The sequence below is a fragment of the Anomaloglossus baeobatrachus genome, chromosome 10 (assembly GCF_048569485.1).
Source record: "Anomaloglossus baeobatrachus isolate aAnoBae1 chromosome 10, aAnoBae1.hap1, whole genome shotgun sequence".
In the NCBI taxonomy this organism is placed as follows: Eukaryota; Metazoa; Chordata; class Amphibia; order Anura; family Aromobatidae; genus Anomaloglossus; species Anomaloglossus baeobatrachus.
The window spans coordinates 120,801,502-120,945,680 of NC_134362.1; positions in this window are offsets into that span (position 1 = coordinate 120,801,502).

A 144,179-nucleotide genomic window follows, 5' to 3' on the forward strand; every position below is an offset into this window, starting at 1 on the left:
GTGGTCATTTCATTTTTGCGCGAATGTGTTCAGATTCCTTTTATATTGCATTTGGCACATGGTGACGATTATCTCGAGAGTGCAAAGTAGCCAAATGAAACTTTTACTGGATTTCCACTTACTTTATCAAATCTCATCTCCACCACACAGGACAAGTTTGCATCTGTTATAGTTTTGGAGAAAATTGTGGTCATTTCATTTTTGCGCGAATGTGTTCAGATTCCTTTTATATTTGCATTTGGCACATGGTGACGATTATCTCGAGAGTGCAAAGTAGCCAAATGAAACTTTTACTGGATTTCCACTTACTTTATCAAATCTCATCTCCACCACACAGGACAAGTTTGCATCTGTTATAGTTTTGGAGAAAATTGTGGTCATTTCATTTTTGCGCGAATGTGTTCAGATTCCTTTTATATTGCATTTGGCACATGGTGACGATTATCTCGAGAGTGCAAAGTAGCCAAATGAAACTTTTACTGGATTTCCACTTACTTTATCAAATCTCATCTCCACCACACAGGACAAGTTTGCATCTGTTATAGTTTTGGAGAAAATTGTGGTCATTTCATTTTTGCGCGAATGTGTTCAGATTCCTTTTATATTGCATTTGGCACATGGTGACGATTATCTCGAGAGTGCAAAGTAGCCAAATGAAACTTTTACTGGATTTCCACTTACTTTATCAAATCTCATCTCCACCACACAGGACAAGTTTGCATCTGTTATAGTTTTGGAGAAAATTGTGGTCATTTCATTTTTGCGCGAATGTGTTCAGATTCCTTTTATATTGCATTTGGCACATGGTGACGATTATCTCGAGAGTGCAAAGTAGCCAAATGAAACTTTTACTGGATTTCCACTTACTTTATCAAATCTCATCTCCACCACACAGGACAAGTTTGCATCTGTTATAAGTTTTGGAGAAAATTGTGGTCATTTCATTTTTGCGCGAATGTGTTCAGATTCCTTTTATATTGCATTTGGCACATGGTGACGATTATCTCGAGAGTGCAAAGTAGCCAAATGAAACTTTTACTGGATTTCCACTTACTTTATCAAATCTCATCTCCACCACACAGGACAAGTTTGCATCTGTTATAGTTTTGGAGAAAATTGTGGTCATTTCATTTTTGCGCGAATGTGTTCAGATTCCTTTTATATTGCATTTGGCACATGGTGACGATTATCTCGAGAGTGCAAAGTAGCCAAATGAAACTTTTACTGGATTTCCACTTACTTTATCAAATCTCATCTCCACCACACAGGACAAGTTTGCATCTGTTATAGTTTTGGAGAAAATTGTGGTCATTTCATTTTTGCGCGAATGTGTTCAGATTCCTTTTATATTGCATTTGGCACATGGTGACGATTATCTCGAGAGTGCAAAGTAGCCAAATGAAACTTTTACTGGATTTCCACTTACTTTATCAAATCTCATCTCCACCACACAGGACAAGTTTGCATCTGTTATAGTTTTGGAGAAAATTGTGGTCATTTCATTTTTGCGCGAATGTGTTCAGATTCCTTTTATATTGCATTTGGCACATGGTGACGATTATCTCGAGAGTGCAAAGTAGCCAAATGAAACTTTTACTGGATTTCCACTTACTTTATCAAATCTCATCTCCACCACACAGGACAAGTTTGCATCTGTTATAGTTTTGGAGAAAATTGTGGTCATTTCATTTTTGCGCGAATGTGTTCAGATTCCTTTTATATTGCATTTGGCACATGGTGACGATTATCTCGAGAGTGCAAAGTAGCCAAATGAAACTTTTACTGGATTTCCACTTACTTTATCAAATCTCATCTCCACCACACAGGACAAGTTTGCATCTGTTATAGTTTTGGAGAAAATTGTGGTCATTTCATTTTTGCGCGAATGTGTTCAGATTCCTTTTATATTGCATTTGGCACATGGTGACGATTATCTCGAGAGTGCAAAGTAGCCAAATGAAACTTTTACTGGATTTCCACTTACTTTATCAAATCTCATCTCCACCACACAGGACAAGTTTGCATCTGTTATAGTTTTGGAGAAAATTGTGGTCATTTCATTTTTGCGCGAATGTGTTCAGATTCCTTTTATATTGCATTTGGCACATGGTGACGATTATCTCGAGAGTGCAAAGTAGCCAAATGAAACTTTTACTGGATTTCCACTTACTTTATCAAATCTCATCTCCACCACACAGGACAAGTTTGCATCTGTTATAGTTTTGGAGAAAATTGTGGTCATTTCATTTTTGCGCGAATGTGTTCAGATTCCTTTTATATTGCATTTGGCACATGGTGACGATTATCTCGAGAGTGCAAAGTAGCCAAATGAAACTTTTACTGGATTTCCACTTACTTTATCAAATCTCATCTCCACCACACAGGACAAGTTTGCATCTGTTATAGTTTTGGAGAAAATTGTGGTCATTTCATTTTTGCGCGAATGTGTTCAGATTCCTTTTATATTGCATTTGGCACATGGTGACGATTATCTCGAGAGTGCAAAGTAGCCAAATGAAACTTTTACTGGATTTCCACTTACTTTATCAAATCTCATCTCCACCACACAGGACAAGTTTGCATCTGTTATAGTTTTGGAGAAAATTGTGGTCATTTCATTTTTGCGCGAATGTGTTCAGATTCCTTTTATATTGCATTTGGCACATGGTGACGATTATCTCGAGAGTGCAAAGTAGCCAAATGAAACTTTTACTGGATTTCCACTTACTTTATCAAATCTCATCTCCACCACACAGGACAAGTTTTGCATCTGTTATAGTTTTGGAGAAAATTGTGGTCATTTCATTTTTGCGCGAATGTGTTCAGATTCCTTTTATATTGCATTTGGCACATGGTGACGATTATCTCGAGAGTGCAAAGTAGCCAAATGAAACTTTTACTGGATTTCCACTTACTTTATCAAATCTCATCTCCACCACACAGGACAAGTTTGCATCTGTTATAGTTTTGGAGAAAATTGTGGTCATTTCATTTTTGCGCGAATGTGTTCAGATTCCTTTTATATTGCATTTGGCACATGGTGACGATTATCTCGAGAGTGCAAAGTAGCCAAATGAAACTTTTACTGGATTTCCACTTACTTTATCAAATCTCATCTCCACCACACAGGACAAGTTTGCATCTGTTATAGTTTTGGAGAAAATTGTGGTCATTTCATTTTTGCGCGAATGTGTTCAGATTCCTTTTATATTGCATTTGGCACATGGTGACGATTATCTCGAGAGTGCAAAGTAGCCAAATGAAACTTTTACTGGATTTCCACTTACTTTATCAAATCTCATCTCCACCACACAGGACAAGTTTGCATCTGTTATAGTTTTGGAGAAAATTGTGGTCATTTCATTTTTGCGCGAATGTGTTCAGATTCCTTTTATATTGCATTTGGCACATGGTGACGATTATCTCGAGAGTGCAAAGTAGCCAAATGAAACTTTTACTGGATTTCCACTTACTTTATCAAATCTCATCTCCACCACACAGGACAAGTTTGCATCTGTTATAGTTTTGGAGAAAATTGTGGTCATTTCATTTTTGCGCGAATGTGTTCAGATTCCTTTCTATATTGCATTTGGCACATGGTGACGATTATCTCGAGAGTGCAAAGTAGCCAAATGAAACTTTTACTGGATTTCCACTTACTTTATCAAATCTCATCTCCACCACACAGGACAAGTTTGCATCTGTTATAGTTTTGGAGAAAATTGTGGTCATTTCATTTTTGCGCGAATGTGTTCAGATTCCTTTTATATTGCATTTGGCACATGGTGACGATTATCTCGAGAGTGCAAAGTAGCCAAATGAAACTTTTACTGGATTTCCACTTACTTTATCAAATCTCATCTCCACCACACAGGACAAGTTTGCATCTGTTATAGTTTTGGAGAAAATTGTGGTCATTTCATTTTTGCGCGAATGTGTTCAGATTCCTTTTATATTGCATTTGGCACATGGTGACGATTATCTCGAGAGTGCAAAGTAGCCAAATGAAACTTTTACTGGATTTCCACTTACTTTATCAAATCTCATCTCCACCACACAGGACAAGTTTGCATCTGTTATAGTTTTGGAGAAAATTGTGGTCATTTCATTTTTGCGCGAATGTGTTCAGACTTCCTTTTATATTGCATTTGGCACATGGTGACGATTATCTCGAGAGTGCAAAGTAGCCAAATGAAACTTTTACTGGATTTCCACTTACTTTATCAAATCTCATCTCCACCACACAGGACAAGTTTGCATCTGTTATAGTTTTGGAGAAAATTGTGGTCATTTCATTTTGCGCGAATGTGTTCAGATTCCTTTTATATTGCATTTGGCACATGGTGACGATTATCTCGAGAGTGCAAAGTAGCCAAATGAAACTTTTACTGGATTTCCACTTACTTTATCAAATCTCATCTCCACCACACAGGACAAGTTTGCATCTGTTATAGTTTTGGAGAAAATTGTGGTCATTTCATTTTTGCGCGAATGTGTTCAGATTCCTTTTATATTGCATTTGGCACATGGTGACGATTATCTCGAGAGTGCAAAGTAGCCAAATGAAACTTTTACTGGATTTCCACTTACTTTATCAAATCTCATCTCCACCACACAGGACAAGTTTGCATCTGTTATAGTTTTGGAGAAAATTGTGGTCATTTCATTTTTGCGCGAATGTGTTCAGATTCCTTTTATATTGCATTTGGCACATGGTGACGATTATCTCGAGAGTGCAAAGTAGCCAAATGAAACTTTTACTGGATTTCCACTTACTTTATCAAATCTCATCTCCACCACACAGGACAAGTTTGCATCTGTTATAGTTTTGGAGAAAATTGTGGTCATTTCATTTTTGCGCGAATGTGTTCAGATTCCTTTTATATTGCATTTGGCACATGGTGACGATTATCTCGAGAGTGCAAAGTAGCCAAATGAAACTTTTACTGGATTTCCACTTACTTTATCAAATCTCATCTCCACCACACAGGACAAGTTTGCATCTGTTATAGTTTTGGAGAAAATTGTGGTCATTTCATTTTTGCGCGAATGTGTTCAGATTCCTTTTATATTGCATTTGGCACATGGTGACGATTATCTCGAGAGTGCAAAGTAGCCAAATGAAACTTTTACTGGATTTCCACTTACTTTATCAAATCTCATCTCCACCACACAGGACAAGTTTGCATCTGTTATAGTTTTGGAGAAAATTGTGGTCATTTCATTTTTGCGCGGATGTGTTCAGATTCCTTTTATATTGCATTTGGCACATGGTGACGATTATCTCGAGAGTGCAAAGTAGCCAAATGAAACTTTTACTGGATTTCCACTTACTTTATCAAATCTCATCTCCACCACACAGGACAAGTTTGCATCTGTTATAGTTTTGGAGAAAATTGTGGTCATTTCATTTTTGCGCGAATGTGTTCAGATTCCTTTTATATTGCATTTGGCACATGGTGACGATTATCTCGAGAGTGCAAAGTAGCCAAATGAAACTTTTACTGGATTTCCACTTACTTTATCAAATCTCATCTCCACCACACAGGACAAGTTTGCATCTGTTATAGTTTTGGAGAAAATTGTGGTCATTTCATTTTGCGCGAATGTGTTCAGATTCCTTTTATATTGCATTTGGCACATGGTGACGATTATCTCGAGAGTGCAAAGTAGCCAAATGAAACTTTTACTGGATTTCCACTTACTTTATCAAATCTCATCTCCACCACACACGACAAGTTTGCATCTGTTATAGTTTTGGAGAAAATTGTGGTCATTTCATTTTTGCGCGAATGTGTTCAGATTCCTTTTATATTGCATTTGGCACATGGTGACGATTATCTCGAGAGTGCAAAGTAGCCAAATGAAACTTTTACTGGATTTCCACTTACTTTATCAAATCTCATCTCCACCACACAGGACAAGTTTGCATCTGTTATAGTTTTGGAGAAAATTGTGGTCATTTCATTTTTGCGCGAATGTGTTCAGATTCCTTTTATATTGCATTTGGCACATGGTGACGATTATCTCGAGAGTGCAAAGTAGCCAAATGAAACTTTTACTGGATTTCCACTTACTTTATCAAATCTCATCTCCACCACACAGGACAAGTTTGCATCTGTTATAGTTTTGGAGAAAATTGTGGTCATTTCATTTTTGCGCGAATGTGTTCAGATTCCTTTTATATTGCATTTGGCACATGGTGACGATTATCTCGAGAGTGCAAAGTAGCCAAATGAAACTTTTACTGGATTTCCACTTACTTTATCAAATCTCATCTCCACCACACAGGACAAGTTTGCATCTGTTATAGTTTTGGAGAAAATTGTGGTCATTTCATTTTTGCGCGAATGTGTTCAGATTCCTTTTATATTGCATTTGGCACATGGTGACGATTATCTCGAGAGTGCAAAGTAGCCAAATGAAACTTTTACTGGATTTCCACTTACTTTATCAAATCTCATCTCCACCACACAGGACAAGTTTGCATCTGTTATAGTTTTGGAGAAATTGTGGTCATTTCATTTTTGCGCGCGAATGTGTTCAGATTCCTTTTATATTGCATTTGGCACATGGTGACGATTATCTCGAGAGTGCAAAGTAGCCAAATGAAACTTTTACTGGATTTCCACTTACTTTATCATAATTCATCTCCACCACATAGGACAAGTTTGCATCTGTTATAGTTTTGGAGAAAATTGTGGTCATTTCATTTTTTGCGCGAATGTGTTCAGATTCCTTTTATATTGCATTTGGCACATGGTGACGATTATCTCGAGAGTGCAAAGTAGCCAAATGAAACTTTTACTGGATTTCCACTTACTTTATCAAATCTCATCTCCACCACACAGGACAAGTTTGCATCTGTTATAGTTTTGGAGAAAATTGTGGTCATTTCATTTTTGCGCGAATGTGTTCAGATTCCTTTTATATTGCATTTGGCACATGGTGACGATTATCTCGAGAGTGCAAAGTAGCCAAATGAAACTTTTACTGGATTTCCACTTACTTTATCAAATCTCATCTCCACCACACAGGACAAGTTTGCATCTGTTATAGTTTTGGAGAAAATTGTGGTCATTTCATTTTTGCGCGAATGTGTTCAGATTCCTTTTATATTGCATTTGGCACATGGTGACGATTATCTCGAGAGTGCAAAGTAGCCAAATGAAACTTTTACTGGATTTCCACTTACTTTATCAAATCTCATCTCCACCACACAGGACAAGTTTGCATCTGTTATAGTTTTGGAGAAAATTGTGGTCATTTCATTTTTGCGCGAATGTGTTCAGATTCCTTTTATATTGCATTTGGCACATGGTGACGATTATCTCGAGAGTGCAAAGTAGCCAAATGAAACTTTTACTGGATTTCCACTTACTTTATCAAATCTCATCTCCACCACACAGGACAAGTTTGCATCTGTTATAGTTTTGGAGAAAATTGTGGTCATTTCATTTTTGCGCGAATGTGTTCAGATTCCTTTTTATATTGCATTTGGCACATGGTGACGATTATCTCGAGAGTGCAAAGTAGCCAAATGAAACTTTTACTGGATTTCCACTTACTTTATCAAATCTCATCTCCACCACACAGGACAAGTTTGCATCTGTTATAGTTTTGGAGAAAATTGTGGTCATTTCATTTTTGCGCGAATGTGTTCAGATTCTTTTATATTGCATTTGGCACATGGTGACGATTATCTCGAGAGTGCAAAGTAGCCAAATGAAACTTTTACTGGATTTCCACTTACTTTATCAAATCTCATCTCCACCACACAGGACAAGTTTGCATCTGTTATAGTTTTGGAGAAAATTGTGGTCATTTCATTTTTGCGCGAATGTGTTCAGATTCCTTTTATATTGCATTTGGCACATGGTGACGATTATCTCGAGAGTGCAAAGTAGCCAAATGAAACTTTTACTGGATTTCCACTTACTTTATCAAATCTCATCTCCACCACACAGGACAAGTTTGCATCTGTTATAGTTTTGGAGAAAATTGTGGTCATTTCATTTTTGCACGAATGTGTTCAGATTCCTTTTATATTGCATTTGGCACATGATGACGATTATCTCGAGAGTGCAAAGTAGCCAATTTAAACTTTTACTAAATTTCCACTTACTTTATCAAATCTCATCTCCACCACACAGGACAAGTTTGCATCTGTTATAGTTTTGGAGAAAATTGTGGTCATTTCATTTTTGCGCGAATGTGTTCAGATTCCTTTTATATTGCATTTGGCACATGGTGACGATTATCTCGAGAGTGCAAAGTAGCCAAATGAAACTTTTAATGGATTTCCACTTACTTTATCAAATCTCATCTCCACCACACAGGACAAGTTTGCATCTGTTATAGTTTTGGAGAAAATTGTGGTCATTTCATTTTTGCGCGAATGTGTTCAGATTCCTTTTATCTTGCATTTGGCACATGGTGACGATTATCTCGAGAGTGCAAAGTAGCCAAATGAAACTTTTACTGGATTTCCACTTACTTTATCAAATCTCATCTCCACCACACAGGACAAGTTTGCATCTGTTATAGTTTTGGAGAAAATTGTGGTCATTTCATTTTGCGCGAATGTGTTCAGATTCCTTTTATATTGCATTTGGCACATGGTGACGATTATCTCGAGAGTGCAAAGTAGCCAAATGAAACTTTTACTGGATTTCCACTTACTTTATCAAATCTCATCTCCACCACACAGGCCAAGTTTGCATCTGTTATAGTTTTGGAGAAAATTGTGGTCATTTCATTTTTGCGCGAATGTGTTCAGATTCCTTTTATATTGCCTTTGGCACATGGTGACGATTATCTCGAGAGTGCAAAGTAGCCAAATGAAACTTTTACTGGATTTCCACTTACTTTATCAAATCTCATCTCCACCACACAGGACAAGTTTGCATCTGTTATAGTTTTGGAGAAAATTGTGGTCATTTCATTTTTGCGCGAATGTGTTCAGATTCCTTTTATATTGCATTTGGCACATGGTGACGATTATCTCGAGAAGTGCAAAGTAGCCAAATGAAACTTTTACTGGATTTCCACTTACTTTATCAAATCTCATCTCCACCACACAGGACAAGTTTGCATCTGTTATAGTTTTGGAGAAAATTGTGGTCATTTCATTTTGCGCGAATGTGTTCAGATTCCTTTTATATTGCATTTGGCACATGGTGACGATTATCTCGAGAGTGCAAAGTAGCCAAATGAAACTTTTACTGGATTTCCACTTACTTTATCAAATCTCATCTCCACCACACAGGACAAGTTTGCATCTGTTATAGTTTTGGAGAAAATTGTGGTCATTTCATTTTTGCGCGGATGTGTTCAGATTCCTTTTATATTGCATTTGGCACATGGTGACGATTATCTCGAGAGTGCAAAGTAGCCAAATGAAACTTTTACTAAATTTCCACTTACTTTATCAAATCTCATCTCCACCACACAGGACAAGTTTGCATCTGTTATAGTTTTGGAGAAAATTGTGGTCATTTCATTTTTGCGCGAATGTGTTCAGATTCCTTTTATATTGCATTTGGCACATGGTGACGATTATCTCGAGAGTGCAAAGTAGCCAAATGAAACTTTTAATGGATTTCCACTTACTTTATCAAATCTCATCTCCACCACACAGGACAAGTTTGCATCTGTTATAGTTTTGGAGAAAATTGTGGTCATTTCATTTTTGCGCGAATGTGTTCAGATTCCTTTTATCTTGCATTTGGCACATGGTGACGATTATCTCGAGAGTGCAAAGTAGCCAAATGAAACTTTTACTGGATTTCCACTTACTTTATCAAATCTCATCTCCACCACACAGGACAAGTTTGCATCTGTTATAGTTTTGGAGAAAATTGTGGTCATTTCATTTTTGCGCGAATGTGTTCAGATTCCTTTTATATTGCATTTGGCACATGGTGACGATTATCTCGAGAGTGCAAAGTAGCCAAATGAAACTTTTACTGGATTTCCACTTACTTTATCAAATCTCATCTCCACCACACAGGCCAAGTTTGCATCTGTTATAGTTTTGGAGAAAATTGTGGTCATTTCATTTTTGCGCGAATGTGTTCAGATTCCTTTTATATTGCCTTTGGCACATGGTGACGATTATCTCGAGAGTGCAAAGTAGCCAAATGAAACTTTTACTGGATTTCCACTTACTTTATCAAATCTCATCTCCACCACACAGGACAAGTTTGCATCTGTTATAGTTTTGGAGAAAATTGTGGTCATTTCATTTTTGCGCGAATGTGTTCAGATTCCTTTTATATTGCATTTGGCACATGGTGACGATTATCTCGAGAGTGCAAAGTAGCCAAATGAAACTTTTACTGGATTTCCACTTACTTTATCAAATCTCATCTCCACCACACAGGACAAGTTTGCATCTGTTATAGTTTTGGAGAAAATTGTGGTCATTTCATTTTTGCGCGAATGTGTTCAGACTCCTTTTATCTTGCATTTGGCACATGGTGACGATTATCTCGAGAGTGCAAAGTAGCCAAATGAAACTTTTACTGGATTTCCACTTACTTTATCAAATCTCATCTCCACCACACAGGACAAGTTTGCATCTGTTATAGTTTTGGAGAAAATTGTGGTCATTTCATTTTGCGCGAATGTGTTCAGATTCCTTTTATATTGCATTTGGCACATGGTGACGATTATCTCGAGAGTGCAAAGTAGCCAAATGAAACTTTTACTGGATTTCCACTTACTTTATCAAATCTCATCTCCACCACACAGGACAAGTTTGCATCTGTTATAGTTTTGGAGAAAATTGTGGTCATTTCATTTTTGCGCGGATGTGTTCAGATTCCTTTTATATTGCATTTGGCACATGGTGACGATTATCTCGAGAGTGCAAAGTAGCCAAATGAAACTTTTACTGGATTTCCACTTACTTTATCAAATCTCATCTCCACCACACAGGACAAGTTTGCATCTGTTATAGTTTTGGAGAAAATTGTGGTCATTTCATTTTTGCGCGAATGTGTTCAGATTCCTTTTATATTGCATTTGGCACATGGTGACGATTATCTCGAGAGTGCAAAGTAGCCAAATGAAACTTTTACTGGATTTCCACTTACTTTATCAAATCTCATCTCCACCACACAGGACAAGTTTGCATCTGTTATAGTTTTGGAGAAAATTGTGGTCATTTCATTTTTGCGCGAATGTGTTCAGATTCTTTTTATATTGCATTTGGCACATGGTGACGATTATCTCGAGAGTGCAAAGTATCCAAATGAAACTTTTACTGGATTTCCACTTACTTTATCAAATCTCATCTCCACCACACAGGACAAGTTTGCATCTGTTATAGTTTTGGAGAAAATTGTGGTCATTTCATTTTTGCGCGAATGTGTTCAGATTCCTTTTATATTGCATTTGGCACATGGTGACGATTATCTCGAGAGTGCAAAGTAGCCAAATGAAACTTTTACTGGATTTCCACTTACTTTATCAAATCTCATCTCCACCACACAGGACAAGTTTGCATCTGTTATAGTTTTGGAGAAAATTGTGGTCATTTCATTTTTGCACGAATGTGTTCAGATTCCTTTTATATTGCATTTGGCACATGATGACGATTATCTCGAGAGTGCAAAGTAGCCAATTTAAACTTTTACTAAATTTCCACTTACTTTATCAAATCTCATCTCCACCACACAGGACAAGTTTGCATCTGTTATAGTTTTGGAGAAAATTGTGGTCATTTCATTTTTGCGCGAATGTGTTCAGATTCTTTTTATATTGCATTTGGCACATGGTGACGATTATCTCGAGAGTGCAAAGTAGCCAAATGAAACTTTTACTGGATTTCCACTTACTTTATCAAATCTCATCTCCACCACACAGGACAAGTTTGCATCTGTTATAGTTTTGGAGAAAATTGTGGTCATTTCATTTTTGCGCGAATGTGTTCAGATTCCTTTTATATTGCATTTGGCACATGGTGACGATTATCTCGAGAGTGCAAAGTAGCCAAATGAAACTTTTACTGGATTTCCACTTACTTTATCAAATCTCATCTCCACCACACAGGCCAAGTTTGCATCTGTTATAGTTTTGGAGAAAATTGTGGTCATTTCATTTTTGCGCGAATGTGTTCAGATTCCTTTTATATTGCCTTTGGCACATGGTGACGATTATCTCGAGAGTGCAAAGTAGCCAAATGAAACTTTTACTGGATTTCCACTTACTTTATCAAATCTCATCTCCACCACACAGGACAAGTTTGCATCTGTTATAGTTTTGGAGAAAATTGTGGTCATTTCATTTTTGCGCGGATGTGTTCAGATTCCTTTTATATTGCATTTGGCACATGGTGACGATTATCTCGAGAGTGCAAAGTAGCCAAATGAAACTTTTACTGGATTTCCACTTACTTTATCAAATCTCATCTCCACCACACAGGACAAGTTTGCATCTGTTATAGTTTTGGAGAAAATTGTGGTCATTTCATTTTTGCGCGAATGTGTTCAGATTCCTTTTATATTGCATTTGGCACATGGTGACGATTATCTCGAGAGTGCAAAGTAGCCAAATGAAACTTTTACTGGATTTCCACTTACTTTATCAAATCTCATCTCCACCACACAGGACAAGTTTGCATCTGTTATAGTTTTGGAGAAAATTGTGGTCATTTCATTTTTGCGCGAATGTGTTCAGATTCTTTTTATATTGCATTTGGCACATGGTGACGATTATCTCGAGAGTGCAAAGTATCCAAATGAAACTTTTACTGGATTTCCACTTACTTTATCAAATCTCATCTCCACCACACAGGACAAGTTTGCATCTGTTATAGTTTTGGAGAAAATTGTGGTCATTTCATTTTTGCGCGAATGTGTTCAGATTCCTTTTATATTGCATTTGGCACATGGTGACGATTATCTCGAGAGTGCAAAGTAGCCAAATGAAACTTTTACTGGATTTCCACTTACTTTATCAAATCTCATCTCCACCACACAGGACAAGTTTGCATCTGTTATAGTTTTGGAGAAAATTGTGGTCATTTCATTTTTGCACGAATGTGTTCAGATTCCTTTTATATTGCATTTGGCACATGATGACGATTATCTCGAGAGTGCAAAGTAGCCAATTTAAACTTTTACTAAATTTCCACTTACTTTATCAAATCTCATCTCCACCACACAGGACAAGTTTGCATCTGTTATAGTTTTGGAGAAAATTGTGGTCATTTCATTTTTGCGCGAATGTGTTCAGATTCCTTTTATATTGCATTTGGCACATGGTGACGATTATCTCGAGAGTGCAAAGTAGCCAAATGAAACTTTTACTGGATTTCCACTTTATCAAATCTCATCTCCACCACACAGGACAAGTTTGCATCTGTTATAGTTTTGGAGAAAATTGTGGTCATTTCATTTTTGCGCGAATGTGTTCAGATTCCTTTTATCTTGCATTTGGCACATGGTGACGATTATCTCGAGAGTGCAAAGTAGCCAAATGAAACTTTTACTGGATTTCCACTTACTTTATCAAATCTCATCTCCACCACACAGGACAAGTTTGCATCTGTTATAGTTTTGGAGAAAATTGTGGTCATTTCATTTTTGCGCGAATGTGTTCAGATTCCTTTTATATTGCATTTGGCACATGGTGACGATTATCTCGAGAGTGCAAAGTAGCCAAATGAAACTTTTACTGGATTTCCACTTACTTTATCAAATCTCATCTCCACCACACAGGCCAAGCTTGCATCTGTTATAGTTTTGGAGAAAATTGTGGTCATTTCATTTTTGCGCGAATGTGTTCAGATTCCTTTTATATTGCCTTTGGCACATGGTGACGATTATCTCGAGAGTGCAAAGTAGCCAAATGAAACTTTTACTGGATTTCCACTTACTTTATCAAATCTCATCTCCACCACACAGGACAAGTTTGCATCTGTTATAGTTTTGGAGAAAATTGTGGTCATTTCATTTTTGCGCGAATGTGTTCAGATTCCTTTTATATTGCATTTGGCACATGGTGACGATTATCTCGAGAGTGCAAAGTAGCCAAATGAAACTTTTACTGGATTTCCACTTACTTTATCAAATCTCATCTCCACCACACAGGACAAGTTTGCATCTGTTATAGTTTTGGAGAAAATTGTGGTCATTTCATTTTTGCGCGAATGTGTTCAGACTCCTTTTATCTTGCATTTGGCACATGGTGACGATTATCTCGAGAGTGCAAAGTAGCCAAATGAAACTTTTACTGGATTTCCACTTACTTTATCAAATCTCATCTCCACCACACAGGACAAGTTTGCATCTGTTATAGTTTTGGAGAAAATTGTGGTCATTTCATTTTTGCGCGAATGTGTTCAGATTCCTTTTATATTGCATTTGGCACATGGTGACGATTATCTCGAGAGTGCAAAGTAGCCAAATGAAACTTTTACTGGATTTTCACTTACTTTATCAAATCTCATCTCCACCACACAGGACAAGTTTGCATCTGTTATAGTTTTGGAGAAAATTGTGGTCATTTCATTTTTGCGCGAATGTGTTCAGATTCCTTTTATATTGCATTTGGCACATGGTGACGATTATCTCGAGAGTGCAAAGTAGCCAAATGAAACTTTTACTGGATTTCCACTTACTTTATCAAATCTCATCTCCACCACACAGGACAAGTTTGCATCTGTTATAGTTTTGGAGAAAATTGTGGTCATTTCATTTTTGCGCGAATGTGTTCAGATTCCTTTTATATTGCATTTGGCACATGGTGACGATTATCTCGAGAGTGCAAAGTAGCCAAATGAAACTTTTACTGGATTTCCACTTACTTTATCAAATCTCATCTCCACCACACAGGACAAGTTTGCATCTGTTATAGTTTTGGAGAAAATTGTGGTCATTTCATTTTTGCGCGAATGTGTTCAGATTCCTTTTATATTGCATTTGGCACATGGTGACGATTATCTCGAGAGTGCAAAGTAGCCAAATGAAACTTTTACTGGATTTCCACTTACTTTATCAAATCTCATCTCCACCACACAGGACAAGTTTGCATCTGTTATAGTTTTGGAGAAAATTGTGTCATTTCATTTTTGCGCGAATGTGTTCAGATTCCTTTTATATTGCATTTGGCACATGGTGACGATTATCTCGAGAGTGCAAAGTAGCCAAATGAAACTTTTACTGGATTTCCACTTCCTTTATCAAATCTCATCTCCACCACACAGGACAAGTTTGCATCTGTTATAGTTTTGGAGAAAATTGTGGTCATTTCATTTTTGCGCGAATGTGTTCAGATTCCTTTTATATTGCCTTTGGCACATGGTGACGATTATCTCGAGAGTGCAAAGTAGCCAAATGAAACTTTTACTGGATTTCCACTTACTTTATCAAATCTCATCTCCACCACACAGGACAAGTTTGCATCTGTTATAGTTTAGTTTGCATCTGTTATAGTTTTGGAGAAAATTGTGGTCATTTCATTTTTGCGCGAATGTGTTCAGATTCCTTTTATATTGCATTTGGCACATGGTGACGATTATCTCGAGAGTGCAAAGTAGCCAAATGAAACTTTTACTGGATTTCCACTTACTTTATCAAATCTCATCTCCACCACACAGGACAAGTTTGCATCTGTTATAGTTTTGGAGAAAATTGTGGTCATTTCATTTTTGCGCGAATGTGTTCAGATTCCTTTTATATTGCATTTGGCACATGGTGACGATTATCTCGAGAGTGCAAAGTAGCCAAATGAAACTTTTACTGGATTTCCACTTACTTTATCAAATCTCATCTCCACCACACAGGACAAGTTTGCATCTGTTATAGTTTTGGAGAAAATTGTGTCATTTCATTTTTGCGCGAATGTGTTCAGATTCCTTTTATATTGCATTTGGCACATGGTGACGATTATCTCGAGAGTGCAAAGTAGCCAAATGAAACTTTTACTGGATTTCCACTTTATCAAATCTCATCTCCACCACACAGGACAAGTTTGCATCTGTTATAGTTTTGGAGAAAATTGTGGTCATTTCATTTTTGCGCGAATGTGTTCAGATTCCTTTTATATTGCATTTGGCACATGGTGACGATTATCTCGAGAGTGCAAAGTAGCCAAATGAAACTTTTACTGGATTTCCACTTACTTTATCAAATCTCATCTCCACCACACAGGACAAGTTTGCATCTGTTATAGTTTTGGAGAAAATTGTGGTCATTTCATGTTTGCGCGAATGTGTTCAGATTCCTTTTATATTGCATTTGGCACATGGTGACGATTATTTCGAGAGTGCAAAGTAGCCAAATGAAACTTTTACTGGATTTCCACTTACTTTATCAAATCTCATCTCCACCACACACGACAAGTTTGCATCTGTTATAGTTTTGGAGAAAATTGTGGTCATTTCATTTTTGCGCGAATGTGTTCAGATTCCTTTTGTTACGGTTGCTGCGAGCACTGGAGACTATGTCCAGATTTCTTGCTACTGCACATGTGCGAGCGCTGGAGACTAAGTCCAGATTTCTTGCTACTGCACATGTGCGAGCGCTGGAGACTAAGTCCAGATTTCTTGCTACTGCACATGTGCGAGCGCTGGAGACTAAGTCCAGATTTCTTGCTACTGCACATGTGCGAGCGCCGGAGACTAAGTCCAATCTTGGAGCCATTGCACATGTGCGGGTGACATCATCGCTGACACGAGGTCACATGTCTCTGACACCTTCTATGCCGATTGGTCGCTGGTCATGTGCTTGTGACGTCTTGCTCGGTGATAGGCCAGCATGACGTCACTCCTGTCGTTCTGGCAGCGGATTGGCTCTGGTGTCCTCCATCTTGGATGAGGCACAGAGTCTATATAAGACCCTGACACACGCCGCATGGTGCTCAGTCCTCTTGGTTCATGCATATGAGTAGACGCTCTGTGCGCGTTCCTCTAGGCATTCCTCTGTCTATGCTAGGTGAGCGCTACCGGCAGGGTAGCGTTCTTATACCTTACAGCTTCGGCTGCTGTCCGTATCCTTACCTCTTAGGGGAGCGGACATAGGCAGGTGCCTGAGGCACATGGTCTGGCTGGGCCTTGTGATTCTACTCGTAGGTGGACGTTGCCGCTAGGGTAACGTTCCTTATACTGCGTCTGGCAGTTGTTCGTATCCTCGCACACTAGGGGAGCGAACAGAGGTAGGAGCTTTGTGCGGCTTACGCTGCTGTTCGTCTCTTTTGCACCACTAGAAGAGCGGACCTAGGCAGGTGCCATATCTAGTGGTTCGTGTCCTCGCACACTAGTGGAGCGAACGCAGGTAGGAGCTTTGTGCGGCTTACGCTGCTGTTCGTCTCTTTTGCACCACTAGAAGAGCGGACCTAGGTAGGTGCCATTTCGCACACATTGCCTTTGTCTCTGTGATTATTAACAGAGATCATTAAAAACACCCTCCAAGTAAGGGAGGAATTGCTTTACTTACTTATTATATCCTTCTGTGAGTTAACAGAGGTATTGCACTCTGCCATAGTCTGCAGCAAAGTCTTTGCACGGTGGACCCTGACTGTCTGATACTCCTTTCGGTTATTATCAGACAGCCCCCCGTAACACCTTTTATATTGCATTTGGCACATGGTGACGATTATCTCGAGAGTGCAAAGTAGCCAAATGAAACTTTTACTGGATTTCCACTTACTTTATCAAATCTCATCTCCACCACACAGGACAAGTTTGCATCTGTTATAGTTTTGGAGAAAATTGTGGTCATTTCATTTTTGCGCGAATGTCTTCAGATTCCTTTTATATTGCATTTGGCACATGGTGACGATTATCTCGAGAGTGCAAAGTAGCCAAATGAAACTTTTACTGGATTTCCACTTACTTTATCAAATCTCATCTCCACCACACAGGACAAGTTTGCATCTGTTATAGTTTTGAAGAAAATTGTGGTCATTTCATTTTTGCTCGAATGTGTTCAGATTCCTTTTATATTGCATTTGGCACATGGTGACGATTATCTCGAGAGTGCAAAGTAGCCAAATGAAACTTTTACTGGATTTCCACTTACTTTATCAAATCTCATCTCCACCACACAGGACAAGTTTGCATCTGTTATAGTTTTGGAGAAAATTGTGGTCATTTCATTTTTGCGCGAATGTGTTCAGATTCCTTTTATATTGCATTTGGCACATGGTGACGATTATCTCGAGAGTGCAAAGTAGCCAAATGAAACTTTTACTGGATTTCCACTTACTTTATCAAATCTCATTTCCACCACACAGGACAAGTTTGCATCTGTTATAGTTTTGGAGAAAATTGTGGTCATTTCATTTTTGCGCGAATGTGTTCAGATTCCTTTTATATTGCATTTGGCACATGGTGACGATTATCTCGAGAGTGCAAAGTAGCCAAATGAAACTTTTACTGGATTTCCACTTACTTTATCAAATCTCATCTCCACCACACAGGACAAGTTTGCATCTGTTATAGTTTTGGAGAAAATTCTGGTCATTTCATTTTTGCGCGAATGTGTTCAGATTCCTTTTATATTGCATTTGGCACATGGTGACGATTATCTCGAGAGTGCAAAGTAGCCAAATGAAACTTTTACTGGATTTCCACTTACTTTATCAAATCTCATCTCCACCACACAGGACAAGTTTGCATCTGTTATAGTTTTGGAGAAAATTGTGGTCATTTCATTTTTGCGCGAATGTGTTCAGATTCCTTTTATATTGCATTTGGCACATGGTGACGATTAGCTCGAGAGTGCAAAGTAGCCAAATGAAACTTACTGGATTTCCACTTACTTTATCAAATCTCATCTCCACCACACAGGACAAGTTTGCATCTGTTATAGTTTTGGAGAAAATTGTGGTCATTTCATTTTTGCGCGAATGTGTTCAGATTCCTTTTATATTGCATTTGGCACATGGTGACGATTATCTCGAGAGTGCAAAGTAGCCAAATGAAACTTTTACTGGATTTCCACTTACTTTATCAAATCTCATCTCCACCACACAGGACAAGTTTGCATCTGTTATAGTTTTGGAGAAAATTGTGGTCATTTCATTTTTGCGCGAATGTGTTCAGATTCCTTTTATATTGCATTTGGCACATGGTGACGATTATCTCGAGAGTGCAAAGTAGCCAAATGAAACTTTTACTGGATTTCCACTTACTTTATCAAATCTCATCTCCACCACACAGGACAAGTTTGCATCTGTTATAGTTTTGGAGAAAATTGTGGTCATTTCATTTTTGCGCGAATGTGTTCAGATTCCTTTTATATTGCATTTGGCACATGGTGACGATTATCTCGAGAGTGCAAAGTAGCCAAATGAAACTTTTACTGGATTTCCACTTACTTTATCAAATCTCATCTCCACCACACAGGACAAGTTTGCATCTGTTATAGTTTTGGAGAAAATTGTGGTCATTTCATTTTTGCGCGAATGTGTTCAGATTCCTTTTATATTGCATTTGGCACATGGTGACGATTATCTCGAGAGTGCAAAGTAGCCAAATGAAACTTTTACTGGATTTCCACTTACTTTATCAAATCTCATCTCCACCACACAGGACAAGTTTGCATCTGTTATAGTTTTGGAGAAAATTGTGGTCATTTCATTTTTGCGCGAATGTGTTCAGATTCCTTTTATATTGCATTTGGCACATGGTGACGATTATCTCGAGAGTGCAAAGTAGCCAAATGAAACTTTTACTGGATTTCCACTTACTTTATCAAATCTCATCTCCACCACACAGGACAAGTTTGCATCTGTTATAGTTTTGGAGAAAATTGTGGTCATTTCATTTTTGCGCGAATGTGTTCAGATTCCTTTTATATTGCATTTGGCACATGGTGACGATTATCTCGAGAGTGCAAAGTAGCCAAATGAAACTTTTACTGGATTTCCACTTACTTTATCAAATCTCATCTCCACCACACAGGACAAGTTTGCATCTGTTATAGTTTTGGAGAAAATTGTGGTCATTTCATTTTTGCGCGAATGTGTTCAGATTCCTTTTATATTGCATTTGGCACATGGTGACGATTATCTCGAGAGTGCAAAGTAGCCAAATGAAACTTTTACTGGATTTCCACTTACTTTATCAAATCTCATCTCCACCACACAGGACAAGTTTGCATCTGTTATAGTTTTGGAGAAAATTGTGGTCATTTCATTTTTGCGCGAATGTGTTCAGATTCCTTTTATATTGCATTTGGCACATGGTGACGATTATCTCGAGAGTGCAAAGTAGCCAAATGAAACTTTTACTGGATTTCCACTTACTTTATCAAATCTCATCTCCACCACACAGGACAAGTTTGCATCTGTTATAGTTTTGGAGAAAATTGTGGTCATTTCATTTTTGCGCGAATGTGTTCAGATTCCTTTTATATTGCATTTGGCACATGGTGACGATTATCTCGAGAGTGCAAAGTAGCCAAATGAAACTTTTACTGGATTTCCACTTACTTTATCAAATCTCATCTCCACCACACAGGACAAGTTTGCATCTGTTATAGTTTTGGAGAAAATTGTGGTCATTTCATTTTTGCGCGAATGTGTTCAGATTCCTTTTATATTGCATTTGGCACATGGTGACGATTATCTCGAGAGTGCAAAGTAGCCAAATGAAACTTTTACTGGATTTCCACTTACTTTATCAAATCTCATCTCCACCACACAGGACAAGTTTGCATCTGTTATAGTTTTGGAGAAAATTGTGGTCATTTCATTTTTGCGCGAATGTGTTCAGATTCCTTTTATATTGCATTTGGCACATGGTGACGATTATCTCGAGAGTGCAAAGTAGCCAAATGAAACTTTTACTGGATTTCCACTTACTTTATCAAATCTCATCTCCACCACACAGGACAAGTTTGCATCTGTTATAGTTTTGGAGAAAATTGTGGTCATTTCATTTTTGCGCGAATGTGTTCAGATTCCTTTTATATTGCATTTGGCACATGGTGACGATTATCTCGAGAGTGCAAAGTAGCCAAATGAAACTTTTACTGGATTTCCACTTACTTTATCAAATCTCATCTCCACCACACAGGACAAGTTTGCATCTGTTATAGTTTTGGAGGAAAATTGTGGTCATTTCATTTTTGCGCGAATGTGTTCAGATTCCTTTTATATTGCATTTGGCACATGGTGACGATTATCTCGAGAGTGCAAAGTAGCCAAATGAAACTTTTACTGGATTTCCACTTACTTTATCAAATCTCATCTCCACCACACAGGACAAGTTTGCATCTGTTATAGTTTTGGAGAAAATTGTGGTCATTTCATTTTTGCGCGAATGTGTTCAGATTCCTTTTATATTGCATTTGGCACATGGTGACGATTATCTCGAGAGTGCAAAGTAGCCAAATGAAACTTTTACTGGATTTCCACTTACTTTATCAAATCTCATCTCCACCACACAGGACAAGTTTGCATCTGTTATAGTTTTGGAGAAAATTGTGGTCATTTCATTTTTGCGCGAATGTGTTCAGATTCCTTTTATATTGCATTTGGCACATGGTGACGATTATCTCGAGAGTGCAAAGTAGCCAAATGAAACTTTTACTGGATTTCCACTTACTTTATCAAATCTCATCTCCACCACACAGGACAAGTTTGCATCTGTTATAGTTTTGGAGAAAATTGTGGTCATTTCATTTTTGCGCGAATGTGTTCAGATTCCTTTTATATTGCATTTGGCACATGGTGACGATTATCTCGAGAGTGCAAAGTAGCCAAATGAAACTTTTACTGGATTTCCACTTACTTTATCAAATCTCATCTCCACCACACAGGACAAGTTTGCATCTGTTATAGTTTTGGAGAAAATTGTGGTCATTTCATTTTTGCGCGAATGTGTTCAGATTCCTTTTATATTGCATTTGGCACATGGTGACGATTATCTCGAGAGTGCAAAGTAGCCAAATGAAACTTTTACTGGATTTCCACTTACTTTATCAAATCTCATCTCCACCACACAGGACAAGTTTGCATCTGTTATAGTTTTGGAGAAAATTGTGGTCATTTCATTTTTGCGCGAATGTGTTCAGATTCCTTTTATATTGCATTTGGCACATGGTGACGATTATCTCGAGAGTGCAAAGTAGCCAAATGAAACTTTTACTGGATTTCCACTTACTTTATCAAATCTCATCTCCACCACACAGGACAAGTTTGCATCTGTTATAGTTTTGGAGAAAATTGTGGTCATTTCATTTTTGCGCGAATGTGTTCAGATTCCTTTTATATTGCATTTGGCACATGGTGACGATTATCTCGAGAGTGCAAAGTAGCCAAATGAAACTTTTACTGGATTTCCACTTACTTTATCAAATCTCATCTCCACCACACAGGACAAGTTTGCATCTGTTATAGTTTTGGAGAAAATTGTGGTCATTTCATTTTTGCGCGAATGTGTTCAGATTCCTTTTATATTGCATTTGGCACATGGTGACGATTATCTCGAGAGTGCAAAGTAGCCAAATGAAACTTTTACTGGATTTCCACTTACTTTATCAAATCTCATCTCCACCACACAGGACAAGTTTGCATCTGTTATAGTTTTGGAGAAAATTGTGGTCATTTCATTTTTGCGCGAATGTGTTCAGATTCCTTTTATATTGCATTTGGCACATGGTGACGATTATCTCGAGAGTGCAAAGTAGCCAAATGAAACTTTTACTGGATTTCCACTTACTTTATCAAATCTCATCTCCACCACACAGGACAAGTTTGCATCTGTTATAGTTTTGGAGAAAATTGTGGTCATTTCATTTTTGCGCGAATGTGTTCAGATTCCTTTTATATTGCATTTGGCACATGGTGACGATTATCTCGAGAGTGCAAAGTAGCCAAATGAAACTTTTACTGGATTTCCACTTACTTTATCAAATCTCATCTCCACCACACAGGACAAGTTTGCATCTGTTATAGTTTTGGAGAAAATTGTGGTCATTTCATTTTTGCGCGAATGTGTTCAGATTCCTTTTATATTGCATTTGGCACATGGTGACGATTATCTCGAGAGTGCAAAGTAGCCAAATGAAACTTTTACTGGATTTCCACTTACTTTATCAAATCTCATCTCCACCACACAGGACAAGTTTGCATCTGTTATAGTTTTGGAGAAAATTGTGGTCATTTCATTTTTGCGCGAATGTGTTCAGATTCCTTTTATATTGCATTTGGCACATGGTGACGATTATCTCGAGAGTGCAAAGTAGCCAAATGAAACTTTTACTGGATTTCCACTTACTTTATCAAATCTCATCTCCACCACACAGGACAAGTTTGCATCTGTTATAGTTTTGGAGAAAATTGTGGTCATTTCATTTTTGCGCGAATGTGTTCAGATTCCTTTTATATTGCATTTGGCACATGGTGACGATTATCTCGAGAGTGCAAAGTAGCCAAATGAAACTTTTACTGGATTTCCACTTACTTTATCAAATCTCATCTCCACCACACAGGACAAGTTTGCATCTGTTATAGTTTTGGAGAAAATTGTGGTCATTTCATTTTTGCGCGAATGTGTTCAGATTCCTTTTATATTGCATTTGGCACATGGTGACGATTATCTCGAGAGTGCAAAGTAGCCAAATGAAACTTTTACTGGATTTCCACTTACTTTATCAAATCTCATCTCCACCACACAGGACAAGTTTGCATCTGTTATAGTTTTGGAGAAAATTGTGGTCATTTCATTTTTGCGCGAATGTGTTCAGATTCCTTTTATATTGCATTTGGCACATGGTGACGATTATCTCGAGAGTGCAAAGTAGCCAAATGAAACTTTTACTGGATTTTTACTTACTTTATCAAATCTCATCTCCACCACACAGGACAAGTTTGCATCTGTTATAGTTTTGGAGAAAATTGTGGTCATTTCATTTTTGCGCGAATGTGTTCAGATTCCTTTTATATTGCATTTGGCACATGGTGACGATTATCTCGAGAGTGCAAAGTAGCCAAATGAAACTTTTACTGGATTTCCACTTACTTTATCAAATCTCATCTTCACCACACAGGACAAGTTTGCATCTGTTATAGTTTTGGAGAAAATTGTGGTCATTTCATTTTTGCGCGAATGTGTTCAGATTCCTTTTATATTGCATTTGGCACATGGTGACGATTATCTCGAGAGTGCAAAGTAGCCAAATGAAACTTTTACTGGATTTCCACTTACTTTATCAAATCTCATCTCCACCACACAGGACAAGTTTGCATCTGTTATAGTTTTGGAGAAAATTGTGGTCATTTCATTTTTGCGCGAATGTGTTCAGATTCCTTTTATATTGCATTTGGCACATGGTGACGATTATCTCGAGAGTGCAAAGTAGCCAAATGAAACTTTTACTGGATTTCCACTTACTTTATCAAATCTCATCTCCACCACACAGGACAAGTTTGCATCTGTTATAGTTTTGGAGAAAATTGTGGTCATTTCATTTTTGCGCGAATGTGTTCAGATTCCTTTTATATTGCATTTGGCACATGGTGACGATTATCTTGAGAGTGCAAAGTATCCAAATGAAACTTTTACTGGATTTCCACTTACTTTATCAAATCTCATCTCCACCACACAGGACAAGTTTGCATCTGTTATAGTTTTGGAGAAAATTGTGGTCATTTCATTTTTGCGCGAATGTGTTCAGATTCCTTTTATATTGCATTTGGCACATGGTGACGATTATCTCGAGAGTGCAAAGTAGCCAAATGAAACTTTTACTGGATTTCCACTTACTTTATCAAATCTCATCTCCACCACACAGGACAAGTTTGCATCTGTTATAGTTTTGGAGAAAATTGTGCTCATTTCATTTTTGCGCGAATGTGTTCAGATTCCTTTTATATTGCATTTGGCACATGGTGACGATTATCTCGAGAGTGCAAAGTAGCCAAATGAAACTTTTACTGGATTTCCACTTACTTTATCAAATCTCATCTCCACCACACAGGACAAGTTTGCATCTGTTATAGTTTTGGAGAAAATTGTGGTCATTTCATTTTTGCGCGAATGTGTTCAGATTCCTTTTATATTGCATTTGGCACATGGTGACGATTATCTCGAGAGTGCAAAGTAGCCAAATGAAACTTTTACTGGATTTCCACTTACTTTATCAAATCTCATCTCCACCACACAGGACAAGTTTGCATCTGTTATAGTTTTGGAGAAAATTGTGGTCATTTCATTTTTGCGCGAATGTGTTCAGATTCCTTTTATATTGCATTTGGCACATGGTGACGATTATCTCGAGAGTGCAAAGTAGCCAAATGAAACTTTTACTGGATTTCCACTTACTTTATCAAATCTGATCTCCACCACACAGGACAAGTTTGCATTTGTTATAGTTTTGGAGAAAATTGTGGTAATTTCATTTTTGCGCGAATGTGTTCAGATTCCTTTTATATTGCATTTGGCACATGGTGACGATTATCTCGAGAGTGCAAAGTAGCCAAATGAAACTTTTACTGGATTTCCACTTACTTTATCAAATCTCATCTCCACCACACAGGACAAGTTTGCATCTGTTATAGTTTTGGAGAAAATTGTGGTCATTTCATTTTTGCGCGAATGTGTTCAGATTCCTTTTATATTGCATTTGGCACATGGTGACGATTTTCTCGAGAGTGCAAAGTAGCCAAATGAAACTTTTACTGGATTTCCACTTACTTTATCAAATCTCATCTCCACCACACAGGACAAGTTTGCATCTGTTATAGTTTTGGAGAAAATTGTGGTCATTTTATTTTTGCGCGAATGTGTTCAGATTCCTTTTATATTGCATTTGGCACATGGTGACGATTATCTCGAGAGTGCAAAGTAGCCAAATGAAACTTTTACTGGATTTCCACTTACTTTATCAAATCTCATCTCCACCACACAGGACAAGTTTGCATCTGTTATAGTTTTGGAGAAAATTGTGGTCATTTTATTTTTGCGCGAATGTGTTCAGATTCCTTTTATATTGCATTTGGCACATGGTGACGATTATCTCGAGAGTGCAAAGTAGCCAAATGAAACTTTTACTGGATTTCCACTTACTTTATCAAATCTCATCTCCACCACACAGGACAAGTTTGCATCTGTTATAGTTTTGGAGATAATTGTGGTCATTTCATTTATGCGCGAATGTGTTCAGATTGCTATTATATTGCATTTGGCACATGGTGACGATTATCTAGAGAGTGCAAAGTAGCCAAATGAAACTTTTACTGGATTTCCACTTACTTTATCAATAGTGATGAGCGAGTACTAAAAAGCTCGGGTGCTCGAAGCTCGGGCCGAGCCTCCCAAGATACTCGTGTACTCGGCCCGAGCAACGAGCCCAATGTTATCCTATGGGAGACCCGAGTATTTTTGTGAAATGACCTCCCGGCAGCATGGAGAAACCCTAAAAATGTCACAAAAGTCTCAGAAGAGTGCTCAAATGACATGGCAACAGCATGGGGAAGACCCCTTGAAGCATTTATCACTCAAAAGTCACAGCTGTGAACAATTTTGTCCGCGTTTTACGCCATTTTTACGGACTCACCAGAAAACCTTCCAAAATGACCCCAAAATGATTTTTCATGGCGGAAATGTTAAGGGCACATACCCAATAGTGAGATAGATCTGGTGTATGTTACTTTTTGAGATCAATACATGAAAGATTTTACGTGAAAACATTGTGTGGCACTCCGATGTCCCTGAGAAGAGACGTACATGAAGGCCTCTTGAGTCTAATGTGCCCATTTTGAGGAAGTGAGTCTTTGTAGTATTTTCCTTTGCCAGGGCAGTCCTAAATTGTGAGGTTCACCAATGCCCCTGCATACAGACGTGCATGAGGGCCTCAAAACATTAAGTGTCCATTGTCAGGAAGTGGGTGTATTATAGTATAGCCCTTAGGCAGGGCAGCCAAAAATTGGGAGGCTCCACATTGTCCCTGGATAGAGACGTGCATGAGGGCCTCAAAACATTAAGTGTCCATTTTAAGGAAGTGGGTGTATTTCAGTATAGCCCTTAGGCAGGGCAGCCAAAAATTGGGAGGCTCCACATTGTCCCTGGATAGAGACGTGCATGATGGCCTTTAAACCTGAAGTGCCCATTGTAAGGAAGTGGGTCTATTTCAGTATAGCCCTTTGCCAGGGCAGCCAAAAATTGGGAGGCTCCACATTGTCCCTGGGTAGAGACGTGCATGAGGGCCTCAAAACATTAAGTGTCCATTTTAAGGAAGTGGGTGTATTTCAGTATAGCCCTTAGGCAGGGCAGCCAAAAATTGGGAGGCTCCACATTGTCCCTGGATAGAGACGTGCATGATGGCCTTTAAACCTGAAGTGCCCATTGTAAGGAAGTGGGTCTATTTCAGTATAGCCCTTTGCCAGGGCAGCCAAAAATTGGGAGGCTCCACATTGTCCCTGGGTAGAGACGTGCATGAGGGCCTCAAAACATTAAGTGTCCATTTTAAGGAAGTGGGTGTATTTCAGTATAGCCCTTAGGCAGGGCAGCCAAAAATTGGGAGGCTACACGTTGTCCCTGGGTAGAGACGTGCATGAGGGCCTCAAAACATTGTTCCCATTGCAAAGGAGCGGGTCTCCTGTCGTTGTAATGTCCATTCTGCAAAGAATGGGCGAAAAAATTTACCACTGGGGGTATACCTGAAACAAAGACCTAACTATTGTAACGGTCATCATGATGGCGCATGAGGAGAAGGAGGAGCAGTCCAGCGATTATCCAAAGTCGAGAAGTGTACCCATGGGTGAGTGGAGGTACATGGCAAACTTTAAATTCCGCTCTCATTTGCTGGTGGTGTGGTGAAGTCTGGCCCAATCCAACCCTTGTTCATCTTTATCAGAGTCAGCCTGTCAGCATTTTCAGTTGACAGGCGGGTGCGTTTATCTGTAATGATTCCACCTGCGGCACTAAAAACACGCTCTGACAAAACGCTAGCAGCAGGGCAGGCCAGGACTTCCAAGGCGTAGAGAGCCAATTCATGCCACGTGTCCAGCTTGGATACCCAATAATTGTAAGGCACAGAGGAATGTCGGAGTACAGTTGTTCGATCTGCAAGGTACTCCTTCAGCATCTGGGCAAACTTAGGATTTCTTGTGGCACTACCCCGCACCTCAGGGGCTGTGGTACGTGAGGGGCTGAGAAAACTGTCCCACATCTTAAAGACTGTTCCCCTACCTCTGGCGGATTGGACTTGTGCCTCTCTCGGCTGTACGCCTCGGTTGTCCACTGATTCCTGACCTATGCCGCTAGCGTTTTGTGAGGGGAATGCTTTGCCTACTTCCGTGAGTATGGCCTTCCGAAACTGCTGCATTTTGGTTGACCTCTCATCCACGGGAATAAGAGACAAAAAGTTCTCCTTGTAGCGTGGGTCTAACAGTGTTACCAACCAGTAATGATTGTCGGCCAAGATGTTCTTAACGCGAGGGTCACGAGACAGGCAGCTTACCATAAAGTCAGCCATGTGCGCCAGACTCTTAACAGCCAGGACTTCAGTAGCCTGACCAACAAGATGACTGAACATGCTGTCCTCCTCCTCCTCCTCCTCCTCCTCCTCCTCATCTACCCTGTCCTCTGGCCAGCCACGCTGAATCGAGGATATGACTGGTGTGCATGTCATATCCTCAATTTGGCCGGAGAGTTGCTCCATGTCTTCATCCTCCTCCTCGTCATAGTCCTCCACTGCACGTTGTGATGAGACGAGGCTGGGCTGTGTGTTATCACCCACACCCACTACTGTTTCTTGCTGCAACTCATCGCGCTCCGCCTGCAATGCATCATGTTTGTTTTTCAAAAGGGACCGTTTTAGAAGGCAGAGTAGCGGTATGGTGACGCTAATAATGGCGTCATCACCACTCACCATCTTGGTGGAGTCCTCAAAGTTTTGGAGGATGGTACATAGGTCTGACATCCATCTCCACTCCTCAGGTGTTATGTGTGGAGTTTGACCCATTTCCCGACGGCTTAGGTGATGCAGGTACTCAACAACTGCCCTCTTCTGCTCACATATCCTGACCAACATGTGCAGAGTTGAATTCCAACGCGTGGGGACATCACACACCAGTCTGTGAGCCGGAAGATGCAAACGGCGCTGAAAGCCGGCAAGGCCGGCTGAAGCAGTAGGTGACTTTCGAAAATGTGCAGACAGGCGGCGAACTTTTACCAGCAGATCAGACAGCTCTGGGTATGACTTTATAAACCGCTGAACCACGAGGTTGAGCACATGGGCCACGCATGGAACATGTGTCAGCTGGCCTCGCCTCAAAGCCGCCACCAGGTTCCGGCCATTGTCACAAACGACCTTTCCTGGCTTTAGGTTCAGAGGTGTGAGCCAGTGATCTGCCTGCTGTTTCAGAGCTGTCCACAGCTCTTCTGCATTGTGGGGTTTGTCACCTATGCAGATTAGCTTCAGCACAGCCTGTTGCCGCTTCGCCGAGGCAGTGCTGCAGTGCTTCCAGCTTGTGACTGGTGTGGAGGGCACAGTGGATGAGGATGCGCAGGAGGAGGAGGAGGCTGAAGAGCATGACATTCCGGAGCTGTAGAGTGTGGGTGAAACACTGACTGAGGTAGGGCCTGCAAACCTTGGTGTGGGAAGGACGTGTTCCGTCCCTCGCTCAGACTGGGTCCCAGCTTCCACAATATTAACCCAGTGTGCCGTCAACGAGATGTAGCGGCCTTGCCCACAAGCACTTGTCCACGTGTCTGTGGTTAGGTGGACTTTGGGTGAAACAGCGTTGTTCAGGGCACGTGTGATGTTTTGTGACACGTGGTTATGCAACGCGGGGACGGCACACCGGGAGAAATAGTGGCGGCTGGGGACCGAGTAACGTGGGACAGCTGCCGCCATCAGGTCACGGAATGCTTCTGTCTCCACCAGCCTAAAAGGCAACATTTCCAGCGCAAGCAGTCGCGAAATGTTAGCATTTAGAACTGTGGCATGTGGGGTGTTGGCAGTGTATTTGCGCCTGCGTTCAAAGGTTTGCTGAATGGATAACTGAACGCTGCGCTGGGACAAGGACGTGCTTGATGATGGTGTTCTTTCTGCGTAGGCAACTGCAGGTGCAGGAGTGGAGGAGGCTTGTTCGCAGGCAGCATGGACAGAGGATTGGCTCGCATGCACAACCAGCGAAGACGTAGCAGTGACATCAGCAAGCACTGCTCCTCGACTCTGTTGTACTTCCCACAAAGTCGGGTGCTTGGCTGACATGTGCCTGATCATGCTGGTGGTGGTCAGGCTGCTAGTTTTGGTACCCCTGCTGATGCTGGCACGGCAGGTGTTGCAAATGGCCTTTTTTGAATCATCTGGATCCAACTTAAAAAACTGCCAGACTCGTGAAGACCTAACATTTGTACAGGCACCTTGTGTCGTCGTGTTGTTACGGGGAACGGTTGCCTGACTTCTGCCTGGGACCACCACCCTGCTTCTTACTGCCTGTTGTGATGCTACGCCTCCCTCCCCCTGTGCACTGCTGTCCTCGCTCTGCATATCCTCCTGCCAGGTTGGGTCAGTTACTGGATCATCCACCACGTCGTCTTCCTCTTCCGCACCCTGCTCCTCCTCCTGACTTGCTGACAATTGTGTCTCATCATCGTCCACCACTTGTTGAGACACGTTGCCAACTTCGTGAGAACGTGGCTGCTCAAATATTTGGCTATCTGTACAGACGATCTCCTCATGACCCACTTCAATATGAGCTGGCGAGAGGCCAGAATGTGTGAATGGAAACGTGAACAGCTCTTCCGAGTGTCCAAGTGTGGGATCATTAATGTCCGAGGAGGACGTGTACTCAGCCTGGTGGTAGGAAGGAGGATCAGGTTCAGAAATGTGCGGTGCACATATCACGGCTACTGACACTTGACCGTGTGGAAGACAGAGTGTTTGTGGTGGTGCCAATCTGACTGGAAGCATTATCCGCTATCCAACTAACAACCTGTTGACACTGGTCTTGGTTCAAGAGCGGTGTACTGCTGCGGTCCCCAAGAATTTGGGACAGGACGTGCGAGCGACTAGATGTGGCCCTTTGTTGTGGCGAAATTAGAGCTTGCCCACGACCTCGGCCTCTGCCTGCACCACCATCACGTCCACTTCCTTGTTCCTTGCCAATGCCCTTGCGCATTTTGCAATGCTGTGCACTGCTGACGTGTATATTCACTACTTGTGCGTTATATCAAAGTTTCTGGAAATTGCACACCAGTGCACCTGTACGCTGCCACCAACAGGCACACACGTGCGGTTTTAAAAACCAAGCACGGACGCAATAATAACCTAACACAGGTTTTAGGAGCAAAAATTAAGAACTCTGACACTATCAGCCACTGCTGACTGACGTGTATTATACACTACACTTGTGCGTTATATAATAGTTTGGTAAACGCACACCAGTGCACCTGTACGCTGCCACCAACAGGCACACACGTGCGGTTTTAAAAACCAAGCACGGACGCAATAATAACCTAACACAGGTTTTAGGAGCAAAAATTAAGAACTCTGACACTATCAGCCACTGCTGACTGACGTGTATTATACACTACACTTGTGCGTTATATAATAGTTTGGTAAACGCACACCAGTGCACCTGTACGCTGCCACCAACAGGCACACACGTGCGGTTTTAAAAACCAAGCACGGACGCAATAATAACCTAACACAGGTTTTAGGAGCAAAAATTAAGAACTCTGACACTATCAGCCACTGCTGACTGACGTGTATTATACACTACACTTGTGCGTTATATAATAGTTTGGTAAACGCACACCAGTGCACCTGTACGCTGCCACCAACAGGCACACACGTGCGGTTTTAAAAACCAAGCACGGACGCAATAATAACCTAACACAGGTTTTAGGAGCAAAAATTAAGAACTCTGACACTATCAGCCACTGCTGACTGACGTGTATTATACACTACACTTGTGCGTTATATAATAGTTTGGTAAACGCACACCAGTGCACCTGTACGCTGCCACCAACAGGCACACACGTGCGGTTTTAAAAACCAAGCACGGACGCAATAATAACCTAACACAGGTTTTAGCAGCAAAAATTAAGAACTCTGACACTATCAGCCACTGCTGACTGACGTGTATTATACACTACACTTGTGCGTTATATAATAGTTTGGTAAACGCACACCAGTGCACCTGTACGCTGCCACCAACAGGCACACACGTGCGGTTTTAAAAACCAAGCACGGACGCAATAATAACCTAACACAGGTTTTAGGAGCAAAAATTAAGAACTCTGACACTATCAGCCACTGCTGACTGACGTGTATTATACACTACACTTGTGCGTTATATAATAGTTTGGTAAACGCACACCAGTGCACCTGTACGCTGCCACCAACAGGCACACACGTGCGGTTTTAAAAACCAAGCACGGACGCAATAATAACCTACTAACAGGTTTTTTTGGGGAGCGACAATTACAGTACAGACAAGTCAGACACTATCTGGACTGTTTTACACTGTGTACACCAGCCCCAGATATGAAGGCTGGTATACGGTCACCACTACCCTGCCTGCCTGCCTGCCTGTATACTGCTACAATAGTCCTGACAAGGACTCTTTTGGTCACTAGCCTGTATTCAGACCTGGCTATACCCTGCCTGTATATAGCAACAATAGTCCTGAGAAGGACTCTGCTACTGTACTCCGACCTGGCTATACCCTGCCTGCCTGTATACAACTAGAATAGTCCTGAGAAGGACTTTTGGTCACACTGTTTGCAGCCCTGCAACTGAAAAAGCTATAAAGGGCCGCAAAGCTTTCCCTGAATCAGCGACACTCTCCCTACACTCACTGTCAGAATAGCTGTGAGCAGAGCACAGCGCGCCGGCCGATATAAAGGCTCGGTGACGCTGTGCAGGCCGGCCAATCACTGCAATTCCACAACTAACAGGGCTGTGGCATTGCAGTGGTCTGCCAGCCAATCCCTGCATGAGGGCTGGCTCTCAAAAGAGCGCCAACATGCAGAAATGAAGACCACGAGTAAAGCACGAGTATCGCGAGATTACTCGGTCCCCGCCGAGCAGCCCGAGTACAGTGATACTCGTGCGAGTACCGAGTAGTGACAAGCATGCTCGCTCATCACTATTTATCAAATCTCATCTCCACCACACAGGACAAGTTTGCATCTGTTATAGTTTTGGAGAAAATTGTGGTCATTTCATTTTTGCGCGAATGTGTTCAGATTCCTTTTATCTGGCATTTGGCACATGGTGACGATTATCTCGAGAGTGCAAAGTAGCCAATTGAAACTTTTACTAAATTTCCACTTACTTTATCAAATCTCATTTCCACCACACAGGACAAGTTTGCATCTGTTATAGTTTTGGAGAAAATTGTGGTCATTTCATTTTTGCGCGAATGTGTTCAGATTCCTTTTATATTGCATTTGGCACATGGTGACGATTATCTCGAGAGTGCAAAGTAGCCAAATGAAACTTTTACTGGATTTCCACTTACTTTATCAAATCTCATCTCCACCACACAGGACAAGTTTGCATCTGTTATAGTTTTGGAGAAAATTGTGGTCATTTCATTTTTGCGCGAATGTGTTCAGATTCCTTTTATATTGCATTTGGCACATGGTGACGATTATCTCGAGAGTGCAAAGTATCCAAATGAAACTTTTACTGGATTTCCACTTACTTTATCAAATCTCATCTCCACCACACAGGACAAGTTTGCATCTGTTATAGTTTTGGAGAAAATTGTGGTCATTTCATTTTTGCGCGAATGTGTTCAGATTCCTTTTATATTGCATTTGGCACATGGTGACGATTATCTCGAGAGTGCAAAGTAGCCAAATAAAACTTTTACTGGATTTCCACTTACTTTATCAAATCTCATCTCCACCACACAGGACAAGTTTGCATCTGTTATAGTTTTGGAGAAAATTGTGGTCATTTCATTTTTGCGCGAATGTGTTCAGATTCCTTTTATATTGCATTTGGCACATGGTGACGATTATCTCGAGAGTGCAAAGTAGCCAAATGAAACTTTTACTGGATTTCCACTTACTTTATCAAATCTCATCTCCACTACACAGGACAAGTTTGCATCTGTTATAGTTTTGGAGAAAATTGTGGTCATTTCATTTTTGCGCGAATGTGTTCAGATTCCTTTTATATTGCATTTGGCACATGGTGACGATTATCTCGAGAGTGCAAAGTAGCCAAATGAAACTTTTACTGTTTTTTTTACTTACTTTATCAAATCTCATCTCCACCACACAGGACAAGTTTGCATCTGTTATAGTTTTGGAGAAAATTGTGGTCATTTCATTTTTGCGCGAATGTGTTCAGATTCCTTTTATATTGCATTTGGCACATGGTGACGATTTTCTCGAGAGTGCAAAGTAGCCAAATGAAACTTTTACTGGATTTCCACTTACTTTATCAAATCTCATCTCCACCACACAGGACAAGTTTGCATCTGTTATAGTTTTGGAGAAAATTGTGGTCATTTTATTTTTGCGCGAATGTGTTCAGATTCCTTTTATATTGCATTTGGCACATGGTGACGATTATCTCGAGAGTGCAAAGTAGCCAAATGAAACTTTTACTGGATTTCCACTTACTTTATCAAATCTCATCTCCACCACACAGGACAAGTTTGCATCTGTTATAGTTTTGGAGAAAATTGTGGTCATTTTATTTTTGCGCGAATGTGTTCAGATTCCTTTTATATTGCATTTGGCACATGGTGACGATTATCTCGAGAGTGCAAAGTAGCCAAATGAAACTTTTACTGGATTTCCACTTACTTTATCAAATCTCATCTCCACCACACAGGACAAGTTTGCATCTGTTATAGTTTTGGAGATAATTGTGGTCATTTCATTTATGCGCGAATGTGTTCAGATTGCTATTATATTGCATTTGGCACATGGTGACGATTATCTCGAGAGTGCAAAGTAGCCAAATGAAACTTTTACTGGATTTCCACTTACTTTATCAAATCTCATCTCCACCACACAGGACAAGTTTGCATCTGTTATAGTTTTGGAGAAAATTGTGGTCATTTCATTTTTGCGCGAATGTGTTCAGATTCCTTTTATCTGGCATTTGGCACATGGTGACGATTATCTCGAGAGTGCAAAGTAGCCAATTGAAACTTTTACTAAATTTCCACTTACTTTATCAAATCTCATTTCCACCACACAGGACAAGTTTGCATCTGTTATAGTTTTGGAGAAAATTGTGGTCATTTCATTTTTGCGCGAATGTGTTCAGATTCCTTTTATATTGCATTTGGCACATGGTGACGATTATCTCGAGAGTGCAAAGTAGCCAAATGAAACTTTTACTGGATTTCCACTTACTTTATCAAATCTCATCTCCACCACACAGGACAAGTTTGCATCTGTTATAGTTTTGGAGAAAATTGTGGTCATTTCATTTTTGCGCGAATGTGTTCAGATTCCTTTTATATTGCATTTGGCACATGGTGACGATTATCTCGAGAGTGCAAAGTATCCAAATGAAACTTTTACTGGATTTCCACTTACTTTATCAAATCTCATCTCCACCACACAGGACAAGTTTGCATCTGTTATAGTTTTGGAGAAAATTGTGGTCATTTCATTTTTGCGCGAATGTGTTCAGATTCCTTTTATATTGCATTTGGCACATGGTGACGATTATCTCGAGAGTGCAAAGTAGCCAAATGAAACTTTTACTGGATTTCCACTTGCTTTATCAAATCTCATCTCCACCACACAGGACAAGTTTGCATCTGTTATAGTTTTGGAGAAAATTGTGGTCATTTCATTTTTGCGCGAATGTGTTCAGATTCCTTTTATATTGCATTTGGCACATGGTGACGATTATCTCGAGAGTGCAAAGTAGCCAAATGAAACTTTTACTGGATTTCCACTTTATCAAATCTCATCTCCACCACACAGGACAAGTTTGCATCTGTTATAGTTTTGGAGAAAATTGTGGTCATTTCATTTTTGCGCGAATGTGTTCAGATTCCTTTTATATTGCATTTGGCACATGGTGGCGATTATCTCGAGAGTGCAAAGTAGCCAAATGAAACTTTTACTGGATTTCCACTTACTTTATCAAATCTCATCTCCACCACACAGGACAAGTTTGCATCTGTTATAGTTTTGGAGAAAATTGTGGTCATTTCATTTTTGCGCGAATGTGTTCAGATTCCTTTTATATTGCATTTGGCACATGGTGACGATTATCTCGAGAGTGCAAAGTAGCCAAATGAAACTTTTACTGGATTTCCACTTACTTTATCAAATCTGATCTCCACCACACAGGACAAGTTTGCATTTGTTATAGTTTTGGAGAAAATTGTGGTAATTTCATTTTTGCGCGAATGTGTTCAGATTCCTTTTATATTGCATTTGGCACATGGTGACGATTATCTCGAGAGTGCAAAGTAGCCAAATGAAACTTTTACTGGATTTCCACTTACTTTATCAAATCTCATCTCCACCACACAGGACAAGTTTGCATCTGTTATAGTTTTGGAGAAAATTGTGGTCATTTCATTTTTGCGCGAATGTGTTCAGATTCCTTTTATATTGCATTTGGCACATGGTGACGATTATCTCGAGAGTGCAAAGTAGCCAAATGAAACTTTTACTGGATTTCCACTTACTTTATCAAATCTCATCTCCACCACACAGGACAAGTTTGCATCTGTTATAGTTTTGGAGATAATTGTGGTCATTTCATTTATGCGCGAATGTGTTCAGATTGCTATTATATTGCATTTGGCACATGGTGACGATTATCTCGAGAGTGCAAAGTAGCCAAATGAAACTTTTACTGGATTTCCACTTACTTTATCAAATCTCATCTCCACCACACAGGACAAGTTTGCATCTGTTATAGTTTTGGAGAAAATTGTGGTCATTTCATTTTTGCGCGAATGTGTTCAGATTCCTTTTATCTGGCATTTGGCACATGGTGACGATTATCTCGAGAGTGCAAAGTAGCCAATTGAAACTTTTACTAAATTTCCACTTACTTTATCAAATCTCATTTCCACCACACAGGACAAGTTTGCATCTGTTATAGTTTTGGAGAAAATTGTGGTCATTTCATTTTTGCGCGAATGTGTTCAGATTCCTTTTATATTGCATTTGGCACATGGTGACGATTATCTCGAGAGTGCAAAGTAGCCAAATGAAACTTTTACTGGATTTCCACTTACTTTATCAAATCTCATCTCCACCACACAGGACAAGTTTGCATCTGTTATAGTTTTGGAGAAAATTGTGGTCATTTCATTTTTGCGCGAATGTGTTCAGATTCCTTTTATATTGCATTTGGCACATGGTGACGATTATCTCGAGAGTGCAAAGTATCCAAATGAAACTTTTACTGGATTTCCACTTACTTTATCAAATCTCATCTCCACCACACAGGACAAGTTTGCATCTGTTATAGTTTTGGAGAAAATTGTGGTCATTTCATTTTTGCGCGAATGTGTTCAGATTCCTTTTATATTGCATTTGGCACATGGTGACGATTATCTCGAGAGTGCAAAGTAGCCAAATGAAACTTTTACTGGATTTCCACTTGCTTTATCAAATCTCATCTCCACCACACAGGACAAGTTTGCATCTGTTATAGTTTTGGAGAAAATTGTGGTCATTTCATTTTTGCGCGAATGTGTTCAGATTCCTTTTATATTGCATTTGGCACATGGTGACGATTATCTCGAGAGTGCAAAGTAGCCAAATGAAACTTTTACTGGATTTCCACTTTATCAAATCTCATCTCCACCACACAGGACAAGTTTGCATCTGTTATAGTTTTGGAGAAAATTGTGGTCATTTCATTTTTGCGCGAATGTGTTCAGATTCCTTTTATATTGCATTTGGCACATGGTGGCGATTATCTCGAGAGTGCAAAGTAGCCAAATGAAACTTTTACTGGATTTCCACTTACTTTATCAAATCTCATCTCCACCACACAGGACAAGTTTGCATCTGTTATAGTTTTGGAGAAAATTGTGGTCATTTCATTTTTGCGCGAATGTGTTCAGATTCCTTTTATATTGCATTTGGCACATGGTGACGATTATCTCGAGAGTGCAAAGTAGCCAAATGAAACTTTTACTGGATTTCCACTTACTTTATCAAATCTGATCTCCACCACACAGGACAAGTTTGCATTTGTTATAGTTTTGGAGAAAATTGTGGTAATTTCATTTTTGCGCGAATGTGTTCAGATTCCTTTTATATTGCATTTGGCACATGGTGACGATTATCTCGAGAGTGCAAAGTAGCCAAATGAAACTTTTACTGGATTTCCACTTACTTTATCAAATCTCATCTCCACCACACAGGACAAGTTTGCATCTGTTATAGTTTTGGAGAAAATTGTGGTCATTTCATTTTTGCGCGAATGTGTTCAGATTCCTTTTATATTGCATTTGGCACATGGTGACGATTATCTCGAGAGTGCAAAGTAGCCAAATGAAACTTTTACTGTTTTTTTTACTTACTTTATCAAATCTCATCTCCACCACACAGGACAAGTTTGCATCTGTTATAGTTTTGGAGAAAATTGTGGTCATTTCATTTTTGCGCGAATGTGTTCAGATTCCTTTTATATTGCATTTGGCACATGGTGACGATTTTCTCGAGAGTGCAAAGTAGCCAAATGAAACTTTTACTGGATTTCCACTTACTTTATCAAATCTCATCTCCACCACACAGGACAAGTTTGCATCTGTTATAGTTTTGGAGAAAATTGTGGTCATTTTATTTTTGCGCGAATGTGTTCAGATTCCTTTTATATTGCATTTGGCACATGGTGACGATTATCTCGAGAGTGCAAAGTAGCCAAATGAAACTTTTACTGGATTTCCACTTACTTTATCAAATCTCATCTCCACCACACAGGACAAGTTTGCATCTGTTATAGTTTTGGAGAAAATTGTGGTCATTTTATTTTTGCGCGAATGTGTTCAGATTCCTTTTATATTGCATTTGGCACATGGTGACGATTATCTCGAGAGTGCAAAGTAGCCAAATGAAACTTTTACTGGATTTCCACTTACTTTATCAAATCTCATCTCCACCACACAGGACAAGTTTGCATCTGTTATAGTTTTGGAGATAATTGTGGTCATTTCATTTATGCGCGAATGTGTTCAGATTGCTATTATATTGCATTTGGCACATGGTGACGATTATCTCGAGAGTGCAAAGTAGCCAAATGAAACTTTTACTGGATTTCCACTTACTTTATCAAATCTCATCTCCACCACACAGGACAAGTTTGCATCTGTTATAGTTTTGGAGAAAATTGTGGTCATTTCATTTTTGCGCGAATGTGTTCAGATTCCTTTTATCTGGCATTTGGCACATGGTGACGATTATCTCGAGAGTGCAAAGTAGCCAATTGAAACTTTTACAAAATTTCCACTTACTTTATCAAATCTCATTTCCACCACACAGGACAAGTTTGCATCTGTTATAGTTTTGGAGAAAATTGTGGTCATTTCATTTTTGCGCGAATGTGTTCAGATTCCTTTTATATTGCATTTGGCACATGGTGACGATTATCTCGAGAGTGCAAAGTAGCCAAATGAAACTTTTACTGGATTTCCACTTACTTTATCAAATCTCATCTCCACCACACAGGACAAGTTTGCATCTGTTATAGTTTTGGAGAAAATTGTGGTCATTTCATTTTTGCGCGAATGTGTTCAGATTCCTTTTTTATTGCATTTGGCACATGGTGACGATTATCTCGAGAGTGCAAAGTAGCCAAATGAAACTTTTACTGGATTTCCACTTACTTTATCAAATCTCATCTCCACCACACAGGACAAGTTTGCATCTGTTATAGTTTTGGAGAAAATTGTGGTCATTTCATTTTTGCGCGAATGTGTTCAGATTCCTTTTATATTGCATTTGGCACATGGTGACGATTATCTCGAGAGTGCAAAGTAGCCAAATGAAACTTTTACTGGATTTCCACTTTATCAAATCTCATCTCCACCACACAGGACAAGTTTGCATCTGTTATAGTTTTGGAGAAAATTGTTGTCATTTCATTTTTGCGCGAATGTGTTCAGATTCCTTTTATATTGCATTTGGCACATGGTGATGATTATCTCGAGAGTGCAAAGTAGCCAAATGAAACTTTTACTGGATTTCCACTTACTTTATCAAATCTCATCTCCACCACACAGGACAAGTTTGCATCTGTTATAGTTTTGGAGAAAATTGTGGTCATTTCATTTTTGCGCGAATGTGTTCAGATTCCTTTTATATTGCATTTGGCACATGGTGACGATTATCTCGAGAGTGCAAAGTAGCCAAATGAAACTTTTACTGGATTTCCACTTACTTTATCAAATCTCATCTCCACCACACAGGACAAGTTTGCATCTGTTATAGTTTTGGAGAAAATTGTGGTTATTTCATTTTTGCGCGAATGTGTTCAGATTCCTTTTATATTGCATTTGGCACATGGTGACGATTATCTCGAGAGTGCAAAGTAGCCAAATGAAACTTTTACTGGATTTCCACTTACTTTATCAAATTTCATCTCCACCACACAGGACAAGTTTGCATCTGTTATAGTTTTGGAGAAAATTGTGGTCATTTCATTTTTGCGCGAATGTGTTCAGATTCATTTTATATTGCATTTGGCACATGGTGACGATTATCTCGAGAGTGCACAGTAGCCAAATGAAACTTTTACTGGATTTCCACTTTATCAAATCTCATCTCCACCACACAGGACAAGTTTGCATCTGTTATAGTTTTGGAGAAAATTGTGGTCATTTCATTTTTGCGCGAATGTGTTCAGATTCCTTTTATATTGCATTTGGCACATGGTGACGATTATCTCGAGAGTGCAAAGTAGCCAAATGAAACTTTTACTGGATTTCCACTTACTTTATCAAATCTCATCTCCACCACACAGGACAAGTTTGCATCTGTTATAGTTTTGGAGAAAATTGTGGTCATTTCATTTTTGCGCTAATGTGTTCAGATTCCTTTTATATTGCATTTGGCACATGGTGACGATTATCTCGAGAGTGCAAAGTAGCCAAATGAAACTTTTACTGGATTTCCACTTACTTTATCAAATCTCATCTCCACCACACAGGACAAGTTTGCATCTGTTATAGTTTTGGAGAAAATTGTGGTCATTTCATTTTTGCGCGAATGTGTTCAGATTCCTTTTATATTGCATTTGGCACATGGTGACGATTATCTCGAGAGTGCAAAGTAGCCAAATGAAACTTTTACTGGATTTCCACTTTATCAAATCTCATCTCCACCACACAGGACAAGTTTGCATCTGTTATAGTTTTGGAGAAAATTGTTGTCATTTCATTTTTGCGCGAATGTGTTCAGATTCCTTTTATATTGCATTTGGCACATGGTGATGATTATCTCGAGAGTGCAAAGTAGCCAAATGAAACTTTTACTGGATTTCCACTTACTTTATCAAATCTCATCTCCACCACACAGGACAAGTTTGCATCTGTTATAGTTTTGGAGAAAATTGTGGTCATTTCATTTTTGCGCGAATGTGTTCAGATTCCTTTTATATTGCATTTGGCACATGGTGACGATTATCTCGAGAGTGCAAAGTAGCCAAATGAAACTTTTACTGGATTTCCACTTACTTTATCAAATCTCATCTCCACCACACAGGACAAGTTTGCATCTGTTATAGTTTTGGAGAAAATTGTGGTTATTTCATTTTTGCGCGAATGTGTTCAGATTCCTTTTATATTGCATTTGGCACATGGTGACGATTATCTCGAGAGTGCAAAGTAGCCAAATGAAACTTTTACTGGATTTCCACTTACTTTATCAAATTTCATCTCCACCACACAGGACAAGTTTGCATCTGTTATAGTTTTGGAGAAAATTGTGGTCATTTCATTTTTGCGCGAATGTGTTCAGATTCCTTTTATATTGCATTTGGCACATGGTGACGATTATCTCGAGAGTGCAAAGTAGCCAAATGAAACTTTTACTGGATTTCCACTTACTTTATCAAATCTCATCTCCACCACACAGGACAAGTTTGCATCTGTTATAGTTTTGGAGAAAATTGTGGTCATTTCATTTTTGCGCGAATGTGTTCAGATTCCTTTTTTATTGCATTTGGCACATGGTGACGATTATCTCGAGAGTGCAAAGTAGCCAAATGAAACTTTTACTGGATTTCCACTTACTTTATCAAATCTCATCTCCACCACACAGGACAAGTTTGCATCTGTTATAGTTTTGGAGAAAATTGTGGTCATTTCATTTTTGCGCGAATGTGTTCAGATTCCTTTTATATTGCATTTGGCACATGGTGACGATTATCTCGAGAGTGCAAAGTAGCCAAATGAAACTTTTACTGGATTTCCACTTTATCAAATCTCATCTCCACCACACAGGACAAGTTTGCATCTGTTATAGTTTTGGAGAAAATTGTTGTCATTTCATTTTTGCGCGAATGTGTTCAGATTCCTTTTATATTGCATTTGGCACATGGTGATGATTATCTCGAGAGTGCAAAGTAGCCAAATGAAACTTTTACTGGATTTCCACTTACTTTATCAAATCTCATCTCCACCACACAGGACAAGTTTGCATCTGTTATAGTTTTGGAGAAAATTGTGGTCATTTCATTTTTGCGCGAATGTGTTCAGATTCCTTTTATATTGCATTTGGCACATGGTGACGATTATCTCGAGAGTGCAAAGTAGCCAAATGAAACTTTTACTGGATTTCCACTTACTTTATCAAATCTCATCTCCACCACACAGGACAAGTTTGCATCTGTTATAGTTTTGGAGAAAATTGTGGTTATTTCATTTTTGCGCGAATGTGTTCAGATTCCTTTTATATTGCATTTGGCACATGGTGACGATTATCTCGAGAGTGCAAAGTAGCCAAATGAAACTTTTACTGGATTTCCACTTACTTTATCAAATTTCATCTCCACCACACAGGACAAGTTTGCATCTGTTATAGTTTTGGAGAAAATTGTGGTCATTTCATTTTTGCGCGAATGTGTTCAGATTCATTTTATATTGCATTTGGCACATGGTGACGATTATCTCGAGAGTGCACAGTAGCCAAATGAAACTTTTACTGGATTTCCACTTTATCAAATCTCATCTCCACCACACAGGACAAGTTTGCATCTGTTATAGTTTTGGAGAAAATTGTGGTCATTTCATTTTTGCGCGAATGTGTTCAGATTCCTTTTATATTGCATTTGGCACATGGTGACGATTATCTCGAGAGTGCAAAGTAGCCAAATGAAACTTTTACTGGATTTCCACTTTATCAAATCTCATCTCCACCACACAGGACAAGTTTGCATCTGTTATAGTTTTGGAGAAAATTGTTGTCATTTCATTTTTGCGCGAATGTGTTCAGATTCCTTTTATATTGCATTTGGCACATGGTGATGATTATCTCGAGAGTGCAAAGTAGCCAAATGAAACTTTTACTGGATTTCCACTTACTTTATCAAATCTCATCTCCACCACACAGGACAAGTTTGCATCTGTTATAGTTTTGGAGAAAATTGTGGTCATTTCATTTTTGCGCGAATGTGTTCAGATTCCTTTTATATTGCATTTGGCACATGGTGACGATTATCTCGAGAGTGCAAAGTAGCCAAATGAAACTTTTACTGGATTTCCACTTACTTTATCAAATCTCATCTCCACCACACAGGACAAGTTTGCATCTGTTATAGTTTTGGAGAAAATTGTGGTTATTTCATTTTTGCGCGAATGTGTTCAGATTCCTTTTATATTGCATTTGGCACATGGTGACGATTATCTCGAGAGTGCAAAGTAGCCAAATGAAACTTTTACTGGATTTCCACTTACTTTATCAAATTTCATCTCCACCACACAGGACAAGTTTGCATCTGTTATAGTTTTGGAGAAAATTGTGGTCATTTCATTTTTGCGCGAATGTGTTCAGATTCATTTTATATTGCATTTGGCACATGGTGACGATTATCTCGAGAGTGCACAGTAGCCAAATGAAACTTTTACTGGATTTCCACTTTATCAAATCTCATCTCCACCACACAGGACAAGTTTGCATCTGTTATAGTTTTGGAGAAAATTGTGGTCATTTCATTTTTGCGCGAATGTGTTCAGATTCCTTTTATATTGCATTTGGCACATGGTGACGATTATCTCGAGAGTGCAAAGTAGCCAAATGAAACTTTTACTGGATTTCCACTTACTTTATCAAATCTCATCTCCACCACACAGGACAAGTTTGCATCTGTTATAGTTTTGGAGAAAATTGTGGTCATTTCATTTTTGCGCTAATGTGTTCAGATTCCTTTTATATTGCATTTGGCACATGGTGACGATTATCTCGAGAGTGCAAAGTAGCCAAATGAAACTTTTACTGGATTTCCACTTACTTTATCAAATCTCATCTCCACCACACAGGACAAGTTTGCATCTGTTATAGTTTTGGAGAAAATTGTGGTTATTTCATTTTTGCGCGAATGTGTTCAGATTCCTTTTATATTGCATTTGGCACATGGTGACGATTATCTCGAGAGTGCAAAGTAGCCAAATGAAACTTTTACTGGATTTCCACTTACTTTATCAAATCTCATCTCCACCACACAGGACAAGTTTGCATCTGTTATAGTTTTGGAGAAAATTGTGGTCATTTCATTTTTGCGCGAATGTGTTCAGATTCCTTTTATATTGCATTTGGCACATGGTGACGATTATCTCGAGAGTACAAAGTAGCCAAATGAAACTTTTACTGGATTTCCACTTTATCAAATCTCATCTCCACCACACAGGACAAGTTTGCATCTGTTATAGTTTTGGAGAAAATTGTTGTCATTTCATTTTTGCGCGAATGTGTTCAGATTCCTTTTATATTGCATTTGGCACATGGTGATGATTATCTCGAGAGTGCAAAGTAGCCAAATGAAACTTTTACTGGATTTCCACTTACTTTATCAAATCTCATCTCCACCACACAGGACAAGTTTGCATCTGTTATAGTTTTGGAGAAAATTGTGGTCATTTCATTTTTGCGCGAATGTGTTCAGATTCCTTTTATATTGCATTTGGCACATGGTGACGATTATCTCGAGAGTGCAAAGTAGCCAAATGAAACTTTTACTGGATTTCCACTTACTTTATCAAATCTCATCTCCACCACACAGGACAAGTTTGCATCTGTTATAGTTTTGGAGAAAATTGTGGTTATTTCATTTTTGCGCGAATGTGTTCAGATTCCTTTTATATTGCATTTGGCACATGGTGACGATTATCTCGAGAGTGCAAAGTAGCCAAATGAAACTTTTACTGGATTTCCACTTACTTTATCAAATTTCATCTCCACCACACAGGACAAGTTTGCATCTGTTATAGTTTTGGAGAAAATTGTGGTCATTTCATTTTTGCGCGAATGTGTTCAGATTCCTTTTATATTGCATTTGGCACATGGTGACGATTATCTCGAGAGTGCAAAGTAGCCAAATGAAACTTTTACTGGATTTCCACTTACTTTATCAAATCTCATCTCCACCACACAGGACAAGTTTGCATCTGTTATAGTTTTGGAGAAAATTGTGGTCATTTCATTTTTGCGCGAATGTGTTCAGATTCCTTTTTTATTGCATTTGGCACATGGTGACGATTATCTCGAGAGTGCAAAGTAGCCAAATGAAACTTTTACTGGATTTCCACTTACTTTATCAAATCTCATCTCCACCACACAGGACAAGTTTGCATCTGTTATAGTTTTGGAGAAAATTGTGGTCATTTCATTTTTGCGCGAATGTGTTCAGATTCCTTTTATATTGCATTTGGCACATGGTGACGATTATCTCGAGAGTGCAAAGTAGCCAAATGAAACTTTTACTGGATTTCCACTTTATCAAATCTCATCTCCACCACACAGGACAAGTTTGCATCTGTTATAGTTTTGGAGAAAATTGTTGTCATTTCATTTTTGCGCGAATGTGTTCAGATTCCTTTTATATTGCATTTGGCACATGGTGATGATTATCTCGAGAGTGCAAAGTAGCCAAATGAAACTTTTACTGGATTTCCACTTACTTTATCAAATCTCATCTCCACCACACAGGACAAGTTTGCATCTGTTATAGTTTTGGAGAAAATTGTGGTCATTTCATTTTTGCGCGAATGTGTTCAGATTCCTTTTATATTGCATTTGGCACATGGTGACGATTATCTCGAGAGTGCAAAGTAGCCAAATGAAACTTTTACTGGATTTCCACTTACTTTATCAAATCTCATCTCCACCACACAGGACAAGTTTGCATCTGTTATAGTTTTGGAGAAAATTGTGGTTATTTCATTTTTGCGCGAATGTGTTCAGATTCCTTTTATATTGCATTTGGCACATGGTGACGATTATCTCGAGAGTGCAAAGTAGCCAAATGAAACTTTTACTGGATTTCCACTTACTTTATCAAATTTCATCTCCACCACACAGGACAAGTTTGCATCTGTTATAGTTTTGGAGAAAATTGTGGTCATTTCATTTTTGCGCGAATGTGTTCAGATTCATTTTATATTGCATTTGGCACATGGTGACGATTATCTCGAGAGTGCACAGTAGCCAAATGAAACTTTTACTGGATTTCCACTTTATCAAATCTCATCTCCACCACACAGGACAAGTTTGCATCTGTTATAGTTTTGGAGAAAATTGTGGTCATTTCATTTTTGCGCGAATGTGTTCAGATTCCTTTTATATTGCATTTGGCACATGGTGACGATTATCTCGAGAGTGCAAAGTAGCCAAATGAAACTTTTACTGGATTTCCACTTACTTTATCAAATCTCATCTCCACCACACAGGACAAGTTTGCATCTGTTATAGTTTTGGAGAAAATTGTGGTCATTTCATTTTTGCGCTAATGTGTTCAGATTCCTTTTATATTGCATTTGGCACATGGTGACGATTATCTCGAGAGTGCAAAGTAGCCAAATGAAACTTTTACTGGATTTCCACTTACTTTATCAAATCTCATCTCCACCACACAGGACAAGTTTGCATCTGTTATAGTTTTGGAGAAAATTGTGGTTATTTCATTTTTGCGCGAATGTGTTCAGATTCCTTTTATATTGCATTTGGCACATGGTGACGATTATCTCGAGAGTGCAAAGTAGCCAAATGAAACTTTTACTGGATTTCCACTTACTTTATCAAATCTCATCTCCACCACACAGGACAAGTTTGCATCTGTTATAGTTTTGGAGAAAATTGTGGTCATTTCATTTTTGCGCGAATGTGTTCAGATTCCTTTTATATTGCATTTGGCACATGGTGACGATTATCTCGAGAGTGCAAAGTAGCCAAATGAAACTTTTACTGGATTTCCACTTACTTTATCAAATCTCATCTCCACCACACAGGACAAGTTTGCATCTGTTATAGTTTTGGAGAAAATTGTGGTCATTTCATTTTTGCGCGAATGTGTTCAGATTCCTTTTATATTGCATTTGGCACATGGTGACGATTATCTCGAGAGTGCAAAGTAGCCAAATGAAACTTTTACTGGATTTCCACTTACTTTATCAAATCTCATCTCCACCACACAGGACAAGTTTGCATCTGTTATAGTTTTGGAGAAAATTGTGGTCATTTCATTTTTGCGCGAATGTGTTCAGATTCCTTTTATATTGCATTTGGCACATGGTGACGATTATCTCGAGAGTGCAAAGTAGCCAAATGAAACTTTTACTGGATTTCCACTTACTTTATCAAATCTCATCTCCACCACACAGGACAAGTTTGCATCTGTTATAGTTTTGGAGAAAATTGTGGTCATTTCATTTTTGCGCGAATGTGTTCAGATTCCTTTTATATTGCATTTGGCACATGGTGACGATTATCTCGAGAGTGCAAAGTAGCCAAATGAAACTTTTACTGGTTTTTTTACTTACTTTATCAAATCTCATCTGCACCACACAGGACAAGTTTGCATCTGTTATAGTTTTGGAGAAAATTGTGGTCATTTCATTTTTGCGCGAATGTGTTCAGATTCCTTTTATATTGCATTTGGCACATGGTGACGATTTTCTCGAGAGTGCAAAGTAGCCAAATGAAACTTTTACTGGATTTCCACTTACTTTATCAAATCTCATCTCCACCACACAGGACAAGTTTGCATCTGTTATAGTTTTGGAGAAAATTGTGGTCATTTCATTTTTGCGCGAATGTGTTCAGATTCCTTTTATATTGCATTTGGCACATGGTGACGATTATCTCGAGAGTGCAAAGTAGCCAAATGAAACTTTTACTGGATTTTTACTTACTTTATCAAATCTCATCTCCACCACACAGGACAAGTTTGCATCTGTTATAGTTTTGGAGAAAATTGTGGTCATTTCATTTTTGCGCGAATGTGTTCAGATTCCTTTTATATTGCATTTGGCACATGGTGACTATTATCTCGAGAGTGCAAAGTAGCCAAATGAAACTTTTACTGGATTTCCACTTACTTTATCAAATCTCATCTCCACCACACAGGACAAGTTTGCAACTGTTATAGTTTTGGAGAAAATTGTGGTCATTTCATTTTTGCGCGAATGTGTTCAGATTCATTTTATATTGCATTTGGCACATGGTGACGATTATCTCGAGAGTGCAAAGTAGCCAAATGAAACTTTTACTGGATTTCCACTTACTTTATCAAATCTCATCTCCACCACACAGGACAAGTTTGCATCTGTTATAGTTTTGGAGAAAATTGTGGTCATTTCATTTTTGCGCGAATGTGTTCAGATTCCTTTTATATTGCATTTGGCACATGGTGACGATTATCTCGAGAGTGCAAAGTAGCCAAATGAAACTTTTACTGGATTTCCACTTACTTTATCAAATCTCATCTCCACCACACAGGACAAGTTTGCATCTGTTATAGTTTTGGAGAAAATTGTGGTCATTTCATTTTTGCGCTAATGTGTTCAGATTCCTTTTATATTGCATTTGGCACATGGTGACGATTATCTCGAGAGTGCAAAGTAGCCAAATGAAACTTTTACTGGATTTCCACTTACTTTATCAAATCTCATCTCCACCACACAGGACAAGTTTGCATCTGTTATAGTTTTGGAGAAAATTGTGGTTATTTCATTTTTGCGCGAATGTGTTCAGATTCCTTTTATATTGCATTTGGCACATGGTGACGATTATCTCGAGAGTGCAAAGTAGCCAAATGAAACTTTTACTGGATTTCCACTTACTTTATCAAATCTCATCTCCACCACACAGGACAAGTTTGCATCTGTTATAGTTTTGGAGAAAATTGTGGTCATTTCATTTTTGCGCGAATGTGTTCAGATTCCTTTTATATTGCATTTGGCACATGGTGACGATTATCTCGAGAGTGCAAAGTAGCCAAATGAAACTTTTACTGGATTTCCACTTTATCAAATCTCATCTCCACCACACAGGACAAGTTTGCATCTGTTATAGTTTTGGAGAAAATTGTTGTCATTTCATTTTTGCGCGAATGTGTTCAGATTCCTTTTATATTGCATTTGGCACATGGTGATGATTATCTCGAGAGTGCAAAGTAGCCAAATGAAACTTTTACTGGATTTCCACTTACTTTATCAAATCTCATCTCCACCACACAGGACAAGTTTGCATCTGTTATAGTTTTGGAGAAAATTGTGGTCATTTCATTTTTGCGCGAATGTGTTCAGATTCCTTTTATATTGCATTTGGCACATGGTGACGATTATCTCGAGAGTGCAAAGTAGCCAAATGAAACTTTTACTGGATTTCCACTTACTTTATCAAATCTCATCTCCACCACACAGGACAAGTTTGCATCTGTTATAGTTTTGGTGAAAATTGTGGTTATTTCATTTTTGCGCGAATGTGTTCAGATTCCTTTTATATTGCATTTGGCACATGGTGACGATTATCTCGAGAGTGCAAAGTAGCCAAATGAAACTTTTACTGGATTTCCACTTACTTTATCAAATTTCATCTCCACCACACAGGACAAGTTTGCATCTGTTATAGTTTTGGAGAAAATTGTGGTCATTTCATTTTTGCGCGAATGTGTTCAGATTCCTTTTATATTGCATTTGGCACATGGTGACGATTATCTCGAGAGTGCAAAGTAGCCAAATGAAACTTTTACTGGATTTCCACTTACTTTATCAAATCTCATCTCCACCACACAGGACAAGTTTGCATCTGTTATAGTTTTGGAGAAAATTGTGGTCATTTCATTTTTGCGCGAATGTGTTCAGATTCCTTTTTTATTGCATTTGGCACATGGTGACGATTATCTCGAGAGTGCAAAGTAGCCAAATGAAACTTTTACTGGATTTCCACTTACTTTATCAAATCTCATCTCCACCACACAGGACAAGTTTGCATCTGTTATAGTTTTGGAGAAAATTGTGGTCATTTCATTTTTGCGCGAATGTGTTCAGATTCCTTTTATATTGCATTTGGCACATGGTGACGATTATCTCGAGAGTGCAAAGTAGCCAAATGAAACTTTTACTGGATTTCCACTTTATCAAATCTCATCTCCACCACACAGGACAAGTTTGCATCTGTTATAGTTTTGGAGAAAATTGTTGTCATTTCATTTTTGCGCGAATGTGTTCAGATTCCTTTTATATTGCATTTGGCACATGGTGATGATTATCTCGAGAGTGCAAAGTAGCCAAATGAAACTTTTACTGGATTTCCACTTACTTTATCAAATCTCATCTCCACCACACAGGACAAGTTTGCATCTGTTATAGTTTTGGAGAAAATTGTGGTCATTTCATTTTTGCGCGAATGTGTTCAGATTCCTTTTATATTGCATTTGGCACATGGTGACGATTATCTCGAGAGTGCAAAGTAGCCAAATGAAACTTTTACTGGATTTCCACTTACTTTATCAAATCTCATCTCCACCACACAGGACAAGTTTGCATCTGTTATAGTTTTGGAGAAAATTGTGGTTATTTCATTTTTGCGCGAATGTGTTCAGATTCCTTTTATATTGCATTTGGCACATGGTGACGATTATCTCGAGAGTGCAAAGTAGCCAAATGAAACTTTTACTGGATTTCCACTTACTTTATCAAATTTCATCTCCACCACACAGGACAAGTTTGCATCTGTTATAGTTTTGGAGAAAATTGTGGTCATTTCATTTTTGCGCGAATGTGTTCAGATTCATTTTATATTGCATTTGGCACATGGTGACGATTATCTCGAGAGTGCACAGTAGCCAAATGAAACTTTTACTGGATTTCCACTTTATCAAATCTCATCTCCACCACACAGGACAAGTTTGCATCTGTTATAGTTTTGGAGAAAATTGTGGTCATTTCATTTTTGCGCGAATGTGTTCAGATTCCTTTTATATTGCATTTGGCACATGGTGACGATTATCTCGAGAGTGCAAAGTAGCCAAATGAAACTTTTACTGGATTTCCACTTACTTTATCAAATCTCATCTCCACCACACAGGACAAGTTTGCATCTGTTATAGTTTTGGAGAAAATTGTGGTCATTTCATTTTTGCGCTAATGTGTTCAGATTCCTTTTATATTGCATTTGGCACATGGTGACGATTATCTCGAGAGTGCAAAGTAGCCAAATGAAACTTTTACTGGATTTCCACTTACTTTATCAAATCTCATCTCCACCACACAGGACAAGTTTGCATCTGTTATAGTTTTGGAGAAAATTGTGGTTATTTCATTTTTGCGCGAATGTGTTCAGATTCCTTTTATATTGCATTTGGCACATGGTGACGATTATCTCGAGAGTGCAAAGTAGCCAAATGAAACTTTTACTGGATTTCCACTTACTTTATCAAATCTCATCTCCACCACACAGGACAAGTTTGCATCTGTTATAGTTTTGGAGAAAATTGTGGTCATTTCATTTTTGCGCGAATGTGTTCAGATTCCTTTTATATTGCATTTGGCACATGGTGACGATTATCTCGAGAGTGCAAAGTAGCCAAATGAAACTTTTACTGGATTTCCACTTACTTTATCAAATCTCATCTCCACCACACAGGACAAGTTTGCATCTGTTATAGTTTTGGAGAAAATTGTGGTCATTTCATTTTTGCGCGAATGTGTTCAGATTCCTTTTATATTGCATTTGGCACATGGTGACGATTATCTCGAGAGTGCAAAGTAGCCAAATGAAACTTTTACTGGATTTCCACTTACTTTATCAAATCTCATCTCCACCACACAGGACAAGTTTGCATCTGTTATAGTTTTGGAGAAAATTGTGGTCATTTCATTTTTGCGCGAATGTGTTCAGATTCCTTTTATATTGCATTTGGCACATGGTGACGATTATCTCGAGAGTGCAAAGTAGCCAAATGAAACTTTTACTGGATTTCCACTTACTTTATCAAATCTCATCTCCACCACACAGGACAAGTTTGCATCTGTTATAGTTTTGGAGAAAATTGTGGTCATTTCATTTTTGCGCGAATGTGTTCAGATTCCTTTTATATTGCATTTGGCACATGGTGACGATTATCTCGAGAGTGCAAAGTAGCCAAATGAAACTTTTACTGGTTTTTTTACTTACTTTATCAAATCTCATCTGCACCACACAGGACAAGTTTGCATCTGTTATAGTTTTGGAGAAAATTGTGGTCATTTCATTTTTGCGCGAATGTGTTCAGATTCCTTTTATATTGCATTTGGCACATGGTGACGATTTTCTCGAGAGTGCAAAGTAGCCAAATGAAACTTTTACTGGATTTCCACTTACTTTATCAAATCTCATCTCCACCACACAGGACAAGTTTGCATCTGTTATAGTTTTGGAGAAAATTGTGGTCATTTCATTTTTGCGCGAATGTGTTCAGATTCCTTTTATATTGCATTTGGCACATGGTGACGATTATCTCGAGAGTGCAAAGTAGCCAAATGAAACTTTTACTGGATTTTTACTTACTTTATCAAATCTCATCTCCACCACACAGGACAAGTTTGCATCTGTTATAGTTTTGGAGAAAATTGTGGTCATTTCATTTTTGCGCGAATGTGTTCAGATTCCTTTTATATTGCATTTGGCACATGGTGACTATTATCTCGAGAGTGCAAAGTAGCCAAATGAAACTTTTACTGGATTTCCACTTACTTTATCAAATCTCATCTCCACCACACAGGACAAGTTTGCAACTGTTATAGTTTTGGAGAAAATTGTGGTCATTTCATTTTTGCGCGAATGTGTTCAGATTCATTTTATATTGCATTTGGCACATGGTGACGATTATCTCGAGAGTGCAAAGTAGCCAAATGAAACTTTTACTGGATTTCCACTTACTTTATCAAATCTCATCTCCACCACACAGGACAAGTTTGCATCTGTTATAGTTTTGGAGAAAATTGTGGTCATTTCATTTTTGCGCGAATGTGTTCAGATTCCTTTTATATTGCATTTGGCACATGGTGACGATTATCTCGAGAGTGCAAAGTAGCCAAATGAAACTTTTACTGGATTTCCACTTACTTTATCAAATCTCATCTCCACCACACAGGACAAGTTTGCATCTGTTATAGTTTTGGAGAAAATTGTGGTCATTTCATTTTTGCGCGAATGTGTTCAGATTCCTTTTATATTGCATTTGGCACATGGTGACGATTATCTCGAGAGTGCAAAGTAGCCAAATGAAACTTTTACTGGATTTCCACTTACTTTATCAAATCTCATCTCCACCACACAGGACAAGTTTGCATCTGTTATAGTTTTGGAGAAAATTGTGGTCATTTCATTTTTGCGCGAATGTGTTCAGATTCCTTTTATATTGCATTAGGCACATGGTGACGATTATCTCGAGAGTGCAAAGTAGCCAAAGGAAACTTTTACTGGATTTCCACTTACTTTATCAAATCTCATCTCCACCACACAGGACAAGTTTGCAACTGTTATAGTTTTGGAGAAAATTGTGGTCATTTCATTTCTGCGCGAATGTGTTCAGATTCCTTTTATATTGCATTTGGCACATGGTGACGATTATCTCGAGAGTGCAAAGTAGCCAAATGAAACATTTACTGGATTTCCACTTACTTTATCAAATCTCATCTCCACCACACAGGACAAGTTTGCATCTGTTATAGTTTTGGAGAAAATTGTGGTCATTTCATTTTTGCGCGAATGTTTTCAGATTCCTTTTATATTGCATTTGGCACATGGTGACGATTATCTCGAGAGTGCAAAGTAGCCAAATGAAACTTTTACTGGATTTCCACTTACTTTATCAAATCTCATCTCCACCACACAGGACAAGTTTGCATCTGTTATAGTTTTGGAGATAATTGTGGTCATTTCATTTATGCGCGAATGTGTTCAGATTGCTATTATATTGCATTTGGCACATGGTGACGATTATCTCGAGAGTGCAAAGTAGCCAAATGAAACTTTTACTGGATTTCCACTTACTTTATCAAATCTCATCTCCACCACACAGGACAAGTTTGCATCTGTTATAGTTTTGGAGAAAATTGTGGTCATTTCATTTTTGCGCGAATGTGTTCAGATTCCTTTTATCTGGCATTTGGCACATGGTGACGATTATCTCTAGAGTGCAAAGTAGCCAAATGAAACTTTTACTGGATTTCCACTTACTTTATCAAATCTCATCTCCACCACACAGGACAAGTTTGCATCTGTTATAGTTTTGGAGAAAATTGTGGTCATTTCATTTTTGCGCGAATGTGTTCAGATTCCTTTTATATTGCATTTGGCACATGGTGACGATTATCTCGAGAGTGCAAAGTAGCCAAATGAAACTTTTACTGGATTTCCACTTACTTTATCAAATCTCATCTCCACCACACAGGACAAGTTTGCATCTGTTATAGTTTTGGAGAAAATTGTGGTCATTTCATTTTTGCGCGAATGTGTTCAGATTCCTTTTATATTGCATTTGGCACATGGTGACGATTATCTCGAGAGTGCAAAGTAGCCAAATGAAACTTTTACTGGATTTCCACTTACTTTATCAAATCTCATCTCCACCACACAGGACAAGTTTGCATCTGTTATAGTTTTGGAGAAAATTGTGGTCATTTCATTTTTGCGCGAATGTGTTCAGATTCCTTTTATATTGCATTTGGCACATGGTGACGATTATCTCGAGAGTGCAAAGTAGCCAAATGAAACTTTTACTGGATTTTTACTTACTTTATCAAATCTCATCTCCACCACACAGGACAAGTTTGCATCTGTTATAGTTTTGGAGAAAATTGTGGTCATTTCATTTTTGCGCGAATGTGTTCAGATTCCTTTTATATTGCATTTGGCACATGGTGATGATTATCTCGAGAGTGCAAAGTAGCCAAATGAAACTTTTACTGGATTTCCACTTACTTTATCAAATCTCATCTTCACCACACAGGACAAGTTTGCATCTGTTATAGTTTTGGAGAAAATTGTGGTCATTTCATTTTTGCGCGAATGTGTTCAGATTCCTTTTATATTGCATTTGGCACATGGTGACGATTATCTCGAGAGTGCAAAGTAGCCAAATGAAACTTTTACTGGATTTCCACTTACTTTATCAAATCTCATCTCCACCACACAGGACAAGTTTGCATCTGTTATAGTTTTGGAGAAAATTGTGGTCATTTCATTTTTGCGCGAATGTGTTCAGATTCCTTTTATATTGCATTTGGCACATGGTGACGATTATCTCGAGAGTGCAAAGTAGCCAAATGAAACTTTTACTGGATTTCCACTTACTTTATCATATCTCATCTCCACCACACAGGACAAGTTTGCATCTGTTATAGTTTTGGAGAAAATTGTGGTCATTTCATTTTTGCGCGAATGTGTTCAGATTCCTTTTATATTGCATTTGGCACATGGTGACGATTATCTCGAGAGTGCAAAGTATCCAAATGAAACTTTTACTGGATTTCCACTTACTTTATCAAATCTCATCTCCACCACACAGGACAAGTTTGCATCTGTTATAGTTTTGGAGAAAATTGTGGTCATTTCATTTTTGCGCGAATGTGTTCAGATTCCTTTTATATTGCATTTGGCACATGGTGACGATTATCTCGAGAGTGCAAAGTATCCAAATGAAACTTTTACTGGATTTCCACTTACTTTATCAAATCTCATCTCCACCACACAGGACAAGTTTGCATCTGTTATAGTTTTGGAGAAAATTGTGGTCATTTCATTTTTGCGCGAATGTGTTCAGATTCCTTTTATATTGCATTTGGCACATGGTGACGATTATCTCGAGAGTGCAAAGTAGCCAAATGAAACTTTTACTGGATTTCCACTTACTTTATCAAATCTCATCTCCACCACACAGGACAAGTTTGCATCTGTTATAGTTTTGGAGAAAATTGTGGTCATTTCATTTTTGCGCGAATGTGTTCAGATTCCTTTTATATTGCATTTGGCACATGGTGACGATTATCTCGAGAGTGCAAAGTAGCCAAATGAAACTTTTACTGGATTTTCACTTACTTTATCAAATCTCATCTCCACCACACAGGACAAGTTTGCATCTGTTATAGTTTTGGAGAAAATTGTGGTCATTTCATTTTTGCGCGAATGTGTTCAGATTCCTTTTATATTGCATTTGGCACATGGTGACGATTATCTCGAGAGTGCAAAGTAGCCAAATGAAACTTTTACTGGATTTCCACTTACTTTATCAAATCTGATCTCCACCACACAGGACAAGTTTGCATTTGTTATAGTTTTGGAGAAAATTGTGGTAATTTCATTTTTGCGCGAATGTGTTCAGATTCCTTTTATATTGCATTTGGCACATGGTGACGATTATCTCGAGAGTGCAAAGTAGCCAAATGAAACTTTTACTGGATTTCCACTTACTTTATCAAATCTCATCTCCACCACACAGGACAAGTTTGCATCTGTTATAGTTTTGGAGAAAATTGTGGTCATTTCATTTTTGCGCGAATGTGTTCAGATTCCTTTTATATTGCATTTGGCACATGGTGACGATTATCTCGAGAGTGCAAAGTAGCCAAATGAAACTTTTACTGTTTTTTTTACTTACTTTATCAAATCTCATCTCCACCACACAGGACAAGTTTGCATCTGTTATAGTTTTGGAGAAAATTGTGGTCATTTCATTTTTGCGCGAATGTGTTCAGATTCCTTTTATATTGCATTTGGCACATGGTGACGATTTTCTCGAGAGTGCAAAGTAGCCAAATGAAACTTTTACTGGATTTCCACTTACTTTATCAAATCTCATCTCCACCACACAGGACAAGTTTGCATCTGTTATAGTTTTGGAGAAAATTGTGGTCATTTTATTTTTGCGCGAATGTGTTCAGATTCCTTTTATATTGCATTTGGCACATGGTGACGATTATCTCGAGAGTGCAAAGTAGCCAAATGAAACTTTTACTGGATTTCCACTTACTTTATCAAATCTCATCTCCACCACACAGGACAAGTTTGCATCTGTTATAGTTTTGGAGAAAATTGTGGTCATTTTATTTTTGCGCGAATGTGTTCAGATTCCTTTTATATTGCATTTGGCACATGGTGACGATTATCTCGAGAGTGCAAAGTAGCCAAATGAAACTTTTACTGGATTTCCACTTACTTTATCAAATCTCATCTCCACCACACAGGACAAGTTTGCATCTGTTATAGTATTGGAGATAATTGTGGTCATTTCATTTATGCGCGAATGTGTTCAGATTGCTATTATATTGCATTTGGCACATGGTGACGATTATCTCGAGAGTGCAAAGTAGCCAAATGAAACTTTTACTGGATTTCCACTTACTTTATCAAATCTCATCTCCACCACACAGGACAAGTTTGCATCTGTTATAGTTTTGGAGAAAATTGTGGTCATTTCATTTTTGCGCGAATGTGTTCAGATTCCTTTTATCTGGCATTTGGCACATGGTGACGATTATCTCGAGAGTGCAAAGTAGCCAAATGAAACTTTTACTGGATTTCCACTTACTTTATCAAATCTCATCTCCACCACACAGGACAAGTTTGCATCTGTTATAGTTTTGGAGAAAATTGTGGTCATTTCATTTTTGCGCGAATGTGTTCAGATTCCTTTTATATTGCATTTGGCACATGGTGACGATTATCTCGAGAGTGCAAAGTAGCCAAATGAAACTTTTACTGGATTTCCACTTACTTTATCAAATCTGATCTCCACCACACAGGACAAGTTTGCATTTGTTATAGTTTTGGAGAAAATTGTGGTAATTTCATTTTTGCGCGAATGTGTTCAGATTCCTTTTATATTGCATTTGGCACATGGTGACGATTATCTCGAGAGTGCAAAGTAGCCAAATGAAACTTTTACTGGATTTCCACTTACTTTATCAAATCTCATCTCCACCACACAGGACAAGTTTGCATCTGTTATAGTTTTGGAGAAAATTGTGGTCATTTCATTTTTGCGCGAATGTGTTCAGATTCCTTTTATATTGCATTTGGCACATGGTGACGATTATCTCGAGAGTGCAAAGTAGCCAAATGAAACTTTTACTGTTTTTTTTACTTACTTTATCAAATCTCATCTCCACCACACAGGACAAGTTTGCATCTGTTATAGTTTTGGAGAAAATTGTGGTCATTTCATTTTTGCGCGAATGTGTTCAGATTCCTTTTATATTGCATTTGGCACATGGTGACGATTTTCTCGAGAGTGCAAAGTAGCCAAATGAAACTTTTACTGGATTTCCACTTACTTTATCAAATCTCATCTCCACCACACAGGACAAGTTTGCATCTGTTATAGTTTTGGAGAAAATTGTGGTCATTTTATTTTTGCGCGAATGTGTTCAGATTCCTTTTATATTGCATTTGGCACATGGTGACGATTATCTCGAGAGTGCAAAGTAGCCAAATGAAACTTTTACTGGATTTCCACTTACTTTATCAAATCTCATCTCCACCACACAGGACAAGTTTGCATCTGTTATAGTTTTGGAGAAAATTGTGGTCATTTTATTTTTGCGCGAATGTGTTCAGATTCCTTTTATATTGCATTTGGCACATGGTGACGATTATCTCGAGAGTGCAAAGTAGCCAAATGAAACTTTTACTGGATTTCCACTTACTTTATCAAATCTCATCTCCACCACACAGGACAAGTTTGCATCTGTTATAGTATTGGAGATAATTGTGGTCATTTCATTTATGCGCGAATGTGTTCAGATTGCTATTATATTGCATTTGGCACATGGTGACGATTATCTCGAGAGTGCAAAGTAGCCAAATGAAACTTTTACTGGATTTCCACTTACTTTATCAAATCTCATCTCCACCACACAGGACAAGTTTGCATCTGTTATAGTTTTGGAGAAAATTGTGGTCATTTCATTTTTGCGCGAATGTGTTCAGATTCCTTTTATATTGCATTTGGCACATGGTGACGATTATCTCGAGAGTGCAAAGTAGCCAAATGAAACTTTTACTGGATTTCCACTTACTTTATCAAATCTCATCTCCACCACACAGGACAAGTTTGCATCTGTTATAGTTTTGGAGAAAATTGTGGTCATTTCATTTTTGCGCGAATGTGTTCAGATTCCTTTTATATTGCATTTGGCACATGGTGACGATTATCTCGAGAGTGCAAAGTAGCCAAATGAAACTTTTACTGTTTTTTTTACTTACTTTATCAAATCTCATCTCCACCACACAGGACAAGTTTGCATCTGTTATAGTTTTGGAGAAAATTGTGGTCATTTCATTTTTGCGCGAATGTGTTCAGATTCCTTTTATATTGCATTTGGCACATGGTGACGATTTTCTCGAGAGTGCAAAGTAGCCAAATGAAACTTTTACTGGATTTCCACTTACTTTATCAAATCTCATCTCCACCACACAGGACAAGTTTGCATCTGTTATAGTTTTGGAGAAAATTGTGGTCATTTTATTTTTGCGCGAATGTGTTCAGATTCCTTTTATATTGCATTTGGCACATGGTGACGATTATCTCGAGAGTGCAAAGTAGCCAAATGAAACTTTTACTGGATTTCCACTTACTTTATCAAATCTCATCTCCACCACACAGGACAAGTTTGCATCTGTTATAGTTTTGGAGAAAATTGTGGTCATTTTATTTTTGCGCGAATGTGTTCAGATTCCTTTTATATTGCATTTGGCACATGGTGACGATTATCTCGAGAGTGCAAAGTAGCCAAATGAAACTTTTACTGGATTTCCACTTACTTTATCAAATCTCATCTCCACCACACAGGACAAGTTTGCATCTGTTATAGTATTGGAGATAATTGTGGTCATTTCATTTATGCGCGAATGTGTTCAGATTGCTATTATATTGCATTTGGCACATGGTGACGATTATCTCGAGAGTGCAAAGTAGCCAAATGAAACTTTTACTGGATTTCCACTTACTTTATCAAATCTCATCTCCACCACACAGGACAAGTTTGCATCTGTTATAGTTTTGGAGAAAATTGTGGTCATTTCATTTTTGCGCGAATGTGTTCAGATTCCTTTTATCTGGCATTTGGCACATGGTGACGATTATCTCGAGAGTGCAAAGTAGCCAAATGAAACTTTTACTGGATTTCCACTTACTTTATCAAATCTCATCTCCACCACACAGGACAAGTTTGCATCTGTTATAGTTTTGGAGAAAATTGTGGTCATTTCATTTTTGCGCGAATGTGTTCAGATTCCTTTTATATTGCATTTGGCACATGGTGACGATTATCTCGAGAGTGCAAAGTAGCCAAATGAAACTTTTACTGGATTTCCACTTACTTTATCAAATCTCATCTCCACCACACAGGACAAGTTTGCATCTGTTATAGTTTTGGAGAAAATTGTGGTCATTTCATTTTTGCGCGAATGTGTTCAGATTCCTTTTATATTGCATTTGGCACATGGTGACGATTATCTCGAGAGTGCAAAGTAGCCAAATGAAACTTTTACTGGATTTCCACTTACTTTATCAAATCTCATCTCCACCACACAGGACAAGTTTGCATCTGTTATAGTTTTGGAGAAAATTGTGGTCATTTCATTTTTGCGCGAATGTGTTCAGATTCCTTTTATATTGCATTTGGCACATGGTGACGATTATCTCGAGAGTGCAAAGTAGCCAAATGAAACTTTTACTGGATTTCCACTTACTTTATCAAATCTCATCTCCACCACACAGGACAAGTTTGCATCTGTTATAGTTTTGGAGAAAATTGTGGTCATTTCATTTTTGCGCGAATGTGTTCAGATTCCTTTTATATTGCATTTGGCACATGGTGATGATTATCTCGAGAGTGCAAAGTAGCCAAATGAAACTTTTACTGGATTTCCACTTACTTTATCAAATCTCATCTTCACCAAACAGGACAAGTTTGCATCTGTTATAGTTTTGGAGAAAATTGTGGTCATTTCATTTTTGCGCGAATGTGTTCAGATTCCTTTTATATTGCATTTGGCACATGGTGACGATTATCTCGAGAGTGCAAAGTAGCCAAATGAAACTTTTACTGGATTTCCACTTACTTTATCAAATCTCATCTCCACCACACAGGACAAGTTTGCATCTGTTATAGTTTTGGAGAAAATTGTGGTCATTTCATTTTTGCGCGAATGTGTTCAGATTCCTTTTATATTGCATTTGGCACATGGTGACGATTATCTCGAGAGTGCAAAGTAGCCAAATGAAACTTTTACTGGATTTCCACTTACTTTATCAAATCTCATCTCCACCACACAGGACAAGTTTGCATCTGTTATAGTTTTGGAGAAAATTGTGGTCATTTCATTTTTGCGCGAATGTGTTCAGATTCCTTTTATATTGCATTTGGCACATGGTGACGATTATCTCGAGAGTGCAAAGTATCCAAATGAAACTTTTACTGGATTTCCACTTACTTTATCAAATCGCATCTCCACCACACAGGACAAGTTTGCATCTGTTATAGTTTTGGAGAAAATTGTGGTCATTTCATTTTTGCGCGAATGTGTTCAGATTCCTTTTATATTGCATTTGGCACATGGTGACGATTATCTCGAGAATGCAAAGTAGCCAAATGAAACTTTTACTGGATTTCCACTTACTTTATCAAATCTCATCTCCACCACACAGGACAAGTTTGCATCTGTTATAGTTTTGGAGAAAATTGTGGTCATTTCATTTTTGCGCGAATGTGTTCAGATTCCTTTTATATTGCATTTGGCACATGGTGACGATTATCTCGAGAGTGCAAAGTAGCCAAATGAAACTTTTACTGGATTTCCACTTACTTTATCAAATCTCATCTCCACCACACAGGACAAGTTTGCATCTGTTATAGTTTTGGGGAAAATTGTGGTCATTTCATTTTTGCGCGAATGTGTTCAGATTCCTTTTATATTGCATTTGGCACATGGTGACGATTATCTCGAGAGTGCAAAGTAGCCAAATGAAACTTTTACTGGATTTCCACTTACTTTATCAAATCTCATCTCCACCACACTCAGGACAAGTTTGCATCTGTTATAGTTTTGGAGAAAATTGTGGTCATTTCATTTTTGCGCGAATGTGTTCAGATTCCTTTTATATTGCATTTGGCACATGGTGACGATTATCTCGAGAGTGCAAAGTAGCCAAATGAAACTTTTACTGGATTTCCACTTACTTTATCAAATCTGATCTCCACCACACAGGACAAGTTTGCATTTGTTATAGTTTTGGAGAAAATTGTGGTAATTTCATTTTTGCGCGAATGTGTTCAGATTCCTTTTATATTGCATTTGGCACATGATGACGATTATCTCGAGAGTGCAAAGTAGCCAAATGAAACTTTTACTGGATTTCCCCTTACTTTATCAAATCTCATCTCCACCACACAGGACAAGTTTGCATCTGTTATAGTTTTGGAGAAAATTGTGGTCATTTCATTTTTGCGCGAATGTGTTCAGATTCCTTTTATATTGCATTTGGCACATGGTGACGATTTTCTCGAGAGTGCAAAGTAGCCAAATGAAACTTTTACTGGATTTCCACTTACTTTATCAAATCTCATCTCCACCACACAGGACAAGTTTGCATCTGTTATAGTTTTGGAGAAAATTGTGGTCATTTTATTTTTGCGCGAATGTGTTCAGATTCCTTTTATATTGCATTTGGCACATGGTGACGATTATCTCGAGAGTGCAAAGTAGCCAAATGAAACTTTTACTGGATTTCCACTTACTTTATCAAATCTCATCTCCACCACACAGGACAAGTTTGCATCTGTTATAGTTTTGGAGAAAATTGTGGTCATTTTATTTTTGCGCGAATGTGTTCAGATTCCTTTTATATTGCATTTGGCACATGGTGACGATTATCTCGAGAGTGCAAAGTAGCCAAATGAAACTTTTACTGGATTTCCACTTACTTTATCAAATCTCATCTCCACCACACAGGACAAGTTTGCATCTGTTATAGTTTTGGAGAAAATTGTGGTCATTTCATTTTTGCGCGAATGTTTTCAGATTCCTTTTATATTGCATTTGGCACATGGTGACGATTATCTCGAGAGTGCAAAGTAGCCAAATGAAACTTTTACTGGATTTCCACTTTATCAAATCTCATCTCCACCACACAGGACAAGTTTGCATCTGTTATAGTTTTGGAGAAAATTGTGGTCATTTCATTTTTGCGCGAATGTGTTCAGATTCCTTTTATATTGCATTTGGCACATGGTGACGATTATCTCGAGAGTGCAAAGTAGCCAAATGAAACTTTTACTGGATTTCCAATTACTTTATCAAATTTCATCTCCACCACATAGGACAAGTTTGCATCTGTTATAGTTTTGGAGAAAATTGTGGTCATTTCATTTTTGCGCGAATGTGTTCAGATTCCTTTTATATTGCATTTGGCACATGGTGACGATTATCTCGAGAGTGCAAAGTAGCCAAATGAAACTTTTACTGGATTTCCACTTACTTTATCAAATCTCATCTCCACCACACAGGACAAGTTTGCATCTGTTATAGTTTTGGAGAAAATTGTGGTCATTTCATTTTTGCGCGAATGTGTTCAGATTCCTTTTATATTGCATTTGGCACATGGTGACAATTATCTCGAGAGTGCAAAGTAGCCAAATGAAACTTTTACTGGATTTCCACTTACTTTATCAAATCTCATCTCCACCACACAGGAAAAGTGTGCATCTGTTATAGTTTTGGAGAAAATTGTGGTCATTTCATTTTTGCGCGAATGTGTTCAGATTCCTTTTATATTGCATTTGGCACATGGTGACGATTATCTCGAGAGTGCAAAGTAGCCAAATGAAACTTTTACTGGATTTCCACTTACTTTATCAAATCTCATCTCCACCACACAGGACAAGTTTGCATCTGTTATAGTTTTGGAGAAAATTGTGGTCATTTCATTTTTGCGCGAATGTGTTCAGATTCCTTTTATATTGCATTTGGCACATGGTGACGATTATCTCGAGAGTGCAAAGTAGCCAAATGAAACTTTTACTGGATTTCCACTTACTTTATCAAATCTCATCTCCACCACACAGGACAAGTTTGCATCTGTTATAGTTTTGGAGAAAATGGTGGTCATTTCATTTTTGCGCGAATGTGTTCAGATTCCTTTTATATTGCATTTGGCACATGGTGACGATTATCTCGAGAGTGCAAAGTAGCCAAATGAAACTTTTACTGGATTTCCACTTACTTTATCAAATCTCATCTCCACCACACAGGACAAGTTTGCATCTGTTATAGTTTTGGAGAAAATTGTGGTCTTTTCATTTTTGCGCGAATGTGTTCAGATTCCTTTTATATTGCATTTGGCACATGGTGACGATTATCTCGAGAGTGCAAAGTAGCCAAATGAAACTTTTACTGGATTTCCACTTACTTTATCAAATCTCATCTCCACCACACAGGACAAGTTTGCATCTGTTAAAGTTTTGGAGAAAATTGTGGTCATTTCATTTTTGCGCGAATGTGTTCAGATTCCTTTTATATTGCATTTGGCACATGGTGACGATTATCTCGAGAGTGCAAAGTAGCCAAATGAAACTTTTACTGGATTTCCACTTACTTTATCAAATCTCATCTCCACCACACAGGACAAGTTTGCATCTGTTATAGTTTTGGAGAAAATTGTTGTCATTTCATTTTTGCGCGAATGTGTTCAGATTCCTTTTATATTGCACTTGGCACATGGTGACGATTATCTCGAGAGTGCAAAGTAGCCAAATGAAACTTTTACTGGATTTCCACTTACTTTATCAAATCTCATCTCCACCACACAGGACAAGTTTGCATCTGTTATAGTTTTGGAGAAAATTGTGGTCATTTCATTTTTGCGCGAATGTGTTCAGATTCCTTTTATATTGCATTTGGCACATGGTGACGATTATCTCGAGAGTGCAAAGTAGCCAAATGAAACTTTTACTGGATTTCCACTTACTTTATCAAATCTCATCTCCACCACACAGGACAAGTTTGCATCTGTTATAGTTTTGGAGAAAATTGTGGTCATTTCATTTTTGCGCGAATGTGTTCAGATTCCTTTTATATTGCATTTGGCACATGGTGACGATTATCTCGAGAGTGCAAAGTAGCCAAATGAAACTTTTACTGGATTTCCACTTACTTTATCAAATCTCATCTCCACCACACAGGACAAGTTTGCATCTGTTATAGGTTTGGAGAAAATTGTGGTTATTTCATTTTTGCGCGAATGTGTTCAGATTCCTTTTATATTGCATTTGGCACATGGTGACGATTATCTCGAGAGTGCAAAGTAGCCAAATGAAACTTTTACTGGATTTCCACTTACTTTATCAAATCTCATCTCCACCACACAGGACAAGTTAGCATCTGTTATAGTTTTGGAGAAAATTGTGGTCATTTCATTTTTGCGCGAATGTGTTCAGATTCCTTTTATATTGCATTTGGCACATGGTGACGATTATCTCGAGAGTGCAAAGTAGCCAAATGAAACTTTTACTGGATTTCCACTTACTTTATCAAATCTCATCTCCACCACACAGGACAAGTTTGCATCTGTTATAGTTTTGGAGAAAATTGTGGTCATTTCATTTTTGCGCGAATGTGTTCAGATTCCTTTTATATTGCATTTGGCACATGGTGACGATTATCTCGAGAGTGCAAAGTAGCCAAATGAAACTTTTACTGGATTTCCACTTACTTTATCAAATTTCATCTCCACCACACAGGACAAGTTTGCATCTGTTATAGTTTTGGAGAAAATTGTGGTCATTTCATTTTTGCGCGAATGTGTTCAGATTCCTTTTATATTGCATTTGGCACATGGTAGCCAAATGAAAGTTTTACTGGATTTCCACTTACTTTATCAAATCTCATCTCCACCACACAGGACAAGTTTGCATCTGTTATAGTTTTGGAGAAAATTGTGGTCATTTCATTTTTGCGCGAATGTGTTCAGATTCCTTTTATATTGCATTTGGCACATGGTGACGATTATCTCGAGAGTGCAAAGTAGCCAAATGAAACTTTTACTGGATTTCCACTTACTTTATCAAATCTCATCTCTACCACACAGGACAAGTTTGCATCTGTTATAGTTTTGGAGAAAATTTTTGTCATTTCATTTTTGCGCGAATGTGTTCAGATTCCTTTTATATTGCATTTGGCACATGGTGACGATTATCTCGAGAGTGCAAAGTAGCCAAATGAAACTTTTACTGGATTTCCACTTACTTTATCAAATCTCATCTCCACCACACAGGACAAGTTTGCATCTGTTATAGTTTTGGAGAAAATTGTGGTCATTTCATTTTTGCGCGAATGTGTTCAGATTCCTTTTATATTGCATTTGGCACATGGTGACGATTATCTCGAGAGTGCAAAGTAGCCAAATGAAACTTTTACTGGATTTCCACTTTATCAAATCTCATCTCCACCACACAGGACAAGTTTGCATCTGTTATAGTTTTGGAGAAAATTGTGGTCATTTCATTTTTGCGCGAATGTGTTCAGATTCCTTTTATATTGCATTTGGCACATGGTGACGATTATCTCGAGAGTGCAAAGTAGCCAAATGAAACTTTTACTGGATTTCCACTTACTTTATCAAATCTCATCTCCACCACACAGGACAAGTTTGCATCTGTTATAGTTTTGGAGAAAATTGTGGTTATTTCATTTTTGCGCGAATGTGTTCAGATTCCTTTTATATTGCATTTGGCACATGGTGACGATTATCTCGAGAGTGCAAAGTAGCCAAATGAAACTTTTACTGGATTTCCACTTACTTTATCAAATCTCATCTCCACCACACAGGACAAGTTTGCATCTGTTATAGTTTTGGAGAAAATTGTGGTCATTTCATTTTTGCGCGAATGTGTTCAGATTCCTTTTATATTGCATTTGGCACATGGTGACGATTATCTCGAGAGTGCAAAGTAGCCAAATGAAACTTTTACTGGATTTCCACTTACTTTATCAAATTTCATCTCCACCACACAGGACAAGTTTGCATCTGTTATAGTTTTGGAGAAAATTGTGGTCATTTCATTTTTGCGCGAATGTGTTCAGATTCCTTTTATATTGCATTTGGCACATGGTAGCCAAATGAAAGTTTTACTGGATTTCCACTTACTTTATCAAATCTCATCTCCACCACACAGGACAAGTTTGCATCTGTTATAGTTTTGGAGAAAATTGTGGTCATTTCATTTTTGCGCGAATGTGTTCAGATTCCTTTTATATTGCATTTGGCACATGGTGACGATTATCTCGAGAGTGCAAAGTAGCCAAATGAAACTTTTACTGGATTTCCACTTACTTTATCAAATCTCATCTCCACCACACAGGACAAGTTTGCATCTGTTATAGTTTTGGAGAAAATTGTTGTCATTTCATTTTTGCGCGAATGTGTTCAGATTCCTTTTATATTGCATTTGGCACATGGTGACGATTATCTCGAGAGTGCAAAGTAGCCAAATGAAACTTTTACTGGATTTCCACTTACTTTATCAAATCTCATCTCCACCACACAGGACAAGTTTGCATCTGTTATAGTTTTGGAGAAAATTTTTGTCATTTCATTTTTGCGCGAATGTGTTCAGATTCCTTTTATATTGCATTTGGCACATGGTGACGATTATCTCGAGAGTGCAAAGTAGCCAAATGAAACTTTTACTGGATTTCCACTTACTTTATCAAATCTCATCTCCACCACACAGGACAAGTTTGCATCTGTTATAGTTTTGGAGAAAATTGTGGTCATTTCATTTTTGCGCGAATGTGTTCAGATTCCTTTTATATTGCATTTGGCACATGGTGACGATTATCTCGAGAGTGCAAAGTAGCCAAATGAAACTTTTACTGGATTTCCACTTTATCAAATCTCATCTCCACCACACAGGACAAGTTTGCATCTGTTATAGTTTTGGAGAAAATTGTGGTCATTTCATTTTTGCGCGAATGTGTTCAGATTCCTTTTATATTGCATTTGGCACATGGTGACGATTATCTCGAGAGTGCAAAGTAGCCAAATGAAACTTTTACTGGATTTCCACTTACTTTATCAAATCTCATCTCCACCACACAGGACAAGTTTGCATCTGTTATAGTTTTGGAGAAAATTGTGGTTATTTCATTTTTGCGCGAATGTGTTCAGATTCCTTTTATATTGCATTTGGCACATGGTGACGATTATCTCGAGAGTGCAAAGTAGCCAAATGAAACTTTTACTGGATTTCCACTTACTTTATCAAATCTCATCTCCACCACACAGGACAAGTTTGCATCTGTTATAGTTTTGGAGAAAATTGTGGTCATTTCATTTTTGCGCGAATGTGTTCAGATTCCTTTTATATTGCATTTGGCACATGGTGACGATTATCTCGAGAGTGCAAAGTAGCCAAATGAAACTTTTACTGGATTTCCACTTACTTTATCAAATCTCATCTCCACCACACAGGACAAGTTTGCATCTGTTATAGGTTTGGAGAAAATTGTGGTTATTTCATTTTTGCGCGAATGTGTTCAGATTCCTTTTATATTGCATTTGGCACATGGTGACGATTATCTCGAGAGTGCAAAGTAGCCAAATGAAACTTTTACTGGATTTCCACTTACTTTATCAAATCTCATCTCCACCACACAGGACAAGTTAGCATCTGTTATAGTTTTGGAGAAAATTGTGGTCATTTCATTTTTGCGCGAATGTGTTCAGATTCCTTTTATATTGCATTTGGCACATGGTGACGATTATCTCGAGAGTGCAAAGTAGCCAAATGAAACTTTTACTGGATTTCCACTTACTTTATCAAATCTCATCTCCACCACACAGGACAAGTTTGCATCTGTTATAGTTTTGGAGAAAATTGTGGTCATTTCATTTTTGCGCGAATGTGTTCAGATTCCTTTTATATTGCATTTGGCACATGGTGACGATTATCTCGAGAGTGCAAAGTAGCCAAATGAAACTTTTACTGGATTTCCACTTACTTTATCAAATTTCATCTCCACCACACAGGACAAGTTTGCATCTGTTATAGTTTTGGAGAAAATTGTGGTCATTTCATTTTTGCGCGAATGTGTTCAGATTCCTTTTATATTGCATTTGGCACATGGTAGCCAAATGAAAGTTTTACTGGATTTCCACTTACTTTATCAAATCTCATCTCCACCACACAGGACAAGTTTGCATCTGTTATAGTTTTGGAGAAAATTGTGGTCATTTCATTTTTGCGCGAATGTGTTCAGATTCCTTTTATATTGCATTTGGCACATGGTGACGATTATCTCGAGAGTGCAAAGTAGCCAAATGAAACTTTTACTGGATTTCCACTTACTTTATCAAATCTCATCTCCACCACACAGGACAAGTTTGCATCTGTTATAGTTTTGGAGAAAATTTTTGTCATTTCATTTTTGCGCGAATGTGTTCAGATTCCTTTTATATTGCATTTGGCACATGGTGACGATTATCTCGAGAGTGCAAAGTAGCCAAATGAAACTTTTACTGGATTTCCACTTACTTTATCAAATCTCATCTCCACCACACAGGACAAGTTTGCATCTGTTATAGTTTTGGAGAAAATTGTGGTCATTTCATTTTTGCGCGAATGTGTTCAGATTCCTTTTATATTGCATTTGGCACATGGTGACGATTATCTCGAGAGTGCAAAGTAGCCAAATAAAACTTTTACTGGATTTCCACTTTATCAAATCTCATCTCCACCACACAGGACAAGTTTGCATCTGTTATAGTTTTGGAGAAAATTGTGGTCATTTCATTTTTGCGCGAATGTGTTCAGATTCCTTTTATATTGCATTTGGCACATGGTGACGATTATCTCGAGAGTGCAAAGTAGCCAAATGAAACTTTTACTGGATTTCCACTTACTTTATCAAATCTCATCTCCACCACACAGGACAAGTTTGCATCTGTTATAGTTTTGGAGAAAATTGTGGTTATTTCATTTTTGCGCGAATGTGTTCAGATTCCTTTTATATTGCATTTGGCACATGGTGACGATTATCTCGAGAGTGCAAAGTAGCCAAATGAAACTTTTACTGGATTTCCACTTACTTTATCAAATCTCATCTCCACCACACAGGACAAGTTTGCATCTGTTATAGTTTTGGAGAAAATTGTGGTCATTTCATTTTTGCGCGAATGTGTTCAGATTCCTTTTATATTGCATTTGGCACATGGTGACGATTATCTCGAGAGTGCAAAGTAGCCAAATGAAACTTTTACTGGATTTCCACTTACTTTATCAAATTTCATCTCCACCACACAGGACAAGTTTGCATCTGTTATAGTTTTGGAGAAAATTGTGGTCATTTCATTTTTGCGCGAATGTGTTCAGATTCCTTTTATATTGCATTTGGCACATGGTAGCCAAATGAAAGTTTTACTGGATTTCCACTTACTTTATCAAATCTCATCTCCACCACACAGGACAAGTTTGCATCTGTTATAGTTTTGGAGAAAATTGTGGTCATTTCATTTTTGCGCGAATGTGTTCAGATTCCTTTTATATTGCATTTGGCACATGGTGACGATTATCTCGAGAGTGCAAAGTAGCCAAATGAAACTTTTACTGGATTTCCACTTACTTTATCAAATCTCATCTCCACCACACAGGACAAGTTTGCATCTGTTATAGTTTTGGAGAAAATTGTTGTCATTTCATTTTTGCGCGAATGTGTTCAGATTCCTTTTATATTGCATTTGGCACATGGTGACGATTATCTCGAGAGTGCAAAGTAGCCAAATGAAACTTTTACTGGATTTCCACTTACTTTATCAAATCTCATCTCCACCACACAGGACAAGTTTGCATCTGTTATAGTTTTGGAGAAAATTTTTGTCATTTCATTTTTGCGCGAATGTGTTCAGATTCCTTTTATATTGCATTTGGCACATGGTGACGATTATCTCGAGAGTGCAAAGTAGCCAAATGAAACTTTTACTGGATTTCCACTTACTTTATCAAATCTCATCTCCACCACACAGGACAAGTTTGCATCTGTTATAGTTTTGGAGAAAATTGTGGTCATTTCATTTTTGCGCGAATGTGTTCAGATTCCTTTTATATTGCATTTGGCACATGGTGACGATTATCTCGAGAGTGCAAAGTAGCCAAATGAAACTTTTACTGGATTTCCACTTTATCAAATCTCATCTCCACCACACAGGACAAGTTTGCATCTGTTATAGTTTTGGAGAAAATTGTGGTCATTTCATTTTTGCGCGAATGTGTTCAGATTCCTTTTATATTGCATTTGGCACATGGTGACGATTATCTCGAGAGTGCAAAGTAGCCAAATGAAACTTTTACTGGATTTCCACTTACTTTATCAAATCTCATCTCCACCACACAGGACAAGTTTGCATCTGTTATAGTTTTGGAGAAAATTGTGGTTATTTCATTTTTGCGCGAATGTGTTCAGATTCCTTTTATATTGCATTTGGCACATGGTGACGATTATCTCGAGAGTGCAAAGTAGCCAAATGAAACTTTTACTGGATTTCCACTTACTTTATCAAATCTCATCTCCACCACACAGGACAAGTTTGCATCTGTTATAGTTTTGGAGAAAATTGTGGTCATTTCATTTTTGCGCGAATGTGTTCAGATTCCTTTTATATTGCATTTGGCACATGGTGACGATTATCTCGAGAGTGCAAAGTAGCCAAATGAAACTTTTACTGGATTTCCACTTACTTTATCAAATTTCATCTCCACCACACAGGACAAGTTTGCATCTGTTATAGTTTTGGAGAAAATTGTGGTCATTTTATTTTTGCGCGAATGTGTTCAGATTCCTTTTATATTGCATTTGGCACATGGTAGCCAAATGAAAGTTTTACTGGATTTCCACTTACTTTATCAAATCTCATCTCCACCACACAGGACAAGTTTGCATCTGTTATAGTTTTGGAGAAAATTGTGGTCATTTCATTTTTGCGCGAATGTGTTCAGATTCCTTTTATATTGCATTTGGCACATGGTGACGATTATCTCGAGAGTGCAAAGTAGCCAAATGAAACTTTTACTGGATTTCCACTTACTTTATCAAATCTCATCTCCACCACACAGGACAAGTTTGCATCTGTTATAGTTTTGGAGAAAATTGTTGTCATTTCATTTTTGCGCGAATGTGTTCAGATTCCTTTTATATTGCATTTGGCACATGGTGACGATTATCTCGAGAGTGCAAAGTAGCCAAATGAAACTTTTACTGGATTTCCACTTACTTTATCAAATCTCATCTCCACCACACAGGACAAGTTTGCATCTGTTATAGTTTTGGAGAAAATTGTGGTCATTTCATTTTTGCGCGAATGTGTTCAGATTCCTTTTATATTGCATTTGGCACATGGTGACGATTATCTCGAGAGTGCAAAGTAGCCAAATGAAACTTTTACTGGATTTCCACTTTATCAAATCTCATCTCCACCACACAGGACAAGTTTGCATCTGTTATAGTTTTGGAGAAAATTGTGGTCATTTCATTTTTGCGCGAATGTGTTCAGATTCCTTTTATATTGCATTTGGCACATGGTAGCCAAATGAAAGTTTTACTGGATTTCCACTTACTTTATCAAATCTCATCTCCACCACACAGGACAAGTTTGCATCTGTTATAGTTTTGGAGAAAATTGTGGTCATTTCATTTTTGCGCGAATGTGTTCAGATTCCTTTTATATTGCATTTGGCACATGGTGACGATTATCTCGAGAGTGCAAAGTAGCCAAATGAAACTTTTACTGGATTTCAACTTACTTTATCAAATCTCATCTCCACCACACAGGACAAGTTTGCATCTGTTATAGTTTTGGAGAAAATTGTTGTCATTTCATTTTTGCGCGAATGTGTTCAGATTCCTTTTATATTGCATTTGGCACATGGTGACGATTATCTCGAGAGTGCAAAGTAGCCAAATGAAACTTTTACTGGATTTCCACTTACTTTATCAAATCTCATCTCCACCACACAGGACAAGTTTGCATCTGTTATAGTTTTGGAGAAAATTGTGGTCATTTCATTTTTGCGCGAATGTGTTCAGATTCCTTTTATATTGCATTTGGCACATGGTGACGATTATCTCGAGAGTGCAAAGTAGCCAAATGAAACTTTTACTGGATTTCCACTTACTTTATCAAATGTCATCTCCACCACACAGGACAAGTTTGCATCTGTTATAGTTTTGGAGAAAATTGTGGTCATTTCATTTTTGCGCGAATGTGTTCAGATTCCTTTTATATTGCATTTGGCACATGGTGACGATTATCTCGAGAGTGCAAAGTAGCCAAATGAAACTTTTACTGGATTTCCACTTACTTTATCAAATCTCATCTCCACCACACAGGACAAGTTTGCATCTGTTATAGTTTTGGAGAAAATTGTGGTCATTTCATTTTTGCGCGAATGTGTTCAGATTCCTTTTATATTGCATTTGGCACATGGTGACGATTATCTCGAGAGTGCAAAGTAGCCAAATGAAACTTTTACTGGATTTCCACTTTATCAAATCTCATCTCCACCACACAGGACAAGTTTGCATCTGTTATAGTTTTGGAGAAAATTGTGGTCATTTCATTTTTGCGCGAATGTGTTCAGATTCCTTTTATATTGCATTTGGCACATGGTGACGATTATCTCGAGAGTGCAAAGTAGCCAAATGAAACTTTTACTGGATTTCCACTTACTTTATCAAATCTCATCTCCACCACACAGGACAAGTTTGCATCTGTTATAGTTTTGGAGAAAATTGTGGTTATTTCATTTTTGCGCGAATGTGTTCAGATTCCTTTTATATTGCATTTGGCACATGGTGACGATTATCTCGAGAGTGCAAAGTAGCCAAATGAAACTTTTACTGGATTTCCACTTACTTTATCAAATCTCATCTCCACCACACAGGAAAAGTTTGCATCTGTTATAGTTTTGGAGAAAATTGTGGTCATTTCATTTTTGCGCGAATGTGTTCAGATTCCTTTTATATTGCATTTGGCACATGGTGACGATTATCTCGAGAGTGCAAAGTAGCCAAATGAAACTTTTACTGGATTTCCACTTACTTTATCAAATCTCATCTCCACCACACAGGACAAGTTTGCATCTGTTATAGTTTTGGAGAAAATTGTGGCCATTTCATTTTTGCGCGAATGTGTTCAGATTCCTTTTATATTGCATTTGGCACATGGTGACTATTATCTCGAGAGTGCAAAGTAGCCAAATGAAACTTTTACTGGATTTCCACTTACTTTATCAAATTTCATCTCCACCACACAGGACAAGTTTGCATCTGTTATAGTTTTGGAGAAAATTGTGGTCATTTCATTTTTGCGCGAATGTGTTCAGATTCCTTTTATATTGCATTTGGCACATGGTAGCCAAATGAAAGTTTTACTGGATTTCCACTTACTTTATCAAATCTCATCTCCACCACACAGGACAAGTTTGCATCTGTTATAGTTTTGGAGAAAATTGTGGTCATTTCATTTTTGCGCGAATGTGTTCAGATTCCTTTTATATTGCATTTGGCACATGGTGACGATTATCTCGAGAGTGCAAAGTAGCCAAATGAAACTTTTACTGGATTTCCACTTACTTTATCAAATCTCATCTCCACCACACAGGACAAGTTTGCATCTGTTATAGTTTTGGAGAAAATTGTTGACATTTCATTTTTGCGCGAATGTGTTCAGATTCCTTTTATATTGCATTTGGCACATGGTGACGATTATCTCGAGAGTTCAAAGTAGCCAAATGAAACTTTTACTGGATTTCCACTTACTTTATCAAATCTCATCTCCACCACACAGGACAAGTTTGCATCTGTTATAGTTTTGGAGAAAATTGTGGTCATTTCATTTTTGCGCGAATGTGTTCAGATTCCTTTTATATTGCATTTGGCACATGGTGACGATTATCTCGAGAGTGCAAAGTAGCCAAATGAAACTTTTACTGGATTTCAACTTACTTTATCAAATCTCATCTCCACCACACAGGACAAGTTTGCATCTGTTATAGTTTTGGAGAAAATTGTTGTCATTTCATTTTTGCGCGAATGTGTTCAGATTCCTTTTATATTGCATTTGGCACATGGTGACGATTATCTCGAGAGTGCAAAGTAGCCAAATGAAACTTTTACTGGATTTCCACTTACTTTATCAAATCTCATCTCCACCACACAGGACAAGTTTGCATCTGTTATAGTTTTGGAGAAAATTGTGGTCATTTCATTTTTGCGCGAATGTGTTCAGATTCCTTTTATATTGCATTTGGCACATGGTGACGATTATCTCGAGAGTGCAAAGTAGCCAAATGAAACTTTTACTGGATTTCCACTTACTTTATCAAATCTCATCTCCACCACACAGGACAAGTTTGCATCTGTTATAGTTTTGGAGAAAATTGTGGTCATTTCATTTTTGCGCGAATGTGTTCAGATTCCTTTTATATTGCATTTGGCACATGGTGACGATTATCTCGAGAGTGCAAAGTAGCCAAATGAAACTTTTACTGGATTTCCACTTACTTTATCAAATCTCATCTCCACCACACAGGACAAGTTTGCATCTGTTATAGTTTTGGAGAAAATTGTGGTCATTTCATTTTTGCGCGAATGTGTTCAGATTCCTTTTATATTGCATTTGGCACATGGTGACGATTATCTCGAGAGTGCAAAGTAGCCAAATGAAACTTTTACTGGATTTCCACTTTATCAAATCTCATCTCCACCACACAGGACAAGTTTGCATCTGTTATAGTTTTGGAGAAAATTGTGGTCATTTCATTTTTGCGCGAATGTGTTCAGATTCCTTTTATATTGCATTTGGCACATGGTGACGATTATCTCGAGAGTGCAAAGTAGCCAAATGAAACTTTTACTGGATTTCCACTTACTTTATCAAATCTCATCTCCACCACACAGGACAAGTTTGCATCTGTTATAGTTTTGGAGAAAATTGTGGTTATTTCATTTTTGCGCGAATGTGTTCAGATTCCTTTTATATTGCATTTGGCACATGGTGACGATTATCTCGAGAGTGCAAAGTAGCCAAATGAAACTTTTACTGGATTTCCACTTACTTTATCAAATCTCATCTCCACCACACAGGAAAAGTTTGCATCTGTTATAGTTTTGGAGAAAATTGTGGTCATTTCATTTTTGCGCGAATGTGTTCAGATTCCTTTTATATTGCATTTGGCACATGGTGACGATTATCTCGAGAGTGCAAAGTAGCCAAATGAAACTTTTACTGGATTTCCACTTACTTTATCAAATCTCATCTCCACCACACAGGACAAGTTTGCATCTGTTATAGTTTTGGAGAAAATTGTGGTCATTTCATTTTTGCGCGAATGTGTTCAGATTCCTTTTATATTGCATTTGGCACATGGTGACTATTATCTCGAGAGTGCAAAGTAGCCAAATGAAACTTTTACTGGATTTCCACTTACTTTATCAAATTTCATCTCCACCACACAGGACAAGTTTGCATCTGTTATAGTTTTGGAGAAAATTGTGGTCATTTCATTTTTGCGCGAATGTGTTCAGATTCCTTTTATATTGCATTTGGCACATGGTAGCCAAATGAAAGTTTTACTGGATTTCCACTTACTTTATCAAATCTCATCTCCACCACACAGGACAAGTTTGCATCTGTTATAGTTTTGGAGAAAATTGTGGTCATTTCATTTTTGCGCGAATGTGTTCAGATTCCTTTTATATTGCATTTGGCACATGGTGACGATTATCTCGAGAGTGCAAAGTAGCCAAATGAAACTTTTACTGGATTTCCACTTACTTTATCAAATCTCATCTCCACCACACAGGACAAGTTTGCATCTGTTATAGTTTTGGAGAAAATTGTTGACATTTCATTTTTGCGCGAATGTGTTCAGATTCCTTTTATATTGCATTTGGCACATGGTGAGGATTATCTCGAGAGTGCAAAGTAGCCAAATGAAACTTTTACTGGATTTCCACTTACTTTATCAAATCTCATCTCCACCACACAGGACAAGTTTGCATCTGTTATAGTTTTGGAGAAAATTGTGGTTATTTCATTTTTGCGCGAATGTGTTCAGATTCCTTTTATATTGCATTTGGCACATGGTGACGATTATCTCGAGAGTGCAAAGTAGCCAAATGAAACTTTTACTGGATTTCCACTTACTTTATCAAATCTAATCTCCACCACACAGGACAAGTATGCATCTGTTATAGTTTTGGAGAAAATTGTGGTTATTTCATTTTTGCGCGAATGTGTTCAGATTCATTTTATATTGCATTTGGCACATGGTGACGATTATCTCGAGAGTGCAAAGTAGCCAAATGAAACTTTTACTGGATTTCCACTTACTTTATCAAATCTCATCTCCACCACACAGGACAAGTTTGCATCTGTTATAGTTTTGGAGAAAATTGTGGTCATTTCATTTTTGCGCGAATGTGTTCAGATTCCTTTTACATTGCATTTGGCACATGGTGACGATTATCTCGAGAGTGCAAAGTAGCCAAATGAAACTTTTACTGGATTTCCACTTACTTTATCAAATCTCATCTCCACCACACAGGACAAGTTTGCATCTGTTATAGTTTTGGAGAAAATTGTGGTCATTTCATTTTTGCGCGAATGTGTTCAGATTCCTTTTATATTGCATTTGGCACATGGTGACGATTATCTCGAGAGTGCAAAGTAGCCAAATGAAACTTTTACTGGATTTCCACTTACTTTATCAAATCTCATCTCCACCACACAGGACAAGTTTGCATCTGTTATAGTTTTGGAGAAAATTGTGGTCATTTCATTTTTGCGCGAATGTGTTCAGATTCCTTTTATATTGCATTTGGCACATGGTGACGATTATCTCGAGAGTGCAAAGTAGCCAAATGAAACTTTTACTGGATTTCCACTTTATCAAATCTCATCTCCACCACACAGGACAAGTTTGCATCTGTTATAGTTTTGGAGAAAATTGTGGTCATTTCATTTTTGCGCGAATGTGTTCAGATTCCTTTTATATTGCATTTGGCACATGGTGACGATTATCTCGAGAGTGCAAAGTAGCCAAATGAAACTTTTACTGGATTTCCACTTACTTTATCAAATCTCATCTCCACCACACAGGACAAGTTTGCATCTGTTATAGTTTTGGAGAAAATTGTGGTTATTTCATTTTTGCGCGAATGTGTTCAGATTCCTTTTATATTGCATTTGGCACATGGTGACGATTATCTCGAGAGTGCAAAGTAGCCAAATGAAACTTTTACTGGATTTCCACTTACTTTATCAAATCTCATCTCCACCACACAGGAAAAGTTTGCATCTGTTATAGTTTTGGAGAAAATTGTGGTCATTTCATTTTTGCGCGAATGTGTTCAGATTCCTTTTATATTGCATTTGGCACATGGTGACGATTATCTCGAGAGTGCAAAGTAGCCAAATGAAACTTTTACTGGATTTCCACTTACTTTATCAAATCTCATCTCCACCACACAGGACAAGTTTGCATCTGTTATAGTTTTGGAGAAAATTGTGGTCATTTCATTTTTGCGCGAATGTGTTCAGATTCCTTTTATATTGCATTTGGCACATGGTGACTATTATCTCGAGAGTGCAAAGTAGCCAAATGAAACTTTTACTGGATTTCCACTTACTTTATCAAATTTCATCTCCACCACACAGGACAAGTTTGCATCTGTTATAGTTTTGGAGAAAATTGTGGTCATTTCATTTTTGCGCGAATGTGTTCAGATTCCTTTTATATTGCATTTGGCACATGGTAGCCAAATGAAAGTTTTACTGGATTTCCACTTACTTTATCAAATCTCATCTCCACCACACAGGACAAGTTTGCATCTGTTATAGTTTTGGAGAAAATTGTGGTCATTTCATTTTTGCGCGAATGTGTTCAGATTCCTTTTATATTGCATTTGGCACATGGTGACGATTATCTCGAGAGTGCAAAGTAGCCAAATGAAACTTTTACTGGATTTCCACTTACTTTATCAAATCTCATCTCCACCACACAGGACAAGTTTGCATCTGTTATAGTTTTGGAGAAAATTGTTGACATTTCATTTTTGCGCGAATGTGTTCAGATTCCTTTTATATTGCATTTGGCACATGGTGACGATTATCTCGAGAGTTCAAAGTAGCCAAATGAAACTTTTACTGGATTTCCACTTACTTTATCAAATCTCATCTCCACCACACAGGACAAGTTTGCATCTGTTATAGTTTTGGAGAAAATTGTGGTCATTTCATTTTTGCGCGAATGTGTTCAGATTCCTTTTATATTGCATTTGGCACATGGTGACGATTATCTCGAGAGTGCAAAGTAGCCAAATGAAACTTTTACTGGATTTCCACTTACTTTATCAAATCTCATCTCCATCACACAGGACAAGTTTGCATCTGTTATAGTTTTGGAGAAAATTGTGGTCATTTCATTTTTGCGCGAATGTGTTCAGATTCCTTTTATATTGCATTTGGCACATGGTGACGATTATCTCGAGAGTGCAAAGTAGCCAAATGAAACTTTTACTGGATTTCCACTTACTTTATCAAATCTCATCTCCACCACACAGGACAAGTTTGCATCTGTTATAGTTTTGGAGAAAATTGTGGTCATTTCATTTTTGCGCGAATGTGTTCAGATTCCTTTTATATTGCATTTGGCACATGGTGAGGATTATCTCGAGAGTGCAAAGTAGCCAAATGAAACTTTTACTGGATTTCCACTTACTTTATCAAATCTCATCTCCACCACACAGGACAAGTTTGCATCTGTTATAGTTTTGGAGAAAATTGTGGTTATTTCATTTTTGCGCGAATGTGTTCAGATTCCTTTTATATTGCATTTGGCACATGGTGACGATTATCTCGAGAGTGCAAAGTAGCCAAATGAAACTTTTACTGGATTTCCACTTACTTTATCAAATCTAATCTCCACCACACAGGACAAGTATGCATCTGTTATAGTTTTGGAGAAAATTGTGGTTATTTCATTTTTGCGCGAATGTGTTCAGATTCATTTTATATTGCATTTGGCACATGGTGACGATTATCTCGAGAGTGCAAAGTAGCCAAATGAAACTTTTACTGGATTTCCACTTACTTTATCAAATCTCATCTCCACCACACAGGACAAGTTTGCATCTGTTATAGTTTTGGAGAAAATTGTGGTCATTTCATTTTTGCGCGAATGTGTTCAGATTCCTTTTACATTGCATTTGGCACATGGTGACGATTATCTCGAGAGTGCAAAGTAGCCAAATGAAACTTTTACTGGATTTCCACTTACTTTATCAAATCTCATCTCCACCACACAGGACAAGTTTGCATCTGTTATAGTTTTGGAGAAAATTGTGGTCATTTCATTTTTGCGCGAATGTGTTCAGATTCCTTTTATATTGCATTTGGCACATGGTGACGATTATCTCGAGAGTCCAAAGTAGCCAAATGAAACTTTTACTGGATTTCCACTTACTTTATCAAATCTCATCTCCACCACACAGGACAAGTTTGCATCTGTTATAGTTTTGGAGAAAATTGTGGTCATTTCATTTTTGCGCGAATGTGTTCAGATTCCTTTTATATTGCATTTGGCACATGGTGACGATTATCTCGAGAGTGCAAAGTAGCCAAATGAAACTTTTACTGGATTTCCACTTACTTTATCAAATCTCATCTCCACCACACAGGACAAGTTTGCATCTGTTATAGTTTTGGAGAAAATTGTGGTCATTTCATTTTTGCGCGAATGTGTTCAGATTCCTTTTATATTGCATTTGGCACATGGTGACGATTATCTCGAGAGTGCAAAGTAGCCAATTGAAACTTTTACTAAATTTCCACTTACTTTATCAAATCTCATCTCCACCACACAGGACAAGTTTGCATCTGTTATAGTTTTGGAGAAAATTGTGGTCATTTCATTTTTGCGCGAATGTGTTCAGATTCCTTTTATATTGCATTTGGCACATGGTGACGATTATCTCGAGAATACAAAGTAGCCAAATGAAACTTTTACTGGATTTCCACTTACTTTATCAAATCTCATCTCCACCACACAGGACAAGTTTGCATCTGTTATAGTTTTGGAGAAAATTGTGGTCATTTCATTTTTGCGCGAATGTGTTCAGATTCCTTTTATATTGCATTTGGCACATGGTGACGATTATCTCGAGAGTGCAAAGTAGCCAAATGAAACTTTTACTGGATTTCCACTTACTTTATCAAATCTAATCTCCACCACACAGGACAAGTATGCATCTGTTATAGTTTTGGAGAAAATTGTGGTTATTTCATTTTTGCGCGAATGTGTTCAGATTCATTTTATATTGCATTTGGCACATGGTGACGATTATCTCGAGAGTGCAAAGTAGCCAAATGAAACTTTTACTGGATTTCCACTTACTTTATCAAATCTCATCTCCACCACACAGGACAAGTTTGCATCTGTTATAGTTTTGGAGAAAATTGTGGTCATTTCATTTTTGCGCGAATGTGTTCAGATTCCTTTTACATTGCATTTGGCACATGGTGACGATTATCTCGAGAGTGCAAAGTAGCCAAATGAAACTTTTACTGGATTTCCACTTACTTTATCAAATCTCATCTCCACCACACAGGACAAGTTTGCATCTGTTATAGTTTTGGAGAAAATTGTGGTCATTTCATTTTTGCGCGAATGTGTTCAGATTCCTTTTATATTGCATTTGGCACATGGTGACGATTATCTCGAGAGTCCAAAGTAGCCAAATGAAACTTTTACTGGATTTCCACTTACTTTATCAAATCTCATCTCCACCACACAGGACAAGTTTGCATCTGTTATAGTTTTGGAGAAAATTGTGGTCATTTCATTTTTGCGCGAATGTGTTCAGATTCCTTTTATATTGCATTTGGCACATGGTGACGATTATCTCGAGAGTGCAAAGTAGCCAAATGAAACTTTTACTGGATTTCCACTTACTTTATCAAATCTCATCTCCACCACACAGGACAAGTTTGCATCTGTTATAGTTTTGGAGAAAATTGTGGTCATTTCATTTTTGCGCGAATGTGTTCAGATTCCTTTTATATTGCATTTGGCACATGGTGACGATTATCTCGAGAGTGCAAAGTAGCCAATTGAAACTTTTACTAAATTTCCACTTACTTTATCAAATCTCATCTCCACCACACAGGACAAGTTTGCATCTGTTATAGTTTTGGAGAAAATTGTGGTCATTTCATTTTTGCGCGAATGTGTTCAGATTCCTTTTATATTGCATTTGGCACATGGTGACGATTATCTCGAGAATACAAAGTAGCCAAATGAAACTTTTACTGGATTTCCACTTACTTTATCAAATCTCATCTCCACCACACAGGACAAGTTTGCATCTGTTATAGTTTTGGAGAAAATTGTGGTCATTTCATTTTTGCGCGAATGTGTTCAGATTCCTTTTTTATTGCATTTGGCACATGGTGACGATTATCTCGAGAGTGCAAAGTAGCCAAATGAAACTTTTACTGGATTTCCACTTACTTTATCAAATCTCATCTCCACCACACAGGACAAGTTTGCATCTGTTATAGTTTTGGAGAAAATTGTGGTCATTTCATTTTTGCGCGAATGTGTTCAGATTCCTTTTATATTGCATTTGGCACATGGTGACGATTATCTCGAGAGTGCAAAGTAGCCAAATGAAACTTTTACTGGATTTCCACTTACTTTATCAAATCTCATCTCCACCACACAGGACAAGTTTGCATCTGTTATAGTTTTGGAGAAAATTGTGGTCATTTCATTTTTGCGCGAATGTGTTCAGATTCCTTTTATATTGCATTTGGCACATGGTGACGATTATCTCGAGAGTGCAAAGTAGCCAAATGAAACTTTTACTGGATTTCCACTTACTTTATCAAATCTAATCTCCACCACACAGGACAAGTATGCATCTGTTATAGTTTTGGAGAAAATTGTGGTTATTTCATTTTTGCGCGAATGTGTTCAGATTCATTTTATATTGCATTTGGCACATGGTGACGATTATCTCGAGAGTGCAAAGTAGCCAAATGAAACTTTTACTGGATTTCCACTTACTTTATCAAATCTCATCTCCACCACACAGGACAAGTTTGCATCTGTTATAGTTTTGGAGAAAATTGTGGTCATTTCATTTTTGCGCGAATGTGTTCAGATTCCTTTTATATTGCATTTGGCACATGGTGACGATTATCTCGAGAGTGCAAAGTAGCCAAATGAAACTTCTACTGGATTTCCACTTACTTTATCAAATCTCATCTCCACCACACAGGACAAGTTTGCATCTGTTATAGTTTTGGAGAAAATTGTGGTCATTTCATTTTTGCGCGAATGTGTTCAGATTCCTTTTATATTGCATTTGGCACATGGTGACGATTATCTCGAGAGTCCAAAGTAGCCAAATGAAACTTTTACTGGATTTCCACTTACTTTATCAAATCTCATCTCCACCACACAGGACAAGTTTGCATCTGTTATAGTTTTGGAGAAAATTGTGGTCATTTCATTTTTGCGCGAATGTGTTCAGATTCCTTTTATATTGCATTTGGCACATGGTGACGATTATCTCGAGAGTGCAAAGTAGCCAAATGAAACTTTTACTGGATTTCCACTTACTTTATCAAATCTCATCTCCACCACACAGGACAAGTTTGCATCTGTTATAGTTTTGGAGAAAATTGTGGTCATTTCATTTTTGCGCGAATGTGTTCAGATTCCTTTTATATTGCATTTGGCACATGGTGACGATTATCTCGAGAGTGCAAAGTAGCCAATTGAAACTTTTACTAAATTTCCACTTACTTTATCAAATCTCATCTCCACCACACAGGACAAGTTTGCATCTGTTATAGTTTTGGAGAAAATTGTGGTCATTTCATTTTTGCGCGAATGTGTTCAGATTTCTTTTATATTGCATTTGGCACATGGTGACGATTATCTCGAGAGTGCAAAGTAGCCAAATGAAACTTTTACTGGATTTCCACTTAATTTATCAAATCTCATCTCCACCACACAGGACAAGTTTGCATCTGTTATAGTTTTGGAGAAAATTGTGGTCATTTCATTTTTGCGCGAATGTGTTCAGATTCCTTTTATATTGCATTTGGCACATGGTGACGATTATCTCGAGAATGCAAAGTAGCCAAATGAAACTTTTACTGGATTTCCACTTACTTTATCAAATCTCTTCTCCACCACACAGGACAAGTTTGCATCTGTTATAGTTTTGGAGAAAATTGTGGTCATTTCATTTTTGCGCGAATGTGTTCGGATTCCTTTTTTATTGCATTTGGCACATGGTGACGATTATCTCGAGAGTGCAAAGTAGCCAAATGAAACTTTTACTGGATTTCCACTTACTTTATTAAATCTCATCTCCACCACACAGGACAAGTTTGCATCTGTTATAGTTTTGGAGAAAATTGTGGTCATTTCATTTTTGCGCGAATGTGTTCAGATTCCTTTTATATTGCATTTGGCACATGGTGACGATTATCTCGAGAGTGCAAAGTAGCCAAATGAAACTTTTACTGGATTTCCACTTACTTTATCAAATCTCATCTCCACCACACAGGACAAGTTTGCATCTGTTATAGTTTTGGAGAAAATTGTGGTCATTTCATTTTTGCGCGAATGTGTTCAGATTCCTTTTATATTGCATTTGGCACATGGTGACGATTATCTCGAGAGTGCAAAGTAGCCAAATGAAACTTTTACTGGATTTCCACTTACTTTATCAAATCTCATCTCCACCACACAGGACAAGTTTGCATCTGTTATAGTTTTGGAGAAAATTGTGGTCATTTCATTTTTGCGCGAATGTGTTCAGATTCCTTTTATATTGCATTTGGCACATGGTGACGATTATCTCGAGAGTGCAAAGTAGCCAAATGAAACTTTTACTGGATTTCCACTTACTTTATCAAATCTCATCTCCACCACACAGGACAAGTTTGCATCTGTTATAGTTTTGGAGAAAATTGTGGTTATTTCATTTTTGCGCGAATGTGTTCAGATTTTTTTTATATTGCATTTGGCACATGGTGACGATTATCTTGCGAGTGCAAAGTAGCCAAATGAAACTTTTACTGGATTTCCACTTACTTTATCAAATCTCATCTCCACCACACAGGACAAGTTTGCATCTGTTATAGTTTTGGAGAAAATTGTGGTCATTTCATTTTTGCGCGAATGTGTTCAGATTCCTTTTATATTGCATTTGGCACATGGTGACGATTATCTCGAGAGTGCAAAGTAGCCAAATGAAACTTTTACTGGATTTCCACTTACTTTATCAAATCTCATCTCCACCACACAGGACAAGTTTGCATCTGTTACAGTTTTGGAGAAAATTGTGGTCATTTCATTTTTGCGCGAATGTGTTCAGATTCCTTTTATATTGCATTTGGCACATGGTGACGATTATCTCGAGAGTCCAAAGTAGCCAAATGAAACTTTTACTGGATTTCCACTTACTTTATCAAATCTCATCTCCACCACACAGGACAAGTTTGCATCTGTTATAGTTTTGGAGAAAATTGTGGTCATTTCATTTTTGCGCGAATGTGTTCAGATTCCTTTTATATTGCATTTGGCACATGGTGACGATTATCTCGAGAGTGCAAAGTAGCCAAATGAAACTTTTACAGAATTTCCACTTACTTTATCAAATCTCATCTCCACCACACAGGACAAGTTTGCATCTGTTATAGTTTTGGAGAAAATTGTGGTCATTTCATTTTTGCGCGAATGTGTTCAGATTCCTTTTATATTGCATTTGGCACATGGTGACGATTATCTCGAGAGTGCAAAGTAGCCAATTGAAACTTTTACTGGATTTCCACTTACTTTATCAAATCTCATCTCCACCACACAGGACAAGTTTGCATCTGTTATAGTTTTGGAGAAAATTGTGGTCATTTCATTTTTGCGCGAATGTGTTCAGATTCCTTTTATATTGCATTTGGCACATGGTGACGATTATCTCGAGAGGGCAAAGTAGCCAAATGAAACTTTTACTGGATTTCCACTTACTTTATCAAATCTCATCTCCACCACACAGGACAAGTTTGCATCTGTTACAGTTTTGGAGAAAATTGTGGTCATTTCGTTTTTGCGCGAATGTGTTCAGATTCCTTTTATATTGCATTTGGCACATGGTGACGATTATCTCGAGAGTCCAAAGTAGCCAAATGAAACTTTTACTGGATTTCCACTTACTTTATCAAATCTCATCTCCACCACACAGGACAAGTTTGCATCTGTTATAGTTTTGGAGAAAATTGTTGTCATTTCATTTTTGCGCGAATGTGTTCAGATTCCTTTTATATTGCATTTGGCACATGGTGACGATTATCTCGAGAGTGCAAAGTAGCCAAATGAAACTTTTACAGAATTTCCACTTACTTTATCAAATCTCATCTCCACCACACAGGACAAGTTTGCATCTGTTATAGTTTTGGAGAAAATTGTGGTCATTTCATTTTTGCGCGAATGTGTTCAGATTCCTTTTATATTGCATTTGGCACATGGTGACGATTATCTCGAGAGTGCAAAGTAGCCAAATGAAACTTTTACTGGATTTCCACTTACTTTATCAAATCTCATCTCCAAAACACAGGACAAGTTTGCATCTGTTATAGTTTTGGAGAAAATTGTGGTCATTTCATTTTTGCGCGAATGTGTTCAGATTCCTTTTATATTGCATTTGGCACATGGTGACGATTATCTCGAGAGTGCAAAGTAGCCAAATAAAACTTTTACTGGATTTCCACTTACTTTATCAAATCTCATCTCCACCACACAGGACAAGTTTGCATCTGTTATAGTTTTGGAGAAAATTGTGGTCATTTCATTTTTGCGCGAATGTGTTCAGATTCCTTTTATATTGCATTTGGCACATGGTGACGATTATCTGGAGAGGGCAAAGTAGCCAAATGAAACTTTTACTGGATTTCCACTTACTTTATCAAATCTCATCACCACACAGGACAAGTTTGCATCTGTTATAGTTTTGGAGAAAATTGTGGTCATTTCATTTTTGCGCGAATGTGTTCAGATTCCTTTTATATTGCATTTGGCACATGGTGACGATTATCTCGAAAGTGCAAAGTAGCCAAATGAAACTTTTACTGGATTTCCACTTACTTTATCAAATCTCATCTCCACCACACAGGACAAGTTTGCATCTGTTACAGTTTTGGAGAAAATTGTGGTCATTTCATTTTTGCGCGAATGTGTTCAGATTCCTTTTATATTGCATTTGGCACATGGTGACGATTATCTCGAGAGTCCAAAGTAGCCAAATGAAACTTTTACTGGATTTCCACTTACTTTATCAAATCTCATCTCCACCACACAGGACAAGTTTGCATCTGTTATAGTTTTGGAGAAAATTGTTGTCATTTCATTTTTGCGCGAATGTGTTCAGATTCCTTTTATATTGCATTTGGCACATGGTGACGATTATCTCGAGAGTGCAAAGTAGCCAAATGAAACTTTTACAGAATTTCCACTTACTTTATCAAATCTCATCTCCACCACACAGGACAAGTTTGCATCTGTTATAGTTTTGGAGAAAATTGTGGTCATTTCATTTTTGCGCGAATGTGTTCAGATTCCTTTTATATTGCATTTGGCACATGGTGACGATTATCTCGAGAGTGCAAAGTAGCCAAATGAAACTTTTACTGGATTTCCACTTACTTTATCAAATCTCATCTCTAAAACACAGGACAAGTTTGCATCTGTTATAGTTTTGGAGAAAATTGTGGTCATTTCATTTTTGCGCGAATGTGTTCAGATTCCTTTTATATTGCATTTGGCACATGGTGACGATTATCTCGAGAGTGCAAAGTAGCCAAATGAAACTTTTACTGGATTTCCACCTACTTTATCAAATCTCATCTCCACCACACAGGACAAGTTTGCATCTGTTATAGTTTTGGAGAAAATTGTGGTCATTTCATTTTTGCGCGAATGTGTTCAGATTCCTTTTATATTGCATTTGGCACATGGTGACGATTATCTGGAGAGGGCAAAGTAGCCAAATGAAACTTTTACTGGATTTCCACTTACTTTATCAAATCTCATCACCACACAGGACAAGTTTGCATCTGTTATAGTTTTGGAGAAAATTGTGGTCATTTCATTTTTGCGCGAATGTGTTCAGATTCCTTTTATATTGCATTTGGCACATGGTGACGATTATCTCGAAAGTGCAAAGTAGCCAAATGAAACTTTTACTGGATTTCCACTTACTTTATCAAATCTCATCTCCACCACACAGGACAAGTTTGCATCTGTTATAGTTTTGGAGAAAATTGTGGTTATTTCATTTTTGCGCGAATGTGTTCAGATTCCATTTATATTGCATTTGGCACATGGTGACGATTATCTTGCGAGTGCAAAGTAGCCAAATGAAACTTTTACTGGATTTCCACTTACTTTATCAAATCTCATCTCCACCACACAGGACAAGTTTGCATCTGTTATAGTTTTGGAGAAAATTGTGGTCATTTCATTTTTGCGCGAATGTGTTCAGATTCCTTTTATATTGCATTTGGCACATGGTGACGATTATCTCGAGAGTGCAAAGTAGCCAAATGAAACTTTTACTGGATTTCCACTTTATCAAATCTCATCTCCATCACACAGGACAAGTTTGCATCTGTTATAGTTTTGGAGAAAATTGTTGTCATTTCATTTTTGCGCGAATGTGTTCAGATTCCTTTTATATTGCATTTGGCATATGGTGACGATTATCTCGAGAGTGCAAAGTAGCCAAATGAAACGTTTACTGGATTTCCACTTACTTTATCAAATCTCATCTCCACCACACAGGACAAGTTTGCATCTGTTATAGTTTTGGAGAAAATTGTGGTCATTTCATTTTTGCGCGAATGTGTTCAGATTCCTTTTATATTGCATTTGGCACATGGTGACGATTATCTCGAGAGTGCAAAGTAGCCAAATGAAACTTTTACTGGATTTCCACTTTATTAAATCTCATCTCCACCACACAGGACAAGTTTGCATCTGTTATAGTTTTGGAGAAAATTGTGGTCATTTCATTTTTGCGCGAATGTGTTCAGATTCCTTTTATATTGCATTTGGCACATGGTGACGATTATCTCGAGAGTGTAAAGTAGCCAAATGAAACTTTTACTGGATTTCCACTTACTTTATCAAATCTCATCTCCACCACACAGGACAAGTTTGCATCTGTTATAGTTTTGGAGAAAATTGTGGTTATTTCATTTTTGCGCGAATGTGTTCAGATTCCTTTTATATTGCATTTGGCACATGGTGACGATTATCTCGAGAGTGCAAAGTAGCCAAATGAAACTTTTACTGGATTTCCACTTACTTTATCAAATCTCATCTCCACCACACAGGACAAGTTTGCATGTGTTATAGTTTTGGAGAAAATTGTGGTCATTTCATTTTTGCGCGAATGTGTTCAGATTCATTTTATATTGCATTTGGCACATGGTGACGATTATCTCGAGAGTGCAAAGTAGCCAAATGAAACTTTTACTGGATTTCCACTTTATCAAATCTCATCTCCACCACAACGGACAAGTTTGCATCTGTTATAGTTTTGGAGAAAATTGTGGTCATTTCATTTTTGCGCGAATGTGTTCAGATTCCTTTTATATTGCATTTGGCACATGGTGACGATTATCTCGAGAGTGCAAAGTAGCCAAATGAAACTTTTACTGGATTTCCACTTACTTTATCAAATCTCATCTCCACCACACAGGACAAGTTTGCATCTGTTATAGTTTTGGAGAAAATTGTGGTCATTTCATTTTTGCGCGAATGTGTTCAGATTCCTTTTATATTGCATTTGGCACATGGTGACGATTATCTCGAGAGTGCAAAGTAGCCAAATGAAACTTTTACTGGATTTCCACTTACTTTATCAAATCTCATCTCCACCACACAGGACAAGTTTGCATCTTTTATAGTTTTGGAGAAAATTGTGGTCATTTCATTTTTGCGCGAATGTGTTCAGATTCCTTTTATATTGCATTTGGCACATGGTGACGATTATCTCGAGAGTGCAAAGTAGCCAAATGAAACTTTTACTGGATTTCCACTTACTTTATCAAATCTCATCTCCACCACACAGGACAAGTTTGCATCTGTTATAGTTTTGGAGAAAATTGTGGTCATTTCATTTTTGCGCGAATGTGTTCAGATTCCTTTTATATTGCATTTGGCACATGGTGACGATTATCTCGAGAGTGCAAAGTAGCCAAATGAAACTTTTACTGGATTTCCACTTACTTTATCAAATCTCATCTCCACCACACAGGACAAGTTTGCATCTGTTATAGTTTTGGAGAAAATTGTGGTCATTTCATTTTTGCGCGAATGTGTTCAGATTCCTTTTATATTGCATTTGGCACATGGTGACGATTATCTCGAGAGTGCAAAGTAGCCAAATGAAACTTTTACTGGATTTCCACTTACTTTATCAAATCTCATCTCCACCACACAGGACAAGTTTGCATCTGTTATAGTTTTGGAGAAAATTGTGGTCATTTCATTTTTGCGCGAATGTGTTCAGATTCCTTTTATATTGCATTTGGCACATGGTGACGATTATCTCGAGAGTGCAAAGTAGCCAAATGAAACTTTTACTGGATTTCCACTTACTTTATCAAATCTCATCTCCACCACACAGGACAAGTTTGCATCTGTTATAGTTTTGGAGAAAATTGTGGTCATTTCATTTTTGCGCGAATGTGTTCAGATTCCTTTTATATTGCATTTGGCACATGGTGACGATTATCTCGAGAGTGCAAAGTAGCCAAATGAAACTTTTACTGGATTTCCACTTACTTTATCAAATCTCATCTCCACCACACAGGACAAGTTTGCATCTGTTATAGTTTTGGAGAAAATTGTGGTCATTTCATTTTTGCGCGAATGTGTTCAGATTCCTTTTATATTGCATTTGGCACATGGTGACGATTATCTCGAGAGTGCAAAGTAGCCAAATGAAACTTTTACTGGATTTCCACTTACTTTATCAAATCTCATCTCCACCACACAGGACAAGTTTGCATCTGTTATAGTTTTGGAGAAAATTGTGGTCATTTCATTTTTGCGCGAATGTGTTCAGATTCCTTTTATATTGCATTTGGCACATGGTGACGATTATCTCGAGAGTCCAAAGTAGCCAAATGAAACTTTTACTGGATTTCCACTTACTTTATCAAATCTCATCTCCACCACACAGGACAAGTTTGCATCTGTTATAGTTTTGGAGAAAATTGTGGTCATTTCATTTTTGCGCGAATGTGTTCAGATTCCTTTTATATTGCATTTGGCACATGGTAGCCAAATGAAAGTTTTACTGGATTTCCACTTACTTTATCAAATCTCATCTCCACCACACAGGACAAGTTTGCATCTGTTATAGTTTTGGAGAAAATTGTTGTCATTTCATTTTTGCGCGAATGTGTTCAGATTCCTTTTATATTGCATTTGGCACATGGTGACGATTATCTCGAGAGTGCAAAGTAGCCAAATGAAACTTTTACTGGATTTCCACTTACTTTATCAAATCTCATCTCCACCACACAGGACAAGTTTGCATCTGTTATAGTTTTGGAGAAAATTTTTGTCATTTCATTTTTGCGCGAATGTGTTCAGATTCCTTTTATATTGCATTTGGCACATGGTGACGATTATCTCGAGAGTGCAAAGTAGCCAAATGAAACTTTTACTGGATTTCCACTTACTTTATCAAATCTCATCTCCACCACACAGGACAAGTTTGCATCTGTTATAGTTTTGGAGAAAATTGTGGTCATTTCATTTTTGCGCGAATGTGTTCAGATTCCTTTTATATTGCATTTGGCACATGGTGACGATTATCTCGAGAGTGCAAAGTAGCCAAATGAAACTTTTACTGGATTTCCACTTTATCAAATCTCATCTCCACCACACAGGACAAGTTTGCATCTGTTATAGTTTTGGAGAAAATTGTGGTCATTTCATTTTTGCGCGAATGTGTTCAGATTCCTTTTATATTGCATTTGGCACATGGTGACGATTATCTCGAGAGTGCAAAGTAGCCAAATGAAACTTTTACTGGATTTCCACTTACTTTATCAAATCTCATCTCCACCACACAGGACAAGTTTGCATCTGTTATAGTTTTGGAGAAAATTGTGGTTATTTCATTTTTGCGCGAATGTGTTCAGATTCCTTTTATATTGCATTTGGCACATGGTGACGATTATCTCGAGAGTGCAAAGTAGCCAAATGAAACTTTTACTGGATTTCCACTTACTTTATCAAATCTCATCTCCACCACACAGGACAAGTTTGCATCTGTTATAGTTTTGGAGAAAATTGTGGTCATTTCATTTTTGCGCGAATGTGTTCAGATTCCTTTTATATTGCATTTGGCACATGGTGACGATTATCTCGAGAGTGCAAAGTAGCCAAATGAAACTTTTACTGGATTTCCACTTACTTTATCAAATTTCATCTCCACCACACAGGACAAGTTTGCATCTGTTATAGTTTTGGAGAAAATTGTGGTCATTTCATTTTTGCGCGAATGTGTTCAGATTCCTTTTATATTGCATTTGGCACATGGTAGCCAAATGAAAGTTTTACTGGATTTCCACTTACTTTATCAAATCTCATCTCCACCACACAGGACAAGTTTGCATCTGTTATAGTTTTGGAGAAAATTGTGGTCATTTCATTTTTGCGCGAATGTGTTCAGATTCCTTTTATATTGCATTTGGCACATGGTGACGATTATCTCGAGAGTGCAAAGTAGCCAAATGAAACTTTTACTGGATTTCCACTTACTTTATCAAATCTCATCTCCACCACACAGGACAAGTTTGCATCTGTTATAGTTTTGGAGAAAATTGTTGTCATTTCATTTTTGCGCGAATGTGTTCAGATTCCTTTTATATTGCATTTGGCACATGGTGACGATTATCTCGAGAGTGCAAAGTAGCCAAATGAAACTTTTACTGGATTTCCACTTACTTTATCAAATCTCATCTCCACCACACAGGACAAGTTTGCATCTGTTATAGTTTTGGAGAAAATTGTGGTCATTTCATTTTTGCGCGAATGTGTTCAGATTCCTTTTATATTGCATTTGGCACATGGTGACGATTATCTCGAGAGTGCAAAGTAGCCAAATGAAACTTTTACTGGATTTCCACTTTATCAAATCTCATCTCCACCACACAGGACAAGTTTGCATCTGTTATAGTTTTGGAGAAAATTGTGGTCATTTCATTTTTGCGCGAATGTGTTCAGATTCCTTTTATATTGCATTTGGCACATGGTGACGATTATCTCGAGAGTGCAAAGTAGCCAAATGAAACTTTTACTGGATTTCCACTTACTTTATCAAATCTCATCTCCACCACACAGGACAAGTTTGCATCTGTTATAGTTTTGGAGAAAATTGTGGTTATTTCATTTTTGCGCGAATGTGTTCAGATTCCTTTTATATTGCATTTGGCACATGGTGACGATTATCTCGAGAGTGCAAAGTAGCCAAATGAAACTTTTACTGGATTTCCACTTACTTTATCAAATCTCATCTCCACCACACAGGACAAGTTTGCATCTGTTATAGTTTTGGAGAAAATTGTGGTCATTTTATTTTTGCGCGAATGTGTTCAGATTCCTTTTATATTGCATTTGGCACATGGTGACGATTATCTCGAGAGTGCAAAGTAGCCAAATGAAACTTTTACTGGATTTCCACTTACTTTATCAAATCTCATCTCCACCACACAGGACAAGTTTGCATCTGTTATAGTTTTGGAGAAAATTGTGGTCATTTCATTTTTGCGCGAATGTTTTCAGATTCCTTTTATATTGCATTTGGCACATGGTGACGATTATCTCGAGAGTGCAAAGTAGCCAAATGAAACTTTTACTGGATTTCCACTTTATCAAATCTCATCTCCACCACATAGGACAAGTTTGCATCTGTTATAGTTTTGGAGAAAATTGTGGTCATTTCATTTTTGCGCGAATGTGTTCAGATTCCTTTTATATTGCATTTGGCACATGGTGACGATTATCTCGAGAGTGCAAAGTAGCCAAATGAAACTTTTACTGGATTTCCAATTACTTTATCAAATTTCATCTCCACCACATGGGACAAGTTTGCATCTGTTATAGTTTTGGAGAAAATTGTGGTCATTTCATTTTTGCGCGAATGTGTTCAGATTCCTTTTATATTGCATTTGGCACATGGTGACGATTATCTCGAGAGTGCAAAGTAGCCAAATGAAACTTTTACTGGATTTCCACTTACTTTATCAAATCTCATCTCCACCACACAGGACAAGTTTGCATCTGTTATAGTTTTGGAGAAAATTGTGGTCATTTCATTTTTGCGCGAATGTGTTCAGATTCCTTTTATATTGCATTGGGCACATGGTGACAATTATCTCGAGAGTGCAAAGTAGCCAAATGAAACTTTTACTGGATTTCCACTTACTTTATCAAATCTCATCTCCACCACACAGGAAAAGTGTGCATCTGTTATAGTTTTGGAGAAAATTGTGGTCATTTCATTTTTGCGCGAATGTGTTCAGATTCCTTTTATATTGCATTTGGCACATGGTGACGATTATCTCGAGAGTGCAAAGTAGCCAAATGAAACTTTTACTGGATTTCCACTTACTTTATCAAATCTCATCTCCACCACACAGGACAAGTTTGCATCTGTTATAGTTTTGGAGAAAATTGTGGTCATTTCATTTTTGCGCGAATGTGTTCAGATTCCTTTTATATTGCATTTGGCACATGGTGACGATTATCTCGAGAGTGCAAAGTAGCCAAATGAAACTTTTACTGGATTTCCACTTACTTTATCAAATCTCATCTCCACCACACAGGACAAGTTTGCATCTGTTATAGTTTTGGAGAAAATGGTGGTCATTTCATTTTTGCGCGAATGTGTTCAGATTCCTTTTATATTGCATTTGGCACATGGTGACGATTATCTCGAGAGTGCAAAGTAGCCAAATGAAACTTTTACTGGATTTCCACTTACTTTATCAAATCTCATCTCCACCACACAGGACAAGTTTGCATCTGTTATAGTTTTGGAGAAAATTGTGGTCATTTCATTTTTGCGCGAATGTGTTCAGATTCCTTTTATATTGCATTTGGCACATGGTGACGATTATCTCGAGAGTGCAAAGTAGCCAAATGAAACTTTTACTGGATTTCCACTTACTTTATCAAATCTCATCTCCACCACACAGGACAAGTTTGCATCTGTTATAGTTTTGGAGAAAATTGTTGTCATTTCATTTTTGCGCGAATGTGTTCAGATTCCTTTTATATTGCACTTGGCACATGGTGACGATTATCTCGAGAGTGCAAAGTAGCCAAATGAAACTTTTACTGGATTTCCACTTACTTTATCAAATCTCATCTCCACCACACAGGACAAGTTTGCATCTGTTATAGTTTTGGAGAAAATTGTGGTCATTTCATTTTTGCGCGAATGTGTTCAGATTCCTTTTATATTGCATTTGGCACATGGTGACGATTATCTCGAGAGTGCAAAGTAGCCAAATGAAACTTTTACTGGATTTCCACTTACTTTATCAAATTTCATCTCCACCACACAGGACAAGTTTGCATCTGTTATAGTTTTGGAGAAAATTGTGGTCATTTCATTTTTGCGCGAATGTGTTCAGATTCCTTTTATATTGCATTTGGCACATGGTAGCCAAATGAAACTTTTACTGGATTTCCACTTACTTTATCAAATCTCATCTCCACCACACAGGACAAGTTTGCATCTGTTATAGTTTTGGAGAAAATTGTGGTCATTTCATTTTTGCGCGAATGTGTTCAGATTCCTTTTATATTGCATTTGGCACATGGTGACGATTATCTCGAGAGTGCAAAGTAGCCAAATGAAACTTTTACTGGATTTCCACTTACTTTATCAAATCTCATCTCCACCACACAGGACAAGTTTGCATCTGTTATAGTTTTGGAGAAAATTGTGGTCATTTCATTTTTGCGCGAATGTGTTCAGATTCCTTTTATATTGCATTTGGCACATGGTGACGATTATCTCGAGAGTGCAAAGTAGCCAAATGAAACTTTTACTGGATTTCCACTTACTTTATCAAATCTCATCTCCACCACACAGGACAAGTTTGCATCTGTTATAGGTTTGGAGAAAATTGTGGTTATTTCATTTTTGCGCGAATGTGTTCAGATTCCCTTTATATTGCATTTGGCACATGGTGACGATTATCTCGAGAGTGCAAAGTAGCCAAATGAAACTTTTACTGGATTTCCACTTACTTTATCAAATCTCATCTCCACCACACAGGACAAGTTTGCATCTGTTATAGTTTTGGAGAAAATTGTGGTCATTTCATTTTTGCGCGAATGTGTTCAGATTCCTTTTATATTGCATTTGGCACATGGTGACGATTATCTCGAGAGTGCAAAGTAGCCAAATGAAACTTTTACTGGATTTCCACTTACTTTATCAAATCTCATCTCCACCACACAGGACAAGTTTGCATCTGTTATAGTTTTGGAGAAAATTGTGGTCATTTCATTTTTGCGCGAATGTGTTCAGATTCCTTTTATATTGCATTTGGCACATGGTGACGATTATCTCGAGAGTGCAAAGTAGCCAAATGAAACTTTTACTGGATTTCCACTTACTTTATCAAATTTCATCTCCACCACACAGGACAAGTTTGCATCTGTTATAGTTTTGGAGAAAATTGTGGTCATTTCATTTTTGCGCGAATGTGTTCAGATTCCTTTTATATTGCATTTGGCACATGGTAGCCAAATGAAAGTTTTACTGGATTTCCACTTACTTTATCAAATCTCATCTCCACCACACAGGACAAGTTTGCATCTGTTATAGTTTTGGAGAAAATTGTGGTCATTTCATTTTTGCGCGAATGTGTTCAGATTCCTTTTATATTGCATTTGGCACATGGTGACGATTATCTCGAGAGTGCAAAGTAGCCAAATGAAACTTTTACTGGATTTCAACTTACTTTATCAAATCTCATCTCCACCACACAGGACAAGTTTGCATCTGTTATAGTTTTGGAGAAAATTGTTGTCATTTCATTTTTGCGCGAATGTGTTCAGATTCCTTTTATATTGCATTTGGCACATGGTGACGATTATCTCGAGAGTGCAAAGTAGCCAAATGAAACTTTTACTGGATTTCCACTTACTTTATCAAATCTCATCTCCACCACACAGGACAAGTTTGCATCTGTTATAGTTTTGGAGAAAATTGTGGTCATTTCATTTTTGCGCGAATGTGTTCAGATTCCTTTTATATTGCATTTGGCACATGGTGACGATTATCTCGAGAGTGCAAAGTAGCCAAATGAAACTTTTACTGGATTTCCACTTACTTTATCAAATGTCATCTCCACCACACAGGACAAGTTTGCATCTGTTATAGTTTTGGAGAAAATTGTGGTCATTTCATTTTTGCGCGAATGTGTTCAGATTCCTTTTATATTGCATTTGGCACATGGTGACGATTATCTCGAGAGTGCAAAGTAGCCAAATGAAACTTTTACTGGATTTCCACTTACTTTATCAAATCTCATCTCCACCACACAGGACAAGTTTGCATCTGTTATAGTTTTGGAGAAAATTGTGGTCATTTCATTTTTGCGCGAATGTGTTCAGATTCCTTTTATATTGCATTTGGCACATGGTGACGATTATCTCGAGAGTGCAAAGTAGCCAAATGAAACTTTTACTGGATTTCCACTTTATCAAATCTCATCTCCACCACACAGGACAAGTTTGCATCTGTTATAGTTTTGGAGAAAATTGTGGTCATTTCATTTTTGCGCGAATGTGTTCAGATTCCTTTTATATTGCATTTGGCACATGGTGACGATTATCTCGAGAGTGCAAAGTAGCCAAATGAAACTTTTACTGGATTTCCACTTACTTTATCAAATCTCATCTCCACCACACAGGACAAGTTTGCATCTGTTATAGTTTTGGAGAAAATTGTGGTTATTTCATTTTTGCGCGAATGTGTTCAGATTCCTTTTATATTGCATTTGGCACATGGTGACGATTATCTCGAGAGTGCAAAGTAGCCAAATGAAACTTTTACTGGATTTCCACTTACTTTATCAAATCTCATCTCCACCACACAGGAAAAGTTTGCATCTGTTATAGTTTTGGAGAAAATTGTGGTCATTTCATTTTTGCGCGAATGTGTTCAGATTCCTTTTATATTGCATTTGGCACATGGTGACGATTATCTCGAGAGTGCAAAGTAGCCAAATGAAACTTTTACTGGATTTCCACTTACTTTATCAAATCTCATCTCCACCACACAGGACAAGTTTGCATCTGTTATAGTTTTGGAGAAAATTGTGGTCATTTCATTTTTGCGCGAATGTGTTCAGATTCCTTTTATATTGCATTTGGCACATGGTGACTATTATCTCGAGAGTGCAAAGTAGCCAAATGAAACTTTTACTGGATTTCCACTTACTTTATCAAATTTCATCTCCACCACACAGGACAAGTTTGCATCTGTTATAGTTTTGGAGAAAATTGTGGTCATTTCATTTTTGCGCGAATGTGTTCAGATTCCTTTTATATTGCATTTGGCACATGGTAGCCAAATGAAAGTTTTACTGGATTTCCACTTACTTTATCAAATCTCATCTCCACCACACAGGACAAGTTTGCATCTGTTATAGTTTTGGAGAAAATTGTGGTCATTTCATTTTTGCGCGAATGTGTTCAGATTCCTTTTATATTGCATTTGGCACATGGTGACGATTATCTCGAGAGTGCAAAGTAGCCAAATGAAACTTTTACTGGATTTCCACTTACTTTATCAAATCTCATCTCCACCACACAGGACAAGTTTGCATCTGTTATAGTTTTGGAGAAAATTGTTGACATTTCATTTTTGCGCGAATGTGTTCAGATTCCTTTTATATTGCATTTGGCACATGGTGACGATTATCTCGAGAGTTCAAAGTAGCCAAATGAAACTTTTACTGGATTTCCACTTACTTTATCAAATCTCATCTCCACCACACAGGACAAGTTTGCATCTGTTATAGTTTTGGAGAAAATTGTGGTCATTTCATTTTTGCGCGAATGTGTTCAGATTCCTTTTATATTGCATTTGGCACATGGTGACGATTATCTCGAGAGTGCAAAGTAGCCAAATGAAACTTTTACTGGATTTCAACTTACTTTATCAAATCTCATCTCCACCACACAGGACAAGTTTGCATCTGTTATAGTTTTGGAGAAAATTGTTGTCATTTCATTTTTGCGCGAATGTGTTCAGATTCCTTTTATATTGCATTTGGCACATGGTGACGATTATCTCGAGAGTGCAAAGTAGCCAAATGAAACTTTTACTGGATTTCCACTTACTTTATCAAATCTCATCTCCACCACACAGGACAAGTTTGCATCTGTTATAGTTTTGGAGAAAATTGTGGTCATTTCATTTTTGCGCGAATGTGTTCAGATTCCTTTTATATTGCATTTGGCACATGGTGACGATTATCTCGAGAGTGCAAAGTAGCCAAATGAAACTTTTACTGGATTTCCACTTACTTTATCAAATCTCATCTCCACCACACAGGACAAGTTTGCATCTGTTATAGTTTTGGAGAAAATTGTGGTCATTTCATTTTTGCGCGAATGTGTTCAGATTCCTTTTATATTGCATTTGGCACATGGTGACGATTATCTCGAGAGTGCAAAGTAGCCAAATGAAACTTTTACTGGATTTCCACTTACTTTATCAAATCTCATCTCCACCACACAGGACAAGTTTGCATCTGTTATAGTTTTGGAGAAAATTGTGGTCATTTCATTTTTGCGCGAATGTGTTCAGATTCCTTTTATATTGCATTTGGCACATGGTGACGATTATCTCGAGAGTGCAAAGTAGCCAAATGAAACTTTTACTGGATTTCCACTTTATCAAATCTCATCTCCACCACACAGGACAAGTTTGCATCTGTTATAGTTTTGGAGAAAATTGTGGTCATTTCATTTTTGCGCGAATGTGTTCAGATTCCTTTTATATTGCATTTGGCACATGGTGACGATTATCTCGAGAGTGCAAAGTAGCCAAATGAAACTTTTACTGGATTTCCACTTACTTTATCAAATCTCATCTCCACCACACAGGACAAGTTTGCATCTGTTATAGTTTTGGAGAAAATTGTGGTTATTTCATTTTTGCGCGAATGTGTTCAGATTCCTTTTATATTGCATTTGGCACATGGTGACGATTATCTCGAGAGTGCAAAGTAGCCAAATGAAACTTTTACTGGATTTCCACTTACTTTATCAAATCTCATCTCCACCACACAGGAAAAGTTTGCATCTGTTATAGTTTTGGAGAAAATTGTGGTCATTTCATTTTTGCGCGAATGTGTTCAGATTCCTTTTATATTGCATTTGGCACATGGTGACGATTATCTCGAGAGTGCAAAGTAGCCAAATGAAACTTTTACTGGATTTCCACTTACTTTATCAAATCTCATCTCCACCACACAGGACAAGTTTGCATCTGTTATAGTTTTGGAGAAAATTGTGGTCATTTCATTTTTGCGCGAATGTGTTCAGATTCCTTTTATATTGCATTTGGCACATGGTGACTATTATCTCGAGAGTGCAAAGTAGCCAAATGAAACTTTTACTGGATTTCCACTTACTTTATCAAATTTCATCTCCACCACACAGGACAAGTTTGCATCTGTTATAGTTTTGGAGAAAATTGTGGTCATTTCATTTTTGCGCGAATGTGTTCAGATTCCTTTTATATTGCATTTGGCACATGGTAGCCAAATGAAAGTTTTACTGGATTTCCACTTACTTTATCAAATCTCATCTCCACCACACAGGACAAGTTTGCATCTGTTATAGTTTTGGAGAAAATTGTGGTCATTTCATTTTTGCGCGAATGTGTTCAGATTCCTTTTATATTGCATTTGGCACATGGTGACGATTATCTCGAGAGTGCAAAGTAGCCAAATGAAACTTTTACTGGATTTCCACTTACTTTATCAAATCTCATCTCCACCACACAGGACAAGTTTGCATCTGTTATAGTTTTGGAGAAAATTGTTGACATTTCATTTTTGCGCGAATGTGTTCAGATTCCTTTTATATTGCATTTGGCACATGGTGACGATTATCTCGAGAGTTCAAAGTAGCCAAATGAAACTTTTACTGGATTTCCACTTACTTTATCAAATCTCATCTCCACCACACAGGACAAGTTTGCATCTGTTATAGTTTTGGAGAAAATTGTGGTCATTTCATTTTTGCGCGAATGTGTTCAGATTCCTTTTATATTGCATTTGGCACATGGTGACGATTATCTCTAGAGTGCAAAGTAGCCAAATGAAACTTTTACTGGATTTCCACTTACTTTATCAAATCTCATCTCCATCACACAGGACAAGTTTGCATCTGTTATAGTTTTGGAGAAAATTGTGGTCATTTCATTTTTGCGCGAATGTGTTCAGATTCCTTTTATATTGCATTTGGCACATGGTGACGATTATCTCGAGAGTGCAAAGTAGCCAAATGAAACTTTTACTGGATTTCCACTTACTTTATCAAATCTCATCTCCACCACACAGGACAAGTTTGCATCTGTTATAGTTTTGGAGAAAATTGTGGTCATTTCATTTTTGCGCGAATGTGTTCAGATTCCTTTTATATTGCATTTGGCACATGGTGAGGATTATCTCGAGAGTGCAAAGTAGCCAAATGAAACTTTTACTGGATTTCCACTTACTTTATCAAATCTCATCTCCACCACACAGGACAAGTTTGCATCTGTTATAGTTTTGGAGAAAATTGTGGTTATTTCATTTTTGCGCGAATGTGTTCAGATTCCTTTTATATTGCATTTGGCACATGGTGACGATTATCTCGAGAGTGCAAAGTAGCCAAATGAAACTTTTACTGGATTTCCACTTACTTTATCAAATCTAATCTCCACCACACAGGACAAGTATGCATCTGTTATAGTTTTGGAGAAAATTGTGGTTATTTCATTTTTGCGCGAATGTGTTCAGATTCATTTTATATTGCATTTGGCACATGGTGACGATTATCTCGAGAGTGCAAAGTAGCCAAATGAAACTTTTACTGGATTTCCACTTACTTTATCAAATCTCATCTCCACCACACAGGACAAGTTTGCATCTGTTATAGTTTTGGAGAAAATTGTGGTCATTTCATTTTTGCGCGAATGTGTTCAGATTCCTTTTATATTGCATTTGGCACATGGTGACGATTATCTCGAGAGTGCAAAGTAGCCAAATGAAACTTTTACTGGATTTCCACTTACTTTATCAAATCTCATCTCCACCACACAGGACAAGTTTGCATCTGTTATAGTTTTGGAGAAAATTGTGGTCATTTCATTTTTGCGCGAATGTGTTCAGATTCCTTTTATATTGCATTTGGCACATGGTGACGATTATCTCGAGAGTGCAAAGTAGCCAAATGAAACTTTTACTGGATTTCCACTTTATCAAATCTCATCTCCACCACACAGGACAAGTTTGCATCTGTTATAGTTTTGGAGAAAATTGTGGTCATTTCATTTTTGCGCGAATGTGTTCAGATTCCTTTTATATTGCATTTGGCACATGGTGACGATTATCTCGAGAGTGCAAAGTAGCCAAATGAAACTTTTACTGGATTTCCACTTACTTTATCAAATCTCATCTCCACCACACAGGACAAGTTTGCATCTGTTATAGTTTTGGAGAAAATTGTGGTTATTTCATTTTTGCGCGAATGTGTTCAGATTCCTTTTATATTGCATTTGGCACATGGTGACGATTATCTCGAGAGTGCAAAGTAGCCAAATGAAACTTTTACTGGATTTCCACTTACTTTATCAAATCTCATCTCCACCACACAGGAAAAGTTTGCATCTGTTATAGTTTTGGAGAAAATTGTGGTCATTTCATTTTTGCGCGAATGTGTTCAGATTCCTTTTATATTGCATTTGGCACATGGTGACGATTATCTCGAGAGTGCAAAGTAGCCAAATGAAACTTTTACTGGATTTCCACTTACTTTATCAAATCTCATCTCCACCACACAGGACAAGTTTGCATCTGTTATAGTTTTGGAGAAAATTGTGGTCATTTCATTTTTGCGCGAATGTGTTCAGATTCCTTTTATATTGCATTTGGCACATGGTGACTATTATCTCGAGAGTGCAAAGTAGCCAAATGAAACTTTTACTGGATTTCCACTTACTTTATCAAATTTCATCTCCACCACACAGGACAAGTTTGCATCTGTTATAGTTTTGGAGAAAATTGTGGTCATTTCATTTTTGCGCGAATGTGTTCAGATTCCTTTTATATTGCATTTGGCACATGGTAGCCAAATGAAAGTTTTACTGGATTTCCACTTACTTTATCAAATCTCATCTCCACCACACAGGACAAGTTTGCATCTGTTATAGTTTTGGAGAAAATTGTGGTCATTTCATTTTTGCGCGAATGTGTTCAGATTCCTTTTATATTGCATTTGGCACATGGTGACGATTATCTCGAGAGTGCAAAGTAGCCAAATGAAACTTTTACTGGATTTCCACTTACTTTATCAAATCTCATCTCCACCACACAGGACAAGTTTGCATCTGTTATAGTTTTGGAGAAAATTGTTGACATTTCATTTTTGCGCGAATGTGTTCAGATTCCTTTTATATTGCATTTGGCACATGGTGACGATTATCTCGAGAGTTCAAAGTAGCCAAATGAAACTTTTACTGGATTTCCACTTACTTTATCAAATCTCATCTCCACCACACAGGACAAGTTTGCATCTGTTATAGTTTTGGAGAAAATTGTGGTCATTTCATTTTTGCGCGAATGTGTTCAGATTCCTTTTATATTGCATTTGGCACATGGTGACGATTATCTCGAGAGTGCAAAGTAGCCAAATGAAACTTTTACTGGATTTCCACTTACTTTATCAAATCTCATCTCCATCACACAGGACAAGTTTGCATCTGTTATAGTTTTGGAGAAAATTGTGGTCATTTCATTTTTGCGCGAATGTGTTCAGATTCCTTTTATATTGCATTTGGCACATGGTGACGATTATCTCGAGAGTGCAAAGTAGCCAAATGAAACTTTTACTGGATTTCCACTTACTTTATCAAATCTCATCTCCACCACACAGGACAAGTTTGCATCTGTTATAGTTTTGGAGAAAATTGTGGTCATTTCATTTTTGCGCGAATGTGTTCAGATTCCTTTTATATTGCATTTGGCACATGGTGAGGATTATCTCGAGAGTGCAAAGTAGCCAAATGAAACTTTTACTGGATTTCCACTTACTTTATCAAATCTCATCTCCACCACACAGGACAAGTTTGCATCTGTTATAGTTTTGGAGAAAATTGTGGTTATTTCATTTTTGCGCGAATGTGTTCAGATTCCTTTTATATTGCATTTGGCACATGGTGACGATTATCTCGAGAGTGCAAAGTAGCCAAATGAAACTTTTACTGGATTTCCACTTACTTTATCAAATCTAATCTCCACCACACAGGACAAGTATGCATCTGTTATAGTTTTGGAGAAAATTGTGGTTATTTCATTTTTGCGCGAATGTGTTCAGATTCATTTTATATTGCATTTGGCACATGGTGACGATTATCTCGAGAGTGCAAAGTAGCCAAATGAAACTTTTACTGGATTTCCACTTACTTTATCAAATCTCATCTCCACCACACAGGACAAGTTTGCATCTGTTATAGTTTTGGAGAAAATTGTGGTCATTTCATTTTTGCGCGAATGTGTTCAGATTCCTTTTACATTGCATTTGGCACATGGTGACGATTATCTCGAGAGTGCAAAGTAGCCAAATGAAACTTTTACTGGATTTCCACTTACTTTATCAAATCTCATCTCCACCACACAGGACAAGTTTGCATCTGTTATAGTTTTGGAGAAAATTGTGGTCATTTCATTTTTGCGCGAATGTGTTCAGATTCCTTTTATATTGCATTTGGCACATGGTGACGATTATCTCGAGAGTCCAAAGTAGCCAAATGAAACTTTTACTGGATTTCCACTTACTTTATCAAATCTCATCTCCACCACACAGGACAAGTTTGCATCTGTTATAGTTTTGGAGAAAATTGTGGTCATTTCATTTTTGCGCGAATGTGTTCAGATTCCTTTTATATTGCATTTGGCACATGGTGACGATTATCTCGAGAGTGCAAAGTAGCCAAATGAAACTTTTACTGGATTTCCACTTACTTTATCAAATCTCATCTCCACCACACAGGACAAGTTTGCATCTGTTATAGTTTTGGAGAAAATTGTGGTCATTTCATTTTTGCGCGAATGTGTTCAGATTCCTTTTATATTGCATTTGGCACATGGTGACGATTATCTCGAGAGTGCAAAGTAGCCAATTGAAACTTTTACTAAATTTCCACTTACTTTATCAAATCTCATCTCCACCACACAGGACAAGTTTGCATCTGTTATAGTTTTGGAGAAAATTGTGGTCATTTCATTTTTGCGCGAATGTGTTCAGATTCCTTTTATATTGCATTTGGCACATGGTGACGATTATCTCGAGAATACAAAGTAGCCAAATGAAACTTTTACTGGATTTCCACTTACTTTATCAAATCTCATCTCCACCACACAGGACAAGTTTGCATCTGTTATAGTTTTGGAGAAAATTGTGGTCATTTCATTTTTGCGCGAATGTGTTCAGATTCCTTTTATATTGCATTTGGCACATGGTGACGATTATCTCGAGAGTGCAAAGTAGCCAAATGAAACTTTTACTGGATTTCCACTTACTTTATCAAATCTCATCTCCACCACACAGGACAAGTTTGCATCTGTTATAGTTTTGGAGAAAATTGTGGTCATTTCATTTTTGCGCGAATGTGTTCAGATTCCTTTTATATTGCATTTGGCACATGGTGACGATTATCTCGAGAGTGCAAAGTAGCCAAATGAAACTTTTACTGGATTTCCACTTACTTTATCAAATCTAATCTCCACCACACAGGACAAGTATGCATCTGTTATAGTTTTGGAGAAAATTGTGGTTATTTCATTTTTGCGCGAATGTGTTCAGATTCATTTTATATTGCATTTGGCACATGGTGACGATTATCTCGAGAGTGCAAAGTAGCCAAATGAAACTTTTACTGGATTTCCACTTACTTTATCAAATCTCATCTCCACCACACAGGACAAGTTTGCATCTGTTATAGTTTTGGAGAAAATTGTGGTCATTTCATTTTTGCGCGAATGTGTTCAGATTCCTTTTATATTGCATTTGGCACATGGTGACGATTATCTCGAGAGTGCAAAGTAGCCAAATGAAACTTCTACTGGATTTCCACTTACTTTATCAAATCTCATCTCCACCACACAGGACAAGTTTGCATCTGTTATAGTTTTGGAGAAAATTGTGGTCATTTCATTTTTGCGCGAATGTGTTCAGATTCCTTTTATATTGCATTTGGCACATGGTGACGATTATCTCGAGAGTCCAAAGTAGCCAAATGAAACTTTTACTGGATTTCCACTTACTTTATCAAATCTCATCTCCACCACACAGGACAAGTTTGCATCTGTTATAGTTTTGGAGAAAATTGTGGTCATTTCATTTTTGCGCGAATGTGTTCAGATTCCTTTTATATTGCATTTGGCACATGGTGACGATTATCTCGAGAGTGCAAAGTAGCCAAATGAAACTTTTACTGGATTTCCACTTACTTTATCAAATCTCATCTCCACCACACAGGACAAGTTTGCATCTGTTATAGTTTTGGAGAAAATTGTGGTCATTTCATTTTTGCGCGAATGTGTTCAGATTCCTTTTATATTGCATTTGGCACATGGTGACGATTATCTCGAGAGTGCAAAGTAGCCAAATGAAACTTTTACTGGATTTCCACTTACTTTATCAAATCTAATCTCCACCACACAGGACAAGTATGCATCTGTTATAGTTTTGGAGAAAATTGTGGTTATTTCATTTTTGCGCGAATGTGTTCAGATTCATTTTATATTGCATTTGGCACATGGTGACGATTATCTCGAGAGTGCAAAGTAGCCAAATGAAACTTTTACTGGATTTCCACTTACTTTATCAAATCTCATCTCCACCACACAGGACAAGTTTGCATCTGTTATAGTTTTGGAGAAAATTGTGGTCATTTCATTTTTGCGCGAATGTGTTCAGATTCCTTTTACATTGCATTTGGCACATGGTGACGATTATCTCGAGAGTGCAAAGTAGCCAAATGAAACTTTTACTGGATTTCCACTTACTTTATCAAATCTCATCTCCACCACACAGGACAAGTTTGCATCTGTTATAGTTTTGGAGAAAATTGTGGTCATTTCATTTTTGCGCGAATGTGTTCAGATTCCTTTTATATTGCATTTGGCACATGGTGACGATTATCTCGAGAGTCCAAAGTAGCCAAATGAAACTTTTACTGGATTTCCACTTACTTTATCAAATCTCATCTCCACCACACAGGACAAGTTTGCATCTGTTATAGTTTTGGAGAAAATTGTGGTCATTTCATTTTTGCGCGAATGTGTTCAGATTCCTTTTATATTGCATTTGGCACATGGTGACGATTATCTCGAGAGTGCAAAGTAGCCAAATGAAACTTTTACTGGATTTCCACTTACTTTATCAAATCTCATCTCCACCACACAGGACAAGTTTGCATCTGTTATAGTTTTGGAGAAAATTGTGGTCATTTCATTTTTGCGCGAATGTGTTCAGATTCCTTTTATATTGCATTTGGCACATGGTGACGATTATCTCGAGAGTGCAAAGTAGCCAATTGAAACTTTTACTAAATTTCCACTTACTTTATCAAATCTCATCTCCACCACACAGGACAAGTTTGCATCTGTTATAGTTTTGGAGAAAATTGTGGTCATTTCATTTTTGCGCGAATGTGTTCAGATTCCTTTTATATTGCATTTGGCACATGGTGACGATTATCTCGAGAATACAAAGTAGCCAAATGAAACTTTTACTGGATTTCCACTTACTTTATCAAATCTCATCTCCACCACACAGGACAAGTTTGCATCTGTTATAGTTTTGGAGAAAATTGTGGTCATTTCATTTTTGCGCGAATGTGTTCAGATTCCTTTTTTATTGCATTTGGCACATGGTGACGATTATCTCGAGAGTGCAAAGTAGCCAAATGAAACTTTTACTGGATTTCCACTTACTTTATCAAATCTCATCTCCACCACACAGGACAAGTTTGCATCTGTTATAGTTTTGGAGAAAATTGTGGTCATTTCATTTTTGCGCGAATGTGTTCAGATTCCTTTTATATTGCATTTGGCACATGGTGACGATTATCTCGAGAGTGCAAAGTAGCCAAATGAAACTTTTACTGGATTTCCACTTACTTTATCAAATCTCATCTCCACCACACAGGACAAGTTTGCATCTGTTATAGTTTTGGAGAAAATTGTGGTCATTTCATTTTTGCGCGAATGTGTTCAGATTCCTTTTATATTGCATTTGGCACATGGTGACGATTATCTCGAGAGTGCAAAGTAGCCAAATGAAACTTTTACTGGATTTCCACTTACTTTATCAAATCTAATCTCCACCACACAGGACAAGTATGCATCTGTTATAGTTTTGGAGAAAATTGTGGTTATTTCATTTTTGCGCGAATGTGTTCAGATTCATTTTATATTGCATTTGGCACATGGTGACGATTATCTCGAGAGTGCAAAGTAGCCAAATGAAACTTTTACTGGATTTCCACTTACTTTATCAAATCTCATCTCCACCACACAGGACAAGTTTGCATCTGTTATAGTTTTGGAGAAAATTGTGGTCATTTCATTTTTGCGCGAATGTGTTCAGATTCCTTTTATATTGCATTTGGCACATGGTGACGATTATCTCGAGAGTGCAAAGTAGCCAAATGAAACTTCTACTGGATTTCCACTTACTTTATCAAATCTCATCTCCACCACACAGGACAAGTTTGCATCTGTTATAGTTTTGGAGAAAATTGTGGTCATTTCATTTTTGCGCGAATGTGTTCAGATTCCTTTTATATTGCATTTGGCACATGGTGACGATTATCTCGAGAGTCCAAAGTAGCCAAATGAAACTTTTACTGGATTTCCACTTACTTTATCAAATCTCATCTCCACCACACAGGACAAGTTTGCATCTGTTATAGTTTTGGAGAAAATTGTGGTCATTTCATTTTTGCGCGAATGTGTTCAGATTCCTTTTATATTGCATTTGGCACATGGTGACGATTATCTCGAGAGTGCAAAGTAGCCAAATGAAACTTTTACTGGATTTCCACTTACTTTATCAAATCTCATCTCCACCACACAGGACAAGTTTGCATCTGTTATAGTTTTGGAGAAAATTGTGGTCATTTCATTTTTGCGCGAATGTGTTCAGATTCCTTTTATATTGCATTTGGCACATGGTGACGATTATCTCGAGAGTGCAAAGTAGCCAATTGAAACTTTTACTAAATTTCCACTTACTTTATCAAATCTCATCTCCACCACACAGGACAAGTTTGCATCTGTTATAGTTTTGGAGAAAATTGTGGTCATTTCATTTTTGCGCGAATGTGTTCAGATTTCTTTTATATTGCATTTGGCACATGGTGACGATTATCTCGAGAGTGCAAAGTAGCCAAATGAAACTTTTACTGGATTTCCACTTAATTTATCAAATCTCATCTCCACCACACAGGACAAGTTTGCATCTGTTATAGTTTTGGAGAAAATTGTGGTCATTTCATTTTTGCGCGAATGTGTTCAGATTCCTTTTATATTGCATTTGGCACATGGTGACGATTATCTCGAGAATGCAAAGTAGCCAAATGAAACTTTTACTGGATTTCCACTTACTTTATCAAATCTCTTCTCCACCACACAGGACAAGTTTGCATCTGTTATAGTTTTGGAGAAAATTGTGGTCATTTCATTTTTGCGCGAATGTGTTCGGATTCCTTTTTTATTGCATTTGGCACATGGTGACGATTATCTCGAGAGTGCAAAGTAGCCAAATGAAACTTTTACTGGATTTCCACTTACTTTATCAAATCTCATCTCCACCACACAGGACAAGTTTGCATCTGTTATAGTTTTGGAGAAAATTGTGGTCATTTCATTTTTGCGCGAATGTGTTCAGATTCCTTTTATATTGCATTTGGCACATGGTGACGATTATCTCGAGAGTGCAAAGTAGCCAAATGAAACTTTTACTGGATTTCCACTTACTTTATCAAATCTCATCTCCACCACACAGGACAAGTTTGCATCTGTTATAGTTTTGGAGAAAATTGTGGTCATTTCATTTTTGCGCGAATGTGTTCAGATTCCTTTTATATTGCATTTGGCACATGGTGACGATTATCTCGAGAGTGCAAAGTAGCCAAATGAAACTTTTACTGGATTTCCACTTACTTTATCAAATCTCATCTCCACCACACAGGACAAGTTTGCATCTGTTATAGTTTTGGAGAAAATTGTGGTCATTTCATTTTTGCGCGAATGTGTTCAGATTCCTTTTATATTGCATTTGGCACATGGTGACGATTATCTCGAGAGTGCAAAGTAGCCAAATGAAACTTTTACTGGATTTCCACTTACTTTATCAAATCTCATCTCCACCACACAGGACAAGTTTGCATCTGTTATAGTTTTGGAGAAAATTGTGGTTATTTCATTTTTGCGCGAATGTGTTCAGATTTTTTTTATATTGCATTTGGCACATGGTGACGATTATCTTGCGAGTGCAAAGTAGCCAAATGAAACTTTTACTGGATTTCCACTTACTTTATCAAATCTCATCTCCACCACACAGGACAAGTTTGCATCTGTTATAGTTTTGGAGAAAATTGTGGTCATTTCATTTTTGCGCGAATGTGTTCAGATTCCTTTTATATTGCATTTGGCACATGGTGACGATTATCTCGAGAGTGCAAAGTAGCCAAATGAAACTTTTACTGGATTTCCACTTACTTTATCAAATCTCATCTCCACCACACAGGACAAGTTTGCATCTGTTACAGTTTTGGAGAAAATTGTGGTCATTTCATTTTTGCGCGAATGTGTTCAGATTCCTTTTATATTGCATTTGGCACATGGTGACGATTATCTCGAGAGTCCAAAGTAGCCAAATGAAACTTTTACTGGATTTCCACTTACTTTATCAAATCTCATCTCCACCACACAGGACAAGTTTGCATCTGTTATAGTTTTGGAGAAAATTGTGGTCATTTCATTTTTGCGCGAATGTGTTCAGATTCCTTTTATATTGCATTTGGCACATGGTGACGATTATCTCGAGAGTGCAAAGTAGCCAAATGAAACTTTTACTGGATTTCCACTTACTTTATCAAATCTCATCTCCACCACACAGGACAAGTTTGCATCTGTTATAGTTTTGGAGAAAATTGTGGTCATTTCATTTTTGCGCGAATGTGTTCAGATTCCTTTTATATTGCATTTGGCACATGGTGACGATTATCTCGAGAGTGCAAAGTAGCCAAATGAAACTTTTACTGGATTTCCACTTACTTTATCAAATCTCATCTCCACCACACAGGACAAGTTTGCATCTGTTATAGTTTTGGAGAAAATTGTGGTTATTTCATTTTTGCGCGAATGTGTTCAGATTTTTTTTATATTGCATTTGGCACATGGTGACGATTATCTTGCGAGTGCAAAGTAGCCAAATGAAACTTTTACTGGATTTCCACTTACTTTATCAAATCTCATCTCCACCACACAGGACAAGTTTGCATCTGTTATAGTTTTGGAGAAAATTGTGGTCATTTCATTTTTGCGCGAATGTGTTCAGATTCCTTTTATATTGCATTTGGCACATGGTGACGATTATCTCGAGAGTGCAAAGTAGCCAAATGAAACTTTTACTGGATTTCCACTTACTTTATCAAATCTCATCTCCACCACACAGGACAAGTTTGCATCTGTTACAGTTTTGGAGAAAATTGTGGTCATTTCATTTTTGCGCGAATGTGTTCAGATTCCTTTTATATTGCATTTGGCACATGGTGACGATTATCTCGAGAGTCCAAAGTAGCCAAATGAAACTTTTACTGGATTTCCACTTACTTTATCAAATCTCATCTCCACCACACAGGACAAGTTTGCATCTGTTATAGTTTTGGAGAAAATTGTGGTCATTTCATTTTTGCGCGAATGTGTTCAGATTCCTTTTATATTGCATTTGGCACATGGTGACGATTATCTCGAGAGTGCAAAGTAGCCAAATGAAACTTTTACAGAATTTCCACTTACTTTATCAAATCTCATCTCCACCACACAGGACAAGTTTGCATCTGTTATAGTTTTGGAGAAAATTGTGGTCATTTCATTTTTGCGCGAATGTGTTCAGATTCCTTTTATATTGCATTTGGCACATGGTGACGATTATCTCGAGAGTGCAAAGTAGCCAATTGAAACTTTTACTGGATTTCCACTTACTTTATCAAATCTCATCTCCACCACACAGGACAAGTTTGCATCTGTTATAGTTTTGGAGAAAATTGTGGTCATTTCATTTTTGCGCGAATGTGTTCAGATTCCTTTTATATTGCATTTGGCACATGGTGACGATTATCTCGAGAGGGCAAAGTAGCCAAATGAAACTTTTACTGGATTTCCACTTACTTTATCAAATCTCATCTCCACCACACAGGACAAGTTTGCATCTGTTACAGTTTTGGAGAAAATTGTGGTCATTTCATTTTTGCGCGAATGTGTTCAGATTCCTTTTATATTGCATTTGGCACATGGTGACGATTATCTCGAGAGTCCAAAGTAGCCAAATGAAACTTTTACTGGATTTCCACTTACTTTATCAAATCTCATCTCCACCACACAGGACAAGTTTGCATCTGTTATAGTTTTGGAGAAAATTGTTGTCATTTCATTTTTGCGCGAATGTGTTCAGATTCCTTTTATATTGCATTTGGCACATGGTGACGATTATCTCGAGAGTGCAAAGTAGCCAAATGAAACTTTTACAGAATTTCCACTTACTTTATCAAATCTCATCTCCACCACACAGGACAAGTTTGCATCTGTTATAGTTTTGGAGAAAATTGTGGTCATTTCATTTTTGCGCGAATGTGTTCAGATTCCTTTTATATTGCATTTGGCACATGGTGACGATTATCTCGAGAGTGCAAAGTAGCCAAATGAAACTTTTACTGGATTTCCACTTACTTTATCAAATCTCATCTCCAAAACACAGGACAAGTTTGCATCTGTTATAGTTTTGGAGAAAATTGTGGTCATTTCATTTTTGCGCGAATGTGTTCAGATTCCTTTTATATTGCATTTGGCACATTGTGACGATTATCTCGAGAGTGCAAAGTAGCCAAATGAAACTTTTACTGGATTTCCACTTACTTTATCAAATCTCATCTCCACCACACAGGACAAGTTTGCATCTGTTATAGTTTTGGAGAAAATTGTGGTCATTTCATTTTTGCGCGAATGTGTTCAGATTCCTTTTATATTGCATTTGGCACATGGTGACGATTATCTGGAGAGGGCAAAGTAGCCAAATGAAACTTTTACTGGATTTCCACTTACTTTATCAAATCTCATCACCACACAGGACAAGTTTGCATCTGTTATAGTTTTGGAGAAAATTGTGGTCATTTCATTTTTGCGCGAATGTGTTCAGATTCCTTTTATATTGCATTTGGCACATGGTGACGATTATCTCGAAAGTGCAAAGTAGCCAAATGAAACTTTTACTGGATTTCCACTTACTTTATCAAATCTCATCTCCACCACACAGGACAAGTTTGCATCTGTTACAGTTTTGGAGAAAATTGTGGTCATTTCATTTTTGCGCGAATGTGTTCAGATTCCTTTTATATTGCATTTGGCACATGGTGACGATTATCTCGAGAGTCCAAAGTAGCCAAATGAAACTTTTACTGGATTTCCACTTACTTTATCAAATCTCATCTCCACCACACAGGACAAGTTTGCATCTGTTATAGTTTTGGAGAAAATTGTTGTCATTTCATTTTTGCGCGAATGTGTTCAGATTCCTTTTATATTGCATTTGGCACATGGTGACGATTATCTCGAGAGTGCAAAGTAGCCAAATGAAACTTTTACAGAATTTCCACTTACTTTATCAAATCTCATCTCCACCACACAGGACAAGTTTGCATCTGTTATAGTTTTGGAGAAAATTGTGGTCATTTCATTTTTGCGCGAATGTGTTCAGATTCCTTTTATATTGCATTTGGCACATGGTGACGATTATCTCGAGAGTGCAAAGTAGCCAAATGAAACTTTTACTGGATTTCCACTTACTTTATCAAATCTCATCTCTAAAACACAGGACAAGTTTGCATCTGTTATAGTTTTGGAGAAAATTGTGGTCATTTCATTTTTGCGCGAATGTGTTCAGATTCCTTTTATATTGCATTTGGCACATGGTGACGATTATCTCGAGAGTGCAAAGTAGCCAAATGAAACTTTTACTGGATTTCCACTTACTTTATCAAATCTCATCTCCACCACACAGGACAAGTTTGCATCTGTTATAGTTTTGGAGAAAATTGTGGTCATTTCATTTTTGCGCGAATGTGTTCAGATTCCTTTTATATTGCATTTGGCACATGGTGACGATTATCTTGCGAGTGCAAAGTAGCCAAATGAAACTTTTACTGGATTTCCACTTACTTTATCAAATCTCATCTCCACCACACAGGACAAGTTTGCATCTGTTATAGTTTTGGAGAAAATTGTGGTCATTTCATTTTTGCGCGAATGTGTTCAGATTCCTTTTATATTGCATTTGGCACATGGTGACGATTATCTCGAGAGTGCAAAGTAGCCAAATGAAACTTTTACTGGATTTCCACTTACTTTATCAAATCTCATCTCCACCACACAGGACAAGTTTGCATCTGTTACAGTTTTGGAGAAAATTGTGGTCATTTCATTTTTGCGCGAATGTGTTCAGATTCCTTTTATATTGCATTTGGCACATGGTGACGATTATCTCGAGAGTCCAAAGTAGCCAAATGAAACTTTTACTGGATTTCCACTTACTTTATCAAATCTCATCTCCACCACACAGGACAAGTTTGCATCTGTTATAGTTTTGGAGAAAATTGTGGTCATTTCATTTTTGCGCGAATGTGTTCAGATTCCTTTTATATTGCATTTGGCACATGGTGACGATTATCTCGAGAGTGCAAAGTAGCCAAATGAAACTTTTACAGAATTTCCACTTACTTTATCAAATCTCATCTCCACCACACAGGACAAGTTTGCATCTGTTATAGTTTTGGAGAAAATTGTGGTCATTTCATTTTTGCGCGAATGTGTTCAGATTCCTTTTATATTGCATTTGGCACATGGTGACGATTATCTCGAGAGTGCAAAGTAGCCAATTGAAACTTTTACTGGATTTCCACTTACTTTATCAAATCTCATCTCCACCACACAGGACAAGTTTGCATCTGTTATAGTTTTGGAGAAAATTGTGGTCATTTCATTTTTGCGCGAATGTGTTCAGATTCCTTTTATATTGCATTTGGCACATGGTGACGATTATCTCGAGAGGGCAAAGTAGCCAAATGAAACTTTTACTGGATTTCCACTTACTTTATCAAATCTCATCTCCACCACACAGGACAAGTTTGCATCTGTTACAGTTTTGGAGAAAATTGTGGTCATTTCATTTTTGCGCGAATGTGTTCAGATTCCTTTTATATTGCATTTGGCACATGGTGACGATTATCTCGAGAGTCCAAAGTAGCCAAATGAAACTTTTACTGGATTTCCACTTACTTTATCAAATCTCATCTCCACCACACAGGACAAGTTTGCATCTGTTATAGTTTTGGAGAAAATTGTTGTCATTTCATTTTTGCGCGAATGTGTTCAGATTCCTTTTATATTGCATTTGGCACATGGTGACGATTATCTCGAGAGTGCAAAGTAGCCAAATGAAACTTTTACAGAATTTCCACTTACTTTATCAAATCTCATCTCCACCACACAGGACAAGTTTGCATCTGTTATAGTTTTGGAGAAAATTGTGGTCATTTCATTTTTGCGCGAATGTGTTCAGATTCCTTTTATATTGCATTTGGCACATGGTGACGATTATCTCGAGAGTGCAAAGTAGCCAAATGAAACTTTTACTGGATTTCCACTTACTTTATCAAATCTCATCTCCAAAACACAGGACAAGTTTGCATCTGTTATAGTTTTGGAGAAAATTGTGGTCATTTCATTTTTGCGCGAATGTGTTCAGATTCCTTTTATATTGCATTTGGCACATTGTGACGATTATCTCGAGAGTGCAAAGTAGCCAAATGAAACTTTTACTGGATTTCCACTTACTTTATCAAATCTCATCTCCACCACACAGGACAAGTTTGCATCTGTTATAGTTTTGGAGAAAATTGTGGTCATTTCATTTTTGCGCGAATGTGTTCAGATTCCTTTTATATTGCATTTGGCACATGGTGACGATTATCTGGAGAGGGCAAAGTAGCCAAATGAAACTTTTACTGGATTTCCACTTACTTTATCAAATCTCATCACCACACAGGACAAGTTTGCATCTGTTATAGTTTTGGAGAAAATTGTGGTCATTTCATTTTTGCGCGAATGTGTTCAGATTCCTTTTATATTGCATTTGGCACATGGTGACGATTATCTCGAAAGTGCAAAGTAGCCAAATGAAACTTTTACTGGATTTCCACTTACTTTATCAAATCTCATCTCCACCACACAGGACAAGTTTGCATCTGTTACAGTTTTGGAGAAAATTGTGGTCATTTCATTTTTGCGCGAATGTGTTCAGATTCCTTTTATATTGCATTTGGCACATGGTGACGATTATCTCGAGAGTCCAAAGTAGCCAAATGAAACTTTTACTGGATTTCCACTTACTTTATCAAATCTCATCTCCACCACACAGGACAAGTTTGCATCTGTTATAGTTTTGGAGAAAATTGTTGTCATTTCATTTTTGCGCGAATGTGTTCAGATTCCTTTTATATTGCATTTGGCACATGGTGACGATTATCTCGAGAGTGCAAAGTAGCCAAATGAAACTTTTACAGAATTTCCACTTACTTTATCAAATCTCATCTCCACCACACAGGACAAGTTTGCATCTGTTATAGTTTTGGAGAAAATTGTGGTCATTTCATTTTTGCGCGAATGTGTTCAGATTCCTTTTATATTGCATTTGGCACATGGTGACGATTATCTCGAGAGTGCAAAGTAGCCAAATGAAACTTTTACTGGATTTCCACTTACTTTATCAAATCTCATCTCTAAAACACAGGACAAGTTTGCATCTGTTATAGTTTTGGAGAAAATTGTGGTCATTTCATTTTTGCGCGAATGTGTTCAGATTCCTTTTATATTGCATTTGGCACATGGTGACGATTATCTCGAGAGTGCAAAGTAGCCAAATGAAACTTTTACTGGATTTCCACTTACTTTATCAAATCTCATCTCCACCACACAGGACAAGTTTGCATCTGTTATAGTTTTGGAGAAAATTGTGGTCATTTCATTTTTGCGCGAATGTGTTCAGATTCCTTTTATATTGCATTTGGCACATGGTGACGATTATCTGGAGAGGGCAAAGTAGCCAAATGAAACTTTTACTGGATTTCCACTTACTTTATCAAATCTCATCACCACACAGGACAAGTTTGCATCTGTTATAGTTTTGGAGAAAATTGTGGTCATTTCATTTTTGCGCGAATGTGTTCAGATTCCTTTTATATTGCATTTGGCACATGGTGACGATTATCTCGAAAGTGCAAAGTAGCCAAATGAAACTTTTACTGGATTTCCACTTACTTTATCAAATCTCATCTCCACCACACAGGACAAGTTTGCATCTGTTATAGTTTTGGAGAAAATTGTGGTTATTTCATTTTTGCGCGAATGTGTTCAGATTCCATTTATATTGCATTTGGCACATGGTGACGATTATCTTGCGAGTGCAAAGTAGCCAAATGAAACTTTTACTGGATTTCCACTTACTTTATCAAATCTCATCTCCACCACACAGGACAAGTTTGCATCTGTTATAGTTTTGGAGAAAATTGTGGTCATTTCATTTTTGCGCGAATGTGTTCAGATTCCTTTTATATTGCATTTGGCACATGGTGACGATTATCTCGAGAGTGCAAAGTAGCCAAATGAAACTTTTACTGGATTTCCACTTTATCAAATCTCATCTCCATCACACAGGACAAGTTTGCATCTGTTATAGTTTTGGAGAAAATTGTTGTCATTTCATTTTTGCGCGAATGTGTTCAGATTCCTTTTATATTGCATTTGGCATATGGTGACGATTATCTCGAGAGTGCAAAGTAGCCAAATGAAACGTTTACTGGATTTCCACTTACTTTATCAAATCTCATCTCCACCACACAGGACAAGTTTGCATCTGTTATAGTTTTGGAGAAAATTGTGGTCATTTCATTTTTGCGCGAATGTGTTCAGATTCCTTTTATATTGCATTTGGCACATGGTGACGATTATCTCGAGAGTGCAAAGTAGCCAAATGAAACTTTTACTGGATTTCCACTTTATCAAATCTCATCTCCACCACACAGGACAAGTTTGCATCTGTTATAGTTTTGGAGAAAATTGTGGTCATTTCATTTTTGCGCGAATGTGTTCAGATTCCTTTTATATTGCATTTGGCACATGGTGACGATTATCTCGAGAGTGTAAAGTAGCCAAATGAAACTTTTACTGGATTTCCACTTACTTTATCAAATCTCATCTCCACCACACAGGACAAGTTTGCATCTGTTATAGTTTTGGAGAAAATTGTGGTTATTTCATTTTTGCGCGAATGTGTTCAGATTCCTTTTATATTGCATTTGGCACATGGTGACGATTATCTCGAGAGTGCAAAGTAGCCAAATGAAACTTTTACTGGATTTCCACTTACTTTATCAAATCTCATCTCCACCACACAGGACAAGTTTGCATGTGTTATAGTTTTGGAGAAAATTGTGGTCATTTCATTTTTGCGCGAATGTGTTCAGATTCATTTTATATTGCATTTGGCACATGGTGACGATTATCTCGAGAGTGCAAAGTAGCCAAATGAAACTTTTACTGGATTTCCACTTTATCAAATCTCATCTCCACCACAACGGACAAGTTTGCATCTGTTATAGTTTTGGAGAAAATTGTGGTCATTTCATTTTTGCGCGAATGTGTTCAGATTCCTTTTATATTGCATTTGGCACATGGTGACGATTATCTCGAGAGTGCAAAGTAGCCAAATGAAACTTTTACTGGATTTCCACTTACTTTATCAAATCTCATCTCCACCACACAGGACAAGTTTGCATCTGTTATAGTTTTGGAGAAAATTGTGGTCATTTCATTTTTGCGCGAATGTGTTCAGATTCCTTTTATATTGCATTTGGCACATGGTGACGATTATCTCGAGAGTGCAAAATAGCCAAATGAAACTTTTACTGGATTTCCACTTACTTTATCAAATCTCATCTCCACCACACAGGACAAGTTTGCATCTTTTATAGTTTTGGAGAAAATTGTGGTCATTTCATTTTTGCGCGAATGTGTTCAGATTCCTTTTATATTGCATTTGGCACATGGTGACGATTATCTCGAGAGTGCAAAGTAGCCAAATGAAACTTTTACTGGATTTCCACTTACTTTATCAAATCTCATCTCCACCACACAGGACAAGTTTGCATCTGTTATAGTTTTGGAGAAAATTGTGGTCATTTCATTTTTGCGCGAATGTGTTCAGATTCCTTTTATATTGCATTTGGCACATGGTGACGATTATCTCGAGAGTGCAAAGTAGCCAAATGAAACTTTTACTGGATTTCCACTTACTTTATCAAATCTCATCTCCACCACACAGGACAAGTTTGCATCTGTTATAGTTTTGGAGAAAATTGTGGTCATTTCATTTTTGCGCGAATGTGTTCAGATTCCTTTTATATTGCATTTGGCACATGGTGACGATTATCTCGAGAGTGCAAAGTAGCCAAATGAAACTTTTACTGGATTTCCACTTACTTTATCAAATCTCATCTCCACCACACAGGACAAGTTTGCATCTGTTACAGTTTTGGAGAAAATTGTGGTCATTTCATTTTTGCGCGAATGTGTTCAGATTCCTTTTATATTGCATTTGGCACATGGTGACGATTATCTCGAGAGTGCAAAGTAGCCAAATGAAACTTTTACTGGATTTCCACTTACTTTATCAAATCTCATCTCCACCACACAGGACAAGTTTGCATCTGTTATAGTTTTGGAGAAAATTGTGGTCATTTCATTTTTGCGCGAATGTGTTCAGATTCCTTTTATATTGCATTTGGCACATGGTGACGATTATCTCGAGAGTGCAAAGTAGCCAAATGAAACTTTTACTGGATTTCCACTTACTTTATCAAATCTCATCTCCACCACACAGGACAAGTTTGCATCTGTTATAGTTTTGGAGAAAATTGTGGTCATTTCATTTTTGCGCGAATGTGTTCAGATTCCTTTTATATTGCATTTGGCACATGGTGACGATTATCTCGAGAGTGCAAAGTAGCCAAATGAAACTTTTACTGGATTTCCACTTACTTTATCAAATCTCATCTCCACCACACAGGACAAGTTTGCATCTGTTATAGTTTTGGAGAAAATTGTGGTCATTTCATTTTTGCGCGAATGTGTTCAGATTCCTTTTATATTGCATTTGGCACATGGTGACGATTATCTCGAGAGTCCAAAGTAGCCAAATGAAACTTTTACTGGATTTCCACTTACTTTATCAAATCTCATCTCCACCACACAGGACAAGTTTGCATCTGTTATAGTTTTGGAGAAAATTGTGGTCATTTCATTTTTGCGCGAATGTGTTCAGATTCCTTTTATATTGCATTTCGCACATGGTGACGATTATCTCGAGAGTGCAAAGTAGCCAAATTAAACTTTTACTGGATTTCCACTTACTTTATCAAATCTCATCTCCACCACACAGGACAAGTTTGCATCTGTTATAGTTTTGGAGAAAATTGTGGTCATTTCATTTTTGCGCGAATGTGTTCAGATTCCTTTTATATTGCATTTGGCACATGGTGACGATTATCTCGAGAGTGCAAAGTAGCCAATTGAAACTTTTACTAAATTTCCACTTACTTTATCAAATCTCATCTCCACCACACAGGACAAGTTTGCATCTGTTATAGTTTTGGAGAAAATTGTGGTCATTTCATTTTTGCGCGAATGTGTTCAGATTCCTTTTTTATTGCATTTGGCACATGGTGACGATTATCTCGAGAGTGCAAAGTAGCCAACTGAAACTTTTACTGGATTTCCACTTACTTTATCAAATCTCATCTCCACCACACATGACAAGCTTGCATCTGTTATAGTTTTGTAGAAAATTGTGGTCATTTCATTTTTGCGCGAATGTGTTCAGATTCCTTTTATATTGCATTTGGCACATGGTGACGATTATCTCGAGAGTGCAAAGTAGCCAAATGAAACTTTTACTGGATTTCCACTTACTTTATCAAATCTCATCTCCACCACACAGGACAGGTTTGCATCTGTTATAGTTTTGGAGAAAATTGTGGTCATTTCATTTTTGCGCGAATGTGTTCAGATTCCTTTTATATTGCATTTGGCACATGGTGACGATTATCTCGAGAGTGCAAAGTAGCCAAACAAAACTTTTACTGGATTTCCACTTACTTTATCAAATCTCATCTCCACCACACAGGACAAGTTTGCATCTGTTATAGTTTTGGAGAAAATTGTGGTCATTTCATTTTTGCGCGAATGTGTTCAGATTCCTTTTATATTGCATTTGGCAAATGGTGACGATTATCTCGAGAGTGCAAAGTAGCCAAATGAAACTTTTACTGGATTTCCACTTACTTTATCAAATCTCATCTCCACCACACAGGACAAGTTTGCATCTGTTATAGTTTTGGATAAAATTGTGGTTATTTCATTTTTGCTCGAATGTGTTCAGATTCCTTTTATATTGCATTTGGCACATGGTGACGATTATCTTGAGAGTGCAAAGTAGCCAAATGAAACTTTTACTGGATTTCCACTTACTTTATCAAATCTCATCTCCACCACACAGGACAAGTTTGCATCTGTTATAGTTTTGGAGAAAATTGTGGTCATTTCATTTTTGCGCGAATGTGTTCAGATTCCTTTTATATTGTATTTGGCACATGGTGACGATTATCTCGAGAGTGCAAAGTAGCCAAATGAAACTTTTACTGGATTTCCACTTTATCAAATCTCATCTCCACCACACAGGACAAGTTTGCATCTGTTATAGTTTTGGAGAAAATTGTTGTCATTTCATTTTTGCGCGAATGTGTTCAGATTCCTTTTATATTGCATTTGGCACATGGTGACGATTATCTCGAGAGTGCAAAGTAGCCAAATGAAACTTTTACTGGATTTCCACTTACTTTATCAAATCTCATCTCCACCACACAGGACAAGTTTGCATCTGTTATAGTTTTGGAGAAAATTGTGGTCATTTCATTTTTGCGCGAATGTGTTCAGATTCCTTTTATATTGCATTTGGCACATGGTGACGATTATCTCGAGAGTGAAAAGTAGCCAAATGAAACTTTTACTGGATTTCCACTTACTTTATCAAATCTCATCTCCACCACACAGGACAAGTTTGCATCTGTTATAGTTTTGGAGAAAATTGTGGTCATTTCATTTTTGCGCGAATGTGTTCAGATTCCTTTTATATTGCATTTGGCACATGGTGACGATTATCTCGAGAGTGCAAAGTAGCCAAATGAAACTTTTACTGGATTTCCACTTACTTTATCAAATCTCATCTCCACCACACAGGACAAGTTTGCATCTGTTATAGTTTTGGAGAAAATTGTGGTCATTTCATTTTTGCGCGAATGTGTTCAGATTCCTTTTATATTGCATTTGGCACATGGTGACGATTATCTCGAGAATGCAAAGTAGCCAAATGAAACTTTTACTGGATTTCCACTTACTTTATCAAATCTCATCTCCACCACACAGGACAAGTTTGCATCTGTTATAGTTTTGGAGAAAATTGTGGTCATTTCATTTTTGCGCGAATGTGTTCAGATTCCTTTTTTATTGCATTTGGCACATGGTGACGATTATCTCGAGAGTGCAAAGTAGCCAAATTAAACTTTTACTGGATTTCCACTTACTTTATCAAATCTCATCTCCACCACACAGGACAAGTTTGCATCTGTTATAGTTTTGGAGAAAATTGTGGTCATTTCATTTTTGCGCGAATGTGTTCAGATTCCTTTTATATTGCATTTGGCACATGGTGACGATTATCTCGAGAGTGCAAAGTAGCCAAATGAAACTTTTACTGGATTTCCACTTACTTTATCAAATCTCATCTCCACCACACAGGACAAGTTTGCATCTGTTATAGTTTTGTAGAAAATTGTGGACATTTAATTTTTGCGCGAATGTGTTCAGATTCCTTTTATATTGCATTTGGCACATGGTGACGATTATCTCGAGAGTGCAAAGTAGCCAAATGAAACTTTTACTGGATTTCCACTTACTTTATCAAATCTCATCTCCACCACACGGGACAAGTTTGCATCTGTTATAGTTTTGGAGAAAATTGCGGTCATTTCATTTTTGCGCGAATGTGTTCAGATTCCTTTTATATTGCATTTGGCACATGGTGACGATTATCTCGAGAGTGCAAAGTAGCCAAATGAAACTTTTACTGGATTTCCACTTACTTTATCAAATCTCATCTCCACCACACAGGACAGGTTTGCATCTGTTATAGTTTTGGAGAAAATTGTGGTCATTTCATTTTTGCGCGAATGTGTTCAGATTCCTTTTATATTGCATTTGGCACATGGTGACGATTATCTCGAGAGTGCAAAGTAGCCAAATGAAACTTTTACTGGATTTCCACTTACTTTATCAAATCTCATCTCCACCACACAGGACAAGTTTGCATCTGTTATAGTTTTGGAGAAAATTGTGGTCATTTCATTTTTGCGCGAATGTGTTCAGATTCCTTTTATATTGCATTTGGCACATGGTGACGATTATCTCGAGAGTGCAAAGTAGCCAAATGAAACTTTTACTGGTTTTCCACTTACTTTATCAAATCTCATCTCCACCACACAGGACAAGTTTGCATCTTTTATAGTTTTGGAGAAAATTGTGGTTATTTCATTTTTGCGCGAATGTGTTCAGATTCCTTTTATATTGCATTTGGCACATGGTGACGATTATCTTGAGAGTGCAAAGTAGCCAAATGAAACTTTTACTGGATTTCCACTTACTTTATCAAATCTCATCTCCACCACACAGGACAAGTTTGCATCTGTTATAGTTTTGGAGAAAATTGTGGTCATTTCATTTTTGCGCGAATGTGTTCAGATTCCTTTTATATTGCATTTGGCACATGGTGACGATTATCTCGAGAGTCCAAAGTAGCCAAATGAAACTTTTACTGGATTTCCACTTACTTTATCAAATCTCATCTCCACCACACAGGACAAGTTTGCATCTGTTATAGTTTTGGAGAAAATTGTGGTCATTTAATTTTTGCGCGAATGTGTTCAGATTCCTTTTATATTGCATTTGGCACATGGTGACGATTATCTCGAGAGTGCAAAGTAGCCAAATGAAACTTTTACTGGATTTCCACTTACTTTATCAAATCTCATCTCCACCACACAGGACAGGTTTGCATCTGTTATAGTTTTGGAGAAAATTGTGGTCATTTCATTTTTGCGCGAATGTGTTCAGATTCCTTTTATATTGCATTTGGCACATGGTGACGATTATCTCGAGAGTGCAAAGTAGCCAAATGAAACTTTTACTGGATTTCCACTTACTTTATCAAATCTCATCTCCACCACACAGGACAAGTTTGCATCTGTTATAGTTTTGGAGAAAATTGTGGTCATTTCATTTTTGCGCGAATGTGTTCAGATTCCTTTTATATTGCATTTGGCACATGGTGACGATTATCTCGAGAGTGCAAAGTAGCCAAATGAAACTTTTACTGGATTTCCACTTACTTTATCAAATCTCATCTCCACCACACAGGACAAGTTTGCATCTGTTATAGTTTTGGATAAAATTGTGGTTATTTCATTTTTGCTCGAATGTGTTCAGATTCCTTTTATATTGCATTTGGCACATGGTGACGATTATCTTGAGAGTGCAAAGTAGCCAAATGAAACTTTTACTGGATTTCCACTTACTTTATCAAATCTCATCTCCACCACACAGGACAAGTTTGCATCTGTTATAGTTTTGGAGAAAATTGTGGTCATTTCATTTTTGCGCGAATGTGTTCAGATTCCTTTTATATTGTATTTGGCACATGGTGACGATTATCTCGAGAGTGCAAAGTAGCCAAATGAAACTTTTACTGGATTTCCACTTTATCAAATCTCATCTCCACCACACAGGACAAGTTTGCATCTGTTATAGTTTTGGAGAAAATTGTTGTCATTTCATTTTTGCGCGAATGTGTTCAGATTCCTTTTATATTGCATTTGGCACATGGTGACGATTATCTCGAGAGTGCAAAGTAGTCAAATGAAACTTTTACTGGATTTCCACTTACTTTATCAAATCTCATCTCCACCACACAGGACAGGTTTGCATCTGTTATAGTTTTGGAGAAAATTGTGGTCATTTCATTTTTGCGTGAATGTGTTCAGATTCCTTTTATATTGCATTTGGCACATGGTGACGATTATCTCGAGAGTGCAAAGTAGCCAAATGAAACTTTTACTGGATTTCCACTTACTTTATCAAATCTCATCTCCACCACACAGGACAAGTTTGCATCTGTTATAGTTTTGGAGAAAATTGTGGTCATTTCATTTTTGCGCGAATGTGTTCAGATTCCTTTTATATTGCATTTGGCACATGGTGACGATTATCTCGAGAGTGCAAAGTAGCCAAATGAAACTTTTACTGGATTTCCACTTACTTTATCAAATCTCATCTCCACCACACAGGACAAGTTTGCATCTGTTATAGTTTTGGAGAAAATTGTGGTTATTTCTTTTTTGCGCGAATGTGTTCAGATTCCTTTTATATTGCATTTGGCACATGGTGACGATTATCTTGAGAGTGCAAAGTAGCCAAATGAAACTTTTACTGGATTTCCACTTACTTTATCAAATCTCATCTCCACCACACAGGACAAGTTTGCATCTGTTATAGTTTTGGAGAAAATTGTGGTCATTTCATTTTTGCGCGAATGTGTTCAGATTCCTTTTATATTGCATTTGGCACATGGAGACGATTATCTCGAGAGTCCAAAGTAGCCAAATGAAACTTTTACTGGATTTCCACTTACTTTATCAAATCTCATCTCCACCACACAGGACAAGTTTGCATCTGTTATAGTTTTGGAGAAAATTGTGGTCATTTCATTTTTGCGCGAATGTGTTCAGATTCCTTTTATATTGCATTTGGCACATGGTGACGATTATCTCGAGAGTGCAAAGTAGCCAAATTAAACTTTTACTGGATTTCCACTTACTTTATCAAATCTCATCTCCACCACACAGGACAAGTTTGCATCTGTTATAGTTTTGGAGAAAATTGTGGTCATTTCATTTTTGCGCGAATGTGTTCAGATTCCTTTTATATTGCATTTGGCACATGGTGACGATTATCTCGAGAGTGCAAAGTAGCCAATTGAAACTTTTACTAAATTTCCACTTACTTTATCAAATCTAATCTCCACCACACAGGACAAGTTTGCATCTGTTATAGTTTTGGAGAAAATTGTGGTCATTTCATTTTTGCGCGAATGTGTTCAGATTCCTTTTTTATTGCATTTGGCACATGGTGACGATTATCTCGAGAGTGCAAAGTAGCCAAATGAAACTTTTACTGGATTTCCACTTACTTTATCAAATCTCATCTCCACCACACAGGACAAGTTTGCATCTGTTATAGTTTTTGAGAAAATTGTGGTCATTTCATTTTTGCGCGAATGTGTTCAGATTCCTTTTATATTGCATTTGGCACATGGAGACGATTATCTCGAGAGTGCAAAGTAGCCAAATGAAACTTTTACTGGATTTCCACTTACTTTATCAAATCTCATCTCCACCACACAGGACAAGCTTGCATATGTTATAGTTTTGGAGAAAATTGTGGTCATTTAATTTTTGCGCGAATGTGTTCAGATTCCTTTTATATTGCATTTGGCACATGGTGACGATTATCTCGAGAGTGAAAAGTAGCCAAATGAAACTTTTACTGGATTTCCACTTACTTTATCAAATCTCATCTCCACCACACAGGACAAGTTTGCATCTGTTATAGTTTTGGAGAAAATTGCGGTCATTTCATTTTTGCGCGAATGTGTTCAGATTCCTTTTATATTGCATTTGGCACATGGTGACGATTATCTCGAGAGTGCAAAGTAGCCAAATGAAACTTTTACTGGATTTCCACTTACTTTATCAAATCTCATCTCCACCACACAGGACAGGTTTGCATCTGTTATAGTTTTGGAGAAAATTGTGGTCATTTCATTTTTGCGCGAATGTGTTCAGATTCCTTTTATATTGCATTTGGCACATGGTGACGATTATCTCGAGAGTGCAAAGTAGCCAAATGAAACTTTTACTGGATTTCCACTTACTTTATCAAATCTCATCTCCACCACACAGGACAAGTTTGCATCTGTTATAGTTTTGGAGAAAATTGTGGTCATTTCATTTTTGCGCGAATGTGTTCAGATTCCTTTTATATTGCATTTGGCACATGGTGACGATTATCTCGAGAGTGCAAAGTAGCCAAATGAAACTTTTACTGGATTTCCACTTACTTTATCAAATCTCATCTCCACCACACAGGACAAGTTTGCATCTGTTATAGTTTTGGATAAAATTGTGGTTATTTCATTTTTGCTCGAATGTGTTCAGATTCCTTTTATATTGCATTTGGCACATGGTGACGATTATCTTGAGAGTGCAAAGTAGCCAAATGAAACTTTTACTGGATTTCCACTTACTTTATCAAATCTCATCTCCACCACACAGGACAAGTTTGCATCTGTTATAGTTTTGGAGAAAATTGTGGTCATTTCATTTTTGCGCGAATGTGTTCAGATTCCTTTTATATTGTATTTGGCACATGGTGACGATTATCTCGAGAGTGCAAAGTAGCCAAATGAAACTTTTACTGGATTTCCACTTTATCAAATCTCATCTCCACCACACAGGACAAGTTTGCATCTGTTATAGTTTTGGAGAAAATTGTTGTCATTTCATTTTTGCGCGAATGTGTTCAGATTCCTTTTATATTGCATTTGGCACATGGTGACGATTATCTCGAGAGTGCAAAGTAGCCAAATGAAACTTTTACTGGATTTCCACTTACTTTATCAAATCTCATCTCCACCACACAGGACAAGTTTGCATCTGTTATAGTTTTGGAGAAAATTGTGGTCATTTCATTTTTGCGCGAATGTGTTCAGATTCCTTTTATATTGCATTTGGCACATGGTGACGATTATCTCAAGAGTGCAAAGTAGCCAAATGAAACTTTTACTGGATTTCCACTTACTTTATCAAATCTCATCTCCACCACACAGGACAAGTTTGCATCTGTTATAGTTTTGGAGAAAATTGTGGTCATTTCATTTTTGCGCGAATGTGTTCAGATTCCTTTTATATTGCATTTGGCACATGGTGACGATTATCTCGAGAGTGCAAAGTAGCCAAATGAAACTTTTACTGGATTTCCACTTACTTTATCAAATCTCATCTCCACCACACAGGACAAGTTTGCATCTGTTATAGTTTTGGAGAAAATTGTGGTCATTTCATTTTTGCGCGAATGTGTTCAGATTCCTTTTATATTGCATTTGGCACATGGTGACGATTATCTCGAGAATGCAAAGTAGCCAAATGAAACTTTTACTGGATTTCCACTTACTTTATCAAATCTCATCTCCACCACACAGGACAAGTTTGCATCTGTTATAGTTTTGGAGAAAGTTGTGGTCATTTCATTTTTGCGCGAATGTGTTCAGATTCCTTTTTTATTGCATTTGGCACATGGTGACGATTATCTCGAGAGTGCAAAGTAGCCAAATGAAACTTTTACTGGATTTCCACTTACTTTATCAAATCTCATCTCCACCACACAGGACAAGTTTGCATCTGTTATAGTTTTGGAGAAAATTGTGGTCATTTCATTTTTGCGCGAATGTGTTCAGATTCCTTTTATATTGCATTTGGCACATGGTGACGATTATCTCGAGAGTGCAAAGTGGCCAAATGAAACTTTTACTGGATTTCCACTTACTTTATCAAATCTCATCTCCACCACACAGGACAAGTTTGCATCTGTTATAGTTTTGGAGAAAATTGTGGTCATTTAATTTTTGCGCGAATGTGTTCAGATTCCTTTTATATTGCATTTGGCACATGGTGACGATTATCTCGAGAGTGCAAAGTAGCCAAATGAAACTTTTACTGGATTTCCACTTACTTTATCAAATCTCATCTCCACCACACGGGACAAGTTTGCATCTGTTATAGTTTTGGAGAAAATTGCGGTCATTTCATTTTTGCGCGAATGTGTTCAGATTCCTTTTATATTGCATTTGGCACATGGTGACGATTATCTCGAGAGTGCAAAGTAGCCAAATGAAACTTTTACTGGATTTCCACTTACTTTATCAAATCTCATCTCCACCACACAGGACAGGTTTGCATCTGTTATAGTTTTGGAGAAAATTGTGGTCATTTCATTTTTGCGCGAATGTGTTCAGATTCCTTTTATATTGCATTTGGCACATGGTGACGATTATCTCGAGAGTGCAAAGTAGCCAAATGAAACTTTTACTGGATTTCCACTTACTTTATCAAATCTCATCTCCACCACACAGGACAAGTTTGCATCTGTTATAGTTTTGGAGAAAATTGTGGTCATTTCATTTTTGCGCGAATGTGTTCAGATTCCTTTTATATTGCATTTGGCACATGGTGACGATTATCTCGAGAGTGCAAAGTAGCCAAATGAAACTTTTACTGGATTTCCACTTACTTTATCAAATCTCATCTCCACCACACAGGACAAGTTTGCATCTGTTATAGTTTTGGAGAAAATTGTGGTTATTTCATTTTTGCGCGAATGTGTTCAGATTCCTTTTATATTGCATTTGGCACATGGTGACGATTATCTTGAGAGTGCAAAGTAGCCAAATGAAACTTTTACTGGATTTCCACTTACTTTATCAAATCTCATCTCCACCACACAGGACAAGTTTGCATCTGTTATAGTTTTGGAGAAAATTGTGGTCACTTCATTTTTGCGCGAATGTGTTCAGATTCCTTTTATATTGCATTAGGCACATGGTGACGATTATCTCGAGAGTGCAAAGTAGCCAAATGAAACTTTTACTGGATTTCCACTTTATCAAATCTCATCTCCACCACACAGGACAAGTTTGCATCTGTTATAGTTTTGGAGAAAATTGTTGTCATTTCATTTTTGCGCGAATGTGTTCAGATTCCTTTTATATTGCATTTGGCACATGGTGACGATTATCTCGAGAGTGCAAAGTAGCCAAATGAAACTTTTACTGGATTTCCACTTACTTTATCAAATCTCATCTCCACCACACAGGACAAGTTTGCATCTGTTATAGTTTTGGAGAAAATTGTGGTCATTTCATTTTTGCGCGAATGTGTTCAGATTCCTTTTATATTGCATTTGGCACATGGTGACGATTATCTCGAGAGTCCAAAGTAGCCAAATGAAACTTTTACTGGATTTCCACTTACTTTATCAAATCTCATCTCCACCACACAGGACAAGTTTGCATCTGTTATAGTTTTGGAGAAAATTGTGGTCATTTCATTTTTGCGCGAATGTGTTCAGATTCCTTTTATATTGCATTTGGCACATGGTGACGATTATCTCGAGAGTGCAAAGTAGCCAATTGAAACTTTTACTGGATTTCCACTTACTTTATCAAATCTCATCTCCACCACACAGGACAAGTTTGCATCTGTTATAGTTTTGGAGAAAATTGTGGTCACTTCATTTTTGCGCGAATGTGTTCAGATTCCTTTTATATTGCATTTGGCACATGGTGACAATTATCTCGAGAGTGCAAAGTAGCCAAATGAAACTTTTACTGGATTTCCACTTACTTTATCAAATCTCATCTCCACCACACAGGACAAGTGTTACGGGGGGCTGTCTGATAATAACCGAAAGGAGTGTCAGACAGTCAGGGTCCACCGTGCAAAGACTTTGCTGCAGACTATGGCAGAGTGCCAAACCTCTGTTAACTCACAGAAGGATATAATAAGTAAGTAAATATAATAAGTAAGTAAAGCAATTCCTCCTTTACTTGGAGGGTGTGTGGAATGATCTCTGTTAATAATCACAGAGACAAAGGCAATGTGTGCGAAATGGCACCTACCTAGGTCCGCTCTTCTAGTGGTGCAAAAGAGACGAACAGCAGCATAAGCCGCACAAAGCTCCTACCTGCGTTCGCTCCACTAGTGTGCGAGGACACGAACCACTAGCTATGGCACCTGCCTAGGTCCGCTCTTCTAGTGGTGCAAAAGAGACGAACAGCAGCGTAAGCCGCACAAAGCTCCTACCTCTGTTCGCTCCCCTAGTGTGCGAGGATACGAACAACTGCCAGACGCAGTATAAGGAACGTTACCCTAGCGGCAACGTCCACCTACGAGTAGAATCACAAGGCCCAGCCAGACCATGTGCCTCAGGCACCTGCCTATGTCCGCTCCCCTAAGAGGTAAGGATACGGACAGCAGCCGAAGCTGTAAGGTATAAGAACGCTACCCTGCCGGTAGCGCTCACCTAGCATAGACAGAGGAATGCCTAGAGGAACGCGCACAGAGCGTCTACTCATATGCATGAACCAAGAGGACTGAGCACCATGCGGCGTGTGTCAGGGTCTTATATAGACTCTGTGCCTCATCCAAGATGGAGGACACCAGAGCCAATCCACTGCCAGAACGACAGGAGTGACGTCATGCTGGCCTATCACCGAGCAAGACGTCACAAGCACATGACCAGCGACCAATCGGCATAGAAGGTGTCAGAGACATGTGACCTCGTGTCAGCGATGATGTCACCCGCACATGTGCAATGGCTCCAAGATTGGACTTAGTCTCTGGCGCTCGCACATGTGCAGTAGCAAGAAATCTGGACTTAGTCTCCAGCGCTCGCACATGTGCAGTAGCAAGAAATCTGGACTTAGTCTCCAGCGCTCGCACATGTGCAGTAGCAAGAAATCTGGACTTAGTCTCCAGCGCTCGCACATGTGCAGTAGAAAGAAATCTGGACATAGTCTCCAGTGCTCGCAGCAACCGTAACAGTACCTCCCCCTCAAGGGCCCCCCTCCCGGCGACGCAGGTAATCGGCAATTAAGTCGGGAGCATGGACAGCCTCCTCAGGCTCCCAAGAGCGATGTTCCGGGCCATAGCCCTCCCAATCTATCAAGAAGAACCTGCGCCCTCTAATCATCTTAGAACCAACTATGGCTCGGACCTCATAGCTAGAGCGAGAGGAATCAGAGGCAGGAGAGTGCACTTCACGAGCGTGAGGTAAAATAGCCGGCTTTAGCAGTGAGACATGGAATTTGTCATGAATCCTAAGATGGACAGGTAACTTCAATTGATAGACTACAGGATTTACCTGTCGAAGAACCTCATAAGGACCCAGGAAGCGAGGAGCAAATTTGACAGAGCTCACTCTAAGTCTCACGTGTTTTGCAGAGAGCCACACAAAGTCCCCTGGAGAAAAGACAGGAGCCGGGCGACGAAACCGATCGGACACCGTCTTCATACGGTCCTTAGCTGCTTGGATCGACTCTTGAGTCCGATCCCAAACCTCTCTGGCATTAGTTGCCCAGTCGGCCACAAGAGGAGGAGGTGCAGCAGCGGGAAACGGTACCGGTACCCTAGGGTGTTGCCCATTATTGAGTACGAACGGTGTCTGCCCAGTGGCCTCAGCCAGCGAATTGTTAAGGGCAAATTCTGCCCAGGGTAGGAGGGAGGACCAGTTATCGTGGTTCTCAGCAACAAAGTGTCGAAGGTATATAATCATAGATTGATTGGTACGTTCAACCAAACCATTAGTCTCCGGATGGTATGCCGAAGAGAGATTCAACTCAATTTGCAGAAGGCTACAAAGATCTCGCCAGAAACGGGAAGTAAATTGCGGGCCTCTATCACAAATGATACGATCTGGCATCCCGTGAAGCCTAAAGACATGCTTGAGGAATAGTTTGGCTAGAACCCTGGAAGATGGGATTCTCGATAACGGTACGAGATGAACCATCCGGGAGAAATGGTCCGTAATGACCCACACAAATCTATGTCCCTGTGAACATGGAAGATCACCCACAAAGTCCATGCCTACCACCTCCCATGGTCTATCTGGCACTGGTAAAGGATGCAAGAGCCCAGCCGGTCTCTGCCGTAATGGACGGTTGCGAGCACACGAGTAGCAGGAACCGACATATCTCTTGACATGGCTGGCTAAGTGTGGCCACCAATACCACCTCTCCAGTAACTCTCGTGTCCGCCTAATACCAAAATGCCCACCCACCTTTGAGGTGTGGGCCCATGACAGTATATCATTCTGTCGATCAGGCGGAACAAAGGTCTTGCCCGGTGGGATTTGGTCTAACGTCACAGGGGAGAGCGTATGAAAAACCCTGGAGGGAAGGATAAGACGAGGTTCGTCAATCTCTTCCTGGGTAGAAAGCATAGAGCGAGACAGGGCGTCTGCCTTGTTATTCTTACTCCCAGACAGATAGTTGATGGAGAAGTGAAAGCGGGAGAAAAACAAGGACCAGCGGGCTTGGCGAGGATTCAGACGCTGAGCGGTTTGTAAGTACGTCAGATTCTTATGGTCTGTATAGACCTGGAAAGGATGTTTCGCTCCTTCCAGCAAGTGACGCCACTCCTCCAAGGCTAATCTCAAGGCGAGCAGTTCCCTATCCCCAATGGTATAGTTTCTCTCTGCCGGTGAAAAGGTTTTAGCAAAGAAGAAACACGGCCTTTTTCTACCTGCACCGTTCTTTTGATACAAGACCGCACCAGCACCCACTGAAGAGGCATCAACCTCTAAGAGGAAGGGCTTATTCTCATCGGGTCTTTGAAGAACGGGAGCAGTTGAAAAGTGTCTTTTTACTGCCTCAAAAGCCTGAGATGTCTCAGTAGACCAGGCTTTGGGATTAGCACCTTTCTTAGTCAAGGCCACCAAAGGGGCCACCAAAGTAGAAAAATGGGGTATGAACTGCCTGTAATAATTTATGAATCCTAAAAAGCGTTGCACCGCCTTCAAGGAATGAGGTTCGGACCATTGCAGGACAGCAGAGAGCTTCGCAGGATCCATAGCCAGACCCTCTTGTGAGATAATGTAACCCAAAAAAGGCAATGAGGACTGCTCGAATACACATTTCTCGAGTTTAGCAAACAATGAGTGCTCCCTTAAACGGGAAAGGACACGAACGACATCCTGACGATGAGTCTCCAGATCAGGAGAAAAAATCAGGATGTCGTCTAGATACACCACTACTGAGGATAACAGTAAATCCCTGAACACATCGTTTACGAAGTCCTGAAATACTGCGGGTGCATTACATAACCCAAAAGGCATGACGAGGTATTCATAGTGACCGTCTCGGGTGTTAAAAGCGGTCTTCCATTCGTCACCCTTTCGAATTCGTACCAAGTTATACGCACCCCGCAGATCCAACTTCGTAAAAACTTGAGCTCCTCTCAGTCTGTCAAAGAGCTCCGAAATTAAAGGTAATGGGTATTTGTTCTTTATTGTGATTGCGTTGAGACCCCTGTAATCTATGCAGGGACGCAAATCACCCTCTTTCTTCCGAACAAAGAAAAACCCAGCTCCCGCGGGAGAGACAGACTTACGAATGAACCCCTTCTCTAAACTCTCTCTTATATAGGTCGACATGGCCTCCGACTCAGGTATCGACAGGGGGTAAACCCTGCCTTTAGGTGGAACCGAACCTGGGATAAGGTCTATGGCACAGTCATACGGCCTATGGGGTGGAAGAACCTCAGCACCCTGTTTGGAGAACACGTCAGCGAAATCCAAATAGGGTGTAGGTATGGGAGAGAGATCAGTTGATGCAACCGCAACGACCTTAGGTGGTAAGGGAAGACATCGGGACTGACATTTCGAACCCCAACTAATAATGCTGTCAGACTCCCAGTCAATGTGAGGAGCATGAGTCCGAAGCCATGGAAGACCCAGAAGGACGTCGTCTATACCCTCAGGCAAAACAAGAAAAGAAATCTCCTCTATGTGACCCTGAGACAGGGAAAGGCGCAAGGGAACTGTCCTCAATGTAATGGAGTCAGACAACATAGTTCCATTAACAACACGGACAGGAATAGGCGCCTCTAACATGATAGAGGGAATATTGTGTCCCTTTATAAATCCTGAGGACACAAAAATCCCGTCAGCTCCGGAATCCACAAAAGCCATAATAGGCCATGTATTCTCAGATAACGAGAGCTGACCTGGGATACAACACTTAGAGGGTGCAGAAGACGTCTCTAGTAACCCCCCTCTAATGGTTACTAGGCCAGGGAGTTTCCCTGACGACTAGGACACTTGTTGGCATAGTGCCCAGCCTGACGACATACGTAACATATAGGAGGACCAGACTTTCGTAGTCTGGAGAACGTATGACCTAACTCCATAGGAGTGGGAGATGTTTCAGATGCTGAGGAAGATGGTAGTGGACCCTCAACAACTGGAATAGCCCGATGCTTAGGGCGTGAGGAAGAGACCTCGAGTCTACGTTCCTTATGGCGTACATCGATCCTCGTTGCTACTGTGATCAAGTCCTCCAGAGAAGCAGGGACCTCACGAGTAGCAAGGGCATCCTTGACATAGCCTGCCAACCCTCTCCAGAAGATAGGAATCAACACCTTCTCTGGCCAATCTAGTTCTGCCACCAGAGTTCTAAAAGCAATGGCATAAGAACTAGTGGATAACGAACCCTGAGATAGATCTAACAGTCTCAGGGCCGCATCATGGGTAACCTGCGGACCCATGAATACCGCCTTAAGAGCATCAAGAAAGTCTTGATGTCTCAGAGTAACCACATCAGAGCGCTCCCATAGGGGAGTCGCCCATTCTAAGGCTTTGTCCTGAAGTAAGGAGATGATAAAGCCTACTCTGGACCTCTCCGTAGAGAAGCGAGAAGAGTTGACCTCTAGGTGTATCTGACACTGACTAATGAAACCACGACATGATCTGGCATCGCCAGAATATCTGTTTGGCAGAGCAAGTCGAGGATCATGTGCAGATGTCACCATGGTCTGAGGTTTATCCTCTATACTCTTGAGCCGTGACTCAAGTACTTGTATGCAACGGTGTAACTGCTGATATTCTGCCATAACTGCCAGACCCTGGGCTCAGTCCTAATGTTACGGGGGGCTGTCTGATAATAACTGAAAGGAGTATCAGACAGTCAGGGTCCACCGTGCAAAGACTTTGCTGCAGACTATGGCAGAGTGCAATACCTCTGTTAACTCACAGAAGGATATAATAAGTAAGTAAATATAATAAGTAAGTAAAGCAATTCCTCCTTTACTTGGAGGGTGTGTGGAATGATCTCTGTTAATAATCACAGAGACAAAGGCAATGTGTGCGAAATGGCACCTACCTAGGTCCGCTCTTCTAGTGGTGCAAAAGAGACGAACAGCAGCATAAGCCGCACAAAGCTCCTACCTGCGTTCGCTCCACTAGTGTGCGAGGACACGAACCACTAGATATGGCACCTGCCTAGGTCCGCTCTTCTAGTGGTGCAAAAGAGACGAACAGCAGCGTAAGCCGCACAAAGCTCCTACCTCTGTTCGCTCCCCTAGTGTGCGAGGATACGAACAACTGCCAGACGCAGTATAAGGAACGTTACCCTAGCGGCAACGTCCACCTACGAGTAGAATCACAAGGCCCAGCCAGACCATGTGCCTCAGGCACCTGCCTATGTCCGCTCCCCTAAGAGGTAAGGATACGGACAGCAGCCGAAGCTGTAAGGTATAAGAACGCTACCCTGCCGGTAGCGCTCACCTAGCATAGACAGAGGAATGCCTAGAGGAACGCGCACAGAGCGTCTACTCATATGGATGAACCAAGAGGACTGAGCACCATGCGGCGTGTGTCAGGGTCTTATATAGACTCTGTGCCTCATCCAAGATGGAGGACACCAGAGCCAATCCGCTGCCAGAACGACAGGAGTGACGTCATGCTGGCCTATCACCGAGCAAGACGTCACAAGCACATGACCAGCGACCAATCGGCATAGAAGGTGTCAGAGACATGTGACCTCGTGTCAGCGATGATGTCACCCGCACATGTGCAATGGCTCCAAGATTGGACTTAGTCTCCGGCGCTCGCACATGTGCAGTAGCAAGAAATCTGGACTTAGTCTCCAGCGCTCGCACATGTGCAGTAGCAAGAAATCTGGACTTAGTCTCCAGCGCTCGCACATGTGCAGTAGCAAGAAATCTGGACTTAGTCTCCAGCGCTCGCACATGTGCAGTAGCAAGAAATCTGGACATAGTCTCCAGTGCTCGCAGCAACCGTAACAACAAGTTTGCATCTGTTATAGTTTTGGAGAAAATTGTGGTCATTTCATTTTTGCGCGAATGTGTTCAGATTCCTTTTATATTGCATTTGGCACATGGTGACGATTATCTCGAGAATGCAAAGTAGCCAAATGAAACTTTTACTGGATTTCCACTTACTTTATCAAATCTCATCTCCACCACACAGGACAAGTTTGCATCTGTTATAGTTTTGGAGAAAATTGTGGTCATTTCATTTTTGCGCGAATGTGCTCAGATTCCTTTTTTATTGCATTTGGCACATAGTGACGATTATCTCGAGAGTGCAAAGTAGCCAAATGAAACTTTTACTGGATTTCCACTTACTTTATCAAATCTCATCTCCACCACACAGGACAAGTTTGCATCTGTTATAGTTTTGGAGAAAATTGTGGTCATTTCATTTTTGCGCGAATGTGTTCAGATTCCTTTTATATTGCATTTGGCACATGGTGACGATTATCTCGAGAGTGCAAAGTAGCCAAATGAAACTTTTACTGGATTTCCACTTACTTTATCAAATCTCATCTCCACCACACAGGACAAGTTTGCATCTGTTATAGTTTTGGAGAAAATTGTGGTCATTTCATTTTTGCGCGAATGTGTTCAGATTCCTTTTATATTGCATTTGGCACATGGTGACGATTATCTCGAGAGTGCAAAGTAGCCAAATGAAACTTTTACTGGATTTCCACTTACTTTATCAAATCTCATCTCCACCACACAGGACAAGTTTGCATCTGTTATAGTTTTGGAGAAAATTGCGGTCATTTCATTTTTGCGCGAATGTGTTCAGATTCCTTTTATATTGCATTTGGCACATGGTGACGATTATCTCGAGAGTGCAAAGTAGCCAAATGAAACTTTTACTGGATTTCCACTTACTTTATCAAATCTCATCTCCACCACACAGGACAAGTTTGCATCTGTTATAGTTTTGGAGAAAATTGTGGTCATTTCATTTTTGCGCGAATGTGTTCAGATTCCTTTTATATTGCATTTGCACATGGTGACGATTATCTCGAGAGTGCAAAGTAGCCAAATGAAACTTTTACTGGATTTCCACTTACTTTATCAAATCTCATCTCCACCACACAGGACAAGTTTGCATCTGTTATAGTTTTGGAGAAAATTGTGGTCATTTCATTTTTGCGCGAATGTGTTCAGATTCCTTTTATATTGCATTTGGCACATGGTGACGATTATCTCGAGAGTGCAAAGTAGCCAAATGAAACTTTTACTGGATTTCCACTTACTTTATCAAATCTCATCTCCACCACACAGGACAAGTTTGCATCTGTTATAGTTTTGGAGAAATTTGTGGTTATTTCATTTTTGCGCGAATGTGTTCAGATTCCTTTTATATTGCATTTGGCACATGGTGACGATTATCTTGAGAGTGCAAAGTAGCCAAATGAAACTTTTCCTGGATTTCCACTTACTTTATCAAATCTCATCTCCACCACACAGGACAAGTTTGCATCTGTTATAGTTTTGGAGAAAATTGTGGTCATTTCATTTTTGCGCGAATGTGTTCAGATTCCTTTTATATTGCATTTGGCACATGGTGACGATTATCTCGAGAGTCCAAAGTAGCCAAATGAAACTTTTACTGGATTTCCACTTACTTTATCAAATCTCATCTCCACCACACAGGACAAGTTTGCATCTGTTATAGTTTTGGAGAAAATTGTGGTCATTTCATTTTTGCGCGAATGTGTTCAGATTCCTTTTATATTGCATTTGGCACATGGTGACGATTATCTCGAGAGTGCAAAGTAGCCAAATGAAACTTTTACTGGATTTCCACTTACTTTATCAAATCTCATCTCCACCACACAGGACAAGTTTGCATCTGTTATAGTTTTGGAGAAAATTGTGGTCATTTCATTTTTGCGCGAATGTGTTCAGATTCCTTTTATATTGCATTTGGCACATGGTGACGATTATCTCGAGAGTGCAAAGTAGCCAAATGAAACTTTTACTGGATTTCCACTTACTTTATCAAATCTCATCTCCACCACACAGGACAAGTTTGCATCTGTTATAGTTTTGGAGAAAATTGCGGTCATTTCATTTTTGCGCGAATGTGTTCAGATTCCTTTTATATTGCATTTGGCACATGGTGACGATTATCTCGAGAGTGCAAAGTAGCCAAATGAAACTTTTACTGGATTTCCACTTACTTTATCAAATCTCATCTCCACCACACAGGACAAGTTTGCATCTGTTAAAGTTTTGGAGAAAATTGTGGTCATTTCATTTTTGCGCGAATGTTTTCAGATTCCTTTTATATTGCATTTGGCACATGGTGACGATTATCTCGAGAGTGCAAAGTAGCCAAATGAAACTTTTACTGGATTTCCACTTACTTTATCAAATCTCATCTCCACCACACAGGACAAGTTTGCATCTGTTATAGTTTTGGAGAAAATTGTGGTCATTTCATTTTTGCGCGAATGTGTTCAGATTCCTTTTATATTGCATTTGGCACATGGTGACGATTATCTCGAGAGTGCAAAGTAGCCAAATGAAACTTTTACTGGATTTCCACTTACTTTATCAAATCTCATCTCCACCACACAGGACAAGTTTGCATCTGTTATAGTTTTGGAGAAAATTGCGGTCATTTCATTTTTGCGCGAATGTGTTCAGATTCCTTTTATATTGCATTTGGCACATGGTGACGATTATCTCGAGAGTGCAAAGTAGCCAAATGAAACTTTTACTGGATTTCCACTTACTTTATCAAATCTCATCTCCACCACACAGGACAAGTTTGCATCTGTTAAAGTTTTGGAGAAAATTGTGGTCATTTCATTTTTGCGCGAATGTGTTCAGATTCCTTTTATATTGCATTTGGCACATGGTGACGATTATCTCGAGAGTGCAAAGTAGCCAAATGAAACTTTTACTGGATTTCCACTTACTTTATCAAATCTCATCTCCACCACACAGGACAAGTTTGCATCTGTTATAGTTTTGGAGAAAATTGTGGTCATTTCATTTTTGCGCGAATGTGTTCAGATTCCTTTTATATTGCATTTGGCACATGGTGACGATTATCTCGAGAGTGCAAAGTAGCCAAATGAAACTTTTACTGGATTTCCACTTACTTTATCAAATCTCATCTCCACCACACAGGACAAGTTTGCATCTGTTATAGTTTTGGAGAAATTTGTGGTTATTTCATTTTTGCGCGAATGTGTTCAGATTCCTTTTATATTGCATTTGGCACATGGTGACGATTATCTCGAGAGTGCAAAGTAGCCAAATGAAACTTTTACTGGATTTCCACTTACTTTATCAAATCTCATCTCCACCACACAGGACAAGTTTGCATCTGTTAAAGTTTTGGAGAAAATTGTGGTCATTTCATTTTTGCGCGAATGTGTTCAGATTCCTTTTATATTGCATTTGGCACATGGTGACGATTATCTCGAGAGTGCAAAGTAGCCAAATGAAACTTTTACTGGATTTCCACTTACTTTATCAAATCTCATCTCCACCACACAGGACAAGTTTGCATCTGTTATAGTTTTGGAGAAAATTGTGGTCATTTCATTTTTGCGCGAATGTGTTCAGATTCCTTTTATATTGCATTTGGCACATGGTGACGATTATCTCGAGAGTGCAAAGTAGCCAAATGAAACTTTTACTGGATTTCCACTTACTTTATCAAATCTCATCTCCACCACACAGGACAAGTTTGCATCTGTTATAGTTTTGGAGAAATTTGTGGTTATTTCATTTTTGCGCGAATGTGTTCAGATTCCTTTTATATTGCATTTGGCACATGGTGACGATTATCTTGAGAGTGCAAAGTAGCCAAATGAAACTTTTACTGGATTTCCACTTACTTTATCAAATCTCATCTCCACCACACAGGACAAGTTTGCATCTGTTATAGTTTTGGAGAAAATTGTGGTCATTTCATTTTTGCGCGAATGTGTTCAGATTCCTTTTATATTGCATTTGGCACATGGTGACGATTATCTCGAGAGTCCAAAGTAGCCAAATGAAACTTTTACTGGATTTCCACTTACTTTATCAAATCTCATCTCCACCACACAGGACAAGTTTGCATCTGTTATAGTTTTGGAGAAAATTGTGGTCATTTCATTTTTGCGCGAATGTGTTCAGATTCCTTTTATATTGCATTTGGCACATGGTGACGATTATCTCGAGAGTCCAAAGTAGCCAAATGAAACTTTTACTGGATTTCCACTTACTTTATCAAATCTCATCTCCACCACACAGGACAAGTTTGCATCTGTTATAGTTTTGGAGAAAATTGTGGTCATTTCATTTTTGCGCGAATGTGTTCAGATTCCTTTTATATTGCATTTGGCACATGGTGACGATTATCTCGAGAGTGCAAAGTAGCCAAATGAAACTTTTACTAAATTTCCACTTACTTTATCAAATCTCATCTCCACCACACAGGACAAGTTTGCATCTGTTATAGTTTTGGAGAAAATTGTGGTCATTTCATTTTTGCGCGAATGTGTTCAGATTCCTTTTATATTGCATTTGGCACATGGTGACGATTATCTCGAGAATGCAAAGTAGCCAAATGAAACTTTTACTGGATTTCCACTTACTTTATCAAATCTCATCTCCACCACACAGGACAAGTTTGCATCTGTTATAGTTTTGGAGAAAATTGTGGTCATTTCATTTTTGCGTGAATGTGTTCAGATTCCTTTTATATTGCATTTGGCACATGGTGACGATTATCTCGAGAGTGCAAAGTAGCCAAATGAAACTTTTACTGGATTTCCACTTACTTTTTGTCAAATCTCATCTCCACCACACAGGACAAGTTTGCATCTGTTATAGTTTTGGAGAAAATTGTGGTCATTTCATTTTTGCGCGAATGTGTTCAGATTCCTTTTATATTGCATTTGGCACATGGTGACGATTATCTCGAGAGTGCAAAGTAGCCAAATGAAACTTTTACTGGATTTCCACTTACTTTATCAAATCTCATCTCCACCACACAGGACAAGTTTGCATCTGTTATAGTTTTGGAGAAAATTGTGGTCATTTCATTTTTGCGCGAATGTGTTCAGATTCCTTTTATATTGCATTTGGCACATGGTGACGATTATCTCGAGAGTGCAAAGTAGCCAAATGAAACTTTTACTGGATTTCCACTTACTTTATCAAATCTCATCTCCACCACACAGGACAAGTTTGCATCTGTTATAGTTTTGGAGAAAATTGTGGTCATTTCATTTTTGCGCGAATGTGTTCAGATTCCTTTTATATTGCATTTGGCACATGGTGACGAGTATCTCGAGAGTGCAAAGTAGCCAAATGAAACTTTTACTGGATTTCCACTTACTTTATCAAAACTCATCTCCACCACACAGGACAAGTTTGCATCTGTTATAGTTTTGGAGAAAATTGTGGTCATTTCATTTTTGCGCGAATGTGTTCAGATTCCTTTTATATTGCATTTGGCACATGGTGACGATTATCTCGAGAGTCCAAAGTAGCCAAATGAAACTTTTACTGGATTTCCACTTACTTTATCAAATCTCATCTCCACCACACAGGACAAGTTTGCATCTGTTATAGTTTTGGAGAAAATTGTGGTCATTTCATTTTTGCGCGAATGTGTTCAGATTCCTTTTATATTGCATTTGGCACATGGTGACGATTATCTCGAGAGTGCAAAGTAGCCAAATGAAACTTTTACTGGATTTCCACTTACTTTTATCAAATCTCATCACCACACAGGACAAGTTTGCATCTGTTATAGTTTTGGAGAAAATTGTGGTCATTTCATTTTTGCGCGAATGTGTTCAGATTCCTTTTATATTGCATTTGGCACATGGTGACGATTATCTCGAGAGTGTAAAGTAGCCAAATG